A 144,179-nucleotide genomic window follows, 5' to 3' on the forward strand; every position below is an offset into this window, starting at 1 on the left:
AGGTCAGTATAGATGGACTAATAGAACAAGTCCCACACACAGCTAGAAGCCCAAATATTTTTTCAGAGGTAGATGCAGATAAAAATTATTTTTAATTTGCAACCTGATGGAGGTCAGTATAGATGGACTAATAGAGAAAGTCCCACACACTGCTAGAAGGCCAAATATTTTTTCAGAGCTAGATGCAGACAAAAAATTATTTTCAGTTTGCAACCTGATGGAGGTCAGTATAAATGGACTAATAGAACAAGTCCCACACACAGCTAGAAGCCCAAATATTTTTTCAGAGGTAGATGCAGAAAAAAATTATATTCAGTTTGCAACCTGATGGAGGTCTGTATAGATGGATTAATAGAACAAGTCCCACACACAGCTAGAAGCCCAATATTTTTTCAGAGGTAGATGCAGAAAAAAAATATATTCAGTTTGCAACCTGATGGAGGTCAGTATAGATGGACTAATAGAGAAAGTCCCACACACTGCTAGAAGGCCAAATATTTTTTCAGAGCTAGATGCAGACAAAAATTATATTCAGTTTGCAACCTGATGGAGGTCTGTATAGATGGATTAATAGAACAAGTCCCACACACTGCTAGAAGGCCAAATATTTTTTCAGAGCTAGATGCAGAAAAAAATTATATTCAGTTTGCAACCTGATGGAGGTCAGTATAAATGGACTAATAGAACAAGTCCCACACACAGCTAGAAGCCCAAATATTTTTTCAGAGGTAGATGCAGAAAAAAATTATATTCAGTTTGCAACCTGATGGAGGTCTGTATAGATGGATTAATAGAACAAGTCCCACACACTGCTAGAAGGCCAAATATTTTTTCAGAACTAGATGCAGAAAAAAATTATATTCAGTTTGCAACCTGTGCAAGTTTCATCTGTGTGCAGTTTTAGTGCTGAGGTGAGGGCGATTGTTCATTAGCATTCTGCACCTGTGTTACCTCCTTCTAACAAAAGGGGGCCGGCCGTGTCCTGGTGTGCATTTTTTCTTGAAACCTTGGCTGGTGAGTACCATTGCCTTTTGCTATTTTCTAAAAATTCTGTCTATTGTTCTGGCTATGCTGTCTGTTTTTAATATTAGAGTAGGGACTCGCAAAACCGTGAGGACCCTTGACGATGGGTTGCGAGCTTACGTATTTTGGCCAAAATATCAACTAATACCTCATATGATATTTTTTGCACTTTTTTTATCTGCCAGGGCACGGCCAGGCCCAGTAATGGTGACCTTGTGAGTGGGGGCTTCACAACTCTGCGATGCATGGATAGGGTGCCGGGCATCCCGCCTAGTCGAATAGTAGGGGCGTGTAATAGGATGCTGGCTAGGCACGGTGCCGCGAGTGTGTGAATTGCACCCTACTGCAAGTTTCATCTGTGTGCAGTTTTAGTGCTGGGTAGTCGCCCCTCCAGTGAGAGTGGGTGAGGGCGATTGTTCATTAGCATTCTGCACCTGTGTTACCTCCTTCTAACAAAAGGGGGCCGGCCATGTCCTGGTGTGCATTTTTTCTTGAAACCTTGGCTGGTGAGTACCATTGCCTTTTGCTATTTTCTAAAAATTCTGTCTATTGTTCTGGCTATGCTGTCTGTTTTTAATATTAGAGTAGGGACTCGCAAAACCGTGAGGACCCTTGACGATGGGTTGCGAGCTTACGTATTTTGGCCAAAATATCAACTAATACCTCATATGATATTTTTTGCACTTTTTTTATCTGCCAGGGCACGGCCAGGCCCAGTAATGGTGACCTTGTGAGTGGGGGCTTCACAACTCTGCGATGCATGGATAGGGTGCCGGGCATCCCGCCTAGTCGAATAGTAGGGGCGTGTAATAGGATGCTGGCTAGGCACGGTGCCGCGAGTGTGTGAATTGCACCCTACTGCAAGTTTCATCTGTGTGCAGTTTTAGTGCTGGGTAGTCGCCCCTCCAGTGAGAGTGGGTGAGGGCGATTGTTCATTAGCATTCTGCACCTGTGTTACCTCCTTCTAACAAAAGGGGGCCGGCCGTGTCCTGGTGTGCATTTTTTCTTGAAACCTTGGCTGGTGAGTACCATTGCCTTTTGCTATTTTCTAATAGAGAAAGTCCCACACACAGCTAGAAGCCCAAATATTTTTTCAGAGGTAGATGCAGAAAAAAATTATATTCAGTTTGCAACCTGATGGAGGTCTGTATAGATGGATTAATAGAACAAGTCCCACACACTGCTAGAAGGCCAAATATTTTTTCAGAGCTAGATGCAGAAAAAAATTATATTCAGTTTGCAACCTGATGGAGGTCAGTATAGATGGACTAATAGAACAAGTCCCACACACAGCTAGAAGCCCAAATATTTTTTCAGAGGTAGATGCAGAAAAAAATTATATTCAGTTTGCAACCTGATGGAGGTCTGTATAGAAGGATTAATAGAACAAGTCCCACACACTGCTAGAAGGCCAAATATTTTTTCAGAGCTAGATGCAGAAAAAAATTATATTCAGTTTGCAACCTGATGGAGGTCAGTATAGATGGACTAATAGAACAAGTCCCACACACAGCTAGAAGCCCAAATATTTTTTCAGAGGTAGATGCAGATAAAAAATATTTTTAATTTGCAACCTGATGGAGGTCAGTATAGATGGACTAATAGAACAAGTCCCACACACAGCTAGAAGCCCAAATATTTTTTCAGAGGTAGATGCAGAAAAAAATTATATTCAGTTTGCAACCTGATGGAGGTCTGTATAGATGGATTAATAGAACAAGTCCCACACACAGCTAGAAGCCCAATATTTTTTCAGAGGTAGATGCAGAAAAAAAATATATTCAGTTTGCAACCTGATGGAGGTCAGTATAGATGGACTAATAGAGAAAGTCCCACACACTGCTAGAAGGCCAAATATTTTTTCAGAGCTAAATGCAGAAAAAAATTATATTCAGTTTGCAACCTGATGGAGGTCAGTATAGATGGACTAATAGAACAAGTCCCACACACTGCTAGAAGCCCAAATATTTTTTCAGAGCTAGATGCAGAAAAAAATTATATTCAATTTGCAACCTGATGGAGGTCAGTATAGATGGACTAATAGAATGATGCTATGCCCAAAAGATTTTACTTCACTAGGTGCAGTAAAAAAATTGGTATTCTATACACAGGTGGTATATCTTGCAACACAGATAGGCTACTCCACTGACTAACACACTCTGCAATAGGCCAAAAAGGATTAGCTTTGCTAGATTCAGCCAAATGCTGTGAAAAAAACTTGCACAGCACTGGCACAGACCTGCCTGGCAAAAACTGATAGGAACTGATGTAACCTAGTCCTGAAAAGGACTGCAATTACAATTAGTCTTTACTCCCACAATCTATCTATTTAAGAGCACAGACCTGCCTGATAAAAGTCGTAGGAAATGCTGTAACCTAGTCCTTAAAAGGACTGCAATCACAACTATTCCCTACTCCCAAGCTATCTGTAGATTTGTGCGAAAATTGGCTTGAAATTAACAAGGTATAGCGCACACAGCAACAGCGGTGCCGTCTAACACGCAGCTGCAGCAGTGAGAAAATGGTGGCGACGGGGAAAATGGCTTGGTCTTATAGGGCAAGGACATGTGACATACACTGCCAATGACACATGCCCTTGCTTGTGTGAAAAAAGCACTTCGCTCCGTGTGTGCGCTGCTGATAGGCTGACAGATTGCACCTCCCCACTGTAAATGCGGGAAAGAGAAAAAAAAATGGAGATCTTCATTATTCCTGCAGAGATCCATCCCCTGCCCCTCCCCCCACCCCGCTGTACACTCAAACTGCGTATTAACATTAATTTTCATCATTACTGAGAAAAAATCCAGTTATGATTTTGGTGCACGAACAGTTATCGAACATAACCTCGAACAGCCAAATGTTTCTCAAATCGTTTGTGTTCGCCGAACGGCTCGAACACCGCCCAAAACAGCTCGAATTTGAGATTGGCGAACAGTTCGAGTAGAACAACGCTCATCTCTACTCACTGGATCTCTCTCGGACCTCTGGTCATTACAGCAAAGGTGAAAATGTGCCACAACCAACAGCCACATCTTCTCGCTCTCACTTCTTGACCAAATTACTAGGGAAGCACAGAACACCAGTATTGCGAACTGATCAGTGTGAACAGGTTATTAATTGGATAGCAGATAATACTTCCAGTTACCTGGGCACCACCACCTCCGGTCTGTCTTCCACACGGTCAAATCTTAGTAGCCGTGAATCTCGACCGCATACTCCTCCTCACCCTGATGCTCGTTCCTCCCACCATGCCGAGTGTCGGCAGACAGCAACTGATCTGGACACTCTGAAGAGCTGTTCACTGGTCCATTTCCATATTTGTGCCCCTCGCCTGCTCCGCTTGAAGTGGTGGAAGAGGAGATCCCATGCAGCGATGCCCAAATATTAGAACAGCCACGGCCACAGGAAGTCGACGCTGGCAATTTGTCACAAGAGGTGGACGATGACGAGACACAATTGCCCGGAAGTGAGGAGGAGGATCGTGGTGCGCAAGTGGAAGAGGAGGAGGTGGTGGATGATCTAGTAATTGACCCAACGTGGTAGGAGGACATGCAGAGCGAGGCAAGCAGCACACAGGGTGAGGGAGGCAGAGTACCCCAACAGGCAGGAAGAAGCAGTGTGGTGGCCGCACATGGAAGGCAGGCAACAGATCCCCGTAACACCAACATGAGGGACGTTGCCAGTACAACCTGTAGGTCTTCCAGAGTCTGGAATTTTTTAAAGACTCTGCTGATAACCCCAAAAAGGCAATTTGTACCACCTGCCATGCCAGCATCAGCAGGGGTGACAAAACTACCAGCCTGACCACCACCAGCATGATCAGGCACATGGCAACCCAGGGTCCACGACCAGTGTCAGCGGGTGTCACCACTGCCTCTTCCGCTGTTGTGCGTGCAATAGAACCCCCTGTTGTGTGTGCAAGGCAATCCCCTGTCCATACTGCATGCAAAGATGCCCCCTCCTCTCAGTCTTCACTTGTTATGGCAGTTTCTCAAGAAACAGCATCAACATCCACGTCCATGTCCCACCGCAGCGTTCAATTGTCCATATCCCAGACCTTTGAACGAAAGCGGAAATTCGCAGCCAATGCCCCACAGGCCACAGTCCTAAATTCGCACATTTCACGACTGCTTGCGTTGGAAATGCTGCCTTTTAGGTTGGTGGAGACGGGATCCTGACACAACCTTATGGCGGTGGCCGTCCCTCGGTACTCGGTCCCCAGCCGACACTATTTTGCCCGGTGTGCCATCCCTGCACTACACAAGAAAGTGTCCCAAAACATCCGCTGTGCCCTCAACAACGCAGTTACTGGGAGAGTCCACCTGACAACGGACACGTGGACTTGTGACCAGGGACGGTACATCTCCCTGACGGCACACTGGGCAAACATAGTGGAAGCCGGGACCCAGTCGGACCTTGGGATGGAACACATCCTCCCCACACCGAGGATGGCGGGCCCCATGTCAGTCAGAGTTGCCCCCACAGTATACAGCTCCTGCGCATCATCCTCCTCCTCCTCATGTTACATTACATAGTTAGTAAAGCCGAATAAAGACTTGCGTCCATCAAGTTCGACCTGTTAGTTCTGTAATTGCTAAAGTTGATCCAGAGGAGGGCAAAAACCCCAAATGATTTAGCCAATCTTCACCTGAGGAAAAATTCCCTCCCGACTCTGAAACCAGCAGTCAGAATAAATCCCTGTATCAACCTACTATTTTATTCTATTTTTAAGTATATGCAGAAATCTGCCTGGTATCTAGAAAAGCATCCAGTCCCCGCTTGAACTGGTTTAGTGAATCCGACATTACCGTCTCCTCACTCAGTGAATTCCATATTCTCACTGCTCTTACCGTAAAGAACCCCTTCCTATGCTGGTGCTGAAACCTTTTCTCTTCCAGTCTTAGTGAGTGCCCTCTTGTTACCGTAATATCCCTCCTTTTGAACAAATCCCGGGCAAGGTCTCTATACTGTCCCCTAACATATTTGTACACATTTATTATGTCCCCCCTCAACCTTCTCTTTTCCAGGCTGAATAGTCCTAGTTTTGCCAACCTCTCTGGGTATTGCAGTCCCTCCATTCCCCTTATTAATTTTGTTGCCCTCCTTTGTACCTTTTCAAGCTCATTTATATCCTTTCTATATATTGGGGCCTCTAACTGAGCACAGTATTCCAAGTGTGGTCTGACCAGTGCTTTGTACAGTGGAAGAACAATGTTCTCATCCTTTGCAGCTATACCTCTTCTGATACATCCCATTTCCCTGTTTGCCCTTACAGCAGCGGCCTGACTTTGGGCACTCCAATTTAGTTTGCTATCAATCAAGATGCCCAAGTCCTTCTCCATCTCTGAATTCCCCAATGGTTTCCCATTCAGTGAGTACTGGTGACTTCCATTTTTCCTTCCCATATGTATGACCTTACATTTCTCCTCGTTAAACCTCATTTGCCATTTAATGCTCCACCTACCCAGCTTATCCAAATCCCTCTTTAGGTCTTCACTATCCTCTTTTGTATTAATTGTTTTACATAACTTTGTGTCATCTGCAAATATTGATATTTTACTATTTATCCCGTTGACTATGTCGTTAATAAAGATATTAAATAACATTGGGCCTAGTACAGACCCCTGTGGTACCCCACTAGTGACGCTTACCCAATCTGAGTATATTCCATTTATAACCACCCTCTGCCTTCTATCCTTTAGCCAGTTAGCTACCCACTTGCAGACATTTTCCCCCAGCCCCATCATTCTCATTTTGTATACCAACCTATTATGTGGCACGCTATCGAACGCTTTTGAGAAGTCGAGATACACGACATCCACTGGTTCCCCCTGATCTACTCGAGAGCTAACCTCCTCGTAGAAGTCAATCAGGTTTGTTTGGCAGGAGCGATTCCTCATGAATCCATGTTGGTTCGGGGTTAATAGATTATTAGCATCAAGATGCTCCATGATTGCCTCATTAATAAAGCCTCAAAAATTTTGCCCACAACGGACGTCAGACTCACCGGCCGATAGTTTCCGGTCTTACTTTTTGCTCCCTTTTTGAATATTGGCACTACATTCGCCTGTCGCCATTCAAGTGGTACAGACCCAGTCTCAACAGAGTCCTTAAATATAAGATATAACGGTCTGTCTATCACATTACTTAGTTCCCTTAGTACCCGTGGGTGTATGCCATCAGGTCCTGGTGATTTGTTTATTTTAATGTTACTGAGGCGTTTCTGTACCCCAGCTTGGGTTAGATTTGTCATACTTAGTGGAGGATTAAGTTTGTCACTTCTCATTTCGCCTGTTAGTTCTTTTTCCTTTGTGAAAGTTGACGAAAATAATTTATTTAATAGATTAGCTTTATCCTCATCTTTCTCTATGATTTTGCCTTCATCACTTTTTATCGGTCCAATATTATTCGATTTAATCCTTTTACTATTTATATACGTAAAGAACAGTTTGGGATTTGATCTACTTTCCCTAGCAATACGTCTCTCTGTTTCCTCCTTTGCTATTTTTATTTGTTTTTTGCAGGTTCTCGTTTTTTCCTTGTAACACATTAGTGCCTCCTTGCTGTTTTCCTGTTTTAATCTCTTGAATGCCTCTTTTTTGCTATTTAACGCCCCTTTTACGTTCTTATTCAACCATATTGGTTTCCTCTTATTTCTGGCCCTTTTATTCCCATACGGTATATACCTCTCGCACTGAGTATTCAGAATTCTTTTGAAGGTTTCCCATTTACTATTCGTATTTCCTTGATTAAGAACTTTGTCCCAGTCAATAAGTTGAAGGTTTTCTTTCAGCTGATCAAACTTCGCCCTCCTAAAGTTTAATGTTTTAGTTGTTCCCTTATTGATAACCCTACTGAAGGGCATTTTGAAATTGATAATATTATGATCGCTATTACCTAGGTGCCCCCCTATCTGTACCTCAGTTATTCTATCAGGCCTATTAGTCAATATTAAGTCCAACACTGCCTTCCCTCTCGTTGGTTCCTGCACTAGTTGGGAGAGATAATTATCCTTGATATTTGTCAAGAACCTTTTTCCTTTCTGCGATCTACAGGTTTCTGTTTCCCAGTCAATATCCGGGTAGTTGAAGTCCCCCATTATAATCACCTCATTATGTTTTGCTACTTTGTCTATTTGTCCTAATAGCAGTTTCTCATTCTCCTCTGTTATATTAGGTGGCTTATAGCAGACCCCCAGTAATATTTTATTATTATTTTTTGCCCCCTCTATCTCTACCCACATGGACTCGACCCCCTCTTCTCCCTCTCCTATATCTTCCCTTAGTCTGGGCTTTAGACGTGACCTTACATATAAGCAGACTCCTCCGCCCTTCCCCTGTTTCCGGTCCCTTCTAAATAAACTATAATCTGTTAAATTTACCGTCCAGTCGTAGCTATCGTCTAGCCAAGTCTCTGTTATACCTACGATGTCATACCTCTCCTCCGATATAAGCGCCCGCAGCTCATCCGCCTTATTGGTCAGGCTTCTTGCGTTGGTCAGCATGCAAGATAAAACTTTGGGGTTATTTAGCATCCTATTCTTCTCTAACGATCTAACTGTACTATCCCGACCCCCCTCTCCACCCTCATTATATTCACTTCTCCCCTTCCCCCTTGCTTGCCTCACATCCCACCTATTTCCTTGGTTTCCCCCCCCGTCTCTAGTTTAAAAACTCCTCCAACCTATTAGCCATCTTCTTCCCCAGCACCGCTGCACCCTCCCCATTGAGGTGCAGCCCGTCCCTACGGTAGAGCCTGTAGCCGACAGCGAAGTCGGCCCAGTTCTCCATGAACCCAAACCCTTCTGCCTTGCACCAACTCTTTAGCCACTTATTCACCTCCCTAACCTCCCGTTGGCGCTCCTGTGTGGCTCGCGGGATTGGTAGTATTTCTGAGAAAACTACCTTGGAGGTCCTTGCCCTAAGCTTCCTACCTAGATCTCTGAAATCATTTTTAAGGACCCTCCATCTACCACTCACTTTGTCATTGGTGCCAATGTGGACCATGACCGCTGGGTCTTCGCCAGCCCCACCCAGTAACCTGTCAACCCGATCCGCGATGTGCCGGACTCGAGCGCCAGGGAGGCAGCACACCGTTCGGCGATCCCGGTCTTTGTGACAGATTGCCCTGTCTGTCCCCCTAATAATATAGTCACCCACTACCAGGACCTGTCTAGCCTGCCCTACACTTCCCCCCTCCCCCTCATTACTGGAGCATACACTCCCCCGGCGGTCAGAGGATCTGTCGTGCTCCAATAATGCCGGTTCTGAACCAGCCTTCCTATACTTCTTCCATCTATCCCTTCTAACTGTTACCCAGCTCCCTGCCTGTTCAGCCTGCGCTTCCCCACTAAGCTCCACCCCCAGTGTTGACCCATTCAGTGTCTGCTCGGTGAGCAGCAAACTCCGTTCCATGTTCTCGATGCTCCTCAGTACCGCTATCTGAGCACTTAGATCCAGGATTTGGGCTTCCAAGTGCACGATATGCTCACATCTCTCGCAGCAGTATGGATCCCTGAGCGGTAGCTCAGGGAATGCATACATTGCGCAAGATGTACACTGCACGGCTCCGGCCAACATGGACGTCATTCTAAATATGGGGATACAGTCAGTATATATGTACAAGTACAAAACACAATTATTTATATATAGGTGTATGGACGGGGATCAATTAGGGATGTGCAAGTGTATCGATTAGATATCGGCGCGGGATCAGTTAAGTATGGACGGGGGATCAATTAAGTATCAATTAAGTATGGACGGGGGATCAGCTGAGTGGGTCAGGTGGATTAATTAAGTATGGACGGTGTGTCAATTAACTATGTTCAGCCTCCATCTCCGATATCACCACATCAGTTACAAGCTGGAAGCACTGCAGTACTGCCTCCGCCAAGTGGCAACAGGCTGAGCTGAAACTCATAAGCTTAGGTGAGAAATCTCACACTGCTTGTGAGTTGTGGACAGCTGTGAAAGAGCAGGCAGATCTGTGGCTGAGACCGCTGAACCTACATCCAGGCATGGTCGTGTGTGACAATGGCCGTAACCTGGTGGCGGCTCTGAGGCGAAGTGAGAGCACACACGTACCATGCCTGGCTCATGTGCTTAACCTCATGGTTCAGCGGTTTCTTAAATCGTACCCCGAGTCGCCAGATCTGCTCATCAAAGTACGCCGCCTGTCAGCTCATTTTCGCAAGTCGGCTTCTGCCGCCCTTGCTGAATTGCAGCAGCATTTGCAGCTTCCGTCACACCGACTGGTGTGTGATGTCCCCACACGTTGGAACTCTACCCTCCACTTATTGCAAAGGATTTGTGAGCAGAAGCGAGCAGTTGTGGAGTACCAGCTGCAACAAGGCAGTCGATATTCAGGTCAGACTCCACACATAAGACCTCAGGAGTGGACCTGGATGTCTGACATATGTACCACCTTGACAAACTTTGAGGAGTCCACCAAGATGGTGAGTGGCGATGACGCCATCATTAGCGTCAGCATTCCACTTGTCTGTCTTTTGCACCGCTCTCTGCAGAGACTTAAAGAGGAGGTATTGCAGCCAGAGTATGATGAGATGGATCAAGAAGCTGTGGCGGTCGATTACACACAGCCCAGCCTCATCTCATCCCAACGTGCATTGGGGGACAATGAGGGAGAGGAGGAGGAGGAGGAGGAGGAGGAAGAACAGGAGCTTGTATCATGCGTTGTAGATGGTAGTACCTGTACAACTGTCATACCGTCGGTTCAGCGTGGGTGGCCTGAGGACAGGGGGGAGGAGGAGGAGAGCATGGGCAGTCATCATCTTGGTGAGGACACGGAAGTCTTGCCCATTACCAGTCTGGCACGCATGGCTGACATTATGTTACGCTGCCTTAACCGTGACCCTTGCGTTGTCAAAATGTTGGGTGACAGTCATTACTGGTTGGTGACACTTTTAGACCCCTGCTACAAGGAGAACTTTCACTCTCTTATTCCTGAGGTGGAGAGGTCTAAAAAAATGGGGCAGTACCAGAAGGCCCTTGCTGCACAACTGTTAAAAAAATTCCCATCTGAACACGCTAGCGGCAGAGGTCACAGTTCGTTGCCCAACCAAGGCGTACATGCGAGAGAGACGCAACTCCAATCCAGCAGAGGCAGGGGAACACTGTCAATGTTCTGGGACAGTTTTCTCAGACCCTCCCTTCGGACAGACCCTGAGGCGCGGGGTATTCTCACAAGGAGTGGAAAGTTTCAAAAGATGGTAAGGGAGTACCTTACCGACCGTACCAGCGTCCTCCGTGATTCCTCTGCGCCTTATAATTATTGGGTATCCAAGTTGGACACTTGGAATGAACTCGCTCTGTACGCCTTGGAGGTCCTGGCCTGCCCTGCCAATAGCCTGTTTTCGGAGTGTGTTTTTAGTGCCGCTGGGGGAATTATAACTGATAAGCGCACTCGCCTGTCAACTGACAATGCTGACAAGCTGACCCTTATCAAAATGAACAAGTGCTGGATTGGGCCAGACTTCTTATCACCACCAAATGACAGCAGAGTAACAAAGTCAAATCCACGGTGTTATTTCGGGAGGTGTATTCACATGCACCGCTTCACACCCACACATGGGTATACGCTTCCTCATTTCGGCTGTTTTATGTTCTTCTCCTTATCCCCAGCCTCCACCACCACTATACCACCAGGGTGACCGTGGTCCGTGTTGCCATTATTGAAAGTTCCTCAGTCCTTATTTTTGTCAGCTTTTCCTTGGAAGGCATAAGCAAAGACTGTTGGAGACCCACTCCCCAATAATGGGAAAAATATTTTTAAGATGCTGTACTGTATCGCTCTTGTAAGGGGCATTAAAACCTTCTTGTTAAGCTACTGTGACCTCCACCACTTTTCCAAGGGGCATTAAAACCGTCTTGATAAGCTACTGGGACCTCCACGTCTCTTCCAAGGGGCATTCAAACTGTCTTCTTAAGCTACTGGGACCTCCATGTCTCTACTGAGGGGCATTAAAAACGGCTTGTTAAGCTACTGGGACCTCCACGTCTCTTCCAAGGGGCATTAAAATGTCTTGTTAAGCTACTGCGACCACCACGTCTCTTCTGAGGGGCATTAAAACCGTCTTGTTAAGCTACTGGGACCTCCATGTCTCTTCCGAGGGGCATTAAATGTTATGTTCTGCTACCAGAGCTAAGGAAAGAGAGGAGATCTGTCCCTACGATAGAACTCAGCTTTATCCCTACGATGTAACAGGGGACCTGATCCTGCGATCAGACCTGCTAAAGTCCTAAGCTAGTCTGTACGGAGACCTATAGATGTGGGGAAGGAATCCCTACAAGTACTAAGGACTGGGAGGAAAATGGGACACCTCCTAACAGAAATAGTAGCAGACAGACGAACAAACAAAATATATAGAACATAGAGGTCCGTAGACCAAGCAAACTAACAGAGTTAGATACAGAGCACAGGCTAGCTAGAAAGCAGTTATACAATGAAGTCCAGCAAAGCCAGAAGGGCGGAGCAGGATTAAATAGGCCAACAAGGTCATGTGACCAGCAAAGGAAAAAACCTAAGAGCAAGGTTCTAACGGTACCCCCCCTTCTAAGAGGATCCTCCGGATCCCCTAGGACCAGGCTTATCAGGAAATCTCCTGTGAAACGCTCTGATAAGTCTGGACGCGGAAACATCATCTGACCTCACCCAAGAGTTATCCTCGGGTCCGAAACCTTTCCAGGCCACAAGATACTGCAAACTACCTCTATACCGTCTAGAGTTAAGGATGCGAGAAATTTCATATTCCCCGTCCTCCACCACCGGAGGAACAGAGGCAGAGGCGTCACCATCCGACACAACAGCTTTTTTTAACAGAGAGACATGAAATACCGGATTAATTCTCCAGGAGGTAGGAACCTCCAACCTAACAGCAGATTGGTTGACAACCTGAAGCACCTTAAAGGGCCCTACAAACTTGGGACCCAATTTATTTAGAAGGAATCCTCAACCGCAGATTCCTAGAGGACAACCAAACCATGTCACCAACAGCAAACAAAACCTCCTGTCGTTTCCTATCAAAGTAGTCTTTAGATTTTCTGTTGGCCTCCTGAAGATTACCACGCACATCCGTCCAAACTCTCTCCAAATCACCGGAAAAATTCTCCTCCTCAGGCACGGCAGATCCCAACTTGGAGAACGACCCAAACGACGGATGTCTCCCAGAACAACAAAAAAAAGGCGAACAACCAGCAGAAGAAGATGTATGATTGTTCAGAGCAAATTCAGCAAGTGGCAGAAACTCAGACCACCCCTCTTGATTGTCTGCCACAAAACAACGCAAGAACTGCTCAACATCCTGGTTTTTCCTTTCTGTCTGGCCATTAGATTCAGGATGATATCCGGACGAGAACGACAAATGAACTCCCAACCTGTCACAAAAGGCACGCCAAAAACGAGCCACGAACTGAGGACCCCTATCAGAAACAATGTCAGTAGGAACGCCATGAAGTCTGACAATTTCCTTGACAAAGGCCTTAGCGAGAGGTTTAGCGCAGGGCAGTTTGACGAAGGGAACCAAGTGACACATCTTGCTAAAACGGTCCACGACCACCCAGATGACAGTAAAACCCTCAGAGGGGAGAAGGTCAGTTATAAAGTCCATAGCCAAATGTGTCCAAGGAGCACTGGGAACCTCCAAAGGACAAAGCAACCCCGCAGCAGGAGTATGTGAGGACTTAGATCTAGCACATATAGTACATTGACGCACCCACTTAATGACTTCCTTCTGCCATCCAGGCCACCAAAAACTGCGACCCACCAGTCTCTTGGTCTCAGAGATTCCGGGATGACTTGCCAACCGAGATTCGTGACACTCAACAAACAAATCTCTCCTAAAGGTCCCAGGCACAAACAACCTCCCATGAGGAGTGTTAGATGGGGCATTCTCCTGTGCTTTAAGAATCTCATCTTCCAAAACGGAGTCCAAAGCAGCTATCACAACACCTTCTTGTAAAATGTTCTCCTCTTTCTCAGCACCGACTATGGGAGAAAAACTGCGAGACAAGGCATCCGCCTTAACATTCTTAGTACCAGGGATGTAAGTAACGGAGAAATTAAACCGCGAGAAAAACAGTGCCCACCTAGCCTGACGGGCATTCAGGCGCTTGGCAGCATCAAGATAAATCAGATTTTTATGATCCGTACCTGAACGGGAAATTCCGCACCTTCCAAGAAGTGGCGGCAGTGTTCAAATGCGAGTTTAATAGCCAATAATTCCCGATTACCAATATCGTAATTCAGTTCAGTCTCCGAAAATTTTTTTGAAAAAAAGGCACAGGGATGTAATCCATCCCCGTTATCCTGAGACAATACTGCGCCAACCCCCACAGAGGAAGCATCAACCTCAACCAAAAACGGCTTAGTCACATCAAGCTGCATAAGGATGGGAGCAGAGGTGAACCTCTCCTTGAGATACACAAAAGCTTCAATGGCCTCAGAAGACCACTGAACCGCATCAGCACCTTTCCTGGTGAGATCGGTCAGAGGTTTGACAATACTAGAAAAAATTTTTATGAATTTTCTGTAATAATTGGCGAAACCTAAAAACCTCTGTATCGATTTCAAACCAATAGGCCTAGGCCATTCCTGTACAGCTTGAACTTTAACCGGGTCCATCTCAAAACCTTCGCTGGAGATAATGTAACCCAAAAAACTAATTCTCTGTACAGCGAACTCACATTTCTCCAGCTTAGCAAAAAGCGAATTGTCCATTAACAACTGTAATACCTCACGTACGCTCCGCCAATGAGACTCCAGATCCGGCGAATAAATCAAAATGTCATCCAAATACACAACCACATTTTTGCCAATCAAAGGTCTAAGGATGTCATTAATAAGATTCTGAAAAAATGCAGGAGCATTAGTAAGACCAAAAGGCATAACCAGATTCTCAAAATGACCCACAGGAGTGTTAAAAGCAGTCTTTCATTCGTCACCCTCCTTCATGCGCAACAGATTGTATGCCCCCTTAAGGTCAATTTTAGAGAACCACTTGGCCCCCATTAACTGGTTAAACAGATCAGGAATCAATGGCAGTGGGTAAGGATTGCGTACAGTAATTTTGTTAATCTCACGAAAATCCAGACAAGGACGTAAACCGCCGTCCTTTTTTTTTACAAAAAAAAATCCAACCGCCACAGGAGACTTAGAGGGCCTAATGTGACCGGCGGCCAAACTTGTCTGTATGTATTCCTCCAAAGCCTTCCTCTCAGGAATAGTAAGGTTAAATAAACGACTTTTAGGAAGAGTCGCTCCAGGGACAAATTCAATAGAACAATCATAGTCTCTATGGGGAGGCAAAACCTGCGATTCCTTCTCAGAAAAACTCTCCAAAAATCCTGAATAGGAACAGGCAATTCTCCCCTATCCAAAGCTGCAATACGCCCGTTACAACACTTGTCATAACATTTATGGCTCCAGGATTTAATTTCACTGGTAGACCAATCCAGTACAGGATTGTGAAATTTTAACCAGGGCAATCCCAATATTACTGGAGAAGGCAAGTTATTCAAAACTACCAAATCCAATTTCTCATGGTGAACACCATTAATAGTGAGAGGAAATTCACAGACCTTGAGAGTAATATTCTTCAAAGGGGAACCATCCACAGAAACCACAGCAATGGGGGATGATAAAGGTTCGGGTTTTAAATTGAGTCTTTCCAAGAATCCCCCATCAATTACATTCAGAGTAGACCCACAATCAACAAACACCCGAAATTCCATTAATTTTTCCTGAGCAATCGTGGAAGCAGCTAAAAATACACCCTTGGAATTTAAACAGGCAATACGGGCATGACTGACCATTTTTTTTTCTTTCTTCATACGAAGCTCACAGCCTTTAATCAAATGACCAGATTTTCCGCAATAGAAACACAAGCCTTCAAAAAATCTGCGATCTTTTTCTTGAGAGCGAGGTGCCACCGATCCAATCTCCATCGGTTCACCACTGTTAGTACACACATTCTCATAACCAGAAACTGACATAGCAGAAGATTTGCTCTCATTAACCCTTGCACGCAGTCTCCTATCCACCCGTATAGCTAATTGCATAGCCTGTTGCAAATCTTCAGGTGTAGGATAAGCAATTAGCAGGTCTTTAACCCTTTCATTGAGCCCAGCAAGAAATAGACTTTTCAGAGCAGAATCGTTCCACCCTGTTTGAGTAGACCAACGACGGAAATGAGTACAATATTTTTCCACATTACCTGATCCCTGTTTCAAACGTCTCAACTCAGTCTCAGCTCATGCGACACGGTCAGGATCATCATATAATAGCCCCAAAGCAGAAAAAAAACTATCCACTGATCTGAAGCATGTATCACTAGGTTGCAAAGAAAAGGCCCACCGTAGACCAAGCAAACTAACAGAGTTAGATACAGAGCACAGGCTAGCTAGAAAGTAGTTATACAATGAAGTCCAGCAAAGCCAGAAGGGCGGAGCAGGATTAAATAGGCCAACAAGGTCATGTGACCAGCAAAGGAAAAAACCTAAGAGCAAGGTTCTAACATTAAAAGCATCTTGTTAAACCACTCTGAACTCCACAGCTCTTCCAAGGGGCATTGAAATGTTGTTTTTAATTAACTCTAACCTCCACGACTCTTCGAACGGGCACTGCATTTCCTCCTAATTTTTGGCAGCTTTTGCTTGGAAGGCATAAGCAAAGACTATGGGAGACGCACTCCCCAATAATGGGAATAATGTTTTTAAGATGCTGTACTGTATGGCTCTTGTAAGGGGCATTAAAACCGTCTTGTTAAGCTACTGCGACCTCCACCACTTTTCCAAGGGGCATTCAAACCATCTTGTTAAGCTACTATGACCTCCACCACTTATCCAAGGGGCATTAAAACCGTCTTGTTAAGCTACTGCGACCTCCACGACTCTTCCAACGGACATTGCATTTCCTCCTAATTTTAGTCAGCTTTTGCTTTTCAATGCATAGGCGAACGTTAAGGGAGACCCACTCCCCAATAATGGGTAGAAGGTTTATAGTATGCTGTAATCCAAGTCTGTTTCAAGGGGCATTGCAGTTCCTCATAATTTTTGGAAAGCCTTCCATTCACTGCTTAGGCCAACAGCGCACAGGAGACCCAGTTGCTATAAATGGAAAAAATGGTTTAGTTAAGGCCCTCTGACCTCCATGTCACTTCTAAGGGGCATTGGAGTGCCTCTAAATTTTTGGTAGGCATTGCACTCACTGTATGCCCTATAACTGTGTAGCCGAACAGCTCCTTTTGGTACAGAAACATATCCTACAAAACATGTGTGGTTGACTGGCCTGATATTGATGTGAATGGTCCCTGTTCCTCCTGCTCTTTCTCCTTTGCCACCACCTCATCCATCATTTATCACCTGAAACTTTGTTTTAACGGGAGTCATAGAACTGGGATAGTAGCAGGAAAACATCCAGCAATCCTCGGAGGAGGTAGGATATGCGCCAAAACGCTGACGACCTCAGGCCTCGCCGCTACTACATACATGCGCTTGCATTTCAAGAAAACAAAGCAGATGCTAACTTCTATCATCATCATCATGCTCCTCACCTTGGCACTCTCAACTCCCCTGATGGAGAAGCCAGGGCCCACCGGAGGAGTCTGGTTCTCTGGTGGGCTCGTCCAATGCTGCCCTAAAGCAGGCCAGGCTAAGAAAAGTGTGTGGGAAGGTGACAGGAGAAATAGGGGCGGCTGGGGAGCGTTTATGGACACCCGGCCGCCCCCAGGCAGCTGGGGACCGTGTGTGGACACCCGGCCGCGGGGCGGCTGGGAGACCGAGTATGGACACCTGGCCGCCCCCTGGCGGCTGGGGACTGAATGTGGACACCCGGCCGCCGGGCGGCTGGGGACTGAGTATGGATACCAGGCCGCTGAAGCAGCCATGAGGTAGTGGCCAGCTTCGGCTTACTCCAAACTAAAAGGCCCCATTTCAAGTGCAAGTTAGCAGTGTGGCGTGGCAGGCCTCACACTTACGCTTGCATTAATAGAAAACAAAGCAGATGCTAACTTCTATCATCATCATCATGCTCCTCACCTTGGCACTCTCAACTCCCCTGATGGAGAAGCTAGGGCCCACCGGAGGAGTCTGGTTCTCTGGTAGGCTCGTCCAATGCTGCCCTAAAGCAGGCCAGGCTAAGAAAAGTGTGTGGGAAGGTGACAGGAGAAATAGGGGCGGCTGGGGAGCGTTTATGGACACCCTGCCGCCCCCAGGTGGCTGGGGACCGTGTGTGGACACTCGGCCGCGGGGCGGCTGGGGACCGAGGGTGGACACCCGGCCGCCAGGTGGCTGGGGACTGAGTATGGATACCTGGCTGCCGAAGCAGCCATGAGGTAGTAGCCAGCTTCGGCCTCCTCCAAACTAAAAGGCCCCATTTCAAGTGAAAGCTAGCAGTATGGTATTGCAGCCTGCGGGTGGGTGGGTGGTTGGCTGCATATTTGCGCTTGCATTGCAAGGAATGGGGGAGGTACAATTGAACACTGCCCTGGGACAAGGACTTGCACGGGGATAGTTGCAAGTCTGCATCTTCTGATGCGGCAAGGATCACTTCTGATGGGCACACTTTTAGGCAGTGACCTGGGAGTCAGAGATGCTTCCAGGGGTCTTCCCCATGCTGTTCCCATGTATTTTCAGCACTGTATGCATGTGTCACACAGCACATGGCCAGATAAGATAGTAAAATGTTAAAATGACATTTCCCGGAGAATGCATTTGTCACAGTTGAAAGCAATACAAAAGTGTAAAAACGCATGAAAAATGATACTTGTGAACATAGCCCAAGGTGTGGAGGAGTATTTTTGTTTTTGGTTATTTATTTTACCTTATACACAAGTCTTTACCCTGGAAAGGAAATTCCTTAACATATTTCACAGGAAAACCGTTTCAGTTTCGTTTTTGAATGTTTTATTGTGAGCCTGTAAAAGTGGCTTAATACCTCTGACCATGTTGTTGACAGCAGTGACCTGGGGGTCAGAAATGCTTCCAGGGGCGATCCCCATGCTGCCCCCATGTCATTTGAGCACTGTCACTATCGTTTTGGGCACTTTTTAGGCTTTCTACAGACTGCCGGGGGTGCCGCCGCAAAAATGCTCGGGTCTCCCATAGACTAACATTGGGCTCGTTGCTTGGGTCGAGCACCCGAGTATCACGGTGAGCTCGGCCCAAGCTTTGAGCACCCGAGCATTTTAGTGCTCGCTTAACACTACTCCTAATGTATCCAGAACTCATTCTTCAGAACCACATCGGATAAATCTCTCACAATAGAAAATTAGTGAACTTAGGTGACAAAAATAAAAAAAACACACAATTTAAAAACTGAAGCAGGATCAAAATAGTCTAGAAGAGTCAATCAACCTATGTAGTTCCTATGCAGAGATATATAGGAGGCAGGAAGAATCCCTTCAAATTCCTTCTTTTAGTTGAATCATTCATCTCCCGATTGTGTATCATTTCGTCCAAAAAAGAAGGAATTTGAAGGGAACACAATATTCAGCTATCAAACAAATACGAGAGAATAGCAATTTAATTGTGAAAAAATCAGATAAAACAGGAAGTGTAGTGGTGATGGATAAGGATCTTTATAAAAATCAGGTTTTAAAAATCATAAATGATGGGGCAACATATCGAAAATTAGATTCAAACCCCACACTGATTTTTAAAGAAGCCCTAAATAATATTCTAAAAGAGGGCCAAGCCTTTGGGGTCTTTGATGATTATTCAGTGAAAAAGCGACCAAAACCACATGGCTTTCCACCACATGCTTTTATAGATGCTCAGGCTCCAGAAGTAATATGTGCAAGTTTGCAGAGGATAAAAAGAAAAAGTGTTATTATCAGATGGTTCAGATTTTCGCTTGCATTCCTTTATGAACTGTAATTCTCACCATATAGTGTACTGTGTTGAACCTCAGGCGTGCAATGTGAAATACATAGGGTGCACAATAAGGAAAGTAAAAAAAACTTTGTCCGAACATATTAAAAATATTAAGGACAAAAATGCTTCTTATTCAGGGTGTGCAAAACACTTTGTGAATATACATAATGGGGATGTGACCAATTTAAAAATTTTTGCAATAGAGAAGGTATTTTGCTCTGTTCGTGGAGGGGATTGGCATAAAAAAAATTTGTTGCGAGAAGCCTTTTGGATCCTGAAATTGGGAACAAAATTTCCACCGGGTATGAATCACAAAAGTGATTTATATTATATATGTTAGATTCTTTGCACGCCTGCCCTTTGTTACCAGTCACCTGTGGTGATTTTTAAACTGCAAGATATGTATTAGGAATATATGATATGACAAGTTTCCTGATTGTTTCAGATTTTTCCTGTTTTATATGTCTTTGTGATGTGATACTGGTTCATTGATTAAGTCCATCTTCATACATATTTTATTTGTTTATGAAAATATATGCATGACTTGTACTATATTGAACTTCAGCTTTCACATGTGTAATATAAATAATTAATTAATTGTTCATCCTCCCCTTTAAGGGATGGGATTGCCATGTCATGCAGCAGCGCCAGAAACGTCAGTTGTTTTGTAACTGTATTCCATCATCTAATCATGGATTAATAAACAAGCACTTTGGAATTTTATTGGCTGGTATAAAGTGCCTTCTTTTCCAATTCATATATATTTTTTCTTCTGATGACTCTTCCACGATGGCCATATTTGTGCAGGTGTCTTTGAACAGTAGAACAATATACCACAACTCCATAGTCTGCTAAATCTTTCTGAAGGTCTTTTGCAGTCAAGCAGGGGTTCTGATTTTCCTCCCTAGCAATCATACAATCAGCTCTCACTGAAATTTTGCTTTGTCTTCTATACCTTATCTTGACCTCCACTGGTCGTGTTAACTGCCATTTCTTAATTACATTTCAAACTGAGGAAAGGGCAGCTTGAAAACGCTTTGCTATCTTCTTATAGCCTTCTCCTGCTTTTTGGACCTCCACCATTTTCATTTTCAGAGTGATAAGCAGCTGCTTAGAAGAAACCATAGCTGCTGTTTTTTGGCACAAGGTTAGAGGAGCCTAGGTTTTTATAAATCTGGGAAAATTGCATCACCTGGCTTTTCCTAAAGATGACAGTAAACAATCCGTAGCCTCAACAGGCTAATTAAAGTCTGAGAACTTGGTAAAAGTTATCTGAGCACACAAATCTTCAAGGGTGCCCAAACTTTTCCATCAGCCCATTTTCCTTTTTGTAATTTTTAAATAGTAAAAGATGAAAATAAAAAATATACAGTATATATACATATTTTTTGTCTAAAATACAAAGGAAATGTGTCATCTTTCACTTTAGGCCTTTTAGAGATCATTCCATCTTCAACTTGCTTAACTGTTCACAATAACAGTAATTTTGACCAGGAGTGACTATACTTTTATATGCCACTGTATATTTCCTAGCCCCTCGGGTGCTGTGGGTTATAAGACCAAGAAGCAGAATAGAAACAGGTGTCATTGATGGAATTGAAATTCCGCTATATACAACGCTAAGTAGTTTGGCAGTAAAGAAAGTGGACTATGCAGAACACTGATTGAGCTGATGGTGATTGTGAAGACAAAGGGGGTCTCCCGTGGGCATAATACTACTGAAACAACACAAGGTGAGGGTAAAAAAGTGTGGAAAAAATTTATTAAACCACCAACAAACAATAACATATAAAACAGTCCCAGCAAAGACGCAAGCTGGAGCAAATTACAGAGTCTCATCCTTCCCCTGGCTCGCCGAGATTAGAGCAGCTGCGACTTTTTGGCTTCCAGGGCCAACTTCTCCAACCAGTAGCACCCAGCTTTGGGTGGGCACCTCCAGAGAGGAGGTAGAGGCAAGCTTAAGAAGCTGATAGTCCATTGAGGTACGTGGCCAGGTGACCTCATTGTCCCAATCTGGATACTTCAAAACATCTCTTTGAGGGTTCAGCGATGGTCCATGGAGCAGATCTGTATTCCTACAGCCCAGGCCGTGGACCCTTAAGCTGGCATCTTGTAGAATCCAAATCTGTGTCTCTCTGGATGGAGCCATGTGTTCTAGCTGTTACTCTGGCAATTCACTCTGATTCTGCTGAGTCTTTCTTGGCTGTGTTTTTGTAAAGTCTCTCTCATCATCCACAGGGGGAGGGTAGGGGCTTATGTCACATTGTTTGATCATTTAATCAATTTGCACAGTTTGTCTTCCATTTCACTGCAAGTCAACAAACTAGCGGCCTGGTTCAATATGTAATCAGCATATTAGCAAACATCATTGTTCCATGACCCCGAGTCCCTAAATTGCAGTAAATATCAACTCAAGTGTCAACATCTAGGCTTATACAAATAATAGTCTGTCCTTCTTGACCAACCAAAGAAAAACACAAATTCAAAAGTTAACATAAAGATAATAGTGTATTTCTCCTGGCTTACTGAATTTAGATGTCTGGATAATTAAGATTAAATGCTAAGTGATGCTGTCAGGGGTAACAGCATACTGCTTTGACTGAGATGGGTGATGTGATTTTTCCATTACGCAAAAGTAGAGAATCATGATGAAGCCTTGACAAGCCGTGCGTTCATGCGAAACTGTGTTGGCCAACTGGGACTGCCCTGCTTTGTTTATTGAGGCAGAAATAAAAGATCAGCACCTACATGGTATCAAGTGCTGCTAATTCTCTCCTTTTGGATTGAGTAGGGATGAGCGGACCCATGGGTTTTCGGGTTTGTTGTAGTCCAAAGTTCGGTTCGGGTACCCGAACTCTACCCGAACTTGAACCCTAACGCCATAGAAATCAATGGGGACCCAAACTTTTGTACTGTGAAATGGTTGTAAAATGGTCATAGTAAGTGCTAGGGGGCTGTAAAATGAAGCAAAATGAGGGTAAGAGCAGGACAATTGCCTTGCAGACAAATGTGGATAGGGAATTGACTTAAAATAACATACAATAAAAAAAATAATAATAATAATCGAGAACCAGGAGGTGGAGATCTAAGTGGAGGAGGACGTGGAGGTGGAAGTGGATGTGGCGGTGTAGATGGAAGAGGCGGAGGAGTAGGAGGTAGCCAATACTTTTTTTGTGGGTTTCTTTTTAATTAGGGAAGGCCCCAAAACATTGGGAATGTCATATAGAACAAACTAACTGCAGTGGAGTATAACAATGGCTGGATGTGGCTGGTGTACTTCTCTATTCAACCAAAGATACAGAGAAGTCCTGTGGGATCCAAGTCTGGTTCACTTTAATGAATGTGAGCTTGGCCACGTTGGCTGTGGATAGGCAGATTTGTCTGTTTGTGATAACACTCCCTGCCATGCTAAACACATGTTCCATCAGTACACTTGCCAAAGGGCAGGCCAGCACCTCCAAGGCATAAAGGGCAAGTGACGGCCATGTGTCCAATTTGGAGACCCAGAAGTTAAATGAGGCAGACCCATCACTCAGCATGCAGAGATGTGTGGACACATACTCTTCCACCATGTTGTTGAAACGCTGCCTCCTGCTAATATGGACCATATCCAATGGTGGTGATGGATGTTGTGGCATGCTGAGTAAGGATTTGCACACTTCGGCCAAGCTAACCCTCCCTTCCAAGGTGTTGTCGGTGCCCCAGCTGCGTTGGAGACTTCCCCCTCATCCTCTGCCTTGTGCTTCCACTGAGCACCCACTGTCAGGTTGAAATGCCGTCAGTAATGCGTCTACCAGCATGCACTTTTATTACCACATTTTCCGATCACGCTCCAGTGATGAAAGTAATGATGGCACCTTATCCTTGTAGCGGGGATCCAGCAGGGTGGCCACCCAGTAATCAGTACTGGTAACAAACTCGGCTGTTGCTGCGCAAGGACAGTAGCATGTATTCACTCATGTGTTCCAGGCTGCCCAGAGGCAATGAAAAGCTGTCCTTGATGGGAGGTGTATCTGCGTCCTCTGTATCTTCCCAGCCATGCTCTAGTGATGCCACACTGATGTGAACATGGTTCCTCCAACTACAAAACTGTCCCTTGGCTGAACAGTTGTGCACCTGGCCACTGTTGGTACCCTCTGAGCTGTGTGTGGATAACTGCCCTGATAATGGTGTGAATGGTCCCTGTTCCTCCTCCTGTGCCACCACGTCATCCAGCATTGCCTGAGGCATTTTTTCTAGGAAACAAAGACGAGGGATAGTAACGCTGATGATGTGTTGATCAGTGTTGGCCATGTTTGTGAAGTGCTCGAAGCAGCGCAACACTGCACACATATCCTGGATGGAGGCCCACTCGTTGGTCGTGAAGTGGTGTTGTTCCTCAGAGTGACTGACCCATGCATGCTGCAGCTGAAACTCCACTGTCACATATGCAAGGTGGAGTTCCACCTTGTGGTTACGTCATATGTGAGAGGGTGAACAGGAAGGCAGAAGTGACGTTGCAGTGCAGACAGGAGAGCAGCAGTGAGAATGTTGAATGATGCCCCACACTTTTTACAGCAGTTCTGACAGCTTGGGGTAATTTTTCAGGAAGCTCTGCACCACCAAATTCCGCACATGGCAAGGGATGCGCGTCAAACCAGCTATGCCAGAGCTGCTATGATATTTTGCCTGTTATTGCACACCACCAGGCCGGGCTTGAGGTTCAGCAGCACCAACCACTCATCGGTCTGTTGTTTGATCCCTGTCCACAGCCTCAGCGCAGTGAAGAATTTTTCCCCCAAATAGATGAGTTTCAGAAAAGCCTGATGTTGTTTCCCCCTGGCTGGGCTGAAGTTGGTCGTGCAGGTGTTACACTGACCGGATGGTGGAGGAAGCAGAGTAGGAGGAGGCAACATGGACAGAAACATCCAGCAATCCTCCGTAGTGGTAGGACATGTGCCAAAACACTTTCTGCCTCAGGTCTAGCTGACGCTACATTTACCCAGTGGGCAGTCAGGGAGATATAACATCCCTACCCATGCTTACTGGTCCATGTATCGTTGGTTATATCATATGGACCTTGTCACTGATGGCGTTGTGCAGCGCACACCTGATTTTGTCTTCAACATGTTTGTGCAGTGCTGGGATACTGTGGGACAGCCACCGCCATACATTATTAAGTGTCCATATCCAACTGCCGAAATGGCAGCATTTCAAAGGCCAGGAACTTTGAAATGCTGACATTCAAGACCACGACTCATGGGTGGGTAGCAGGGACTTACGCTTTCTCTCCAGTGTTTGGGTGGATCTATAGCTGACCTCTTTCATGGGACAGTGTGGAGATGCTTGGAGATACTGGTGATGTGCTGTCAAATCATCTCATTGCGGGGAGCAAGGTGGCCCTGTTGCTCGGGAGCGGGAAGAAGAGGCTGAGGCCGTTGTAGAAGAGTGAGCAGGAGGAGCCTCAGATCTTTCCTGGTTTTTCAGGTGTGTACTTCACTGCAGCTCGTACTTTGCATTCAGATGCCTCATCATGTACAGTGGTTGCCAAAAGTATTGGCACCCCTGCAATTCTGTCAGATAATACTCAGTTTCTTCCTGAAAATGATTGCAATCACAAATTCTTTGGTATTATTATCTTCATTTAATTTGCTTGCAAGGAAAAAACACAAAAGAGAATGAAGCAAAAATCAAATCATTGATCATTTCACACAAAACTCCAAAAATGGGCCGGACAAAAGTATTGGCACCCTCAGCCTAATACTTGGTTGCACAACCTTTAGCCAAAATAACTGCGAACAACCGCTTCCGGTAACCATCAATGAGTTTCTTACAATGCTCTGCTGGAATTGTATACCATTCTTCTTTGGCAAACTGCTCCTGGTCCCTGATATTTGAAGGGTGCCTTCTCCAAACTGCCATTTTGAGATCTCTCCACAGGTGTTCTATGGGATTCAGGTCTGGACTCATTTCTGGCCACCTTAGAAGTCTCCAGTGCTTTCTCTCAAACCATTTTATAGTGCTTTTGGAAGTGTGTTTTGGGTCATTGTCCTGCTGGAAGACCCATGACCTCTGAGGGAGACCCAGCTTTCTCACACTGGGCCCTACATTATGCTGCAAAATTTGTTGGTAGTCTTCAGACTTCATAATGCCATGCACACGGTCAAGCAGTCCAGTGCCAAAGGCAGCAAAGCAACCCCAAAACATCAGGGAACCTCCGCCATCCTTGACTGTAGGGACCGTGTTCTTTTCTTTGAATGCCTCTTTTTTTTTCCTGTACACTCTATGTTGATGCTTTTTGCCAAAAAGCTCTACTTTTGTCTCATCTGACCAGAGAACATTCTTCCAAAACGTTTTAGGCTTTCTCAGGTAAGTTTTGGCAAACTCCAGCCTGGCTTTTTTATGTCTCGGGGTAAGAAGTGCGGTCTTCCTGGGTATCCTACCATACAGTCCCTTTTCATTCAGACGCCAACGGATAGTACGGGTTGACACTGTTGTACCCTCGGACTGCAGGGCAGCTTGAACTTGTTTGGATGTTAGTCGAGGTTCTTTATCCACCATCCTCACAATCTTGCGTTGAAATCTCTCGTCAATTTTTCTTTTCCATCCACATCTAGGGAGGCTAGCCACAGTGCCATGGGCTTTAAACTTCTTGATGACACTGCGCACGGAAGACACAGGAACATTCAGGTCTTTGGAGATGGACTTGTAGCCTTGAGATTGCTCATGCTTCCTCACAATTTGGTTTCTCAAGTCCTCAGACAGTTCTTTGGTCTTCTTTCTTTTCTCCATGCTCAATGTGGTACACACAAGGACACAGGACAGAGGTTGAGTCAACTTTAATCCATGTTAACTGGCTGCAAGTGTGATTTAGTTATTGCCAACACCTGTTAGGTGCCACAGGTAAGTTACAGGTGCTGTTAATTACACGAATTAGAGAAGCATCACATGATTTTTCAAACAGTGACAATACTTTTGTCCACCCCCTTATTTAGGTTTGGTGTGGAATTGTATCCAATTTGGCTTTAGGACAATTCTTTTTGTGTTTTTTCATTGAAGACAAATTAAATGAAGATAATAATACCAAAGAATTTGTGATTGCAATCATTTTCAGGAAGAAACTGAGTATTATCTGACAGAATTGCAGGGGTGCCAATACTTTTGGCCACCACTGTAGGTGGTGTTCACTTCATTTATGCCTCACTTCATTCATTTATGCCTCACTTGAGGCTCTGATGGCACAGGGTGCAAACTACCCTTGTTTTGTCAACAACACATTGCATGAAGAAATGCCACGACTGGGAGCTTCTTTGAGCTGACTTTGGTGTGCTTAGTTCATTGTTGTGATGTGCAGTAGCAGCCCACATACTGGTTAGGGACTGGCAGCTGGGCATTTGCACTTTGCTCCTTCTTTTGCTTTGCAGCTGGTGCAGCGTGACCACCACCTCTTCCTCCAACGCACGTCACTTGGATGGCCTTTACTCCATGTGGGGTCTAGGACCTCATTATCCCCCCACGTCATTTTCCACCCACTGCTCACCCCTGCCCTTTTTGTCAGTCTGCACACTGCACAAAGCCTCAGTATTTGGTACCTGTGGTTGGTATCTGTGTTTCATGATCATCATCATCGGTGATGTGCTGAGGTGGTCCACAAACCAGGTTACCTAGCACTCCCACATACTCATCCTCAAATAGGACGAGTGGTTGGGCATTAGGGCACTCAATCTCTTCCACTTCTGGGGCAGGGCCAGGTGGATGGCCCACGGAACCACAGCCAGCGGAGTCATCAATAAACAGAAGTGACTACTGCATGACGTGGGGCTCAGACTGCTTGGCTGATTTGCAAAGGGGCAAAGTGGAGATTTGCAAATTGGTAAAGTGTTAACAGATGCCCATGGGTCGCAGGTGCCCAACTCTGTGCTTTCAGCAGGGAACTGGGTGGAAGGCAAAATGAAGGAACTGGACGAACTTTCAGTCTTCCAATCTGAAACCGGCTCTACTTGTTCTGGCCTCACCATTTGTCCAGCAGTACACGAGGCTATGAAATTATGCAAAACATCCCGTCGCCTGCGTGCACAAGAGGAAGGTGTTTCATTTGAGTGCGTAACAAGCACAGATTGACCCCGTTCTCTCCCTGCAGCAGCTACACCACCACCCCCAGCAGCACCATAACCACGTCCCCTATTTAATGCTCTCCTCATTCTTTGCACCCCAAAAAAGTGCAGAGTATTACACGGCCCATATAAAGAGAAAGCTTGCCAAGCAGATTATTACACTGCCTTTATGAGTACCCCCACAGAGCCTTTTTTCAGAGTACCCCAACCGAGGCTGTTTTCAGAGTACCCACAAAGAGGCTGCTTTCAGAGTACCTCTACAGAGGTTTTTTTCAGAGTACCCCTACAGAGTCTGGTGCAGAGTACCCTTACAGTGGCTGTTTTCAGAATACCCCCCACAAAGCCTGTTTTCAGAGTACCTATACAGATCCTGGTGCAGTGTACCCCCACAGAGGCTGTTTTCTGAGTACCCCCACAAAGCTGGTTTTCAGAGTACCCCCACAGAGCCTCTTTTCAGAGTACCCCCACAGAGGCTGTTTTCAGAGCACCCCTACAGAGGGTATTTTCAGAGTATCCCACTAGAGGCATGTGCTGAGTGCCCCACAGAGCCTGGAGCAGTGTACCCCCACAGAGCATGGTGCAGAGTACCCCACATAGAGTCTGGTGCAGAGTACCCTCACATAGCCTGTTTGCACAAAGCTCCCACAGAGCTTGTGGCAAGTCTTTTGAACCTGTGGCCTTGGTCAGATGTTACACCAGGAAACACACTTTCTATGAAAGACAAGCCTTGGTTTGACTATTTTTCTTCTATAAATATTAACACTGAGGCGACTGAAAGTGGAGCTAATGGGAGAAAATGTTCTTACATTCTCCTGCGAGCTGCTCGCTTTCAGACTTAGGGGCATGCACAGAGCGGCTACAGTCATTGCTCACTATATTGTGAGTGATGGCTTTAATCACTTTCCAGCACATTGACAGCCCACACTGCACAGATGCGCTGTAGAGCCGACTGTCAATCAATCAAAGTTATTGCAGCTGAAACTTACAGTAAGAGATAATGGTAATCACTCCGTGCTCAACCCCTATGACTGAAAGCGAGCGGCTATCATAAGAATATAAGAGTATAAGTTAATTTACTCCCAGTAGCTATGTGACGCCCAGCTGCGCTTGGTATCACAGGTCCTGGAAGAGTGCATTGATGGATTCCTCCAGAAGAGGCCCCCATAACCATTCACACATCTCCACCTTCCACCTCAGACCACCAGAGGGAGCCCGCTAGGGATAGCTAAATAGGGAAGGTGGAGCCAGGCAGCAGTTAGTCTATTCTGGTTTAGCAGTGAGTCCAGTACAGTCTGAGAAGAGTTACTTTAGAGGACAAAAGCCTGTTCCAGCTCCTGCAATTGCTAGCCTGCAATGGAGCCTATCCAGATCAAGACTCAGTTGTAGCTCAGAGTAGTGAGCTTCGGGTTTTCCCGCGCCATAAGATCGGTGAAGCATGGCACGCTGCCGTTAGTGTGTATAGCCTAGTGAGGGCCGGAGTCGGCTGAAGGCGAGTGGAGAGTTAGTACATAGGGGGCAGAGGAGCTTAACTACCTCACCCCGAAGCTTTACCGGACACCGGGTCCGAAGTTTACCGGGATCCCTATGACTCAGTAAAACATAACCGGAATCCCTGGAGAACTACAAGTCCCAGGATCGCTAAAGTGCTGATACGTAACAGAGCCAGGAGACACATAGGCCCCATAAGCCGGGAGCGTGCACTCCAAGAAAAGGCCCTACCACAAAGTCAGCCAGCGCAGGACAGAGACAAAGTTAGGCCTAGCTCCAGGCAGGTCAGAAACTTAGTACGCAGAGGCAAGTAACAGGAGGCCCTACACCTCCTCATTGGGGAGGATCCTGACATGCACCCTTCACCCTACAGTGCTCCGGGACGTGCCTGAATTTCCATCAGTAAAAGGTACTGAAGTGACTATCGTGTCTGTCCCTGTTCTTGCTCTGACCCGGCTGGGTTTCGCCTGTCCTGCATCCCCCTTCATACACTGCCCTGAGGCCTAGCTCCACCTGTGGGGAGCCATACCATCGAGCTGCCTTATCACCGGCCTCAGTGGACTGCGCAGCGCTGGTGATCCTCACCAGAAGCCACAGTTGGCGTCACAAACTCTTACAAAATTAACAAATATCCACCCTTTTAAAGAGAGACCCCAGGGTACGGGCCCGGGAGCCGAACACTGCGACATTCCTAAAGGCAAAGGCCCGGGTACCGAGTCATCCCCATCCCCTGGGCTAGTCATCTCCAACTGGCGTCACGAACAGGATAGCGTGCCTGCTGCAACGACAGAGTGTTGTGCCCGTTGCCACCGGGTACTGTGCACCTTTATTCTGAACTGTGTACGTAAAGTTGTGGTGAAGGTTGCCGCCATTGTTGGGTTGCCGAGCGAGAAGAAGGGCGTAAGCGCGGGAAAATTAGGGGTGTACCTGCCAAAGAGCGCAAAGCCCCGGACACGCCCCACGCCTCGACGTCATATCAGGTAGCGCCAGGTCCTGTAAGGAGCGTCGCTGAACGCGCTGACGTAGGACGCAAGAGAAGCAAGGTCCTGAAGACGACCGTCACCTGCGGAGCTGCAGCCTACCGGAGGAAAAACCAGAAGGTAGGCCACGGTTAACTAGGGGGGCGGCAAGCTGTCCGACAAACAGCACAACGCCGACATACCGGCCAACGTCCCTGATGTTCAACCCGTACCCGAGGATGAGCAGGCCAAAGCCGCCGCTCCACCAGCAGCGCCTGTAACACCTGTCATTCCTGTGACTCTGCCGTACATCCCTGGAGCAAAGTGGCTCCCCCAGTACAATGGCAAACCAGATACCCTGTCTGGATTCAAACGGAAGATATGTGGTATCTTGGACATGTATTCCATGACAGGCAAACAAAGAGCCGCTGTAGTATTAGGACAACTGACCGGTGCTGCGGAAAGGGAACTGGAAACATGGTCGGCCGCAGACCAGGAGTCAGTGTCCGCAATCTTTCAAAAACTACAGACTGTCTTTGAGGATCTTACTGAGGCGGACCTCCGGATGAGGTTCTACAGCTGTTCCCAACAACCGGAGGACAATGTTCGGGACTACGCCTGGCATCTACAAGGGGCCCTGCGGGCTCTGAACCAGGTTAGTCCAACCAGCGTTGAGAATGAGAACAAAATGCTGAAGGAACAGTTAGTCCGGGGACTGAGGTCTCCAGAGGAGAGAAGGACAGTGCGTTGGTGGTCCCTGGATCATCCAGATGCCACCTTTGACAATCTTAAGGACATGGCTATAAAAGGACTGCAGCCCCTGGAAACAAATGCCATCCAATGTTACCAGGGTGGGGCTACCCCAGTGCCTGCTACACCCACCTTTTCCCCAGTGGCTGCTGAAGCTAAAGTCCCAGCAACGTCCCCTAAAGAACTGGACAGTTTGCGCTCTTTGGTGCGTCACTTGAGCAAAACCCTGACCACCGTGCTGAGTGCTCTGCAGCTGCGGACGGAGCCCGAGGAAGGAGGGAAAATCCTGTTAGCCGATAGCCCTGAGGAAGTCCCCTGGATGCGAAGGAGGAGGAGGCCAACACCGCCCTCGCCGAGGACCAGTGACCAGCGCCGTCCACAGAAGGACGCTGCCTGCTACCGCTGCCGCAAGACCGGACACATCACCCAGAATTGTCCTTTAAACGAGAAAACCCTGGGTCCGAGGGCCGACACCCAGGAGTAAACTCACCAGGCCCATCAGACTGGTACAACAGGTTCGTCGGAGGAAGACCTTTCCTGTCCATTGTGTTGGATGGGATCCCGACGCATGCTCTGCTGGACACAGGATCTCAGGTAACCATCATGCCTGACGTCCTCTACAAGAGGTTCTGGTCCATGGATGACCGACGTCCGCCAGCTCCAAATCTATCTGTATATGCCTCAAATGGACTCCCCCTTAACCTACTCGGGGTTACGAATGTGACTGTAAAGGTGGGGAGAGTGGAGCTGAAGGTCCAGGGACTAATTGTAGTGGAGACTAATCCTGATGATACCAACCCGTATATGGTACTAGGCACTAACATTGTTGGTAACTGTTTGGGAGAGGTTGTGTTCTTACTCCAACAGATAGCCGACACTGCCAGGCCGAGACAGAGGAAGGCATTGCAGAGGGAAATCCGAGTCCTGATGTATCAACAGCAAGTAAGGTTAACAGACGGTGAAATTGGTAACGTGCGGGTAACAGACCCCATACCCATTGTCATCCCCCCAATGAGTGAAATGCTCATCTGGGGTAGAGCTGCCATAGGTCTTAGAGGACAGAGCTATCAGGCAGTAGTAGAACCCCTTTGCTCCGAGCACAGACCCACGCTCTTAACCGCCAGGGGAGTGGTAGATGTACGCAATGGGAGGGTGCCCGTCCGTCTTCTCAACCTAGGGGAAGATGAGGTCAGACTGCCACGTTATGCCACTGTTGCCAAATTACATGCTGTCAATAACAACTGCTTCCATGAGGCGGAGTCCTTAGCCTCACCAGACGAAGTGGAGGATAATGACCCTGCGACCCAGATGGAGGATTGGTGTCAACAGCTCCATGTTGGGACAGACACCACTCCTGCCCATCAAAAACAGGGTGTACACCGGGTGGTTCAAGAATACTTGCAGGTGTTCAGTGAATATCCACTTGACTTCGGTAGGGTTAAGGGGGTTCAACATCATATCCCCACAGGCAACCATTCCCCAATCAAAGAACGTTTAAGGCCTATACCCCCAGCTCACTGCCAGAAGGCAAAAGAAATGCTGCATGACATGAGGAAGGCGGGAGTAATAAGGGATAGTTGTAGTCCCTGGGCAGCTCCCCTAGTGCTAGTTAGGAAAAAGGACGGGAGCATGAGAATGTGTGTAGATTACCGTCAAGTAAATCGCATTACACATAAAGATGCATACCCTTTACCACGCATAGAGGAGTCCCTAGCTGCCTTAAAGTCTGCAAATTACTTTTCCACCCTTGACCTCACTAGTGGGTACTGGCAAGTAGCTGTGGCTGAGGAGGATCGGGAGAAGACGGCCTTCACCACCCCGATGGGACTCTGCGAGATCAACAGTATGCCGTTTGGACTATGCAATGCCCCCGGAATGTTCCAGAGATTGATGGAGTGCTGCCTGAGACACCGCAACTTCGAGACTGTGTTACTTTACCTGGACGATGTAATAGTGTACTCCAGAATGTACGAGGACCACTTGAAACACCTGGCAGAGGTATTTGAGTCGCTGTCCCGGTACGGGATGAAGCTGAAGCCCTCAAAGTGCCACCTGCTCAAGAGAAAGGTACAGTACCTGGGGCACATTGTCAGTCCGGAATGGGTAGCACCAGACCCGGAGAAGGTCACAGCCATCCAGAAGTGCCCGGAGCCGAAGAACCTCAAGGAGGTGCGTCAGTTTTTGGGACTAGTAGGATACTACCGGAGGTTTGTAAAAGACTACACCAAGAAAGCAGCTCCTCTGCAAGACCTCCTGGTAGGGCAGTCCCCCAAAGGGAAAAATCCCCCATTCCACTGGGGTAAGGAGCAAGCAGAGTCATTTCAGGAGATGAAGGAGATCCTGACGGGTGATGAGATCCTAGCCTACCCTGACTACAGCCAACCGTTCCTGCTGTATACAGATGCCAGCAACGAAGGGCTGGGCACTGTTTTAAGTCAGAAGCAGAATGGCCAAGAGAAAGTGATCGCATACGCAAGCAGGAAGCTCCGCCCAACTGAGAGGAACCCAGAGAACTATAGCAGCTTTAAGTTGGAGTTCCTGGCCTTGGTCTGGGCCATCACTGAAAGGTTTAAACACTACCTGGCCTCCAGCAAGTTCACTGCCTTTACTGATAACAACCCCTTGACCCATCTTGAAACAGCTAAGTTGGGGGCACTGGAACAACGATGGATGGCTTGGCTGTCAAACTACCAATTTACAATAAAATACCGGGCGGACCGCAAGAACGCCAACGCCGATGCCCTGTCTAGGATGCCTCACCAGTCAGACACAGAAGAAGAAGTGGATGACCTGGAAGAGATAGAGCTACCTGCCTTTCATTGGAGTGGGATGATCCATGAGCAACAAGCCTCCAGGAAGCAGCGTGGAAAGACCTTAAACCCCCTGCCTCACCACAGCTGGAAAGAGACCCAGGACAGTGACCCGGTTGTCAGCCGTATCAAGGAGCTGATAACCCAAGAAGGTGCCTCCCTGGAGAAGGATGAGTCTCTCCAAGCAAAGCAGCTGTGGAATGAGAGAAGCTGGCTGTTTATCTATCGTGAGAAGCTATGCCGGAGGTACGTCAATCCAAAAACCCATGAGATGGTATGGCAGATAGTGGTCCCGAAGACAGACATCCAGATGGTATTAGAAGCTTACCACGATCAGGCAGGGCACTTTGGCTGGAAAAAGCTAGAGACCCTGCTGAAGTGTCGATTCTACTGGGTAGGAATGCGCAGCTCCATTGAGAGGTGGTGCCAGGACTGTGGACCCTGCGGCCTAAGAAGAAAAGACTTCAGCAGCCAGAAGGCACCCCTGCCACCCATCAAGACGACTCGGCCCCTGGAGATCGTGGCCCTGGACCGTGTTAAGCTGTCCCCCAGCAGGTCAGGGTACTCCTATGCACTGACCATGTTGGATCACTACTCACGTTTCCTGGTGGTCGCACTCATCAAAGACCTGACGGCAGAGACAGCAGCAAAGACGTTCCAAGCGTAATTTCTGTAGACCCCATGGTTATCCTGAGCAGGTGCTGATGGACCAAGGCCCGGCCTTTGAGGCTGAGTTGTTCAAGGAGTTCTGCCATCTCTATGGGTGTAAAAAGATCAGAACTACACCTTACCACCCACAAACAAACGGTCTCTGCGAAAAGATGAACAACATCATCATCGACCTGCTAAAGACTATACCACTTGAGAAAAAAAAACAGTGGCCAGACCTACTACCTGACCTAGAGGATCTGTATAATCATATACCAGTAAGTTCCACCAACTGCACTCCGGCGTATCTCATGCGGGCAAGGCCAGGAAAGCTGCCCATGGATCTGGAGCTTTGTGTTGTTGAGCCTGAAGCTGATATGACCACTGAGGACTGGGACACCACCAGACAAGAGCAGTACAGAAGAGTACAAGCTTGTGTCAAGGACAGTCTTACTCGGGTGAGAGAGAAGCAGGAAACACAATACAACAAAAACACACCCACAGAACCTTTCACACCTGGTGAAACAGTATTGAAAAGGAAAAGACGCAACCATAAACTTGATGACCAGTGGGAAAAAGAACCCTACACTGTGTTACCATCAAGATTAGACAATAAGAAGACATGCTTAATCAGTCGAGATGGAGGGAAAACGTCTACAACAGTGTCCAGGGACCACCTAATGTTGTGTCCAGACTTACTGAAGCCCCAAAAAGAAGTGCCTCTCACAATCCAGGAAGAATCTAAAGAAGCAGTGATCCACACTGACTTAGGAGACTTCCCAGCAGATTGGCCCAACTAGGAGGAGCAGTAGTCATCCCTGTAATTACCTTCTACCCACAGCAAGAGGAACCTATAAGTGCCAGCTCAAGAAGTATCCCCGGATGAAGGATCCCCGGTAGGAACAGAGCAAGAAGGCCCAGCCAATGGTATGCTTGGTAGTCCAGTAGTGAGGTCAATACAGTCACATAGCCCCTTCACACCTAGTACTGACACATTGGGAAGTAGTGCACCTACTAGTACTTCACACATACCGGTACTACGCAGATCAGCACGTAGCACGAGAGGTAAAGCCCCTGTCAGGTACACTGAATAAAATAGTTAAACTTCTGACAAGTGTAGATAGTTACCCAAGGGGTATTGCGTATGAAATTGAAATGTACTGTATTAATTGTGTACTTTCTTTTATGTATGTCTTTATTCATTTGTGCTTTACCTTATTAATTTTTTTATTATTTACCAAAGAACTTCGTGGCTGAGGACTGTGTGCAGCCCAAAAACTGCTTCTGTATATAATTGCGCTCCCTGGAGTGCCCCTTTTAGGTGACCTCGGAAGGAAAACCTGTCTGGAGTGGCTCTATTGGAGGTCCAACTTGGGATCTTCATGCCCTGCAGCCACCCCAGGGCCTACGTTGAGGGTTTTAGGACAGGTCCCTCAAAACCACCAAGTACTCTACCCTGTGAGATGTACATCCTTGATGGGAACCTCACCACAAGAAACTTGAATTCTGAGGACGCTTTGCATTTGTTATTGTTATGCAACATTTAAGATTCTTGCCTCCCATAAAGCGAAGATTGTTCTGGTATTGCTTATGATTCCTATTGTTATTGTTTTATAAAATGTACTTCAGCCCGGGAGTGCTGAGCTTAACTAGGGGGGAATGTGACGCCCAGCTGTGCTTGATATCACAGGTCCTGGAAGAGTGCATTGATGGATTCCTCCAGAAGAGGCCCCCATAACCATTCACACATCTCCACCTTCCACCTCAGACCACCAGAGGGAGCCCGCTAGGGATAGATAAATAGGGAAAGTGGAGCCAGGCGGCAGTTAGTCTATTCTGATTTAGCAGTGAGTCTGACTCGCCCCCTGGGCCGTGGGGCACTCGTGGTTCAGGGTGGTCGGACCAGTGGTAGTCTATTATGTGCTGTAGGTAATGTCCGACTACGCCACCCGTGGATTGCGGCTATTATGAACCGCCGCTGCAAGGCAGATCGCTGAGGCTGATGGTGTTTGCAGCTGAGGTAGTGTAACTCCCCACGGGAAGAGTGCAGCCCCAGGGCAGTGTAGTGGATGGTGGGGGTGATGGTGCAGGGAGTCCCAGTACCGTTAGTGCTGGCGAAGCAAAAAGCACAAAGACAACGTGTTGCAGTCCAGGGTCTTTTACTCACAGTTCGTATATTCCCAGTCACTTCTGTCAGCAATGACCGCCCGAGCCGTGCTGCGTCCACCAGGTGAGGGGCTCGGTCAACCCCCAGGCAGTTCAGGAATATGGCACAGGACCCCCTTCCATCCTTTCTCTGGGCTGCCCCACCAGTGACCAACTTTTGTCCAGCTACCGCGGATCTGCGCGGGTAAACGTGGGCCCCGTTCCCCGCTGTCCTATATGGTGCCTTCCTAGCAGGTTTGGTGAGGTGTCGCACCAATAAATGATCACGACCTCCGGTCTTTGGCTGAAGGTAGTTTCTCCTCCACCAACTTGGGATCCGGTACCCTTAATCTGCCTGACCCTTCACCCGGTATTCCCATGGGCTCTTAGGGTCCTTTCTGCCTTCTTGTTTCTGAGCCCTTCTACACTTTGGGTACTTCTCTTTTCTTTGCTGTTCCTTTCTGTTCCTTTCTGTTTCTGTTCCTTTCTGTTTCTGTTCCTTTCTTCTGGCTCCGGCCTTCACCCTAGGCCTGCCTTGTGGAGCTGGGCCCAGACTGAGCCACAGCCCCCTGTCAGCCCTCTCTGGCTGAACTCCTTCTCTCACTGAACTCAACAACCCAGAACTAAGATGGTGCCCACCTTATATACCCTTCCCTAGTGTGTGAGCTCAGGTGACCAGCAACCAATGAGCTCCTACCTATGCTCAGAAACTGTCCCCTTCTGCTCCTACATCACTGGGTTTTCCTCCCCCCTCCCCACTCCAGCCAGGGACATAGTCTGTCGTGCCTGCATTACTGTATAAATGGGAGCACCGTTGAGCTGTCCCCCGGAAATGGGGTGTGTGTGATGCATGCAGCTAACTGGGCCCTGGTCCATACTCCATCCTTACCCGGGAGTGGAATATCACACCTCTGGCAGAGGTGCAAAACCCCTGTAGCGGCTGAACCCTCGGGGCGCTACAAGTCCAGTACAGTCTGAGAAGAGTTACCTCAGAGGACAAAAGCCTGTTCCAGCTCCTGCAATTGCTAGCCTGCAGTGGAGCCTATCCAGATCAAGACTCAGTTGTAGCTCAGAGTAGTGAGCTTTAGGTGTGCCGGCGCCATAAGATTGGTGAAGCACGGCACGCCGCCTTTAGCATGTGTAGCCTAGTGAGGGCCCGAGTAGGCCGAAGGCGAGTGGAGAGTTAGTACATAGGGGGCAGAGGAACTTAACTAGCTCACCCCGAAGCTTTACCGGACACCGGGTCCGAAGTTTACCGGGATCCCTATGACTCAGTAAGACATAACCGGAATCCCTGGAGAACTACAAGTCCAAGGATCGCTAAAGTGCTGATACGTAACAGAGCCAGGAGACACATAGGCCCCGTAAGCCGGGAGCGTGCACTCCAAGAAAAGGCCCTACCACAAAGTCAGCCAGCACAGGACAGAGACAAAGTTAGACCTAGCTCCAGGCAGGTCAGAAACTTACTAAGCAGAGGCAAGTAACAGGAGGCCTTACACCTGCTCATTGGGGAGGATCCTGACATGCACCCTTCACCCTACAGTGCTCCGGGACGTGCCTGAATTTCCATCAGTAAAAGGTACTGAAGTGACAATCGTGTCTGTCCCTGTTCTTGCTCTGACCCGGCTGGGTCTCGCCTGTCCGGCATCCCCCTTCATACACTGCCCTGAGGCCTAGCTCCACCTGTGGGGAGCCATACCATCGAGCTGCCTTATCACCGGCCTCAGTGGACTGCGCAGCGCTGGTGATCCTCACTCTTACAAAATTAACAAATATCCACCCTTTTAAAGAGAGACCCCAAGGTACGGGCCCGGGAGCCGACCACTGCGACATTCCTAAAGGCAAAGGCCCGGGTACTGAGCCATCCCCATCCCCTGGGCTAGTCAGCTATGTTTTCAGTGAGGTGGGCAGGCATCATTTTAACACAATTTATCTGCAGATTAACCAGATTGTTACGGGTTCGGGTGGTGGAACCTCTGTGCCGTGGTGCAAGGAGGGACCCAGAGGGGCGTGACTAAGTATCAACTCAGACCGACCCTGGTCATACGACGGCTAACGACTCCGTGACCAGGAAGGGTCCGAGCAGAGGGACCAGGTGCTACTCTGGGGACGACTTTGTAAGAGAGCAGGTGACTCCCACAGGTCAGCAGACTGGGACTGACCAGTATAGCGGATGGACACAACAGGCAGGTAGAAGTCTCTGGATAGTTGACAGGTGGTCACGGCACGTGACGGCAGGGCAGGTAGAAGTCTCTAGACAGGTGGTCATGGCAAGTGACAGCAGGAGCCTCCAGGTAGGCTACGGTAAGTGACGGCCAAGCAGGCTGAAGTCTCTAGGTTAGCTGGCGGGTGGTCACGGCAAGTGACTGCAGGAGCCTCCCGGTAGGCTATCAGGTAACAGGCAGGTAACAGGCGAGTGCTCCCAGGTGAGCAGGCTAGCAGGCACGGCAAGTAGCAGGCAGGTACTGGCGGGTGCTTCCTGGTAAGCAGGCGGACTTGCCAATAGACCGACGACTGGCGGGTAGAACGGAAGGCAGACTGTCGGGCTGGAGAGTAGACAGACTGGCGGACTGGAACAGTAGTTAGGATGGCAACTGGACCTGAGGGCTGAAGCAGAGGTAAGTATGCTGTGCAACAACTTTGCTCGGGCACCTCCATTTTGGAGGAAGTGCCTTATATATGGGAGGACCCTCGGCTATTGGCTGGGGACTCCTCAGGACGGCGCGCGCGGCCCCTTTAAGAGAGAGGGAGCGCGCGCGGTGCGCCCTAAGCACAGTGCCCGGGAAGCTGTGCGCGCCGGCAGCAGCAGGAAGAGGAGCGCAGGAGGACGCCGCGCGGGGAGCGGGGAGGTGAAAAGGACGGCGTCTCTGCCTGGTTGGGGGCAGAGACGCCGATGCTACACAGATATCTATTGCACATGACAGCCAGATTCTCTTTAAGGTGTTGAACTGCAGTATATCATGGATCAATCAATTCACAGTGGCACTGAGTGGCTCTGCAGGTCCAGCACCTCCCTATCACATGAATCTGTGTATTATTATTCACAGACAAACTATCACTCCCATTTTCTATGTTTTTCAGCACTGAAGTAGTACACCACAATCAGATTTAGGTGCCTCTATTCCTATCCCTGAGCTGTAAAGTCTAAGATGCCTGCTGCTTTCCCTGTCCTTATTTTTTATAGCGACTGTGATAGTCTTCCCTGAATAGCTGCAATAGACCATGCATACTTATAACTTCAAAGCATTATTAGGAAGCCCACGCACCACGCCTGACATCATATGAGCCTGCTTTCTCTCCAGCAATGTATGAAACATTACCATGCAAATTGCCTCTTCAGAGAAAAAAAGGGCTTGAACTCTATAGCACCACGTATTGGAAGCAGCAATCCTACAAGTCATAATCAACCCTTTAACGAGTCATGCAATATGACAGGATAAAAACCAAATCAGAATCTCAATTTGCAGACACAAAATATTACCAGGCATCTTTTAGTCTGATAGGACTACAGATTGATAGAGAATTTTGCTTTTAGTTAATAAAAAGTAGCTGCACACAACCTAAAGCATTGCACAACATTTTTACAAGTCTATATATGGTAAGGCTGTGTGCAGTGATGTACCAACTGAGTGACAGGAAACCAGGAATGAGACATACAGCCTGTCTCTGCAGTCCATGGACATATATAGGCATTTCTTCATTATATTAGACAAAAATAATGTTTGATTGAATTATCTAAGATTTTAAAAATTGTGTGAATGCTTGCTTATGAAAGAGACTTACACATTTTAGAAGCAAATTTAATTTTAACAAAAATGATAAACTTTGGTGCCTTGGTTTATTTAGACAATAATGTATGAAAGATAACCGCACTCCTTAGCTACAGTGAAGACATTTTTGTTGATCTGTCATGTTGAAGAGTTCTACAATTTACAAGATGGCCAATGTTTTGGTCCTCCCAGACCTTGATCACAGTCTGTTTGGAGCAGCGTAGTGGATACTCAGTGTGTAGACCAACAGCATGCTCAGTTGTGGGTAAGGGTTTACATATTTAAGGGCTTGATCTAAGGTTTGGTTTGGAGTCTAAATTAAGTTTGGTCTAAGATATCAATAATTGACGTTTGGTCTGAAGAATGCATTAATTTTGATTGTTGTCTGAGTTTTGGATTTATTGCTGTTTCTGGTCTGTCTAGTGTTCTGAATTAATTATTGAATCTGAATTAAATTTGCAGTGTGGCCTGGGGTATTAGTTATTTTGTTTTCTAATTTGAATCTGATTTAATTTTGGTGTCTGTCTGAAGTCTGAATTATTTTTAGTATCTGGTCACACTGATATTATTCCCGTTTTGCCCACATAAAATTTTCTTCAAAATTAAGACCATCGTCGCATCTGTTCACACACCCTCCATGCACTTAATAGTCCTCTGTGTCTGTATTAGTACACATACAGTTCATGCAGCATCATATGAATACCCTACTTATTATATTGACGGGTGGACCATACAATACTGGCACTTTTTACCATTTACCTTTCGTGTCTCCCCTATTTCCTCATAGATTGTAAGCTTGCGAGCAGGGTCAACACTCCTTTTGGTATCTGAGTTATGTGTTATTCTGTAAGGTCTTTATTGTCTATACCTGTCAGCTCCAAAATGTAAAGTGTTGTGTTGGCGCTATAGAAATAAAAGTATAATAATAATAATAATATCAGCAGCCAGCAAAAGAAATGGATGTTTTTCATCGGTATGGCATCTGTTGTTATACATCAGCAGTTAATAAAATTTACAAGACCAAATACAGTTTTCTCTTTTAATAATTGTATCCCTAAAGTAAGATACTACACGAATGATCCGTGTGGGAACTGATTTTATTTTGCACACCTATAGACTTGATCAAGCGAATCTTATCTGACAAATGGAGATTAATGCATGCTGCTATTTTTACCACACAAAGATTTGGTCCACGTAAAAAAAGCGATCATCTGAATAGCCCAATTGAATAATATTGGTCCTAGTGCTGTATGTATGATGTCAGTTTTTTCTATGGACAGTACTCGGAATGAAAATACAGTCACATGAATGTAGCCTAGCTGAAAGAGGAAGACTAATGATCCTGTTTGTTTTCAGTTCTCATATAGAATATGCACAAAATTATTGGGGATTTTGAACACATGATTCTTGATTTTGTTATGTTCCTCATCTGTATTTAAATTTTTGAGTAACTTTAAAGCTACTGTTTTAAGCTACATTTCCCAGCATAAGATACTGTATTAATGAACCATTTACCAACAGACTACTTTGTTTTCAGCTCAAACTGTGACTATATTTAACCTCTTAATGACGGAGCAAATTTTGACCTTAATGACCAGGCCAAATCTTTTAAATCTGATCAGTGTCATTTTATGCGGTAATCACTCTGGAACAATTCAATGGATCCGAGTGATTCTAAGATTGTTTTTTTTGTGACATATAGTATATCATGCTAGTGGTACATTTTGGTAGATATGATTTGCGTATATTTCTGAAAATATCAAAAATTTGACAAAAAATTTGAAAATTTTGCAATTTTCAAACTTTAACTTTTTATGCCCTTAAACCACACAAAATAATTAGTAAACAACATTTCCCATACGCCTACTTTACATCTGCATCATTTTTGAAACATAATCATTTTTTGTTAAGAAATTAGAAGGGTTAAAATTTGATCAGAAATTTCTCCAACAAAATTTACAAAATCATTTTTTAGGGACCACATCACATTTGACTTTGGGTGGCCTGTATGACAGAAAATACCCAAAAGTGAAACTATTCTCAAAACCACAATCAAGAAGTTTATTAACCCTGCGGGTGCTTTACAGGAATTAATGGAATGAGAAGAAAAAAATAAGTATTTTACTTTTTTTTTTACAAAAATTTTACTTTAGCCTCAAATTTTTTTACTTTCACAAGTGTAACAGGAGAAAATTAACCCCAGAATTTGCTTTGCAATTTCTCCTGAGTATGCCGATACCCCATATGTGGAGGGAAACTATTATTTGGGCGCACAGCAGGGCTGGGAAGGGAAAAAGCACTGTATAACTTTTTTGAACGCAAAAATGGCTGGAATCGAGAGTGGACCCCATGTCGCTTTTGGACAGCCCCTGATGTGTCTAAACAGTGGAAACTTCCTACAAGTGACCCCATTTTGGAAATTAGACCCCTCAAAGAATGTATCTAGATGTGCGGTGAGCACCTTGAACCCCCAGGTGCTTCACAGAAGTTTATAACGTTGAACTATGAAAATTAAAAAATAACTTTTTTGCACAAAATTGTTTGTTTTACTCCAAATTTTTCAGTTTCACACAGGTAAAGGAGCAAAATTGACCATACAATTTGTTGTGCAATTTCTCCTGAGTACAGCAATACCCTATATTTGGTCAAAAACTACTTGCAAAGCTCAGAAAGGAAAAAGTGCCATATTGGAGTTCAAATTTTGCTGGAATGGTTTGAGGGTGCCATGTCCCATTGGCAGAGTTCCTGAGGTGTCAGAACAGCAGAAACCCCCCAAAAGTGACATTATTTTACAAACCACACCTCTCAATGAATTCATCTAGGGGTGAATTGAGCATGTTGACAGCACATGTGCCTCACAGAAATTTATACCATTGGGCAGTGAAGAAAGAATAATTACATTTTTTAAGCTAAAATGTTGTTTTAGCCTCAAATTTTTAATTTTTATAAGCGCGAATAGAAAAAAATGGACCTTTCAGATTGTTGTGCAATTTCTCCTGAGCATGCAAATACCCTATATGTAATTGCGAATTACTTTTGAGGCAAAGTGCAAAGCTTAGAAGAGAAGGAGCGTCATAATTTAGTGCAGATTTTACTGCTATGGTTTGTGGGTGCCATGACCCACTGGGAGAGTGGGCTTTGAGGGGCCTATATATTTAAACATCCCCAAAAGTGATACCATTTTAAAAATTATACCACTCAAATACTTTACAACTGTTGTAGGGAAATGTTTTAACTCTTTAGTTGCTACACAGGAACTAATGCAAAGTAGAATTAATTTTTTTTTAACTTACCTCTAAAATCTTGCTGTAGCCCAAAATTTCTCCCTTTTGCAAAAGATAACACCAAAAAGTGGACCCCAGTTTGTTACCCTCTTTCTTACAAGTACCCCACATGCAGTCAGAAAGTTCTGTTTGGACAAATGGCAGAGCTCGGAGCGGAAGGAGCAATATTTGAATTTCGGAATACAAATTTTTGTGAAAGAGATGGCGGGCATCATGTTGCATTTGCAGGGCCCCTAAAGTGCCTAAACAGCAGAAACCCCACACAACTGACTCCATTTTGGAATGTAAACCCCTCAAAGATTTTATCCAGGGGTAAGTAATAAGCATTTTGAATCGACAAGTACGACACAGAATTTGATAACATTACTTCATCATATTGAAAAAGTTCATTTTTTTTTCACAAAATCTTGCTTTAGCCAAATTTGTCACTTTTGCAAGAGGTAACACCAAAAAGTACACCCCATATTTGTTACCCACTTTATGAGCGTGGAAGGGGGAATAGGGTTGGTGTTCACGGTGTACATGGGGTAAGTGGTAATGTTACTGCAAACGCTATTGAGCAAACACTGTGTCATGGTGTAGTGGGAATGCTGGTGGGGAAATAGCAGATATGGGCAGGGTGAGCAGGGAAAACTAGTTTGTCCCTAGACTGGGAACCCTGAATAGCCCTGACCACGAAGGTATCTCTGACGGTGAAAAGGTTCGGGTCTCCACCCTAAGCCCTAACTCCTCCACAAGCCCTGCGCTAATCCTCTCACCTCCCTTCACAGAACAAAGGTACAGCAATCTCAAAGGAAAGGACTTCAGTGGCACAAAGGAACAGGACTGCACAGCATAGCTTCCAGGTATAGAGTGAAACTCTATCAGCAGCACCACCTGGTGGAAGGAGAGGCTACTTAAAGGCTAGGGGGAGGAGACTCACACAGAAATTCACATCCACCAGGACACAGCAATATAACTAGCATTAACCCATGCAGTACAAGAGGGAATTTCACAGTATAAGTTACAGCGGCATCTAGAATAGACTGCTGACAGACAGCGCTAGACAGCGTGTGACACACTGTCTTGTCCTATCCAAAGACAACTGACAACTTGTGTAATTGGACAGGCTACTCCATTCCCTTTCATTGGCAGCCGCACAGCGGTACGCCTTGTAGATGAGGGCCATAAAGAGCATGTGCCCCAGTCGATGGAAAGTGCTGCATCAAGTGGCCTCTTTTCCTCTTCCTCCACCTCAACATCACACACAGTACAGTCCTCAGAAGTGGAACCCCAATTACCCTTGTTTCCCCCCACATCACAACTCTCCAACCACTCAACTTACTGTGGGGAACCACAGATGGGTGAGTCTGCAGAGCTGTTCACACATTATATTACATGGGCCTCAGAGGTCTGCTCCAAAGATTCACAGACTGAAGAGGAGGAAAGCATCTGCACCGATGCCTAAAATTTTCTTCATTTGGATCTGGGGATGGACGAAGTAGGGTCCGAGCAGAATCCAGACCCTTGTCACCAGACGTTAGCCCCGGGGGGTGGAGGTGATCTTGATGAGACCCAGATACCTGAGGCACACAAGGACTGTACTGTGCAGTTAGGGCAGGAAGAGGAGGAGGGTGACTTTCAGGGCGAGGAATGGGAGAACAGAGAGGATGACGATGAGTTTGTAGATCCCACTTGGTGCGAACCCAGAGGCATGCAGCTGAGTAGCTCAGCAGAGGAGGTGGAGGAGGAAGACGAGGAGGTTACGTTGCAGCCTACTGCACAGACACGGAGTGATGCAACCCGTCAGCTGTTACAGAAGTGGACATGCCTGTTGTTTTTGTTTTACCGAGCACACCACATCTTTCTCAATCCACCATAACATCTCCGACTGCACCTCACTCACAGTCAGAAGTTTGTCATGTTTACCCCACTGCACCCTCTCTCAGCACAGCAGCCAATCCTCGGGTCCGCAGCTGTTGTCACTAGTGATGAGCGAGCACTAAAATGCTTGGGTACTCGTTGCTCGGGTCGAGCAAATTTAAATGCTTGAGTGCTCGGTCCGAGCAACAAGGCCAATGTAAGTCTATCGGAAACGCGAGCATTTTTCCGGCCCCGCCCACCCTCCCCCGTGGTCTGCAGAGAACCTAAAAATTGCCCAAATTGATGGGAACAGTGCTCAAATGACATGGGAACAGCATGGGGAAGACCCCTGGGAGCATCACTGACTCCCAGGTCACTGCTGTCAACAATGTTGTCAGACGTATTTACGCCATTTTTACCGACTCACAATAAAACATACAAAAAAAAAAATGGATTTTCCTGGGAAAAATGTTAAGGAACATTCTTTCCAGGGTAATGAATTGTATATAAGGCAAAAAAATAACCAAAAACAAAAATGCTCCTCCACACCTTGGGCTATGTTCACATGCAGCGTTTTTGATGCGTTTTTTGCACTTTTGCATTGCTTTCAATGGTGAAAAATGCATTCACTGGGAAATGTCATTTTAACATTTTACACCCTTATCTGGCCATGTGGTGTCGTGAGACATCATCAGACACATCCTGTTTCATTTATGAAGGAGGGAGTCTGAAAGTCACAAACACTATTTTTATGGGGCCATCAGGTGGCCCTTATTATTCTTTGAGAGCCAGCAGTCGGCTATGCTTTGTTGTTCCCATTATTAAAGAGTGGGTCTCCTATACTGTTATTGCATATGCAGTGACTGCAAGGGCTGCCAAAAATTTGGATGCACCCCAATACCCCTTTGAAGAGACAAAGAGGAGGGTCTCAGAAAAAAAAATGTTCCCATTAGAAAGGAGTGGGTCTCCTATAGTGGTATTGCCCATGCAGTGACTGTAAAGGCTGCCAAAATCTCAGAAAAACCCCAATAACAATTTAAAGACACATAGAGCTGGGCCACAGTAATGAGTATGACATGTTCCCATTAGAAAGGAGAGGGTCTGCTATACAGTTATAGGGTATGCAGTGAGTCCAGCGGCTGCCAAAATTTAGGAAAAGCTCCAATACCAATTTAAAGACACATAGAGGTGGGCCTCAGTAACGACATGTTCCAAGAAAGGAGCAGTTCTGCTATACAATTATAGGGTATGCAGTGAGTCCAACGGCTGCTAAAATTTAGGAAAAACCCCACCAGCAATTTAAAAACACATAGAGGTGGGCCACAGTATCGATATGTTTCCATTAGAAAAGAGAGGGTCTGCTATACAGTTATAGGGTATGGAGTGAGTCCAATGGCTGCCAAAATTTAGGAAAAACCCCAACACCAATATAAAGACACATAGAGGTGGGCCTCAGTAACGACATGTTCCTAGAAAGGAGCCATTGTTCTATTCAGTTATAAGGTATGCAGTGAGTTCAACGGCTGCCAAAATTTAGGAAAAGCCCCACTAACAAATTAAAAACACATAGAGCTGGGCCACGGTAACGAGTACGACATGTTTCCATTAGAAAGGAGAGGGTCTGCTATACAGTTATATGGTATGCAGTGAGTTCAACGACTGCCAAAATTTAGGAAAAACCTCACCAACAATTTAAAGACACAGAGCTGGGCCACAGTAAAGACATGTTCCCATTAGAAAAGAGAGGGTCTTCTATCCAGTTATAGGGTATGCAGTGAGTTCAACTGCTGCCAAAATTCAGGAAAAACTCCAATACCAATTTAAAGACACATAGAGGTGGGCCTCAGTAATGACATGTTCCTAGAAAGGAGAGGTTGTGTTATCCTGTTATAGGGTATGCAGTGAGTCCAACGGCTGCCAAAATTTAGGAAAAACCCCACTAACAGTTTAAAGACACATAGAGGTGGGCCACAGTAATGACATGTTCCCATTAGATAGGAGAGGGTCTGCTATATAGTTATAGGGTATGCAGTGAGTCCAACGGCTGACAAAATTTAGGAAAAACCCTACTAACAATTTAAAAACAAATAGAGCTGGGCCACAGTAATGACATGTTCCCATTAAAAAGGAGAGGGTCTACTATACAGTTATAGGGTATGCAATAAGTCCAACAGCTGCTAAAATTTAGGAAAAGCCCTACTAACAATTTAAAGACACATAGAGCTGGCCCACAGTAATGACATGTTCCCATGTCCCAACTCCAAGGCAGTGACTGAGATCGTATACGAGGGACGTTATATGTCCCCCAGAATATGTACAGAGACCTATTAAATCCATTGGAGTGCATTGCAGTCACAGACACACCTGCGGCTGCAATGCAGGAATGAAGGTGAGCATTGACCTGGTGAGGCTATCTGGCTAAGGCAGATTAGAAAAAAACCCGGCAGGTCCTTCATTTCTTGTAGGAGGCTTCAGGAAGGCAGTGGGGTGGCCTCCTCCCTCCAACCCGGGTTTTTCAGTGGCACACAGGTCCTTTAATTAAAAACCCTGCATTAAGGATTAGTGTTGTTCAGTGTTTGGACCTGCTAGGAGCATAGCAGGGAAGTCGGCGGGCCTGTGAGTAGCTGAACCCACGACTGGGAAGGCTCTGCACCTGTCAGGCTCTAAGCGGCCGGGCGTGGCCATTGCCCACAGCAACCGTTATTTATGTACTTATGTTAACCCGGCTGTGAACCGGAGGACTTTCTGTTTACCCGTAAGTTGTTGAATAAAAGCTGTTTATGTTGGACTTGCTTGGGTCACTGCCTCAGGTACTGCACGGTGTGAACACCGCCGCCTTACACTTGCAAGAGACGTGGATATGGTGATATGGTAAATATGGTGGTGATATGGTGGTGGAAAATGAGAATGAGGAGAAAGAAGAGGACAAAAGCAAATAGACAAAATCAGGAAGCGTATACCCATATCTGGGTGTGAAGACAGAGGTGCATGAGAATAGAGTTAGACCTCCCCAAAAAAGACACTGTATTTAAGTTTATTTTACGCTGCTATCATTCGGTGGTGTTGAGAAGTGTGGCCCAATCCAGCTCTTGTTCATTTTTATAAGAGTCAGCCTGTCAGCATTTTCAGTTTTTCAGGCGGATGTGCCTATAGGTTACAATTCCACCAGCGGCACTAAAAACCCGCTCTGACAAAACAATAGCGACAGGACCTCCAAGGCATAGAGAGCCAGTTCATGCCACGTGTCCAGCTTGGATACCCAATAATTATAAGGCACAGAGGAATCACGGAGGACATTGGTATGGTCGGCAAGGTACTCCCTCACCAACTTACGAAACTTTTTCCTCCTTGTGAGAGTATGCCGCGGCTCAGGGCCTGTGCGATGGGAAGGTCTGAGAAAACTGTACCAGAACTTTGACAGTGTTCCCCTGCCTCTGCTGGATTGCATTTGTGTCTCTCTCGCCTGTATTCCTTGGTTGTCCAACAAACTGTGACCTCTGCCACCAGCGTTTTCAGATGGGATTTTTTTAATTAATTCTGCAACAAGGGCCTTCTCATACTGCCCCATTTTATTAGGCCTGTCCTCCGCGAGAATAAGAGACAGAAAATTCTCCTTGTAGAGTGGGTCTAAAAGTGTCACCAACCAGTAATGACTGTCACCCAAAATTTGGACAATGCAAGGGTCAAGGGAAAGGCAGCGTAACATAATCTCAGCCATGTGTGCCAGACTGCAAACAGGCAAGACTTCCGTGTCCTCACCAAGAGGACGACTGACCATGCTCTCCTCCTCCTCCTCTTTCCTGTCCTCAGGCCATCCACGCTGAACAGACGGCATGACAGTTGTGCAGGTAGTACCGTATATAGCACAGGAAACTAGCTCCTGTTCTTCCTCCTCCTCCTCTTCTTTCTCATTATCACTAGAGATGAGCGTTGTTCTACTCGAACTGTTCGCCAATCTCAAATTCGAGCTGTTTTGGGCGGTGTTCGAGCCGGTCGGCGAACACGAACAATTTGAGAAAAATTCGGCTGTTCGAGGTTATGTTCGATAACTGTTCGTGCACCAAAATCATAACTGGATTTTTTCTCAGTAATGATGAAAATTAATGTTAATACGCAGTTTGAGTGTACAGCGGGGCGGGGGGAGGGGCAGGGGATGGATCTCTGCAGGAACAATGAAGATCTCCATTTTTTTTTCTCTTTCCCGCATTTGCAGTGGGGAGGTGCAATCTGTCAGCCTATCAGCAGCGCACACACGGAGCGAAGTGCTTTTTTTCACACAAGCAAGGGCATGTGTGATTGGCAGTGTATGTCACATGTCCTTGCCCTATAAGACCAAGCCATTTTCCCCGTCGCCACCATTTTCTCACTGCTGCAGCTGCGTGTTAGACGGCACCGCTGTTGCTGTGTGCGCTATACCTTGTTAATTTCAAGCCAATTTTCGCACAAATATACAGATAGCTTGGGAGTAGGGAATAGTTGTGATTGCAGTCCTTTTAAGGACTAGGTTACAGCATTTCCTACGACTTTTATCAGGCAGGTCTGTGCTCTTAAATAGATAGATTGTGGGAGTAAAGACTAATTGTAATTGGAGTCCTTTTCAGGACTAGGTTACATCAGTTCCTATCAGTTTTTGCCAGGCAGGTCTGTGCCAGTGCTGTGCAAGTTTTTTTCACAGCATTTGGCTGAATCTAGCAAAGCTAATCCTTTTTGGCCTATTGCAGAGTGTGTTAGTCAGTGGAGTAGCCTATCTGTGTTGCAAGATATACCACCTGTGTATAGAATACCAATTTTTTTACTGCACCTAGTGAAGTAAAATCTTTTGGGCATAGCATCATTCTATTAGTCCATCTATACTGACCTCCATCAGGTTGCAAACTGAATATAATTTTTTTCTGCATCTAGCTCTGAAAAAATATTTGGGCTTCTAGCAGTGTGTGGGACTTGGTCTATTAGTCCATCTATACTGACCTCCATCAGGTTGCAAATTAAAAATAATTTTTTTCTTCATTTAGCTCTGAAAAAATATTTGGGCTTCTAGCAGTGTGTGGGACTTGTTCTATTAGTCCTTCTATACTGACCTCCAGCAGGTTGCAAATTGAATATAATTTTTTTCTGCATCTAGCTCTGAAAAAATATTTGGGCTTCTAGCGGTGTGTGGGACTTGGTCTATTAGTCCATCTATACTGACCTCCATCAGGTTGCAAATTAAAAATAATTTTTTTCTGCATCTAGCTCTGAAAAAATATTTGGGCTTCTAGCAGTGTGTGGGACTTGGTCTATTAGTCCATCTATACTGACCTCCATCAGGTTGCAAATTAAAAATAATTTTTTTCTTCATTTATCTCTGAAAAAATATTTGGGCTTCTAGCAGCGTGTGGGACTTGTTCTATTAGTCCATCTATACTGACCTCCATCAGGTTGCAAATTAAAAATAATTTTTTTCTGCATCTAGCTCTGAAAAAATATTTGGGCTTCTAGCAGTGTGTGGGACTTGGTCTATTAGTCCATCTATACTGACCTCCATCAGGTTGCAAATTAAAAATAATTTTTTTCTTCATTTAGCTCTGAAAAAATATTTGGGCTTCTAGCAGTGTGTGGGACTTGTTCTATTAGTCCTTCTATACTGACCTCCAGCAGGTTGCAAATTGAATATAATTTTTTTCTGCATCTAGCTCTGAAAAAATATTTGGGCTTCTAGCGGTGTGTGGGACTTGGTCTATTAGTCCATCTATACTGACCTCCATCAGGTTGCAAATTAAAAATAATTTTTTTCTGCATCTAGCTCTGAAAAAATATTTGGGCTTCTAGCAGTGTGTGGGACTTGGTCTATTAGTCCATCTATACTGACCTCCATCAGGTTGCAAATTAAAAATAATTTTTTTCTTCATTTATCTCTGAAAAAATATTTGGGCTTCTAGCAGCGTGTGGGACTTGTTCTATTAGTCCATCTATACTGACCTCCATCAGGTTGCAAATTAAAAATAATTTTTTTCTGCATCTAGCTCTGAAAAAATATTTGGGCTTCTAGCAGTGTGTGGGACTTGGTCTATTAGTCCATCTATACTGACCTCCATCAGGTTGCAAATTAAAAATAATTTTTTTCTGCATCTAGCTCTGAAAAAATATTTGGGCTTCTAGCAGTGTGTGGGACTTGGTCTATTAGTCCATCTATACTGACCTCCATCAGGTTGCAAATTGAATAAAAAAAATTTCTGCATCTAGCTCTGAAAAAATATTTGGGCTTCTAGCGGTGTGTGGGACTTGGTCTATTAGTCCATCTATACTGACCTCCATCAGGTTGCAAATTAAAAATAATTTTTTTCTGCATCTAGCTCTGAAAAAATATTTGGGCTTCTAGCAGTGTGTGGGACTTGGTCTATTAGTCCATCTATACTGACCTCCATCAGGTTGCAAATTAAAAATATTTTTTTTCTTCATTTAGCTCTGAAAAAATATTTGGGCTTCTAGCAGTGTGTGGGACTTGTTCTATTAGTCCTTCTATACTGACGTCCAGCAGTTTGCAAATTGAATATAATTTTTTTCTGCATCTAGCTCTGAAAAAATATTTGGGCTTCTAGCGGTGTGTGGGACTTGGTCTATTAGTCCATCTATACTGACCTCCATCAGGTTGCAAATTAAAAATAATTTTTTTCTGCATCTAGCTCTGAAAAAATATTTGGGCTTCTAGCGGTGTGTGGGACTTGGTCTATTAGTCCATCTATACTGACCTCCATCAGGTTGCAAATTAAAAATAATTTTTTTCTGCATCTAACCCAGCCAATAGTTTTGGCCTAATACCACAGTTTGGCCACTCAGCTCTGCTCGGTTACCATCCATTGTTTTTTTGTGCAAACAACTCCAGATTTGTGAATTAGTTAACCACCAAAATGAGTGGAAAAAGGCCTGCTGCTGGTGGAAAGGGGAATAGGCGTGTTGGGAAGGGGAAAAAAGGTTGTGTCCGTGGGGTAGGTGCAGAAGAAAGACCATCTTCCAGCCAAACTAAAATGTCTACTTCTTTTAGCGGACAATGTGATAAGATCCCTTTCTTGCGGCCACGCCAATCGCTACAAATTCCAGATGAGGCACAAAAACAGCAGGTGCTTCAACGGATATCAAGTGCTCCTTTAAGTGGGCTCTCCTCCACATCAACTTCAACATCACAAATACTCCAGTCCTCAAAGGTGTCACCCAAATCGCACTTGCTTCCTCACAGCTCCCAAATCTCCAGCTGCCCGTCTGAGTATGAGGTAGAACAGATGGTTGAGTCTGCAGAGCTGCTTACTCATACTATAGCCTGGGAATCAGAGGTCGACTCCAGCGCTTCTGTGAATCCAGACGAGGAAATGATCTGCACTGATGCCCAGAATCTTTATGAGTCGGATCCAGGACCAGACGCAGAAGGTTCTGACCATAATGTAGACCCTCATTCCCAAACTGTAACTCCTGTTGGTGGAGACAATGAGGAAGACGATGATAAGACTCAAATACCTGATGGGAGCGACAACTTTAGTTTTTTGTCAGGGCAGGAACAGGTTGGCTCTGAGGACGACGGGTGTGATAACGCACAGGGTGATGATGATGAGGTCGGAGATCCCACTTACTGTCAACCCACAGTCAGCCAAGAGATGAGGTCAGCAGAGGAGGTGGAGGAAGATGCTAGTGACGACGAGGTCAGGTTGCGCCTTCCTGGACAGAGACGTAGTACTGGAAGCACGTCAACAACTGCATCCTCAAACACAACTCTGCCTCTCACCACAAGTCGTGGTGGCTCTTCAGGTCGCATGGGTGCTAAGCCTTGCATAGCCTGGGCATTTTTTCAGATCGATAAAGATGACCCAACTCGTGTTATCTGTAACATTTGTCAGCAAAAGCTAAGTAGAGGCCAAAAAATACATAGTTTGAGTACTTCATGCATGAACCGGCACATGGACATGAAGCATAAGTTGCAGTGGGAAGCTCAGTGTGCTACAATGCGGTCTAGCCGGCCGGGCCAACCACCGTCTGCCATATCTTGTGCATCCGCGGCCTCTTCATCCTCTGTGACTGGGGGGACAGCAGTCACACCTGTTTTGGGGCACAGACCTGCCACCTCTTTACCCGCAACAGCCAGCGTGATTGGCAGGTCATCATTTTCTTTGGAGGTGGTAACACCAGCTGGTCTTGAGCGCTGTCCGACATCGATAGCACCACCTTTGGATCAAGGCAACCTAACATGTCCGCCTGCATCTTCCTCACAGACCGGCAGTTTGCCGGGGACACCCTTATCAACCCCGTCTAAGCACAATAGCCAGCCCTCGGTCCCTCAGATGTGGACAAGTAAAAGACCATTTCCTCCTAGCCATGAGAAAGCTAAGAGGTTGAATTTCACCATCTGCAAGCTCTTGGCTACAGAAATGCTGCCTTTCCGCCTGGTGGACACAGAGGATTTTCGAGACCTTATGTCCGTCGCAGTGCCCCAGTACCAGATGCCCAGTCGGCACTACTTCTCAAAGAAAGGTGTGCCTGCGCTCCACCAGCATGTCGCACACAACATCACCGCTTCTTTGAGAAACTCTGTGTGTGACAGGGTGCATTTCACCACAGACACTTGGACGAGTAGGCATGGACAGGGGCGTTACATGTCGCTGACTGGGCACTGGGTAACTATGGTGACAGCAGGACAAGGGGCTGCTGTCCAAGTCTTGCCGTCCCCACGAGTTGTGCGTCAATCCTCTTTATGTCAAAGTTCCTCCACTGCTTCTGCCTCCTCAACCTCCTCTCGGTCTTCCACCTGCACCCAAAGCCTGTCTGGTCATGCCACAAGCTTTCTAACTGCGCAGAAGGGATCCTGCACACCTCCTTACTATGCTGGCAGTAGGGCTCAACGTCATCAGGCGGTTTTTACATTGAAATGTCTGGGAAATGTGAGTCACACAGCTGAGGAGTTGTGGTCAGCTCTGGAGAACCAATTTCATGAATGGTTGTCTCCACTGGACCTGAAACCAGGGAAGGCCGTGTGCGACAATGCTGCAAACCTGGGTGCGGCCCTTCGCCGGGGCAATGTCACACACGTGCCTTGTATGGCTCACGTGTTGAACCTGGTTGTCCAGCAATTTTTAGCCCACTATCCCAGACTAGATGGCCTTCTGCAGAGGGCACGGTCGCTGTGTGCTCACTTCCGCCGTTCGCATCCCGCAGCTCAGCGACTTACATCTCTACAAAAGTCGTTGGGCCTGCCACTTCACCGGCTAAAATGCGATGTGCCTACCCGGTGGAATTCAACTCTGCACATGTTGCAGCGACTGTGGCAGCACCGACAAGCCCTGGTGCAATACGTTCTGACGTATAGCCTGGGCCAACGAGATTCAGAGGTGGGGCAAATCACGCTGGAGGAGTGGTCTCAGATCAGGGACCTATGCACCCTTCTGCACAGTTTTGAAATGGCGACGAAGATGTTTAGTGCTGACGATGCCATTATCAGCATGACTATTCCGGTGATTTACATGCTGGAGCACATGTTAAACAGAATTCGGAGTCAGGTGGTGGCACAAGAGGAGGTGGAGGAAGTAGAGGAGGAGGAGTTGTATGCGGAAGGGCTAACATCTGCAAGGTCCAGACGGTCGGCAGCACCAGGGCGGCAGGCATGTGAGGGTGGGGGAGATGATTTTACCAGGGCGCATGGTAGCAGCCAAACTAGTGAGGAAGGTGCAGGAGCCCAGGAAGAAGTGGAGGACGAACTGATGGAAGACTCATCAGATGAGGGAGACCTTGATCACATTTCTGTTGTGCGAGGTTGGGGGGAGAGGACAGAGGAAGGAAGCATGATTGTTACCTCGCCACCAACACAACAGGGACTTGGTGCTCCTGGATGCGCAACACACATGAGTGCCTTCTTGCTGCACTACCTGCAACATGACCCTCGAATTGTGAGAATTAGAAATAATCCTGACTACTGGGTTGCCACACTGTTAGATCCCCGGTACAAAAGTAAATTTGCAGAAATTATTCCTGCCATAGAAAGGGATGCACACATGCAGGAGTATCAGCAGAGACTGTTGCAGAATCTTACATGTGCTTTTCCACAAAATACCAGTGGTGCACGTAGTGAATCTCACAGTTCCAACTTGCCAACCGTGGTCTGTATGGAATTGTTCAATAAAGGGCCCAAAATTAAGATAACATAGATGGGAGAGGTCTCTATGAATAGGAATTCCTAAGTATTTGATACCCTGTGAGGGCCAGGCAAAGGGAAAGTTGGACTGGATGGAATCCTATATGGATTTAGGGAGGGAGACATCGAGGGCCTCAGACTTCGCTGCATTGATTTTAAAATTTTACCATGTAACAAAGTGATCTATTTCAGCCATAACAGCAGGGATGGATATATGTGATTGAGTGATATATACTAGGACATCATCAGCAAATAGAGAGCACTTGTACTCGGTGCCTCCCACCTCAATCCACCTAATATTGGGGTTATGGCGAATTGATGAGAGCAGGTGCTCCGTCACTAGGATGTATAAGAGAGGGGACAGAGGACATCCCTGCCTTGTCCCATTGGTGATTGTGAAAGGTGATGAAAATGTTCTGACGCACCCCCTGGGCCTTGGGACACCCGGAGCCGGACCCTTTTTGGTGGATGCTGGTGGTTGTAGTCTTCGTGGCGGCGATCCGGTTCCGTGGCTCAGGGCGGTCAAACCAGTGGCGGAACTATTTATGTGGTTTTGATGTTTAAATGTCCGACTACGCCACCCGTGGATTGCGGTCAGAGTGAACCGCCGCTACAGGGCAGACCGCTAAGGCTGGTGTTGTGGGTGCAGCAGAGCGTAGCATAACTCCCCACGGGAGGAGTATAGCCTCAGGGCAGTGTATGCGGAGGATGGGGGTGATGGTGCAGGGCAGCAGCAGTAACGACACGGAGTCAGTGATGCAGTTCAGGGCCTTTACTCACAGTTCTTATTATCCAGACCACGTCTGCAGGTAACGGCTGCCCACGTCGTACTGTGCTCACCAGGTGAGGGGCTCAGACAACTCCCAGATAACTTTGGAGCGCTTCACAGGACCCCCTTTGTGTGTCCTTTGTCTGGCCTTTCATACCAACACTTCTGTCCGGCTGCCTCGGGCCTCCTCTTGGTAAACTTGGCGCCAGTTTCCCTGACCCTATGTGGTGCCTTCCTAGCGGGTGGAGCAAGGGGCTGCGCCACATAAAATGTCAGAGCCTCCGGTTTCTAGCTGAGGGTCGTTTCCTGCCTCCACTAGTTCGGGGACCGGTCTCCCCCTTTGGCCTGACCCCTCCACGCAGGTGGATTCGGGCGTGCGGTGGCGACTCGCCCGTCCGCACCCCTGGGATCCCTTCATTCCTCGTTCCTGGAGCCTTCTCCGCTCCTCTTCCTTCCTTCTCCCTCTTGCAGGCCTGGGCCTCTGTTACTAGGCCCGCCTCCGGAGCAGAGCTCATGCAGAGCCCCTGCTCCCTGCCACTTCTGCTCAGACTTCTCTGCACTGAACTAAGATGGTGCCCACCTTTTATACTCCCTTCTCAATGCACCCAGGAACTGCTTCCTCCCTGCTCCTGCACTGCAGGGTTCCCCTTCCTCAGTGTTCCCTCCCCCCACTCCAGCCAGGGACAGGGACTGTCGTGCCCATCTCAGGGGCATATTGGTCGCCCTGCCCCACGGCAATGTGGTGTAATGCATGCAGGTGTCGGGTCCTGATCCACACTCCATCCTTATCTGAGAGTGAGATATCACACCTCTGGGTGAGGTGCAATACGTCTGTAGCAACCGAGCCCTCGGTGCTACAGTTCCATTTATCTTCAGCCTAGGTGACGTATTGTGATACAGGGCCGTGATTTTGGCTATAAAAGGGTCCCCTAGACCCCTACCCCAAGCTTTTTAAGAGAATCATATATGGCGTGCCAGGAGACTCTATGGAATGCTTTCTCAGCATCCAACGAGAGTATCTACTTACAAATTTTTAACTGCATCTAGCCCAGGAAATACTTTGTGCCTAGTAGCAGTGTCTGCTAGTCAGCGGATTATCCCGGCTGTTAAGCAAGCTACACCACCTGTAGTTTGGACACTTAATTTTTTCAAAGGAAATGCTTCGGGACCACGGGATACTTAGTGAAGAGCATCAGGAGGCTCCCCAAGGCATAGGGGCTGGGACTGGCACTAGGATGCCTTGCGGTGGACAGCCGAGCTCGATCCTTATAAAAGCTTTTTAACTGCAGCAGCTTTAGTGGACGCTACTGGAGCTGGAATTACGCGGCTGCTGGCATGAGACTTGCCCTCCAATAGATCCTTGTAAATGGATTTAAAGTGTATTCATTCAAATTAGAGGGACAATTTAAATTAAAAAGCTTAGAGCTGCCTCCACCACAGGGGGGCTCTCTCGACCCACCAGCGGACAGGCACCAGTATTGGGAGAGGGGGGCTGGCCGTCAGGGTTCACCGCGGCTCTGGCACAAACCCGGCGACACGGAGGTGGCACGGGCAGGAGCGGACTGGCCGTCTCGGCTTCTCACTTTTTGGATTTTAGAAGGGCATGACATGCCTATATCTGTGTCTCCCCCTCCTTTTACTCCTCCACCTCTTTTCTTTTCGCATGACTATATGTACTTGTCACTTTTCCATGTGTTAGTTGTGTCTTCTGAGCAGTTTGTCAGCTTTTGGACACCTTTGAAGGTGTTTTCTATGTGTTTGTATGTGTTTTTGTTTGCCTGCCATTGGTTTTAACGGTGTTCGAAGGTGTTCGACGAACAGTTCGACGAACAGTTCGGCGAACACACGGGTGTTCGACGAACCGAACCGAACTCGAACACTACGGGGGTGGCTCAACACTAATTATCACCCAATCCACGTTGGGATGAGATGAGGCTGGGCTGTGTGGAATCATCCTGTATGGTTCCTTGCTCCATATGCAATGCATCCTCTTTACTTGTGAGTTGAGAGCATTTCAGAAGACAGCGAAGTGGGATGGTGATGCTAATTATGGCGTCATCGCCGCTCACCATCTTGGTGGAGTCCTCAAAGTTTTAGTGGATGGTACAGATGTCTGACATCCATGTCCACTGAGGGCTTATGTGTGGAGTCTGACCTGAATACTGATGGCCTTGTTGATGCTGTTAGTCAACAACTGCCCTCTTCTGCTCAAAAATCCTTCCCAACATCTGCACATCGCACACCAGTCGGTGAGCTGGAAGCTGCAAACGCTGCTGAAGCACGGCAAGGGAGGCGGAAGCTGTAGCTGACTTTCTAAAATGGGCACACACGTGCAGTAATTTGACAAGCAGATCTGGCAGATCAAGGTAGATTTTGAGAAACCACTGAACCACGAGGTTAAGCACATGGGCCAGGCATGGTACGTGTGTGAACTCACTACACTTCAGAGCTGCCACCAGGTTCCGGCCATTGTCACACACGACCATGCCTGGCTGTAGGGTCAGCGGTGTCAGTCACAGATCTGCCTGCTCTTTCAGAGCTGTCCACAACTCTTCAGCATTGTGCGGTTTGTCACCTAAGCATATTAGCTTCAGCACAGCCTGTTGCCACTTGGCCAAGGCAGTGCGGCAGTGCTTCCAGCTTGTGACTGATGTGGTCATTTCGGAGATGGAGGCTGAAGAGGAGGAGGAGTAGGAGGAGGTGCAGGAGGCGTAGACTGTGGGGGCAACCCTGATTGGCCCAGGGCTTGCAATCCTCGGCGTCGGGAGGACGTGTTCTGTCCCAAGGTCCGACTGGGTCCCGGCTTCCACTAAATTAACCCACAGTGCCATCAGCGAGATGCACCGTCCCTGCCCACAAGCACTTGTCAACGTGTCCGTGGTTACGTGGACTTTCTCAGTAACTGCGTTGTTGAAGGCACAGCTAATGTTGTGGGACACGTGCTTGTGTAATGCTGGCCTGGCAGGTAGTGCAAATGGCCTTTTTAGGGTTATCGGGAAGACCTAACAGTTGTACTGGCAACTTCCATCGTGTTGGCGTTACGGGGAACGCTTTCCTGCGTTGTGTCTGTGGCCACCACACTGCTTCTTCCTGCCTGTTGTGGTGCTACACCTCCTTCCCACTGTGTGCTGCTGTTCTCGCTCTGCATGTCACCTTGCCAGATTGAGTCAGTGACTTCATCGTCTACCACCTCTTCTTCCACTTCTGAACTCTGGTCCTCCTCCTGACTTTCTGGCAATTGTGTCTCATCATTATCATCCACCTCTTGCAACAGTAATTGCACTTTCCCACCATTGCCTTCGTGTGACCGTGGCTGCTCAAATATTTGGGCATCTCTACATTTGTTCTCTTCTTGACTCGCTTGAAGCTGGCCAGGTGAAAGGTCCGAATCTACAAATGGAAAAGTGAACAGCTCTTCTGAGTGTCCAAGTGTGGGATTATTTTTTTCCGGGCACTCAGTATGGTGGGAGGAAGGAGGATCAGGGTGGGGAATATGCGGTCCAGACTCAGGGTGTCACAGGTGTATCAGAGGTGACAGACAGTCGCCCTGCAGTTGGTTGCAGGAGATCTCTATGTTTGGCATTACTGACATCTTCTTAGATGAGAGGCTGTGTCTAGGACCTAGCGGCTACCTCCCTCTGGTAATTAGCTCCCTGGCCTGGGTGTATATATACCTGGTATGTCTGAGAGGGAGGTGCCAGCTATTTTCCTTTCCTTTCTACTTGTGAAGGCTTAGCAAGAGCAGTACTTCGTCCTCTCTGGAGCTTGAAGCCGAGTTCGCATTTGTCTGGAGTCATCTAAAGCTAAGCATTCTCCCCCTGTTTGTCTACCCTTGTTGTCTATAAGTGGAGATCGACTAGTGCTCATCTCCTCCCATTCCTTGCCTTAGCCATACGCCAGGGAAAGACAGGGCGAGGCACGCGTGCGGCGATTGCTGAAGAGGCAATATAGGGATGGTAGTTGAGACAGGGTGACACTAGACCAGACTAGGAGGTATCTACTTCTCCCTTTCCCTAGTGTCTGGGATCCCTTTCCCTCTTCCCTCTGTGTTGCACTAAGTCTTTCCAACACCTGGTGTGATACATTTGTAGTGAACGTGGAAAATATTGTCCTCCATTTACAGTTTGTAGCAGTGTACAGTACACAATTTTACAGCTCCATTTGCTTGTTCTCAGAATACAGCCAGAATTTTTTAGTTTTATTCTCATGACTGTATTGTGGAAGCAGAGGAACTTTTTTCAAAGATCAGACTCACGTGACTGTTGTAATAATACAGAAATTTTGTGGAGCGTGCCAAATATTCCACTCCATTTAAAGTCAGTCAGCTGTGTTTTGGTGAACCAATTGACACTTGGTTGCTGACAGATACCATACTATTAGGCGACTGCCTGAAACCGTGGCCATCAGTCGTTATCACATATGACTGCCCTAATAATCAAGCAATTTTTGTGAGTGTGTCAAATATTACACTCCATTTAAAGTATTACAGGTGTGGGTTCAAACCTATTCACAGTTGGCCGCTGACAAATAGCATATCTGTGAACAATGTTGTCAGAATATTACTCCACTTTTACGGATGGACAAAAAAAACATACAAAAAACAAGCTAAAATAGAAAAAAAGTTAAGAAACATTCTTTCCAGGGTGACTTGTAAATAAGGCCAAAGAAATGAACAAAAATAAAGTTATGGACTATGGAAGACATTTATGCCACCAGAATGAACACTCATCTGTAGTTGGTGATGATACCACCTAGCAGCCCCTGTCCCTATTGTAAATGCACCTAACAGCGTTATCGATAGGGAATAGAATAGATTTTAAAATTTTTTGGGCAGCACCAGCAGCATACAGTATAAGGCAATAATACCTGGCTGGATCGGTGTAATACGCTATCCATACTGGGATACCTCACCTGTAAAAGAATTTCCGATAAGACAGTTAATACTCTAGAATATAGAATCTATTTGAATTGTCCTTCCCATTATTAAGGAGTGGGTCTTCTATACTGTTATTGCATATGCAGCAATTTCAAGGGCTGCCAAAAATTAGGACGAACTCTAATACACATTTGAAGAGATGTAAAAAAAAAATAAAAACGCAGTAGGATCTTTCTTTAGTATAAAAACCGGACTCGCCAATGTAACCTCAATGTAATCACATTGTTCTCCTCCTGGACCTCCTCCTCCTCCTCCATCTCCGAAATGACCACATTAGTCACAAGCTGGAAGCACTGCTGCACTGCCTTGGCCAAGCGGCAACAGGTTGTGCTGAATATAATATGCTTAATGCTTAGGTGACAAACCGCCCATGGTTGCAGAGTTGTTGAAAGCTGTAACACAGCAGCCTGATCTATGGCTCTCACCGCTGAACATATAGCCAGGCAAGGTCAGGTGTGAGAATGGGCGGAACCTGGTGGCAGAGAAATGACAGCCGGAGTAGATACGGTTTCCCTCTATGCCAGTCCTTTCACCAAGCTAAAGAATATGGCTGTGGGGAAATACAACTCTCACGGAGAAGCAGTGTCAGACTGAAGAACAATGGGCCCACCAGAGGATTTGATTCTGAGGGCATACCTTTCTCCCCCACTCAAGAGCCCCATAGAAGCTGCAAAGTTTGCGCTATCATGAACTCTCCTGATGTAGAAGCCAGGGCCCACCAGAGGAGTCTCCGGTTCTCTGGTGGGCCCGTCCAACCCTGCCGAGAAGCAGCCCTGCTTAAAAAAAATCTGTGGGAAGGTTCCCGGACACTCTATGGCTGCTTTTTTACTGTGGACTTGCTCCAGCAATCTATAAGATTGCAATCTATAATATGGATCCCTTCACTGGCTTCTCATTGGGCAGAGACTTCAGTTCAAAACCGTAACCATGACATGCAAAGCCATCCATAACCTGTCTCTTCCATATATCTGTGACCTAGTCTCCTGGTACATACCTGCACGCAACCTCCGATCCTCACAAGATCTCCTTCTATACTCCAGTCTTATCTCCTTTTCCCACTATCGCATACAAGATTTTTCTCATGCAGCCTTCTACTATTGAAGTCTTTACCCCAACATATCAGACTCTCACCTACTGTTGAAACCTTTAAAAAGAAGCTGAAGACTCACCTCTTCTGACAAGCCTACAACCTGCAGTAACCCTCGCTCCACCATACCGTTGCATGACCAGCTGTACCCTCACCTACTGTACCCTCACGCATCCCTTATAGACTGTTTGTGCGCCCTCATGGGCAGGCTCCTCTCTACTCTTATACCAGTCAGTGACCTCTTTTCACATGTAAAGTGCAATGGAATAAATGGCACTATAATAATAAATAATAATAATTATACTACTTGTACTCTGGGTCAATTGATGGCACTTTCCTGGTGACTGCCCCTAAATTAATGTGCTTTGGCAGTTTTTGGTCCCATTTGAAGGTGTTGTGTATGCGTTTGGTTTTGGCATCCATTGAATCCAATGGTGTTCAGCGAATATTCGACAATTACATTGGCGAATATTGCAAAAACCCCAATTTTAATCCAAAACGAATATTGACATATTTGCTCGTCTTTAATCAGAAACACCATTAAAAAATTATGTGGGTGTTGCATCACAATCACCCTGGTGATATGGTGGTGGAGGATGAGGAGAAGGAGGAGGGCGACATAAAATAGAACAATTCCTGAAGGGTATACCCATGTCTGGGTGTGAAGGGGTGCATGGGAATAGACCCCCCAAAAAATAACCACTGGATTTGAATTTATATTTGATGCAATTATCTGGTGGTGTTAAGAAGTCTGGCCCAATCCAGCCCTTGTTCATTTTTATGAGTCAATGTGTCACCCGTGTCTATAGCGCCACAAAATGCCTGCATGTGTAATACAATTCATATGTAATCAGAGAAAGTTGGAGCCAGATTGATGAAGAGTACTGTTTGTCACTCATTAAGTCCATACCTCAGAGACTGCAACTGTTATTAAAGCCAGAGGTGGTGCAACAAAATGCTAGTGAGGTATTGGAGTGTTCTTTTGTGTGTTTGTTTTTCATGATTCCATAATTTTTTCCTCAGAATTGAGTGATTCCATAATTTTTTCCCTCTGCTTGGTCTGAAAAAATCACCCTTACTGAGTACCACATTTTTAATCTTGATTTCTTTTAGTGTTTCTTAAAGCCCTAAAGTTGCCATTTGAAATTACTTTAGTTTTGTGCCATGTCTGTGGTCTGCTTTTGTTCAACAACATTAAACAACTGAATGAACATTGTCCGAGCCCGGTGATTCCATAATTTTTGCCAGGGGTTGTAGTGCAAGAGGGTCCATTGAACATTCCTGCTGCTGCTGTTCTTACAGATATTTGTAGACATAGCCCCAGATATCAGGGTTCCGGGAAAACATTTTTTTATCTTAATCCTGGTTATTTGCTTAAAAAGCAATCCAGAGTACACCATTTTTCTGCTCCATGTGCTTGTTCTCATTGCAGAATAAAAGACAGACCTGTTCCATATTTCAGCGATAAAAATGCAGAAATTTAAACTGAACGTGGAAAATATTGGCCTCCTTTTCCATTCTGTTGCAGTGTGTCGGTCAAACTATTTACACTAGGTGTCTGTGAAAGATAGTATTAGCAAATAACAGGCCTGCTATTTAAAACCGTGGTTCTCCATCAGACATAAAACCTATAAGAGTGTTCCAAAATCAGACATTTCTTCCATTTTCATTCCATTGCAGTGTGTCGGTCAAGCTATTCACACTAGGTGTCTGTGAAGTATAGTATTAGCAAATTACAGGCCTGCTATTTAAAACTGTGGTTCTCTGTCAGACATAACACCTATAAGAGTGTACGAAAATCAAACATTTCTTCCATTTTCATTCCGTTGCAGTGTGTCGGTCAAGCTATTCACACTAGGTGTCTGTGAAGGATAGTATTAGCAAATTATAGGCCTGCTATTTAAAATTGTGGTTATCTGTCAGACGTATCACATACAGTATAAATGCGTTTCAAAATCAGCCATTTCTTGTGAATGTGGAAAATATTGTCCTCCATTAAAAATGGGCAAGGTGCGTGGTAAGTGACGGGGATGTGGACGTGATCTTGATGGCGCATGTAGAGGCCGAGGACGTGGCCGTAGGCGTTGGCAAGCTGAAATTGTGCCACAACAAACACCGCTCGACCTTCCTGTCCCACCTGTCCCAATTACTAGGAGACCGCAGAACACCACTATTGAACACAGAGCAGTGTCAAAAGGTTAATAGTTGGATAGCAGATAATGCTTCCAGTCACTTAGCCACCACCACCACCCTGTCTTCCACACGGTCAAGTCTCAGTAGCCGTGAGTCTGGACCGCATATTGCTCACCCTGATCCTCCTTCCTCCCACCATGTCGAGTGCCCGGAGACAACTGATCCCACACTTGGACACTCCAAAGAGCTGTTCACTTTTCCATTTGTAGATTCGGGCCTCTCGCCCGGCCAGCTTCAAGCGAGTCAAGAGGAGAACGCGTGTAGCGATGCCCAAATATTGGAGCAGCCACGGTCACACGAAGGCAATGGTGGGAAAGTGCAATTACTGTTGCAAGAGGTCAATGATGATAATGATGAGACACAATAGCCAGAAAGTCAAGAGGAGGACCAGGGTAAGGAAGTTGTTAGGAGGGCGGTTGCAGACAACTTTATTATAATGGAACCCAACCGACCCCGGGGTCCGCGATGCAGCCTGGAGGACTGCTGCCGAACACTTCCCGAGTGAAAAGGGAAGCAACCAACTTAAAGGATAAACCGTTCCGTGTTACTGCACACAGGAACGGGTATAGCGGTTCGCTCTATCTCCGTTAACAGCACGGGAGATGTGCGACCAGAAAACTATCTGTAGCCCTGTGTGCATGACTAAGCCGACGAGAACATGTGCCTCCAGCCGGCGTGCTACCGGACTGAAGGGTACTACTCCACGTGGCTGACAGGCGATAGCCTTGGATAGGACGTCTGCAGGCTGCTCGGGGTGTTAGGCGACCCCTTTGGCAGAGCCAGACTGCTAGACGAAACTACCTGCATCTATGGAACTAGCCTGCCTCTATGGAACTAGCCTGCCTGACAGAAACTACTCATGGAACACAGTCGTCCACACAATCGCATCACTGCTCAATGATCAGAGCGCGCCGCCATGTTTGTGGGTGGGCCTTTCAAAGACTAAGCCCTGCCCACCGACGTCAGGTGGGTGCCAAACCACCAATCACGATCCGCCAGGTCACGGGCATGCTCAGTGCGGCGAATCCTGGACTTAGACTCCAAACGCCTTGTCTCCCTCTGCAACCCATGCTTATCATTGCTAGGTACCAATACATGGGAGACAATCTGTACGTCTCGTGGACCAGCTAGACGTTGGGGCTGACGACGATGCTGAGCAGCATCAGCCCTGGCTGGACTGAAATGGGAGACCAAAAAGGTCCTGGACCCATTTCGTATCCAGCCACAGACCGACGCCTAACTTTATTCCCCCTCCACTTGACGCTCATTTTCCTCCATGAGCAGGGGGGCAAAAATGTGGTCCACCGGGTCACAGAGGGGATTCACAGCACTGTGACCCCTCCGGTGTACAGGGTACACTTTTTTAAAGCGGAAAGATTTATCTCCCGCACAGACGGGACACGCGAGGACAAAGTCCTTAACATCCTGGCGCCACTGGGGCCACCAATAGGACCGTTGAAAGGACTTAGTGGTACGTTTGACCCCCAGATGAGCTCCGATCTTAGGGGCATGAGCCCAGGAGAGCACCATATTCTGTACATTGGGGGAAACAAACGTCCTCCCCGATGGAACCTGGTTAGAGGACACAGTAGCCACCCTCTCTACCTGAGAGTTCCTTTTGACATAGTCTGACAAGACCCGGGTCCTGGGGACAGACAAAGAATCTGTACCGGAAGCCTCAATGGTAGAGGGATCAGAGACTACCCTCCGGGTGACTGCGACCATACACTGACGCCCAACTCTCACTCCAGGAAGAAATTTCCCCCGTATTCCAGTCAATGTGTGGAGTATGACAACGTAACCAGGGGAGACCCAATAACACCTCATCTAATCCACCGGGAATAATAAAAAATGAGATGATCTCCCAGTGGCCCTGAGGAAATGACATGGTGAGGGGAATCGACTGGTGGGTGATTTGCGCGTCCAGGAGTGAACCATTGACAACATTAATGTTCATGGGTCTTGACAGTAACTCTAATGGGATGGCATGCCTCTGGGCAAACGTAGATGATAAAAAATTGCCATCAGCACAAGAGTCCACCCTCGCCTTGGCAGTAACTGCAGATGTACCAAAGGACAATGACACATTATATAATAATTTGGAGGAAGAAGTCCCAGAATTTAATACACCTCCTGCAACGGTGGTAAGACCAACTCGTTTACCCGACTGCTTGAAACCCTTATTAACGGGAGACTCCAAGAGATGAGCAGGTCGGGAATGAGAAGAGTTAGACTCAGTTCGAGATATATCCATAGCCTCAGGCTCCGGGTCGGGAGTCTCGGGTGTGGAAATGGGTCTAGAGAAGGATGGTGCCAACTGATACTGAGGTCTGGCGACCTCCAGCTCTAACTTGTGTTCCGCATGACGCAAGTCTATACGGTTAGCGAGAGATATTAACTCCTCCAGGGAGGTTGGGATTTCTCTGATAGATAGAGCATTTTTAACTTGACCAGCCAGACCCTTCCAGAACACCGGGATAAGCGACCGCTCAGACCAATCCAGTTCAGCCACTAGGGTTCTAAACTGGATGGCATAGTGGCTGGCGGTGGCCGAACCCTGAATCAACACAAGAAGCTTAAGAGCTGTATCATGCGTGACCTGAGGACCAAGGAATATACTTTTTAGGGTATTAAGGAAAAGACCCGCATTTGCTACAACCGGATCATTCCGCTCCCATAAAGGAGTAGCCCACTCCAGAGCCCTGTGGGAGAGTAATGAGATGACATAGCCCACTTTGGCTCTTTCGGAGGGGAACCGTGCTTCTATCATCTCCAAGTGAATGGAGCATAAATTAATAAAACCCCTGCAAAATTTACTGTCCCCAGAAAATTTTTCCGGGAGAGCAAAACGGGGTAATGGCTCACTTGCAGTGGTTACAGTATTCACCGCAGCCAAGTTAATAATATTGGCTGCTAATGAAGCCGCCTGGGTAGCTACTGCAGTGATATCAGCGACCGGGACAGCTTGTTCAAGAGACTTAAGTCTGGCCTCGATTCGCTGTATATATTGCAGCAGTTGCTGGTTGTCGGCCATGTTCGGCAAGACCCTGGCGCTCTGATACTGTTAGGAGGGCGGTTGCAGACAACTTTATTATAATGGAAAAAACCGACCCCGGGGTCCGCGATGCAGCCTGGAGGACTGCTGCCGAACACTTCCCTGGTGAAAAGGGAAGCAACCAACTTAAAGGATAAACCCTTCCGTGTTACTGCACACGGGAAAGGGTATAGCGGTTCGCTCTATCTCCGTTAACAGCACGGGAGATGTGCGACCGGAAAACTATCTGTAGCCCTGTTAAGTACACAGGAACTACACTGGCGGCGCTAGGATGCGTGTGTGACTACGCCGATGGGTACACGTGCCTCCAGCCGGCGTGCTACCGGACTGAAGGGTACTACTCCACGTGGCTGACAGGCAATAGCCGTGGATAGGGTGTCTGCAGCTTGCTTGGGGTGTTAGGCGACCCCTTTGGCAGAGCCAGATTGCTAGATGAAACTACCTGCCTCTATGGAACTAGCCTGCCTGACAAAAACTACTGGTGGAACACAGTCGTCCACACAATCGCATCACTGCTCAATTATCAGAGCGCGCCACCATGTTTGTGGGTGGGCCTTTTAAAGACTAAGCCCTGCCCACCGACGCGCCATTGGTGACGCCACCCGTGGACCAATCAGGCGGTGCCAGGTCACCGAGTCAGGTGGGTGCCAAACCACCAATCACGATCCGCCAGGTCACGGGCGTGCTCAGTGCGGCGAATCCTGGACTTAGACTCCAAACACCCTGTCTCCCTCTGCAACCCATGCTTAACATTGCTAGGTACCAATACATGGAAGACAATCTGTACGTCTCGTGGACCAGCTAGGCGTTGGGGCTGACGATGATGCTGAGCAGCATCAGCCCTGGCTAGACCGAAATGGAAGACTACAGAAGGTCCTGGACCCATTTTGAATCCAGCCACAGACCGACACCTAACAGAAGTGGAAGACGAGGTGGTGGATGATATAGTAACTATGTCCCCCCTGCCAGGTTGGGTCAGAGTGAGGACAGCAGCACACAGGGCGAGAGAGGCATAGCACCACAACAGGCAGGAAGAAGCAGCGTGGTGGCCGCAGACACAAGGTGGGAAAGCGTTTCACGTAACGCCAACACGATGGAAGTTGCCAGTACAACTGTTAGGTCTTCCCGAGTCTGGATATTTTTTAAAGACTCTGCAGATAACCCCAAAATGGGCATTTGCACTACCTGCCAGGTCAGCATCAGCAGGGGTAGCAAAACTAGCAACCTGACTATCACCAGCATGATCAGGCACATGGCAGCAAAGCACCCGACTAAGTGGGCCAAACCCCAGGATCCAGCAACAGTGTCTGCGGGTGACACCACTGCCTGTTCCGCTGTTGTGCGTGCACGCCAAACCCCTGTCCATGGCGTATGGCAAGATGCCTCCCACCCTACACATGTCATAGCATACTCTCAACTAGCACCATCAGCAAGTACGTCCGCGTCCTTGTCCCAGCGCAGCGTTCAGTTGTCCCTACCCCAGTCCTTGGAACGCAAGCGCAAATATGCAGCCAATGCCCCACATGCCACACTACTAAATTCACACATTTCGCGAATACTTGCGCTCAAAATGTTGCCTTTTGCACTCATGGAGATGGAAGCTTTCCGCAACCTGATGGTGGCGTCCGTCCCTCGGTACTCGGTCCCCAGCTGCCACTATTTCTCCTGGTGTGCTGTCCCCACATTACACGAGCACGTGCACGTGTCCCACACCATTAGACATGCCCTCAACAACGCAGTTACTGGGAAAGTCCACCTAACCACTGACACGTGGGCAAGTGCTTGTGGGCAGGGATGATATATCTTGCTGACGGCACACTGGATTAATATAGTGGAAGCCGGGACCCAGTCGGACCTTGGGACGGAAGACGTCCTCATGACGCTGAGAATTGTGGGCCCTGGGTCAATCAGGGTTGCCCCCACATTCTACACCTCCTCCTCTTCAGCCTCCATCTCCGAAATGACCACATCAGTCGCAAGCTGGAAGCACTGCCTCGGCCAAGTGGCAACAGGCTGTGATGAAGCTAATATGCTTAGGTGCCAAACCGCACAACACTGAAGAGTTGTGGACAGCTCTGAAACAGCAGGCAGATCTGTGACTGACACCACTGAACCTACAGCCAGGCTAGGTCGTGTGTGGCCGGAACCTGGTGGCCGCTTTGAGGCGAGGCAAGCTCACACACGTATCATACTTGGCCCATATGCTTAACCTCATAGTTCAGCAGTTTCTCAAAACCTACCCGGATCTGTTGGATCCACTTGTCAAAGTACGCCGCCTGTGTGCCCATTTTAGAAAGTCAGCTACAGCTTCCGCTGCCCTTGCCGTGCTTCACCGCGTTTACAGCTTCCAGCTCACCGACTGATCTGCGATGTTCCCACGCATTGGAACTCTACATTGCAGATGTTAGGAAGGATTTGTGAGCATAAGAGGGCAGTTGTTGACTACCATCATCAACAAGGCCATTGGTATTCAGGTCAGACTCCACACATAAGACCTCAGGAGTGGACATGGGTGTCAGACATATGTATCATCCTCCAATACTCCACAAAGATGGTGATCGGCGATGACGCCATAATTAGCGTCAACATCCCGCTTGTCCATCTTCTGAAACGCTCTCTGCTCACAATCAAAGAGGATGCATTGCAGGCAGAGCACGATGATATGGAGCAAGGAACCATACAGGGTGATTCCACACAGCCCAGCCTCATCTCATCCCAACATGGATTGGGTGACAATGAGGAAGAGGAGGAGGAAGAACAGGAGCTAGTTTCCTGTGCTATAGATGGTACTACCTGCACTACTCTCATACTGTCTGTTCAGCGTGGATGGCCTGAGGACAGGGAGGAGGAAGAGGAGGAGGATGAGGAGGACAGCATGGTCACTTGTCCTCTTGGTGAGGACACGGAAGTCTTGTCTGTTTGCAGTCTGGCACACATGGCTGAGTTTATGTTACATTACCTTTCCAGTGACCCTCATGTTGTCTAAATTTTGAGTGACAGTCATTATTGGTTGGTGACACTTCTAGACCCACGCTACAAGGAGAACTCTCTGTCTCTAATTCCCTTGCCGGACAGGTCTAATAAAATGGGGCAGTACGAGAAGGCCCATGTTGCGGGATTATTTAAAAAATTCCCATCTGAAAACGCTGACGGCAGAGGTCACAGTTCATTGGACAACCAAGGAGTACAGGCGAGAGAGACACAAATGGAATCCGGCAGAGGCAGGGGAACACTGTCAAAGTTCTCGGACAGTTTTCTCAGACCCTCCCATCGCACAAGCCCTGATGCGCGGGGTACTCTCCCAAGTAGGGAAAAGTTGCGGAAGATGCTGAGAGAGTACCTTGCCGACCATACCAACATCCTTCGTGATTCCTCTGTGCCTTATAATTATTGGGTATCCAAGCTGGACACATGGCATGAACTGGCTCTCTGCCCCTTGGAGGTCCTGGCCTACCCTGCTGCTAGTGTTTTGTCAGAGCGGGTTTTTAGTGCCACCGTTGGAATTATAACCGATAGGCGCATCCACCTGCCAACTGAAAATGCTGACAGGCTGACTCTTATAAAAATGAACAAGGGTTGGATTGGGCCAGACTTTTCAACACCACCAAATGATAGCAGGGTAACATAAACTCAAATACAGTGTCTTTTTTTGGGGAGGTCTAACTCTATTCCCATGCACCTCTGTCTTCACACCAAGACATGGGTATAGCCTTCCTGATTTTGTATATTTGTTCTTGTTCTCCTCCTTCTCCGCATCCTCATCCTCCACCACATCACCACCATATGTACCATATCAACATATCTACGTCTCTTGCGAGGGACATTGGAGTTCCTCCAAATTTTTGTCAGCTGTTGCTTCAGTGCATAGGCAATCAGTATGCAAGACCCACTTCTTAATAATGGGAACATTGTTTTTAGGAGGCCCTCCGACCTCTACGTCTCTTGCAAGGGACATTGGAGTTCCTCCAAAGTTTTGGCAGCCGTTGCTTCACTGCATAGGCAAACAGTATGAGAGACCCACTTCCTAATAATGGGAACATTGTTTTCAGGAGGCCCTCTGACCTCTACGTCTCTTGCAAGGGGCATTGGAGTTCCTCCAAATTTTTAGCAGCCATTGCTTCACTGCATAGGCAAACAGTATGGGAGACACACTTTATAATGGGAACATTGTTTTCAGGAGGCCCTCTGACCTCTACGTCTCTTGCAAAGGGCTTTGGAGTTCCTCCAAATTTTTGGCAGCCATTGCTTCACTGCATAAGCAAACAGTATGGGAGACCCACTTCCTAATAATGGGAACATTGTTTTCATGAGGCCCTCCGACCTCTACGTCTCTTGCAAGGGACATTGGAGTTCCTCCAAAATTTTGACAGCCATTGCAGTCACTGCATAGACAAACAGTATGGGAGGCCCTTTCCTTTCTAATGGAAATATGGCTTTACTGAGGCTCACCTCTAGGTGTCTTTAAATTGTTATTAGGGTTTTTTCTAAATTTTGGCAGCTGTTGGACTCACTGTATACCCTGTAATTGAATAGCAGACCCTCTCCTTTCTAATGAGAACATGTCATACTCGTTACTGTGGCCCAGCTCTATGTGTCTATAAATTGTTAGTGGTGTTTTTCCTACATTATGGCATCCGTTGGACTCATTGCATACCCTATAACTGTATAGCAGACCCTATCTTTTCTATTGGGAACATGTTGTTGCTGTGGCCCAGCTCTATGTCTCTTTAAATTGTTAGTAGGGTTTTTCCTAAATTGTAATAGCCATTGCACTCACTGCATACCCTAAAACTGAATAGCAGACCCTCTCCTTTCTAATATGAACATGTCTTTACTGTGGCCCAGCTCTATGTGTCCTTAAATTGTTAGTGGGGTTTTTCCCAAATTTTGGCAGCCCTTGCAGTCACAGCATGGGCATTACCACTATAGGAGACCCGCTCCTTTATAATGGGAACATTTTCTTTACTGAGACCTTCCTCTATGTCTCTTCAAAGGGGTATTGGGTTGCATCCAAATTTTTGGCAGCCCTTGCAGTCACTGTATATGCAATAACAGTATAGGAGACCCACTCGTTAATTATGAGAACAACAAAGCATAGCCGGCTGATGGCTCTCTAACAATAGCGAGGGCCAACTGCTGGCCCTTTAAGAATAGTAAGGGCCGCTTGATGGCCCTATAAAAATAGGCTTTGTGACTTTCAGAATCCCTCCATCATAAATGAAACAGTATGTGTCTGATGATGTGTCACACACCACATGGTCAGATAAGGTTGTAAAATGTTAAAATGACATTTCCTTGTGAATGCATTTGTCTTGGTTGAAAGCAATGTAAAAGTGCAAAAATGCATCAAAAACACTACGTGTGAACATAACCCAGGGTGTGGAGGAGCATGCTTGTTTTTGTATATTTATTTTGCCTTATATACAAGTCATTACCCTGGAAAAGATGTTCCTTAACATATTTCCCTGGAAAATCCATGTTGGTTTTGTTTTTGTATGTTTCATTGTGAGTCCGTAAAAGTGGCGTAATACCTCTAACAATATCGTTGACAGCATTAACCTGGGAGTCAGAAATGCTTCCAGGAGTCTTCCCCATGCTGTTCCCATGTCATTTGAGCACTGTTTCCATCGATTTGGGCAAATTTTAGGCCCTCTGCAGACCGCCTTGGGGAGCCACCAGAAAAATGCTCGAGTTTCCCATAGACTTATATTGGTCTTGTTACTCGGACCGAGCACTCGAGCATTCCAGTTTGCTCGACTCGAGCAATGAGTATCCGAGCATTTTAGTGCTCGCTCATAACTAGTGTTAATATACGTAATGTAGAAAAAAGGGGGGAGTATATGGAGAATATGTCAAATAATGGATAGTTATATAACAAGTATAAATAATATGTGGGGCATGATGAACAAAGGAAAAAGGGGTGGTCAGTGAAGCAGGAAATACAAAAGTGCATGTGCAAAGCTAGGAGTGACATAGTCACAAGAACACAAACAATGACTTAGGGTGTGAAAGTGAAAATGTGAAGCCTAAAGTTGTGTGTTATATATATATATATATATATATATATATATATATATATATATACACTGCTCAAAAAAATGAAGGGAACACTCAAATAACACATCCTAGATCTGAATGAATGAAATATTCTCATTGAATACTTTGTTCTGTACAAAGTTGAATGTGTTGACAACAAAATCACCAAAAATCATCAATGGAAATCAAATTTATTAATAAATGGAGGCCGGGATTTGGAGTCACCCCCAAAATTAAAGTGGAAAAACACACTACGGGCTGATCCAACTTTGATGTAATGTCCTTAAAACAAGTCAAAATGAGGCTTAGTATTGTGTGTGGCCTCCATATGCCTGTATGACTTCCCTACAACGCCTGGGCATGCTCCTGATGAGGTTGCGGATGGTCTCCTGTGGGATCTCCTCCCAGACTTGGACTAAAGCATCCGCCAACTCCTGGACAGTCTGTGGTGCAAAGTGACGTTGGTGGATGGAGCGAGACATGATGTCTCAGATGTGCTCAATCAGATTCAGGTCTGGGGAACGGGTGGGCCAGTCCATAGCTTCAATGCCTTCATCTTGCAGGAACTGCTGACACACTCCAGCCACATGAGGTCTGGCTGTTATGGGGACGGTTGCAAACAACTTTATTAATAATGGAAAGCAACCGAACCTGGGGTCCGCGATGCAGCCTGGAAGACAGCGGCCGAACACCTTCCTGGTAAGAAGGTAAAACAACCAATTAATATATAAATCCCTCCAGTGTTACTGCACACCAGGACGGGAAAAGGGATTCGCACTATCTCCCTTAACTGCACGAGAGATGTGCGACAAATAATGTAGCCGTAGCCCTGTTAACTGCACAGAGGCTACGCAGTAGGCGCTAGGACGTGTGTGTGACTCACGCTGGCGAATACGTGCTCCCAGCCGATGTGCTACCGAACTGTGGAGTAACTCTCCACGTGGCTAACAGGCGGTGCCAGGAATATGGAGTCCGCAGTCTGCTCGGGGTGTATAGCGACCCCCTTGTCGGAGCCAGACTGTCAAATAGAACTACCTGCCTCCCTCCAGCTAAGACTGCCTATCCCCAGCTAAACCTGCCTGTCTGAAGCTAGAGCAGCAAGAGAGCATGTGGAGCCCAAACAGACAAGCGTCCACACAGTAACACAACCTTAGCTCAATGATCAGAGTGCACCGCCATGTTTGTGGGCAGGCTATTTAAAGACTAAGCCCTGCCCACCGTCGCATTATTGGTCGCACTACTGATGACATCACCCGCGGCCAATCAGGCGGTGCCAGATCACCGGATCAGCTGACACCAAACCACCAATCACGGTCTGCCATGTCACGGACATGCTCAGTGCAGTGCATCTTGGACTTAGGCTGTAGTAGGCCTGTTCCCCTCCGCAACCTATGCTTAACACTACTAGGAACAAAGACCCGAGAGACAACTTGTACATCTCGTGCACCAGCTAGGCATTGGGACTGACGGTGATGCTGAGCAGCATCTGCCCTGGCTGGACCAGAATGAGAGACTACAGAATCCACTGATGATTCTGAACCAATTTCAGATCCAGCAAATGCCCGACGCCTAACACTGGCATTGTCCTGCATTAGGAGGAACCCAGGGCCAACCGCACCAGCATATGGTCTCACAAGGGGTCTGAGGATTTCATCTCTGTACCTAATGGCAGTCAGGCTACCTCTGGCAAGCACATAGAGGGCTGTGCGGCCCTCCAAAGAAATGCCACCCCACACCATTACTGACTCACTGCCAAACCGGTCATGCTGAAGGATGTTGCAGGCAGCAGATCGCTCTCCATGGCATCTCCAGACTCTGTCACGTGCTCAATGTGAACCTGCTTTCATCTGTGAAGAGCACAGTGCGCCAGTGGCGACTTTGCCAATCCTGGTGTTCTGTGGCAAATGTCAAGTGTCCTGTGCGGTGTTGGGCTGTGAGCACAACCCCCATCTGTGGATGTCAGGCCGTCATACCACCCTCATGGAGTTGGTTTCTAACCGTTTGTACAGTCACATGCAAATTTGTGGCCTGCTGGAGGTCATTTTGCAGGGCTCTGGCAGTGCTCCTCCTGTTCCTCCTTGCACAAAGGTGGAGGTAGCGGTCCTGCTGCTGGGTTGTTGCCCTCCTACGGCCCCCTCCACGTCTCCTGGTGTACTGGTCTGTCTCCTGGTAGCGCTTCCAGACTCTGGACACTACGCTGACAGACACAGCAAACCTTCTTGCCACAGCTCGCACTGATGTGCCATCCTGGATGAGCTGCACTACCTAAGCAATTTCTGTGGGTTGTAGAGTCCGTCTCATGCTACCACAAGTGTGAAAGCACAACCAACATTCAGAAGTGACCAAAACATCAACCAGAAAGCTTTGGTACTGAGATGTGGTCTGTGGTTCCCACCTGCAGAACCACTCCTTTATTGAGGGTGTCTTGATAATTGCCAATAATTTCCATCTATTGTCTATTCCATTTGCACAACAGCATGTGAAATTGATTGTCAATCAGTGCTGCTTCCTAAGTGGACAGTTTGATTTCACAGAAGTTTGATTTACTTGGAGTTATATTCTGTTGTTTCTGTGTTCCCTTTATTTTTTTGAGCAGTGTATAAGTGGGGGGAAGGAATGATTGACAAAATAACAGATGCAGGAACAAGAAACCACCTATACATCCCAATGTAGCATAGTACGCATAACTAAATCTGTACATATTTTTATAGTACTCCTATTTAAACAAAAAAAAAATAATAATGGCTGTATGTCTTCACTCAGGATGAGCATCCACGGCATGACCACATGGCACAAGGACACATCCGACACACGACCACAGGAAAAACGCCAGAGGGCCATCCACGACTCAATAGGGCGGACGGACCATGTATCCAAGAAAACATCAGATGAAGACCAACACCAGTAAAAACTAGATAAGAAAAAGAAAGCTTAAAACCATGATAATATACAAATATAAAATAAAATAAAAAATAGAAAATAAAGACACAGAACACATAAACAACAATAATTAAAAATTGGTTCAAGGACCAAATGGTTTACAAGAAAGGGACATAGCTGATATTTTCATTCAGATCTAATGGGCATATTGTTTTAAGTGTCCAAATCCATCTTGTCGCCAATTTCGCCAAGGATTTACTCATCTTGCTACCTCGAATATTTGGTGGGACACTGTCAATCCCAATTATCTGTAATTGGGAAGCATCATAATCATGATATAGCTTAAAATGCCATGGCAACGTTTTCAGAAGGCAGATATCATTGATTTCCCTAGCAGCACCAATACCCAATATGTGTTTTCGTACACAGACTTTGAGCTGAGGAGTTGTTAGTCCTACATAGATCAGTGAGCAAAGGCAGGTTGAATCGTATATCACTGCTATGGTTGTACAGGTTATTTGGTGTTTGATGTTATACACTGTTTGCCCATCTGAGCTACAGAAAGTTTGAGCACGTCCAATGTTAGGGCACGCCACACATTTACCACAGGGCTTATAACCCTGTGGTGATTCGGAGTTGGACATAAAGGTGGTCAATTCATTGGTGTAATGATTTTTCACCAAACTGTTGCCCAAATTACGAGACCTGCGAAATGTGATATTTGGTTTTAAACTGAAGTAGTTAGAAAGGATAGGGTTGATAGTAATTGTCACGGGTGTGTCAGAAGTGACAGACAGTCACCCTCCAGTTGGTTGCAGGAGATCTCTTTGTTTGGTATTACAGACAACTTCTTAGATGCTGTATCTCTAGGACCCAGTGGCTACCTTCCTCTGGCTAATTAACACCCTGGGTGTGTAAATACCTGCTGTGTGCCAGAGCGAGGTGCCGGTGATATTCATTACTCCTTGTGAAGGCTTGAGCTGTTATGATCTGCAACAAGTACTAAGGAAAGATAAGGGAAAACTGTCCCTACCGTAAGACTAAGCTGAATCCCTACGATGTAGCGGGCTGCCTGTTCCTAGCGAACAGACCCGCCTTAGTTCTCGGCTAGTCTGAACGAAGACCTATAGCATAAGGGGAGGGGTCCCTAAAAGAACTAAGGACTGGAACAAAAATGGGACACCTCCTAAACAGAGAAGTTGTTGCAGAACACAAAAAGAGAAACAGATAAAAAGGTACTAGAGGCCCCAGAAGGACCAAGCGAACTGACAGAGAAAGGCACAGAAGCACCTGGCTAGAGAAACAGACAAACACTGAAGTCCAGCACAGCCAAAAGGGTGGAGCTGGAACATAAAGGCAGGTGGTCACATGACCACAAAACAAAACAAGGAGGGTTCTAACATGAGCAAGAGCAGTACTTCTTCCTCTCTGGTGCTAGAGGACGTGTGCGCATTTGTCTGGAGTCGACTAAAGCTAAGCGATTTTCCCTTGTTTGTCCCCCCTTGTTGTCTTTAGTGTTCAGTGGGGATCGACTAGTGCTCATCCCCTCCCTTCCCTAGCCTGAGCCTAACGCCAGGGAAAGACAGGGCGAGGTACGCTTGTGTCGATTGGTGAAGAACCAATATAGGGACATTAGTGGAGACAGGGTGATACTAGATCAATCTAGGAGGTCTCCACTCCCCCTCTCCCTAGAGTCTGGGCTCCCTTTCCCTCTTCCCTTTGTGTTGCATTTAGTGTTTCCCACACCTTGCGTGACAATTTCATACTGAGATGTCCCCTGCTGTATAACGTTAGTAACAGAAGAAAGTATTTTTTTTAATGCGGATGAGGCCTGAATAACATAGAATATATGCTCCAAGATATTTTAAAGACAGATCTAGCCTACTGTATCACATTAGTCACAGAAAAAAATAGATTTTTTACTCTGCATAAGCTCTGCATACAGTTGAATTTCACCACCACAAAATGACAAGGTGACACATGAAGTACTGTATCATGTTTATCACAGAAAAAAATATATAGTTTTTCCTCTTGTTAGCAACAGAGAAAAATAGCTTGTTTACACAGTCTACAAAAATTGTAGAATTGGGACTACCAACCATATAAGTGTAAATCTAGCGCGGTAGAAGGTATATTAAAATATAACTTTTAATGATTATATGTTAAAAATGGCCAATGGCTCAATAAAAATAGACAATAGACACGATAAACCAACAAACGACACACATAAACATCAGTCACAAACCCAGGGGGGAAGGGTGAGCTTGCCCAGTATTGCGACTCCCCAGCAATATGGCAGTGACATATAAGTAAATGAGAAAGGAACAATCTCACCGATAGTTGGAGTATAGCCTTACTCAAAGCACAAGAAGATCCCCACTTAGCTGGTTTTTCATCCAGAGAGGCACAATCCACAGAGGAGATGCGAACAAATGGGGGGGGGATATTACCCACACAATACCCATGAAGAAATATCTCATGTATAGATGGGTGAGCCGGGGATCTATTGCACATGTCCCAAAAAGTTTCCCATTCCCTACGCATTTCGTTAGTCACTCATGCAGCACATGTAACTCCCTTTTGGATTTGTTTTTGGGAATCTTTTTCTGCTGTGCTAATACAGCGGTCCCTTTTCCCTTACTATCCCCTGATGAGTGACTAACGAAGCGCGAGTTTTCCTAAAAAAGCTTACTTGTAATACAACCCTGCTGTGTCACAGTGTCACAGGATGATTTACCAAAAGTCAAATTAAGAAGTAAATCAGTGTAGCCCTAAGACTCCCTATTTAATACTCAAGGGATCCCATTTATTTAATGGCTACACCCCTGTATATAACAAGTTGTATAGATCATTTATCACCTAATATTAAATCCCTATGGAAAGCTCCCTAATTTAGGGTATACTCTCGTTCATATAGCGTAGATATTCATCAATCATGAATAGAATCAATTCCCAGAGACCTATCTCATATTTAGATAAATGGAGTGAAGGAAATGCACTTGTTTAAATCTAGTGGAGTCACCGTTTTCAATCTAAATATCCAATGTGCTTCTTTCCTTAAAATCCTATTATCATGGTCACCACCTCTAGGAGACGCCCTTATTTTCTCAATGCCCTGAAATCTCATAACCTTTGTATTTCCACCATGTATTTCCAACACATGTCTGTAAATAGGGGTATCCTCTTTTCTCTGAATATCCCCTATTTGCTTCAGAATTATTTTCCTGAACTGCCGACTTGTTTTTCCCCACATACATTTTCGGACAGGTACATTTAGCCAAGTATACTATACCCTCAGTTCGACAGTTAATAAATTCTCTATTATGATAAATCTTCCCTGTCGTATCACTGGTGAATGTTGTCTTCTTTTCAAGAAAATCACAGGCCTTGCACGACCCACATCTAAATGTACCAGTAATAATTGTCCGATTAAGCCATGTGGTATTGCCCCCGTCTGGTTGCAGATGGCTGTGCACCAGGCGGTCCTTCAAATTACTCCCCCTACAGTAAGTCACCGAAGGTTGAGATGTAATAACTTCTTTTAGATCAGGATCTAATTTTAGTACAGTGAAAGAAATATTTATTTGATATCTTGCTGTTTTTGTAAGTTTGCCCACTGACAAAGACATGAACAGTCTATAATTTTAAGGGTAGGTTAAGTTTAACATTGAAAGATAGAATATCACAAAAAAAATCAAGAAAATAACATTGTATAAATTAGATTAATTTATTTGCATTTTGCAGTGAGAAATAAGTATTTGATCCGTCTGGCAAACAACACTTCATACTTGGTGGCAAAACCCTTGTTGGCAAGCACAGCAGTCAGACGTTTTTTGTAGTTGATCATGAGGGTTGCACACTTCTCAGGAGAAATTTTGGTCCACTCCTCTTTCCAGATCATCTCTAAATCATTAAGATTTTGAGGCTGTCGCTTGGCAACTCGGAGCTTCTACTCCCTCCATAAGTTTCTATGGGATTAAGGTCTGGAGACTGGCTAGGCCACTCCATGACCTTAATGTGCTTCTTTTTGAGCCACTCCTTTGTTACTTTGGATGTATGTTTTGGGTCATTGTCTTGCTGAAAAACCCAGCCACGACCCATTTTTAATGTCCTGGCGGAGGGAAGGAGGTTGTCACTCAGGATTTTACGGTACATAGCTCCATCCATTCTCCCATTGATGCAGTGAAGTAGTCCTGTGCCCTTAGCAGAGAAACACCCCCAAAACATAATGTTTACACCTCCATGCTTGACAGTGAGGATGGTCTTCTTTGGGTCATAGGCAGCATTTCTCTTCCTCCAAACACGGCGAGTTGAGTTAATGCCAAAGAGCTCAATTTTTGTCTCATCTGACCACAGCACCTTCTCCCAATAACTCACAGAATCATCCAGGTGTTCATTGGCAAACTTCAGACAGGCCTGCACATGTGCCTTCTTGAGCAGGGGGACCTTGCGGGCACTGCAGGATTTTAAACCTTTAAGGCTTAAAACCAATGGTTTTCTTGGTGACTGTGGTCCCAGCTGCCTTGAGGTCATTAACAAGTTCCCTCCGTGTAGTTTTAGGCTGATCTCTCACCTTCCTCATGATCAAATATACCCCACGAGGTGAAATTTTGCATGGTGCCCCAGATCGATGTCGATTGACAGTCATTTTGTATTTCTTCCATTTTCTTACTATTGCGCCAACAGTTGTCTCCTTCTCACCCCGCGTCTTACTTATGGTTTTGTAACCCATTCCAGCTTTCTGCAGGTCTATGATCTTGTCCCTGACATCCTTAGAAAGCTGTTTGGTCTTGCCCATGTTGTAGAGGTTAGAGTCTGACAGATTAATTGAGTCTGCGTAAAGGAGTCTTTTATACAGGTGACTATGTAAGACAGCTGTCTTTAATGCAGGTAACGAGTTAATTAGGAGCGTCTGGTTTGTAGGGGATCAAACACTTATTTCTCACTGCAAAATGCAAATAAATTTATCTAATTCATAAATGTGATTTTCTTGATTTTTTTGGGGATATTCTATCTCTCAATGTTAAACTTAACCTACCCTTAAAATTATAGACTGTTCATGTCTTTGTCACAAAAACAGCAAGGGATCAAATAGTTATTTCCTTCACTGTATGTACCAAAATGTCCTCAGAATCTCCATCACTTCTTTAGATCTGTCATCAAAGGTACCTATAAGGCTTATCAAGCCATCCTCCTTATCCATCTGTTTCGGCACCAGTAATGTTCTATTAGCTGCCCTCACGTGATGATATGCTGGTTCCAAAACATCTATGGGGTAACCCCTTTTCATGAACCTATCGCCTAGTTCTATTTCTCCCCTCTCAAAATCCTCCAGAGACGAACAGTTATACCTAAGTCATAAAAATTGCCCTTTCGGGATTCCCCATTTGAGGGGTAGAGGATGATGGCTTTTCCATTGAAAGAGACTGTTGGTAGCTGTCGACTTCCTAAATAAGTTGGTAATCAGATGGCCTGTGTGTCAATACGAATTGAAATGTCCAAAAAATAAATTTGATGTTTTTGTATAGCGGAAGTAAGTCTCAGGCCCACGCTGTTGGTATTGAGAATCGAGGCAAACTTATCAAACTGTTCAACAGTTTCAGTCCATAAGATGAGGACGTCGTCTTTATAACGTACCCACAGGGATACATTAGACGTCCATTCCTCATTGATATCATTAAAGACCAGAGTTTCCTCCCACCAGCCCACTAATAAATTTGCATATGTGGGAGCACAAGGGCTCCCCATAGCTGTACCCCTCAGCTGGTGGAAGTACTGCCCATCAAATAAAAAATAATTCCGTTCCAAAATGAATTTTAACAAATCCATAACCAATTCATTGCGTTTACTTAAGTGCAGCCCCCTTGTTTTCAAAAAATGCCTTACCGCTTCACACCCTGTCTCGCATGGTATCAAACTGTAAAGGGCCTCGATATCAAGGCGTGCCAAGAACACCCCCTCTTCAACCTGCAAGTTCTCAATCCTCCTTAGGACGTCCATCATGTCTCAGACATAGGAAGGATGGGCCAACACAAATGGTCTCAAGATGGTATCAACATAAGTGCTTATGCCCTGTGTCAAACTTCCTATGCCCGAGAGAATAGGATGCCCCTTCATGGGGCTGCACCATTTATGGACTTTTGGAAGTTCCGAGAAAGTAGCGATTTGTAGACATTTCGGTTTGAGAAAGGACATCTCCTTTTTATCTATCAGTTTCTCCTCCAAAGCTTTTATTAATAACTTCTCAAGTTCCTGTCTGTATCCATCAATGGGTTCATACTGAAAGATCTCATAGCAGTCACAATCAGATAATAAATCCATTCCAGATGCATCTGTTTGTATTGGGGTTTGCCAAGGACAACAATGTTGCCCCCATTATCAGAAGGTTTTATTGTATTTGGATCTTTTTTTAAGTTGAGAAGGGCTTGTGTTTCATTTTTAGTTAGTTTGGTATTTCTTACTCATTCTCCCTGAATACCTTCTAAACTACGTATACCCATCTCTTCGAAAATGTCAGTGTGACTCGAATCTAAATTGGGTGGGGCCTTGGTGCTTTTTGATTTTCATTTAGTAAAAGGACCATCCCCTATATTTCCTTGTCCTTTTTGCCACAGATCTTCTAGTAGCCTCAAATCTGACAATTCACATTCCGAGATGCCAGCTTCTCTGCACTTATTATGATCATTTTGTTTAATGAATTTTGTCCATCTCAATTTCCTCATAAAGAGGGCAACATATTTAGTCCACTTGAAATTTTCAAATCGTGCAGTTGGGATGAATGATAATGACGCGCCCCCTGGGCCTGTGTTGTGTGGCGTTGCGCACGCGGGGAATACCCGGAGCCGGATCTGTCGGGGTTAGTAGTCCTCGTGGCGGTGACCCGGTCCGTGCCCAGGGTGTCAAACTAAGTGGCGGAATTTAGCAGAAGATGTTATAGTGTTCGACTACGCCACCCGTTGAATGCGGTTATGAAGCCGCCGCTGCAGGGCAGACCGCTGAGGCCGGTGGTACAGTTGTGCAGCGTGGGTAGTATAACCCCCAACGGGAGGGGTATGGCCTCAGGGCAGCAGACGTGGATGATGGGGATAGCAGAATTGCACGCAGGCACCAGGAACCACTCAGAGACGGTGCGGTGTAGTTCAGGATCTTTACTGGTGGCAAAGGTAGACCCTCCCGGGAGTACTGGCTAGCGATCGGGGCCTGGTCAGTCCGTGAGCAGATAGGATCTCCCCCGGCCAGGCGGAGTTATAGGCCTCCCCAACTAATTGTACTCTTCCTGGCTACCTTGCTAGAAGCGGGTAAAAGTAGCCCACGTCCCTGAGTGTACCGTGTGGTGCTTACACGTATGGCCGGTGACTCGGGGCCTTCTGGTAGCCTCCGCTCCACGACGGCGGTGCTGGTCCCTTGCGTGTGACCGTGCCTTCGGGTTTCTTGGCCAGAGGACCTGAAATCCCCTGCCGGACGGTTTCTGCTGCTGGGTATGGAACAGTCCCCACAGCCTCGGACTCCGTGTCCGGTGAGATCTCTTCAGTCAGGACGAGCTCTACAGCTTCCAGTCCTGGACCCCTTTTATCACTGCTCCCACAGAGCTCCTGATCTTGCTCTCCCTGCATCTGCTCCACTCCAGACCAGACTGTGTCTCTGTCTGGGACTCCTCTTCTTCTCTTCTTTTTTTCTAACCCCACCTCAGCCCCAGTTTATATAGGGGAAGTTCTTCCCCTCCCAGGACTGGGCAGGAGGTGTGGCATGCTTAGGGTTCCTGACCAGGAGACCTCCCACCTGCTCACAGACGTAATATTGCTATTACTGTGGTAACCAGAACCCTGGGGTGCCACAATAATCCTCTTGACAGTAAACCTATCTCCTCCCCCGTTAGGTTTCGTTTGGACAAATTGATTACTCTCAAGTCCTCGTCTCCTTGAGTTTAAATCTCAACATCTCGAACTTCATGAACATTGGCTCCAAATTGTCCATGTCTCCACTCCTAGTGATGCCTCCCCTGTATAGTTCCCATCCTTCTTTTAGGGATGGCTCCACTTACTCTGCCTCTTATATCCAGATCACTGACAGTCCCAGAGATCCCAATATTTTTAACAGGCAGACTCCCCTCATGTATCTGATCTTTATTCAGTTTTTCCTCTCTCTGAACAAACCTCCCATGATTAAAGGGGTCCCTGGGCTAAAAAAGATCCACCAGATGAGGAGCCCAAAGAGACATCTCCCTGTTGTTGACTGGTTGCTGAGCTTGGTTGATTATCCCTAGATCAGATGTTATATTCAAACCTGCCTCTTCCTCTATCTGTGTTTCTGCCCTTGCCCCTATTTCTACCCTTAGTTCTCGTTCCGCTCCCAAAATTGGGTAGTGTCTTTTCATTATCAGAAGTTTTGTAGTCTGATGATGATATATCGCCTCTTCCTCCTGTTAGATTCTGTGGGTCGTACGCTCTGTTTTATTTAAAGTCTGCCAAATCTCTCAGGAATTGATCATGTTTCCTTCCCTTTATAAAGTATGTAAACTTCTCTATATTTAATTAGAGAGCTTTTTCTTTTTTCTCAAATTCAGAATCTGCTGAGAATTTTTTTATCTGTTCTGTTAATTCATTCAACGTTTTTCCGTTCTGTTCTAAAATACGCTGTTCCTCCTCTAAGAGTATAGTAATAAACCTCAAAGAGCATTCTGTAGCCTCTTTCTCCCACTTAGCCACCGAGAACCACAGTATGCACCCCTTTATTCAGAACAAGGGGAATCTTCAACCCCCTAGGGACAATTTTATGTTGTAAATAATTCTGCAAGTCCTCCCACCAGGAACATATGTGATCCTTATATACAGATGTAAGCTTTTTGAAGGCTAAATTAATAGTATTCATCGCTTTTCCTATCAATGGAGACAAAGAAATACCTTTACCAACACTGATCGAATGTGATAAAATACCCAACCAAAGGGATGCGATCCCCACCCCTGAAGCTGCATTTCACCAACCACACTTAAGGCACCTAGCTAGCGTTATACCACCTATGGATATGGATGCCGAGATTCTTCGCCTGCTCGGCAGAGACAACTTAAGGATACACAAGGTGCATCAACAGTGTAATGGCCCTGACTACGCCCCATATGCCCAGAGACTGGACTTGGGGTGCATAGTCATAGGAAATGTATGCTTGGATCGACCAGGAGTTGACTCCTGTAAGACTTACGTGCGCGGGGACAGACGCACATCTTTCTGCAAGCCATGCCTTCATCACTATGAGGTGAGAGAGAAGTCTCCAGACCCCACACAACTGCCCGATGTCATTCCTTCCCCCTATGCCGACGACTTGGGAAGATCAGTGTTTCACACAACTAAGGATGACAATAAAGTAGCCTTGTCAATGGAAGATAAAGAGTTTGTCAGGATAATAGACAATGAGTTCCTTAAAGACGAAACTAATCACTGGGTTTTTCCCTTACCCTTCCGAGCTACCAAAGTAAGATTCCCAAACAATTGAGAACAAGCCTTGTCCAGATTCAACTCTCTCCAGTGCACACTAAGCAACAAACCAGAGATGAAAAAACACATTGTCACCTTTATGGGAAAAATATTCCATAACGAGGAGTGCTAGTACCTACCTTCATTCGAGTATATCACCTGCGAAAACCTAAGCAAATTAGAGTCATCTTTGATTCAAGCGCTAAACATCAAGGGGTGTCTCTCAATGATGTCCTCCTCACAGGTCCTAATCTGATAAACAACCTAGTAGGAGTGTTGATAAGGTTCAGGAAAGAGCCCGTTGCCATCACTGCCGACAATGAACAGATGTTCCACTGTTTCATAGTCAGAGAGGACCACAGGAACTTCCTCAGGTTTTTGTGGCACAAGGACAACGACACTAACAAGGAGATGGTGGAGTATCGCATGAGGGTTCATGTATTTGGGAACAGCCCTTCACCCGCTGTGGCAACCTATTGCCTGTGGAGAATTGCGTTAGAAGGAGAGTCTGAATATGGAACAGATGCCAGAAGATTTGTAGAGAAAGACTTCTATGTAGACGATGGACTCAAATCTCTACCTACTGAAGAAGTAGCGATCAACCTACTTAAGAGGGCCCAAGGAATGCTGCACCAAGCTAACCTTAGACTGCACAAAATCGCTTGTCAAGTGATCACGCATCAGGATTCAAGGACATAAATCTGGGACCAGACTATCCGTCTGTGCAAAGAAGCTTAGGCCTGAGGTGGGACTAGTCAGTCGACTCCTTTGGTTTCCAAATTAACTGTGCAGACAAACCATTCACTAAACATGGTGTCCTATCAGTGGTGAACAGCTTATACGATCCACTGGGGTTCATAGCACCCATTAGCATGCAAGGTAAATCCCTACTGAAACAGCTTTCTGAAACCGTCAAAGACTGGGACGTCCCACTTCCTCCCAATAAGGAGCTAAGATGGGACACCTGGAAGCAATCTTTGGGAGCTTTGGATGAAATCCACATACCGAGATGTTACGCCGAGACCTCACTTTCTGCTAGCACTAGGACGGAGCTCCATGTGTTCTCGGATGCTTCCACAGAAGCCATAGCAGCTGTTGCCTAACTGAGGGTGACGGAATCCGACAATCAAGATCATATTGGGTTCGTTTTCGACAAAGCTAAGTTGGCTCCCAAGCATGATCGCACTATTCCCAGACTTGAATTTTGTGGAACTGTGCTTGTGGTGGAAATTGCAGACTTCATTCATCATGAGCTGAACACCGACATAGATGACGTACAATACTACACAGACAGTAAAGTCGTCTTGGGTTACATTTACAATCAGACAAGGCGCTTTTATGTATACGTCAGTAACCGCATTGAGAGAGTCAGGAGATCTTCCAATCCTGAACAATGGCATTATGTCCCATCCGAACTTAATCCAGCTGATCATGTCACTAAGCCTATGTCCATAAGTTCTTTCGCTAACTCTTCTTGGCTTTCAGGTCCGTAGTTTCTGCTGGGGTAGAAGGGGAGCGAACGTGTTCAGGAAGCCTTCAGCATCCAGGATCCAGATAATGATCCAGAAATCCGCTCCAGGGTCAGCACACTGGTCATGAAGACTAAACGTACCTTCAGCCTTGGTTGCCAGTGCTTCGAACGCATCTCCAGTTGGATGAAACTCGTCAAAAGTATCGCAAGGTTAGTGCACATCACGAGATGTTATCCCAAATCACATGGAGACAAAGATTGTCACGGTTGGCATGTCTGCACTAAACCGCTCTTCTGAGGACATTTCTCACTGCAACTCTCTTATAATATGTCATGTCCAGCAGAGTGAATTTAATACTGAATGGGAGTTCTTGCACCACAAACAGCAGATTCCTCTGAAAAGTCCTATCGCCAATTTGAATGCAGTTATGGACAGCTTTGGCTTGCTGAGGGCCAGTGGTCGATTAAATCAAGCCACGTTAGGAGTTTCAGAGCAAAATCCCCTCATCATCGCCAGTAAACATGACATCACCAACTCACTGATCTGAAATTTTCATGAAAAGACTGAACACCAAGGCAGGCAAATCACTGAGGGCAAGCTACGGTCAGCAGGACTTTGGATTATAGGCATGAAAAAACGTATAGCAAGGTTACTGCATCGCTGCGTGCAGTGTCGGAAAACAAGGGGAAAACAGGTACAACAGCAGATGGCTGACCTACCTGCAGACAGACTGAGTACCGAGCCACCTTCACCTACGTTGGCCTAGATGTCTTTGGGCCATGGATGGTGTCTGCACATAGGACTCGCGGTGGCCATGCGAACAGCAAATGTTGGGCCGTACTATTCACCTGCATGAGTGTCTGTTCTGTTCACATAGAGGTGATAGAATCCAAGGACACATCCAGCCTGATCAATGCTTTAAGGCAGTTCCTAGCAATCAGAGGACAAGTGAAACAGTTGAGGTCCGACCGTGGAAGCAATTTCATTGGCGCCTGTCGAGAGCTGGATATTGACTTTAAATCAATTCAAAATCAATTGGCAGAAAATGGTTGCACCTGGATTTTCAATCCTCCGCATAGTTCCCACATGGGAGGTTCCTGGGAAAGGATGATCACGATCTCACGCAGTATCTTGAATTCCATGCTTATGGATGTAAACTCTTCAAGACTCACGCACAAGACCTTGGTTACTCTTCTGGCCGAAGTTTCAGCCATAATCAATTCAAGACCCCTTGTCCCAGTATCAATGGATCCCGAAATGCCTTACCCAAACAATAGGGAATCCGCTAACAGTTAGTTGAGAGTTTACTCATGCAAACATCTACCAGAAACAGAGGAAACGTGTACAATGCCTTGTGGATTACTTCTGGAACCGGTGGAGAAAGGAATATCTCAAGGTTCTCCAAGGAAGAAGAAAATGGCAACACAGTAAACCGAACTTGAAAGAAGGAGACATTGTGTTGATGAAAGAACAACAAACCAAAAGGATTGACTGGCCTATGGGAATGGTTACAAAGGCTCTTCCTAGTAAAGACGGTAAGGTCTGGAAAGTGGAGCTGAGAATTCTTAGAAAAAGTGAGCCTAAGACATTTGCAAGGCCCATTAACGAACTTGTTCTGATACTGCCAATCAAGGATATTCCAGTAGGATGAAAAGCACCGGATTCTGCTTTGAAGATCTTCCCTATTCCAAGAATGAAAAAAACAAGATTTGGATTGAAACAATGCCGTGGTTTACATTCAAGTCTCCGGACGCTGAACATAGATGTAATGGTCCTGTCTGCCTCACTTCAAGGATATGAAGGTAGGAACTCTCACAGCCCCTTATCACCCAGGCTCACCTTCATTCGCCTTATGTGGAGACAGAACACACTTTGCCCTAATAGATAAGTATCATGGTCATGTCGTGGACACTAATAATGGTAAAACAGACAACTACGTGCCTTTTTATAATCACAAAGCAGCTCAGTAATCAATACTGGCCCATATGTGACAGTATTCAATGTTATTGAGGATTTACATGGGCCCCATAAAGGTATCAAGTGCAATCCACAATATATAAATAAACCTATTGCACATTGCCCTACCAAGAAAGTTGGATTGTTAAATATCCACAAAGTATCTTATATACTGGGAATAGATGTATACTCTCCAAAGCACACCTTTCTATTTTAGATACTCCGATGTAATTTCATGCCACATACATGATTTTACAGTATATTTTTCAGTATATTTCTGGTATCTATTTGAAAAGACGCTGCATACAGCTACTGCTAACTAACTTCTAACTAGCAGCTCTTAGTCAAAAAAGTAAAATTAAGAGGTAAAGACCTAAGACTCCCTATTAGTGATGGGCGAACCCGAACACTAAAGTTCGGGGTCCATATTGAACACCTACTGTTCGGGCACGGACCCCGAACACAGACTTCCTCAACAAGTCCGTGTTAATGTTGGGGTTCGGGTGTTTCCCGCGCTGTCACCATCAGCCGGCGCCTACTGCCATAGGAAACAGCAAGCACAGGCACAGCTGGATGGGAGCTGGCGCCTGGGCTATGCTGAAATTAAAAAAAAAAAAATTTAAATTAATAAAAAAACATAAAATAAAAATAAAACACATTATACTCACCTACACCTTGCCCCCGATGTTCTCCACCCCTGCAAAAAATAAAAAAACACAATATACTCACCTTACAGCTAATCCCCAAAGCCCATGATCAAATGTAATAATAATAATAAAGCAACCTCTTCCTCACCTGTCCTCATTTGCTGGCAATAAGCTCAGCGTATTGCCGGTGAATGAACAGAGCGGTCACATTTTACAATGTGGCCGTTCTGTTCATGGGATCATCGTGGGACCCTCGATATTTGGACTGTGGCGGACAGGTGAGGATGAGGTTGGTTTATTATTTTACCTTTATTATAGGTGAATAGTGGCCTGAATTAATAGCGGAATCTTTGCATGATGGTCCTCAGAGTATGCAAAAGTAGGAAAAATAGGAAAGATTCGTTGGTCACGGGACAATAAGTTTTACATATGGAAGACGTTTCAGGACACAGTCGTCATTTTGTCCTGAAACAACTTTTTTTTTGCTTATTTTTGGTCATTTTTTCAGACATCTTTTAGCCACCAGAAATGTCCAAGAAGGATGGGAGATTTTGCTAATTAAAATTCTCACTGCACAATCAGTAACTATCCCAAAAAGAAGGAAGAATTTGAAGCATTTAAAGAGACCAGGATTGATGAACACAGAACATTTGTTAAAAAGGAAAAAAGTATATTAAATGGAAAGAGGGGGCATATCTAAAGAAGAATATAATGCTGTCCACAGGGAATGCAGGACAAACATTAGAAGAGCTAAAGCCAGTAATAAAGTGAGGCTTGCAAGTCAGACAAAAATAAATGAAAAAGGATTTTGGGGGTATGTCAAAAGCAAAAGAATAGCCCAAAATGATTTTTACAGGATGAAAAGGGTGAAGTGGTCAAAATGATGTTGAGAAAGCCGAATTTTTAAATTCCAATTTTGCATCTGTGTTCTCTAAGAAAGCAGTTGTAACAACAACTGATCTGCACGGTGCTACTGAAGGAATAAAAGAATCCACACTATCTATAAACAGAGAGAAAGCAAGGGAACAGTTAGCTAATTTAAATTAATTTAAATCATCTGGTCCAGATGAATTACACCCTGGGGTACTAAAAGAGATAGCAAAGGAATTGCAGAACCACTATCCAAAATTTTTGAAAAATCCTGGAGAACAGTTCCAGAAGATTGGAGAAGGGAAAATGGAGAAGATGGAGCCAGGAAATTACAGGCTAATAAACTATACTTATATACCAGGAAAGATTTTTGAACAAATTATTAAAAAGCGTGTACAGTATGTGTTACGAATCGTGGTTCTGTGCTCCCACCTGGTACGGAGCAGGACCAGTACTATGCTATTCCGGTCTCAAGCGCCGCCATTATCCTGACCCCAGAGACGGAGTTATCACGCGTGCAGGGAAACTGTCCCAATCTTGTGGAGCATCGAGTTCTGTTGTTGTGCGATGTATGAGGACGGGGGATGCTGTGTCTCTCACTGATTTATCTGCCCAGGGAAGATGGGGAGCTGTCTTCTCCGGTTGTCAAGCAACGCAGGACGATGCTTTGTTTGGCACTAAGCAATGGTGGGATTTTGTTCAGTCTGCTGTTCAAGCTAGCAGGGAGTGGCTGTCTGGGGATGATTGGGAAGTAATCAACATCTGATCATTAGGGGGCTATAAAATCCTGCTCCCTGCTCAGTCATTTGCTGTTAATTGCAGTTCACTATGTGCTTGGTGGTGAGTGGTGCTAGCATTAAGTTTTGCTATCTTAGAGGGGTTTTCTCATTTTCTCTTTTGGTTATACTTCCTGGGGTTTTTGCAGAGGTACTCACCTGGCCCTTGACTATGCACCAGCCGTGTCACCAGATGCCGCCTGTCCGGCAACAGTGGGCCTGGGAAGTGCTCTGCCAAAGTCCCCCTTCCATTTACTATGAGCTGGGTGAAGAGTATTCCTGCCACTCAAGGGCTCGTCTAGCTGGGCAGCTTGTGCCAAGTGCATCTGTGGCTGCGCGTTTGCTGGTTTTGTGCCAGTCTTGCTGGGTCCCTCTGTGAAGCACATAATAGTATGTAAGTATTTGGATAAGAATACAGTAATTAACCAGAGCCAGCATGGGTTTGTAACAAAAAAGGTACGCCACACTAATCTAATTTCCTTCTAGGATGTGATCACTGACTGGGTGGATCAGGAAAATGCAGTAGAGATAGCATATCTCGCCTTCACCAAAGCATTTGATAAAATATCTCATACTATCCTTATTGAAAAAATTACCAAGTATGTGTGACGCTCACAGCCCTCCCTGGGAGATGGGGAACTCGGAGCCGGGTCAGATGTTGGGGGGGAAGCAGTCGTGGCCTGGACCCGCTCCGTGCCCAGGGCCGTCACATAAAAGTAATGGGCTTACAGGGTTGAGTGGTTCTTATCGACTACGCCACCTGTGGTACCTGGTGAAGGCCACCAGCGCTGCTGCAGTCCTCTGAGGCGGGATGTTGTGGCAGCCGACGTTGATACTACTCCCCACAGGCAGAGCAGGGCCTCAGGGCAGAGACGAGGATGGAGGGAGTTGTAGTGTAGGAGGTCTGGTGCTGCGTGGTGCGGTGCAGTGCAGAAATAAAGAGTCCAGAGGCCATAGGGGTTGACTTCCAGCGTTTTTACTCACGGTGGAGAGTACAGCTGCAAGGCTTCTCCCTGCTCCTCACGGAGTTCTGCAGTCACCAGGGACGGGTGTCTGACAACCTCCGAGTAATTCAAGTGCTTAATCAAGACCCCGCACCAGAGTGTTCCTAGACTTCAGGCTGAGTCCTCTCCTGTCTGCGTGTGTAGATAGGCCGGGTCTCCCTCTGGACTACGCTAAGAAAAAGGGTATGGGTGGCAACTCCACTCCTTCCGTTACCCGGTGGGATCCTCTGGGTCTGCCGGGCTTTCCTGACTAGGACGTGGAGTAGCAAAGTCAGGTGTCGGGGGCCAGTACTCCTCTTGCAGCCGGAATCCCTCTGACTAGGACAGAATAGCGAGGACAGGTGGCGTATACCGCTCCGTCTGCATGCCCCTGGGATCCTTTTGCGGTGGATCTACACTCCTGAGCTCCAGGCCTTCTTGGGTATGGTCCTTGACCGGGTTGAGACATTCGTTAACTCCAACCTGCCCCTCAACCCAAGACCAGGGTATGAGGGCCGTGTCTCCATCCGCTGCAGGTTCACCCAGAAGCCACATTCAGGGATGGAGATCACAATCAAAGAACCATGAGCCCAAGATGGCTGTTTATTAAATATGAAATATTAAGTGTAACTAAATGTGCGTCCTCCACCCTCACCCACTACATGGTTCCCCCTATCTTTTGGTTCCCCAGTCTCCCATTTTCTAGTAGGGGCAGCACACTAGTGCCTACTAGCCCCCTCTGGTGGGAGAAGTGTTGTGTTGGATGTGGAGGTGGGGTCCTAACCATTGCACCGTTCTTACCTCGAAGGAGGAACACCACACCCCATTGAAGAGGTTCAGCATCCCTGTGGCGATCGAACCCTCAGGGGCGCCACATATGGAATTGACAAGACTACAGTTAGTTGGATTCATAAGTGACTCAGTGATCGTACTCAAAGAGTGGTAATAAATGGTTGCTCATTCAAATGGAAGAGTGTTTCAAGTGGGGTGCCACAAGGTTCTGTCCTGTTCCCAGTATTGTTCAACTTTTTTTTAATAAATGATCTAGATAAGGGAACTGAAGGTAAACTAATCAAATTTGCAGATGATGAAAAGCTAGGAGGGATAGCTAATAGTGTTGAGCGAGCATGCTCGACACTGTTCGGTACTCGCCCGAGCATCTCACTACTCGGGATGTTCGGCGAGCACCAAGCATTTTCGGGTTACTCGGGCGGGAGCTCGGGTCTCCGCCCTGCATGTTTGGTGCTCTTTACAGAGCCAATGAACATGCAGGGATTGCCAGCCATCACTGTAATGCCGCAGCCATGTTGGTTGTGGGCATTACAGTGATTGGCTGGCCGCACAGCGTCACCTCGAGTATTTAAAACCGGGCGCCGCCATCTTGGACACAGTTGCTCCGGTTCAGACAGTGTAGGGAGAGTGCTGCTGAGTTAGGGAGAGATTTATACTGCGAAATAGGTAGTGTAGGGTCTCTAAAGCCTGCAAAATCAAACAAACAGTCCTTCTGAGGACTAATATCCATCCCACATATCAGGCAGGCAGGCTGTATAGGAGACGCAGTGGTTATACCAACAAACACTGCATTACAGCCCTGTGTGTTGCTGCTGCTCAAATTGCTAGACTTATCCCCAGGTCTCTCGCTGACTGTTTAGACACAAATATATGTTTAAAAGATTTTGGTGTAGGCCAGAGAACTAGAACTGTGGTTTTCCTCTTCCATGGTTCAAATCTGGGTGTCATCCACCTTTTTGCCTTTTTTCCATAAAAAAAAAAAAGTTTGAGTGTCTCGCTGACTGTTCAGACACAAATATATCTGTTTAAAAGATTCTGGGATAGGCCAGAGAACTAGAACTGTGGTTTTCCTCTTCCACGGTTCAAATTTGAGTGTAATCCACCTTTTTGCCTTTTTTACATAAAAAAACAGTTTGAGTGTCTCGCTGACTGTTCAGACACAAATATATCTGTTTAAAAGATTCTGGTGTAGGCCAGAGAAAGAGAACTGTGGTTTTCCTCTTCCACGGTTCAAATCTGCGTGTAATCCACCTTTTTGCCTTTTTTACATAAAAAAACAGTTTGAGTGTCTCACTGACTGTTCAGACACAAATAAATCTGTTTAAAAGATTCTGGTATAGGCCAGAGAAATAGAACTGTGGTTTTCCACTTCCATCGTTTGAAATCTGGGTGTAATCCACCTTTTTGCCTTTTTTCCATAAAAAAAAACAGCTTGAGTGTCTCGCTGACTGTTCAGGCTCAAATATATCTGTTTAAAAGATTCTGGTGTAGGCCAGAGAAATAGAACTGTGGTTTTCCTCTTCCACGGTTCTAATCTTCTTTTTATTAACCTTTTGCCATTGAGAGTGCAAGTGTAAGCTATTTTACTTAATTTATAATGGGCAAGGAGCGTGGCAAGGGACGTGGAACTGAACGTTCTGGTGATGGTGCATGCAGAGGATAGGGCCGTGGCCAAGGTGAAAATGTGCCACAACCAACAGCCACATCTTCTCGCTTCCAGTTCTTGACCCAATTACTAGGGAAGCACACAACAACACCACTATTGCCAACTGATCAGTGTGAACAGGTTACTAATTGGATAGCAGATAATACTTCCAGTCACCTGGGCACCACCACCTCCGGTCTGTCTTACACACGGTCAAGTCTTAGTAGCCGTGAGTCTCGACCGCATACTCCTCCTCACCCTGATGCTCCTTCCTCCCACCATGCCGAGTGTCGTTAGACAGCAACTGATCCCACAGTTGGACACTCTGAAGAGCTGTTCACTGGTCCATTTCCATATTTGTGCCCCTCACCTGCTCCGCTTGAAGTGGTGGAAGAGGAGATCCCATGTAGCGATGGCCAAATATTTGAACAGCCACGGCCACAGGAAGGCGACACTGGCAATTTGTCACAAGAGGTGGACGATGACTAGACACAATTGCCACGAAGTGAAGAGGAGGACCGGGGTGCGGAAGTGGAAGAGGAAGACGTGGTGGATGATCTAGTAACTGACCCAATGTGGCAGGAGGACACGCAGAACGAGGCCAGCAGCACACAGGGGGAGGGAGGCAGAGTACCCCAACAGGCAGGAAGAAGCAGTGTGGTGGCCGCAGACAGAAGGCGGGCAACCGTTCCCCGTAACACCAACACGAGGGACGTTGGCAGTACAACCGGTAGATCTTCCAGAGACTGGAATTTTTTTAAAGACTCTGCTGATAACCCCAAAAAGGCCATTTGTACCACCTGCCAGGCCAGCATCAGCAGGGGTGATAAAACTACCAGCCTGACCACCACCAGCATGATCAGGCACATGTTAGCAAAGCACCCGACTTTGTGGGACGAACCCCAGGGTCCACGACCAGTGTCAGCGGGTGTCACCACTGCTTCTTCCGTTGTTGTGCGTGTAAGTGAACCCCCTGTTGTGCATGTGTAGCACCCTGAGGATTCGGCTGCTACAGGGGTATTGCACCTCAACCCAGAGGTGTGATATTCCACTCCCGGGTAAGGATGGAGTGTGGACCTGAGCTCGGTAGGCTGCATGCACTACATACATCCCATTTCCGAGGAACAGACCAACGGTACTCCCACTTAGAAATGTGCAGGTACGACCGAGTCTGTTCCTGGCTGGAGTGGGAGGGGGGTGGTACATCCCAAGTAGTGTAGGGGCAGATAGGGGGAGCAGCCTGGGTAAAGATAGGAGCTCATTGGGTGCTGGTCACCTGAGCTCACACATAGAGGGTGTATATAAGGTGGGCACCAACTAAGAACAGGGTCAGTCAGTCTGCTGTAGAGGAGGAGTGAGTCAGCCTTTTGCAAAGAGTCTGTTGGAGAGCAGAAGAGCAGAGCAGAGAAGCCTGAGCCAGAGTGAGAGAGGAGAAGAAAGAGAGACCCAGAGGGGGAAACAGAAGAAAGGACTCTAAGAACCCAAATCCAATCCACGGGTGAAGAGTCGGCATCAGGGTACCGGAACCCAAGCTGGTGGGGGCAAAAACACACCCCAGCCAGAGACCGGAGGCCGTGGGCAGCGTCTGCCACGGCCACCCACCACATCCACCCCGAAGGCATACCACGTGGAGGGTCAGGGAACCCAAGGCCAAGGGTCTCCCAACAGAAGGCCCGAGGGAGCTGGACCTGGGTGGATCAATAGTGGGGACGGCCAGAGAAAGGACAGAAGGAGAGCTCAGGGTCACGCTCCGGACTCGCTTGGGGGTTGGCTGGATCCAGGACCTGGTGGATGCAGCACGGCTCGGGAGGTCACTTGAAGCTGGAGTGACCGGAACATCAGCAGTGAGTAAATACCCTAAACTGCATAACCCGACTCTGTCTTCCTTTAACATCTACGCTGCACCACCACAACCCCCATCCTCTGCACCTGACCCCCTGAGGCTATACCCCACCCGTTGGGGGTTATACCATCACAAGCTGCACCTACACCATCAGCCTCAGCGGACCCTGCTGCAGCGGCGGCCATAGTGACCGCAATACAACGGGTGGCGTAGTCGACAATAAAGAACTTAATAACATCTGTAGGACTGCCACATACAACTGAGTTTGACACCCTGGGCACGGACCGGGTCACAGCCACTCGGAAGACTACAACTCCCATCTGATCCGGCTCCGGATATTCCCACTAAAGAATATGGCCCAGGGGGCGCGTCACATGCAAGGCAATCCCCTGTACATACTGCATGCAAAGATGCCCCTCCTCTCAGTCTTCACTTGTTATGGCAGTTTCTCAAGAAACAGCATCAACGTCCACGTCCCACCGCAGCATTCAATTGTCCATATGCCAGACCTTTGAACGAATGTGCAAATTCACAGCCAACGCCCCACAGGCCACAATCCTAAATTCGCACATTTCACGACTGCTTGCGTTGGAAATGCTGCCTTTTAGGCTGGTGGAGACGGAATCCTTCCGCAACCTTATGGCGGTGGCCATCCCTTGGTACTCAGTCCCCAGCCAACACTATTTTGCCCGGTGTGCCATCCCCGCACTACACAAGCATGTGTCCCAAAACATCTGCCGTGCCCTCAACAACGCAGTTACTGGAAGATTCCACCTGACAACGGACACGTGGACAAGTGCTTGTGGCCAGGGACAGTACATCTCCCTGACGGCACACTGGGTAAACATAGTGGAAGCCGGGATCCAGTCGGACCTTGGGACGGAACACATCCTCCCCACACCGAGGATTGTGGGCCCTATGTCAGTCAGAGTTGCCCCCACAGTGTACAGCTCCTGCGCATCATCCTCCTCCTCATGTTCAGCCTCCATCTCAGATATCACCACATCAGTTACAAGCTGGAAGCACTGCAGTACTGCCTCAGCCAAGCAGCAACAGGCTGTACTGAAACTCATAAGCTTAGGTGATAAACCTCACACTGCTTGTGAGTTGTGGACAGCTGTGAAAGAGCAGGCAGATTTGTGGCTGAGACTGCTGAACCTACATCCAGGCATGGTTGTGTGTGACAATGGCCGTAACCTGGTGGCGGCTCTGAGGCAAGACGAGATCACACACGTACCATGCCTGGCTCATGTGCTTAACCTCGTGGTTCAGCGGTTTCTTAAATCGTACCCTGAGTTGCGAGATCAGCTCATCAAAGTACGCTGCCTGTCAGCTCATTTTCGGAAGTCGGCTACAGCTTCCGCCCCCCTTGCTGTGTTGCAGAAGCGTTTGCAGCTTCCGCCACACCGACTGGTGTGTGATGTCCCCACACGTTGGAACTCTACCCTCCACATGTTTCAAAGGATTTGTGAGCAGAAGAGAGCAGTTGTGGAGTACCAGCTGCAACAAGGCCGTCGATATTCAGGTCAGACACCACACATACGACCTCAGGAGTGGACCTGGATGTCTGACATATGTACCATCCTGACAAACTTTGAGGAGTCCACCAAGATGGTGAGTGGCGATGATGCCATCATTAGCGTCAGCATCCCACTTGTCTGTCTTTCGCAACGCTCTCTGCAGAGAATTAAAGAGGGGCATTGCAGCCAGAGTATGATAAGATGGATAAAGAAGCCATAGCGAGCAATTACACACAGCCCAGCCTCATCTCATCCCAACGTGCATTGGGGGACAATGTGGGAGAGGAGGAGGAGGAGGAAGAACAGGAGCTGGTATCATGCGCTATAGCCGGTAGTACCTGTACAACTGTCATACCTTCGGTTCAGCGTGGGTGGCCTGAGGACAGGGGGGAGGAGGAGGAGGAGAGCATGGTCAGTCGTCATCTTGGTGAGGACACGGAAGTCTTGCCCGTTACCAGTCTGGCACGCATGGCTGACTTTATGTTTCGCTGCCTTAACCGTGACCCTCGCGTTGTCAAAATGTTGGGTGACAGTCATTACTGGTTGGCGACACTTTTAGACCCCCGCTACAAGGAGAACTTTCACCCTCTTATTCCTGAGGTGGAGAGGTCTACAAAAATAGGGCAGTACCAGCAGGCCCTTGCTGCAGAACTGTTAAAAAAAATTCCCATCTGAACACGCTAGCGGCAGAGGTCACAGTTCGTTGCCCAATCAAGGCGTACAGGCGAGATCGACGCAACTCCAATCCAACAGAGGCAGGGGAACACTGTCAATGTTCTGGGACAGTTTTCTGAGACCCGCCCAGCTTACAGGCCCTGAGGCACGGGGTACTCTCACAAGAAGTGGAAAGTTTCAAAAGATGGTGAGGAAGTACATTGCCGACTGTACCAGCATCCTCCGTGATTCCTCTGTGCCTTTTAATTATTGGGTATCCAAGCTGGACACTTGGAATGAACTCGCTCTGTACGCCTTGGAAGTCCTGGCCTGCCCTGCCGCTAGTGTGTTATCGGAGCGTGTTTTTAGTGCTGCTGGGGGAATTATAACTGATAAGCGCACTCGCCTGTCAACTGACAATGCTGACAAGCTGACCCTTATCAAAATGAACAAGGGCTGGATTGGGCCAGACTTCTCATCACCACAAATGACAGCAGAGCAACATAAAGTCAAATCCACTGTGTTATTTCGGGAGGTGTATTCACATGCACCGCTTCACACCCACGCATGGGTATACGCTTCCTCATTTCGGCTGTTTTTGCTCTTCTCCTTATCCTCAGCCTCCACCAAAACTATACCACCAGGGTGACCGTGGTCCATGTTGCCAGCATTGCAGGTTCCTCCGTCCTAATTTTTGGCAGCTTTTGCTTGGAAGGCATAGGCAAAGACTATGGGAGACCCACTTCCCAATAATGGGAATAATGTTTTTAATATGCTGTACTGCATGGCTCTTGTAAGGGGCATTGCAAGTTCCTCCTTCCTAATTTTTGGCAGCTTTGGCTTGGAAGGCATAGGCAAAAACTATGGGAGACTCACTCCCCAATAATGGGAATAATGTTTTTAATATGCTGTACTGCATGGCTTTTGTAAGGGGCATTGCAAGTTCCTCTGTCCTAATTTTTGGCAGCTTTTGCTTGGAAGACTATGGGAGACTCACTCCCCAATAATGAGAATAATGTTTTTAATATGCTGTACTGCATGGCTCTTGTAAGGGGCATTGCAATTTCCTCCATCCTAATTTTTGGCAGCTTTTGCTTGGAAGGCATAGGCAAAGACTATGGGAGACCCACTCCCCAATAATGGGAATAATGTTTTTAATATGCTGTACTGCATGGCTTTTGTAAGGGGCATTGCTTGTTGCTCCGTCCTAATTTTTGGCAGCTTTTGCTTGGAAGGCATAGGCAAAGACTATGGGAGACCCACTCCCCAATAATAGGAATAGTGTTTTTAATATGCTGTACTGCATGGCTCTTGTAAGGGGTATTGCAAGTTCCTCCGTCCTAATTTTTGGCAGCTTTTGCTTGGAAGGCAGAGGCAAAGACTATGGGAGACCCACTCCCCAATAATGGGAATAATGTTTTTAACATGCTGTACTTCATGGCTCTTATAAGGGGAATTAAAATCGTCTTGTTAAGCTACTGTGACCTCCGCGTCTCTTCCAAGTGTCATTGATATTGTCTTTTTATTCCACTGGGACCTCCACGTCCCTTCCAAGGGGTATTGATATTGTCTTTTTATTCCACTGTGACTTCCACGTCTCTTCCAAGGGGCATTAAAACCGTCTTGTTAAGCTACTGTGACCTCCACGTCTCTTCCAAGGGGCATTAAAACCGTATTGTTAAACCACTCTGAACTCCACGTCTCTTCCAAGGGGCATTAAAATCATCTTGTTAAGCTACTGTGACCTCCACGTCTCTTCCAAGGGTCATTGATATTGTCTTTTTATTCCACTGGGACCTCCACCACTCTTCCAAGGGGCATTGATATTGTCTTTTTATTCTACTGGGACCTCCACGTCTCTTCCAAGGGGCAATAAAACCATCTTGTTAAACCACTCTGAACTCCACATCTCTTCCAAGGGGCATTAAAACCGTCTTGATAAGCTACTGTGACCTCCACGTCTCTTCCAAGGGGCATTAAAACCATCTTGTTAAACCACTCTGAACTCCCCGTCTCTTCCAAGGAGCATTAAAATTGTCTTGTTAAGCTACTGTGACCTCCACGTCTGTTCCAAGGGTCATTGATATTGTCTTTTTATTCCACTGGGACCTCCACCACTCTACCAAAGGGCATTGATATTGTCTTTTTATTCCACTGCAACCTCCACCACTCTTCCAAGGGGCATTGATATTGTCTTTTTATTCCACTGTAACCTCCACCACTCTTTCAAGTGGCATTAATATTGTCTTTTTATTCCACTGGGGCCTCCACCACTCTTCCAAGGCGCATTGATATTGTCTTTTTATTCCACTGGGACCTCCACGTCTCTTCCAAGGGGCATTAAAACCGTCTTTTTAAACCACTCTGAACTCCCCGTCTCTTCCAAGGGGCATTAAAACCATCTTGTTAAGCTACTGTGACCTCCACATCTCTTCCAAGGGGCATTAAAACTGTCTTGTTAAACCACTCTGAACTCCACAGCTCTTCCAAGGGGCATTGAAATGTTGTTTTTAATTACCTCTAACCTCCACGACTCTTCCAACGGGCATAGCATTTCCTCCTAATTTTAGTGAGCTTTTGCTTTTCAATGCATAGGCGAACACTAAGGGAGACCCACTCCCCAATAATGGGTAGAAGGTTTTTAGTACACTGTAATCCACGTCTGTTTTAAGGGGCATTGCAGTTTCTCATAATTTTTGGAAAGTCTTCCATTCACTGCTTAGGCCAACAGTGTACAGGAGACCCAGTTGCTATAAATGGAAAAAAACGGTTTAGTTAAGGCCCTCTGACCTCCATGTCACTTTCAAGGGGCATTGGAGTGCCTCAAAATTTTTGGTAGTCATTGCACTCACTATATGCCCTATAACTGTGTAGCCAAACTGCTTCTTTTAGTACAGAAACATATCCAACAAGACATGTGTGTTTGACTGGCCTGATATTGATGTGAATGGTCCCTGTTCCTCCTGCTCTTTCTCCTTTGCCACCACCTCATCCATCATTCATCACCTGAAGCTTTGTTTTAACGGGAGTCATAGAACTGGGATAGTAGCAGGAAAACATCCAGCAATCCTCGGAGGAGGTAGGATATGCGTCAAAATGTTGACCACCTCAGGCCTAGCCGCTACTACATATACAGTACAGACCAAAAGTTTGGACACACCTTCTCATTTAAAGGTTTTTATGTATTTTCATGACTATGAAAATTGTACATTCACACTGAAGACATCAAAACTATGAATTACCACATGTGGAATTATATACTTAACAAAAAAGTGTGAAACAACTGAAAATATGTCTTAAATTCTAGGTTCTTCAAAGTAGCCACCTTTTGCTTTGATGACTGCTTTGCACACTCTTGGTGACTACCTCTTGATGAGCTTCAAGAGGTAGTCACCGGAAATGGTCTTCCAACAATCTTGAAGGAGTTCCCAGAGATGCTTAGCACTTGTTGGCCCTTTTGCCTTCACTCTGCGGTCCAGCTCACCCCAAACCATCTCGATTGGGTTCAGGTCTGGTGACTGTGGAGGCCAAGTCATTTGGCGTAGCACCCCATCACTCTCCTTCTTGGTCAAATAGCCCTTACACAGCCTGGAGGTGTGTTTGGGGTCATCGTCCTGTTGAAAAATAAATGATGGTCCAACTAAACGCAAACCGGATGGAATAGTGTTTCACACTTTTTTGTTAAGTATATAATTCCACATGTGTTAATTCATAGTTTTGATGCCTTCAGTGTGAATGTACAATTTTCATAGTCATGAAAATACAGAAAAATCTTTAAATGATAAGGTGTGTCCAAACTTTTGGTCTGTACTGTATGCGCTTGCATTCCAAGGAACAGAAAGCTAAGGTCATGAATAATTTACTCGTTGTTTAGGAGGCCGACCACTGCTGCTGTCTACCTTCTGAACTTTGTGTTGAAGCCTGATTGACGCAGGACCCGCAATCCTCTATGTCTGGAGGACGTGTTGCATCCCAGTGTCCAACTGTGTCCCGGCTTCCACAATATTAAACCAGTGTGAAGGCGTCAGTGAGATGGACCATCCCTGGCCACATTCACTTGACCACGTGTTTGTGGTTAGGCTGTCCTTCCCACTAAATGCACGGGGGAGGGCACAGGAAATGTTTTGGTATAAGGCGCACCGGACAAATAGGGGAGGCTGGGGACCATTTATGGACACCCGGCTGCCCCCTGGCAGCTGCGGACCAAGCGTGGACACCCGGCCGCCGGACGGCTGGGGACTGAGTATGGATACCAGGCCACCGACGCAGCCATGACGTGGTGGCCAGATTCTGCCTCCACATGCCTAAAAGGCCCAATTTCAAGTGCAAGCAAGCAGTATGGTATTGCAGCCTGGGGGTGGGTGGCAGGCTGCATACTTGCTCTTCCATTGCAAAGAATGGGGGAGGTACAATTGAACACTGCCCTGGGACAAGGACTTGAACGGGGATAGTTGCAAGTCTGCAATGACAGGTGCAGGGCGGGAGGCATCTTCGCATGTGCCATGAACAGGGGGTTGGCGTGCACACACTACAGCGGAATAGGCTGTCTTTCCCACTAAATGCACTGGGGAGGGCACAGGTAATGTTTTGGTATGCTCGCTTGTGTATAAGGCGCACCGGGACAAATAGGGGCGGCTGGGTACCGAGTATGGACACCCGGCCGCCCCCTAGCTGCTGGGGACCGAGTGTGGACACCCGGCCGCCGGGCGGCTGGGGACTGAGTATGAATACCAGGCCGCAGACGCAGCCATGACATGGTGGCCGGCATCTACCTCCACAAGCTTAAAAGGCCTCATTTCAAGTGCAAGCAAGCTAGCAGTATGGTATTGCAGCCTGGGGGTGGGTGGGTGGCAGGTTGCACACTTACGCTTGCATTCCAAGAAAACAAAGCAGATGCTAACTTCTATCATCATCATCATGCTCCTCACCTAGGCACTCTCAACTCCCCTGACGGAGAAGCCAGGGCCCACCGGAGGAGTCTGGTTGTCTGGTGGTCTCGGCCAATGCTGCCCTAAAGCATGCCAAGCTAAGAAAAGTGTGGGGAAGGTTACCGGGACAAATAGAGGCGGCTTGGGACCGAGTGTGGACACCCGGCCGCCAGGCGGCTGGTGACTGAGTATCGATACCAGGCCGCCGACGCAGCCATGACATGGTGGCCGGCGTCTGCCTCCACAAGCCTAAAAGGTCTCATTTCAAGTGCATGCAAGCTAGCAGTATGGTGTTGTCTGGTGGGCTCGTCCAATGCTGCCCTAAAGCAGGCCAGGCTAAGAAAAGTGTGGGGAAGGTTACTGGGACAAATAGTGACGGCTGGGGACTGAGTATGGAAACCTCGCTGCCGAAGCAGCTATGAGGTAGTGCCCAGCTTTGGCCTCCTCCAAACTAAAAGGCCCCATTTCAAGTGCAAGCTAGCAGTATGGTATTGCAGCCTGGGGGTGGGTGGGTGGCAGGCTGAACACTTACGCTTGCATTCCAAGAAAACAAAGCAGATGCTAACTTCTATCATCATCATCATGCTCCTCACCTTGGCACTCTCAACTCCCCTGATGGAGAAGCCAGGGCCCACCGGAGGAGTCTCTGGTTGTCTGGTGGGCTCGTCCAATGCTGCCCTAAAGCAGGCCAGGCTAAGAAAAGTGTGGGGAAGGTTCCCGGGACAAATAGTGGCGGCTGGGAACTGAGTATGGAGACCTCGCCACCGACGCAGCCATGAGGTAGTGGCCAGCTTCGGCCTCCTCCAAACTAAAAGGCCACATTTCAAGTGCAAGCTAGCAGTATAGTATTGCAGCCTGCAGGTGGGTAGGTGGTTGGCTGCATATTTGCGCAACTGAACGCTGCCCTGGGACAAGGACTTGCACGGGGATAGTTGCAAGTCTGCATCTTCTGATGCGGCAAGGATCACTTCTGATGGGCACACTTTTAGGCAGTGACCTGGGTGTCAGAGATGCTTCCAGGGGTCTTCCCCATGCTGTCCCCATGTCTTTTCAGCACTGTATGAATGTGTCTCACAGCACATGGCCAGATAAGGTTGTAAAATGTTAAAATGACATTTCCCGGTGAATGCATTTGTCACGGTTGAAAGCAATAGAAAAGTGCAAAAACGCATAAAAAATGCTGCTTGTGAACATAGCCAAAGGTGTGGAGGAGTATTTTTGTTTTTGGTTATTTATTTTACCCTATACACAAGTCTTTACCCTGGAAAGGATGTTCCTTAACATATTTCACAGGAAAACAGTTTCAGTTTAGTTTTTGAACGTTTTATTGTGAGTCCGTAAAAGTGGCTTAATACCTCTGACCACGTTGTTGACAGCAGTGACCTGGGGGTCAGAAATGCTTCCTGGGGCGATCCCCATGCTGTCCCCATGTCATTTGAGCACTGTCACTATCGTTTTTGGCACTTTTTAGGCTTTCTACAGACTACCGGGGGTGCTGCTGCAAAAATACTCGCGTCTCCCATAGACTAACATTGGGCTCGTTGCTCAGGTCGAGCATTTTAGTGCTCGCTCAACACTTATAGCTAACACTAGAGAAGACGGAGAAAAGATTTAGAAGGATCTAGAAAAGCTTGAACAATGGGTAGCGACTAATATAATGGTATTTAACAGGGAGAAATGCAAGATTCTACATCTGGGCAAGAAAAATTAAAATTACACCTACAGAATGGGAGGAATAAAACTAAGCAACAGTATATGTGAAAAAGACTTGAGTATACTAATAGATCACAGACTGCACATGAGTCAACAGTGTGATGCAGCAGCAAAAAAGCCAAACACTCTTTTGGGATGTATTAAGAGAAACATAGAGTCTAGATCACGTGAAGTAATTATCACCCTCTTCTCCTCCCGGTCAGGCCCCATCAGGAATACTGTATCCAGTTCTGGGCACCACATTTTAAAAAAGAAATTGAAAAACTGGAGCAAATTCAGAGAAGAGCTAACAGGATGGTGAGCGAACTGCAAAGTATGTCTGTCACAGGTGTGTCGCCACGAAGATCGTCACGATTACACAGCCTGACTTCTCGCAGCTGACTTTTTGGTGCTTTGTGTTTTTCGGCAGTGAGGGAGTTAATTCTCTCTCTCTCTGTGTTAGACGAGGTCCAGCCTCGCCCAGCTGCAATCAATGCTGCTGTAGTGAGACTCCTTCAAATGCCTGCTGGTCTGTTAGGGAAGTGTCGGTGAAAGCATTTCATGCAGACTAACAGAGCGGATCGTGGTATTTGGAGTTTCAGAGCTAAGTGCATTTGGAGTGTTTTTTCCCTTCATCGCTTTATCATTTATCTCCTTTCCCATTGGTGTTCCCTCTGTTGTAGTTGTGTAGTTTTTGTATGCAAGGTGGTTTTGGTTTTTCCCTTGTACTGTCTCGTTCGTCTAAGTACTGTGTGTGGGCATATTATTACTTGTCCCCTTTTGTTGTGATTGGGGTCCTTCTCAGGACTAGATTACTTAGGTGCAGGGATCCTCAGGAGGTAGGGGTTACGCTGGCGGCCTGGACCTCTGTACCTTTAACAGTACCTCCAGGTTGAGGGATTAGTCAGGGCCCCAGCTTAGGGTCAGCTTAGGCCCCCTACCTCCAGTATGCAGAGACAGCGTGACAATGTCCTATGAGAAATGGTTGAAAGATCAGGGAATGTCTAGCTTGCAAAAAAGAAGGCTAAGAGGAGACTTTATAGCTGTCTACAAATGGATGTCACAGTGTAGAAGGATCATCCTTGTTCTCATTTACACATGGAAACAGGAGAAGCAATGGAATCAAACTGAAAGGGAAATTAGATATTAGAAAACTTTTTTGACAGAGTGATCGATGAGTGAAATAGGCTTCCACGAGACGTGGTGAGTTCTCCTTCAATGGAAGTCTTCAAAGAGAGGCTGGACAGGCATCTGTCTGAGATGGTTTAGTGAATCCTGCATTAAGCAGGGGGTTGGACACGATGACCCTGGAGGTCCTTTCCAATTCTAACATTCTATGATTTATTTATTTTAATAGACTAGTAAGCAGCACCTAGCCCATTTAATGGACCGGTCACTTTTTTTTAGGTGGTTCAAGTCTTAAGAAACCTGTTTTTTTAAGCAGTTAAAAAAAATCTCAAAAGACTAAACATATAAACAGCAAGTTGGTTTTTGCATTGCAGTATTTGAGTTAATTTTTTCAGCATTTAGTGTCTTTTCAGGTGGGTTAAAGAGTCGATCGGTCTGAAAACGATGCTGTGTGCACATACCCTTAGTCTGACTGATCAGTGGGGGCGTGACTACTTAAGCCTAGGGCAGCATGAATGTCAAATATGGCCCTGATTCCCTGCACACCTCACTTCCAGGAATAGAAGAGTCCTTGGGTGAGTCCTTGAGCCATTCTGCACAGGCTGTAGGCCTGGAGGAGACTCTTTGGTAACAGGCTGAGGAGGGAAGGAGACAGAGGAGGAGCAGCCTGCATGCATGGACTGAGACACCTGCATGTATGGACTGAGTCAGTAAGTACTGCTAAGCTACGCACCATTTCAGTGGCTTCTATTTTAATGAAGTATGTGTTATTTAAAATTGAATAGTCCAGACCTTAGCACTTATGATTTTGAAAGCAAGCTCTGAATCAAGGTCTATACGAAAATACACAATAATGTATATGTTTCGATTATTGCTTTTTTGTTTTGTTTTTTCATGCATTTTCTCCTTTTTAAGTGTATTTCGTGCAAATTTGACCCAGATTTTTTAAAGCTTTATTTTTTTAATCCGTGCAGGACATTAAGATTCTGTACTTAAATCACAATTGTGTATTTTTAGATTTTTTTCCTGGCTCCCCTTAGAAGACCATCCTTTTGTGCACAGAGGGCATGAGTTTTTATGAAATTACATCTACTTTGTTTCATCTGTTAAACCCAGTCGATTTTCTACATGAAAAAATACAATGCGATAAAATGCATGGGAACATGGCCTTAGTCAGTTCAGACAGGACCTCTCTGTTAATCTTTGGTACAGGGACATACAAGGATATAAAGGCATGCCACAGCATCAGAAATTACAATCTTAACCCCTTTACCCCCGAAGGTTGTTTGCACGTTAATGACCAGGCCAAATTTTACAATTCTGACCACTGTCACTTTATGAGGTAATATCTCCTGAACGCTTCAACTGATCCCCCTGATTCTGAGATTATTTTTTCGGGACATATCGTACTTCAGGATAGTGATAAAAATTGTTTCAATATGACTTGCATTACTTTGTGAAAAAATCAGAAATTTGGCAAAAATTTTGAAAATTTAGCAATTTTCAAACTTTGAATTTTCATGCCTTTAAATCAGGGAGTTATGTCACACAAAATAGTTAATAAATAACATTCACCACATGTCTACTTTATCTCTGCACAATTTTGGAACCAAAATTTTTTTGGGATTAGGAAGTTATAAGGGTTAAAAGTTGACCAGCGATTTCTCATTTTTCCAACAAAATTTACAAAACCATTTTTTAGGGACCACATCACATTTGAAGTGACTTGGACAGAATTTGATAGCATTAGGTCATCATATTGAATAAATTGTCATTAGTCTTAAGTGCAAGAGCTCGCTACTTGAATTTGCATCGGGTACTCGGGTATGCACCATGTATCGCTGGTGCTCGAGTGACATGCTCGAGTCCCCACCCAGCATGTTTCATGGTTGTTAGACACCCAAAAAAACCATGCAGGGATCACTTGTGCATGGCAGGCAATCCCCGTGTGCGTTTTTTTGGCTGTATAACAGCTGCGAAACTTATGGGACGGAGGCTCGAGCATGTCACTCGAGTACCCACGATGCTCGGTGCATACCTGAGCACTCGATGCAAACTCAAGTAGCAAGCACTTTCGCGCATCACTAGTCACCATATTGTCATCACTTTTTTTTCTTTACTGTTGAAAAAATCCCAACCTCAACACAACCCTAACCCCAACACTAATACAACCCTAACACACCCCTAGCACAACCCTAACCCTAGCACAACCCTAACCGTGACTAGACGACTTTATTCTTCAGGTCAGTGCGATTACAGAGATACCAGATTCATATCGAGTTTTTATGTTTGGCAGCTGTCACACACTAAAAGACTCTTTTTTTTGCAAAGACTATTTTTGTAATAATTTTTCCATATTTCGGCCGACAGAGTCATGTGAGGGCTTGTTTTTTGCTGGACAAGTTGACATTTTTATTGGTACCATTTTCGTGCACGTGACATTTTTTTATCTCTTTCTATTCCGATTTTTGGAAGGCAGAATAAACAAAAAACAACAATTCAGGAAGTTTTTTTTTTTATGCCGTTCCGCGTGTGGTAAAATTGATAAGGCAGCTTTATTCTTCGGGTCAGTATGTTTACAGCGATACTACTTTGATATTTTTTTTATGTTTTGGCGCTTCTACACAATAAAAGCTATTTTATAGAAAAAATATTTTTTTTTGCATCGCTTTATTCTGAGAGCTATAACTTTTTTATTTTTCTACTGATGGAGCTGTATAGCAGCTTGTTTTTTGCAGGACAAGATGACGTTTTCAGCGGTACCATTTTTATTTACATTTGTCTTTTTGATCGAGTTTTATTCCATTTTTTCTTTGGCGGTATGATGATAAAGCATAGTTTTTTGCTTAGTTTTAGATTTATTTTTTTACTGTTTTTACTAAAGGGGTTAACTAGTGGGAGAGTTTTATAGGTCATATCGTTACGGAAGCAGCGATACAAAATATGTGTACCTTTATTTTTTTTCTTCATAATAATATTTATATATGGGTACAGTATATATATTTTCGATTATTTTTCATTTTTTAAAAAAAAATATTTTTACAATTTTTTTAAATATTTTTTTCACTTTTTGACACTTTTTTTCACTTTTACATTTTGTCCCACTATGGGACTTTCATTTTTTTCAGGCTGATCGCTTGCATAGCATAAGGATGCAGCAGAATCCTTATGCTGTGCAGGCTGTCAGCTCTGCACTGGCACAAGTTAGATAGATCATGCACTGCACACGATCTACCTTCCTTCCTGATGCATGGTAACCCGAATATCATTATGACGACATCGGATCACCATGGCAATGATCAGGACCCTGCGCACACAACGCGAGGTCTCCGATCCAAGCTAAGAGGGACACACTTATGTCTGCTTGCCCCGGAAATGCTGCGATCGACTTCGGGATTTAATGTGTCGCCACTGGTGCAGGACTGCTCCTGGCACATAGTACCAAGTGTCAGCTGTTAGAATCAGCTAACACCCGGCAGCGATCGCATCCGCACAGCCTCTGTGTGGGCGTGATCGCCGGGGCGTAATAATAAGTACCTGGTCAATAAGGCCCAGGGCGCAGGCACATATTATTACGCCCCACGTCAGAATGGGGTTAATTCTAATATGTCTCTGTGTCATTTTGGTTATTAACTGGAGCGCCATTAAATAGTTTTGACTGTATATTACTGGCTCAGAAACTGCACATATATTTATAACACCTGGGTGTTCCAAACTTACAGGGCCAGCATGGCAAAGGATGTCAGCCAGAGGATGTGTAATTTCACATCTAGATACAAGCATGACTTTGCAACCTTAAATGCCCCAGTATTTGTTGTGTGTATCAATTCATCTCCCATTTAGTCATATTAAAGAGGTTTTCCAGGATAAAGCTCCGGTCATACTATCAGTATTTGGCAATTATTTTCTCTCAGTATTTCTAAGCCAAAACCAGGTGAGGGACAATCAGAGAAAAGGTATAATATAAACAAGTCACCAATTCTGCATTTATCACCCACTCCTGGTTTTGGCTTCCACTCCTGAGAAAAAATACTGACTGAATACTGACCAAATACTGATTGTTCCTCACCTGGTTTTTGCTCCCACTCCTGAGAAAAAATACTGACCAAATACTGATAATGGGGCCGTGGCCTTATAGAAACATGTGCACCACTTCTGCATTTTTGACCAACTCCTGGTTTTGGCTTACAAATACTGATGTGAGATACATTACTGACCAAATACTGATAGTGTGTCCATAGCCTAAGGCCATGGCCCCACTATCAGTATTTTGTCAGGATCCGGTCAGTATTTTTTCTCAGGAGTGGGATCCAAAACCAGGAATGGGTGATAAATGAAGAATTGGAGCACTTGTTTCTTTTATACCTTTTCATCTGGTTTTGCCTCCCACTTCTGAGAAAAAATACTGTCCAAATACTGACCAAATACTGATAATGGGGCCATGGCTTTATAAGAAGAAAAGTCTGCAGTTATTGTATGTGACTGCAGACTACCAAATTGTAACAGTGTGGGCGGTCATGTGACTCCATGTACGCAATTTGCATGCTTGCGGGCATGCCCCTAAGAGACTCCTGCACTTCTCTCAATTCTCTTCTATTGTGAGAAGTCTGCTAAAAGGCATATAACCTCAAGTATGCAATTGCATACAGTCACGTGACCACCTACCTGCAAGGGGAATCACGAGAGTGTGCACACCATTCTTTTTATTTCAGCGCTGGAGTGGTGCCACTAATTTAAGTTCCCAGCCTCCAGTTTTATACTTACCACCTGCTGTCTTCAGCTCTTCAAGACGCTGCTCTGGTTCCCCGCCACCATTATGTGGTCGCAACTTCTGACTGACCGGAAATCAGAGGTAATGGTCACAGGCTCTCAATGTAAGTCTATGAGTACTTCGTTCTGTGTCTCAAAGACTTACATTGAAAAGTGACCTGCAACTCACCCAACAAACACTGGAGAGATCTGGCAGATCACAACCTGATGGAAACTGACCGACGTGACGGCGATACCAGATGAAGTTTGTGAACATTTTTATATGTAAAGTTAAAAGGAGTCTTCCACAGCCCTGATATTGCTAATCTATTCATTTGTATACAACAAAAGCTTTTATACAAATGAATGGAGCTGTTCTGCAGAGTCTGAGAGTGACCACAGTTTGCCCACGTTCACACATTCAGTATTTTATATGAGTATTTGTAAACCAAAACCAGGAGTGAAACAATCAGAGAGAAAGTATAATAAAACATGTGCACTACTTCTGCATTTTTCATCCAATTTGGGTTTTGGCTTACACATAATGATTAGTGGTGGGCGAGCACTAAAATGATGAAAAGACATGGAAACAGCATGGGGAAGACCTCTGGAAGCATCTCTGACTCCCATGTCACTGCCTAAAAGTGTGCCCATTACATGTGATCCTTGGCGCATGCGAAGATGCCTCCTACCATGCACCTGCCATTGCAGACTTGCAACAATCACCTTCCACTTCCTTGTCCCAGTGCAGCATTCAGTTGTCCCTACCCCATTCCTTGGAATGCAAGCGCAAGTATTCAGCCAGCCACCCACCCACAGGCTGCAATACTATACTGCCAAATTTTTGACAGCTGCTTGCACTTGAAATGTGGCCTTTTAGGCTTGTGGAGGTGGAAGCTGTCCGCAGTCTTATGGCGGCGGTGACCGGGTATCCATACTCGGTCCCCAGCCGCCACTATTTGTACCGATGTCGTCTCCGCCTTCCACAAGCACGGGTCCTACAACATTACCCGTGCCCTCCCCAATGAACTTACTGGGAAGGACCACCTACCCACAAACACGTGGTCAAGTGAATGTGGCCAGGGACGGTATGGAGCCAGTCCATGACTTTTTTTGCTGAGAGTTGTATTTCACAACAGCCATATTATTTAGCTCGGTGAAAGGACTTGGGAAACCATATCTACTCCAGCTGTCATTTCTCCCAGGAAGTCCTCTAAAGCTTCTTTCACTTGAAATGTGGCCTTTTAGGCTCGTGGAGGCGGAAGCTTTTCACAACCTCATGCTGGCGGCGGCCGGGTGTCCATACTCGGTCCCCAGCCGCCACTATTTCTCCCGGTATCGTCTCCGCCTTCCACAGCACGGGTCCCACAAAATTACCCGTGCTCTCCCCAGTGCATTTACTGGGAAGGACCGCCTAACCACAAACACGTGGACAGGTGAATGTGGCCAGGGACGGTACGGAGCCAGTCCACAGCTTTTTTTGCTGAGAGTTGTATTTCACCACAGCCATATTCTTTAGCTCGGTGAAAGGACTGGCATAGAGGGAAACTATATCTACTCTGGGTGTTATTTCTCCCAGGAAGTCCTCTAATGCAGCTTGTTGCAGAGGTAATGGCAGCCCGTCCAACATCAGCTAGCACATGTCGGTGGTGCTTCGACACACAAACATCTTTCTTTGCGCCTTTAATTTCTTGGCTACAGAGTTGGGCAATGGCCTGATCTGCAATGTGGTTTGAGAAATAACATGCACATCCATTCCACATTAAAAAAGCAGCCATAGAGTGTCCGGGAACCTTCCCACACACTTTTCTTAGCCTGGGCTGCTTCTCGGCAGGGTTGGACGGGCCCATCAGAGAACCGCAAACTCCTCCGATGGGACCTGGCTTCTCCTTCAGGAGAGTTCATAGAGCCGAGGTGAGGCCATAATGATGATAGAGGCCACCATCTGCTTAGTTTTCTGTTACTTGGAATGCAAGCGTAAGTATGCAGCCAGCCACCCACCCAACCACAGGTCGCAATACTAAACTGCCAGATTTCTGGGCAGCTGCTTGCTCTTGAAATGTGGCCTTTTAGGCTCATGGAAGTGAAAGCTTTTCACAACCTCATGCCTGCGGCGGCCGGGTGTCCCCAGCCTCCACTATTTCTCCCGGTATCGTCTCCACCTTCTACAAGCGCAGGTCCCTGAACATTACTGCTGGTACTTTTCTGTGGGAATCTGATTGCCTCCTACCAGCCTTGAATATTTTCAGTAAACTATGGTACAACGCCATGGTATTAACACTGCCCCCAGTACCAGTAGTGAAGCCATCCCCAATTTCCTTCTCAGGAATTTTATTTGGTAGACTGAATGGCTGCCAAAATACATTAGTTTCTCACAAAGGAGCTGAAGATAGTGTGGCAGTAGGTGCAAGTTTCTCCAGCCTGTTAGATATCAGAGGGTGAACGGCAGCACATTGGATCAGTGGTTAGCACTGAAGCCTTGCAGTGCTGGGATCCTGGGTTCAAAGCCCAGCAAGGACAACATCTGCAAGGATTTTGTATGTTCTCCCCATGTTTGCGTGGGTTTCCACCTGAGTAAAAAAGCAGCCATAGAGTGTCCGGGAACCTTCCCACACACTTTTCTTAGCCAAGACTGCTTCTTGGCAGGGTTGGACAGTCCATCCAGAGAATCCTCTGGTGTGCCCTGGCTTCTACATCAGCAGAGTTCATGATAGCGCTAACTTTGCAGCTGCTAGGGGGCTCTTGAGTGGGGGAGAAAGGTGAGCCCTCAGAATCAAATCCTCTGGTGGGCCCAATGTTTTTCAATCTGAAACAGCTTCTCAGTGGGAATTGTATTTCACCACAGCCATATTCTTTAGCTCGGTGAAAGGACTGGCATAGAGGGAAACCGTATCTACTCCGGCTGTCATTTCTCCGTCACCAGGTTCAGCCCATTGTCACACACGACCATGCCTGGCTGTATGTTCAGCGGTGAGAGCCACAGATCAGGCTGCTGTGTTACAGCTTTCAACAACTCTGCAGCGCTGGGCGGTTTGTCACCTAAGCATTAAGCATGTTATCTTCAGCACAGCCTGTTGCCGCTTGGCCAAGGCAGTGCTGCAGTGCTTTCAGCTTGTCACTGATGTGGTCATTTCAGAGATGGAGGAGGAGGTGCAGGAGCTGAACAATGCGATTACATTGAGGTTACATTGGCGACTCTGTTTTTATACTAAAGAAAGATCCTACTGTTTGTTTTTTTTACGTTATTTTTTAAGGCAAATGCATTCACCGGGAAATGTCACTTTAACATTTTACAACCTTATCTGGCAATGTGGTGTGTGACACATCATCAGACACATCTTGTTTCATTGATGATGGAGGGACTCTGAAAGACACATAGAGCAGGGCCACAGTAAAGAGTACGGCATGTTCCCATTAGAAAGGAGAGAGTCTGCTATACAGTTATAGGGTATACAATGAGTCTAACGGCTGACCAAATTTAAGAAAAACCCCACTAAGAAATTAAAGACACATAGAGCAGGGCCACAGTAATGACAAATTCCCATTAGAAAGGAGAGAGTCTCCTATACAGTTATAGGGTATGCAGTGAGTCCAACGGATGACCAAATTTAGGAAAAATCCCAGTAAGAAATTAAAGACACATAGAGCAGGGCCACAGTAACAACAAATTCCCATTAGAAAGGAGAGAGTCTGCTACACTATTATAGGGTATGCAGTGAGTCCAACGGCTGACCAAATTTAGGAAAAACCCCACTAAGAATTTAAAGACACATAGAGCAGGGCCACAGTAACGACAAATTCCCATTAGAAAGGAGAGAGTCTGCTACACAGTTATAGGGTATGCAGTGAGTCCAACGGCTGACCAAATTTAGGAAAAACCCCACTAAGAATTTAAAGACACATAGAGCAGGGCCACAGTAACGACAAATTCCCATTAGAAAGGAGAGAGTCTCCCATAGTGTTGGCCTATGCAGTGAATGCAACGGCTGCCAAAAATTTGGAGGCACTTCAATGCCCCTTGGAAGAGACGTGGAAGAGGGCCTCATAAAAAAATGTTCCCATTAGAAAGGAGCGGGCCTCCTATACTTGTAATGCCCATGCACTAAGTGTGTGGGCTGACAAACATTTACCCCTGGGGGGTATACATGAACATACTGTATAAAAAAAATTTTTTTACAGGCATCATAAACATCCTTTAAAAAAATTATGTGGGTGTTGCATCACGGACCACGGTCATCCTGGTGATATGGTGGTGGAGGATGAAGAGAACGAGGATGACAAGAGCAAATAGCCAAAATCAGGAAGAGTATACCCATGTCTGGGTGTAAAAAGGTGCATGGGAATACACCTCCCAAGAAAAGACACTGGATTTGAGTTTATGTTACGCTGCTATCATTCGGTGGTGTTGAGAAGTATGGCCCAATTCAGCCCTTCTTCATTTTTATAAGAGTTAGCCTGTCAGCATTTTCAGTTGACAGGCGGATGCTCTTATCAGTTATAATTCCACTAGCGGCACTAAAAACCCGCTCTAATAAAATGCTGGCGGCAGGGCAGGCCAAGACCTCCAAGCCATAGAGAGCCAATTCATTCCACGTATCCAGCTTGGATACCCAATAATTATAAGGCACAGTGGAATCACGGAGGACGTTGGTACGGTCGGCAAGGTACTCCCTCAGCATCTTCCCAAACTTTGCACTCCTTGTGAGAGTACCCACGCCTCAGGGCCTGTGCGATGGAAGGGTCTGAGAAAACTGTCCCAGAACTTTGACAGTGTTCCCCTGCCTCTGCTGGACTAAAGTTGTGTCTCTCTCGCCTGTACTCCTTGGTTGTCCAACGAAGTGTGCCCTCTGCCACCAGCGTTCTCAGATGGGAATTTTTTTAATAGTTCCGCAACAAGGGCCTTGTGGTACAGCCCCATTTTTGTAGACCTGTCCAACTCAGGAATAAGAGATATAACGTTCTCCTTGTATCGTGGGTCTAGAAGTGTCACCAACCAGTAAAGACTGTCACCCAAAATTTTGAGAACGCGAGGGTCATGGAAAAGGCAGCGTAACATAAACTCAGCCATGCGTGCCAGACTACTAACAGGCAAGACTTCCGTGTACACAACAAGAGGATGACTGACCATGCTCTCCTCCTCCTCCTCCTCCTCACTGTCCTCTGGCCATCCACGCTGAACAAACTGTATGACAGCTCTGCAGGTAGTACTGTCTATAGTGCATGAAACTAGCTCCTGTCCTTCCTCCTCCTCCTCTTCCTCATTGTTACCCAATCCACGTTGGGATGAGATGAGGCTTGGCTGTGTGTAATCACCCTGTATGGTTCCTTGCTCCATCTCATCGTGCTCCGCCTGCAATGCATCCTCTTTGATTGTGAGCAGAGAGCATTTCAGAAGACTGAGAAGCGGGATGGTGATGCTAATTATGGCGTCTTCGCCGCTCACCATCTTAGTGGAGTCCTCAAAGTTTTGGAGGATGGTACATATGTCTGACATCCATGTCCACTCCTGAGGTCTTATTTGTGGAGTCTGAACTGAATACCGACGGCCTTGTTGATGCTGGTACTCAACAACTGCCCTCTTCTGCTCTCAAATCCTTCCCAACATCTGCAGTGTAGAGTTCCAACACGTGGGGACATCACACAGCAGTCTGTGAGCTGGAAGGTGCAAACGCTGCTGAAACACAGCAAGGGTGGCGGAAGCTGTAGTTGAGTTTCAAAAATGGTCACACAGGCGACATAATTTAACAAGCAGATCCAGCCGCTCCGGGTAGGATTTGAGAAACCGCTGAACCACGAGGTTAAGCACATGGGCCAATCATGGTACGTGTGTGAGCTCGCCTCGCCTCAAAGCCGCCACCAGGTTCCGGCCATTGTCACACACGACCATGCCTGGCTGTAGGTTCAGCGGTGTCACCCACAGATTTACCTGCTCTTTCAGAGCTGTCCACAACTCTTCAGCATTGTACGATTTGTCACCTAAGCATATTAGCTTCAGCACAGCCTGTTGCTGCTTGGCCGAGGCAGTGCTGCGGTGCTTCCAGCTTGTGACTGATGTGGTCATTTCGGAGATGGAGGCTGAAGAGGAGGAGGGGGCTGAGGAGGATGAGGTGCAGGGCCCGTAATCCTTGGCGTCGGGAGGACGTGTTCCGTCCCAAGGTCCGACTGGGTCCCATCTTCTACTAAGTTAACCCAGTGTGCCGTCAGCGAGATGTACCATTCCTGCCCACAAGCACTTGTCCACGTGTCCGTGGTTAGGTGGACTTTCCCGGTAACTGCTTTGTTGAGGGCACGGCTAATGTTTTGGGACACGTGCTTGTGTAATGCGGGGACGGCACACGGGAGAAATAGTGGCGGCTGGGGACCGAGTACCGAGGGACGGCCACCGCCATCAGGTTGCGGAATGCTTCGGTCTCCACGAGCCTAAAAGGAAACATTTCGAGCGCAAGCAGTCGTGAAATGTCAGAATTTAGTAGTGTGGCCTGTGAGGTATTGGCTGCATATTTGCGCTTGCGTTCCAAGGACTGGGGTATGGACAACTGAACGCTGCACTGGGACAAGGACATGGACATGCTTCCTGATGCTGCTACTTGAGAGTGCGCAACGACAGGTGCAGAGCAGGAGGCATCTTCGCATGCACCATGGACAGGGGATTGGCTTGCATGCACAACAGTGGAAGAAGCAATGGTGCCACGTGCTGACACTGTTCCTGGACCCTGAGGTTCGGCCCACAAAGTCGAGTGCTTTGCTGCCATCTGCCTGATCATGCTGGTGGTGGTCAGGCTGATCGATTTGCCACCCCTGCTGATGCTGGCCTGGCAAGTGGTGCAAATGGCCTTTTTGGGGTTATCGGCAGAGTCTTTAAAAAATAACCAGACTCGGGAAGACCTAAGAGTTGTACTGGCAACTTCTGTCGTGTTGGAGTTATGGGGATCGGTTGCCTGCCTTCTGTCTGCGGCCACCACACTGCTTCTTCCTGCCTGTTAGGGTGCACCGCCTCCCTCCCCTGTGTGCTGCTGTCCTCGCTCTGCATGTCCTCCTGCCAGGTTGGGTCAGTTACTATATCATCCACCACCTCGTCTTCCACTTCCGCACCCTGGTCCTCCTCCTGACTTTCTGGCAATTGTGTCTCATCATCGTCCACCTCTTGTGACGCTTTCCCACCGTCGCCTTCGTGTAACCATGGCTGCTCAAATATTTGGGCATCGCTACACGCTATTTCCTCTTGCCCCGCTTCAAGTGGACCAGGCGAGAGGCCCTAATCTATGAATGGAAAAGTGAACAGCCCTTCAGAGTGTCCAAGTGTGGGATCAGTTGTCTCCGGGCACTCGGCATGGTGGGAGGAAGGAGGATCAGGGTGAGGAATATGTGGTCCAGAGAAAACAGAGTTTTAATTACCTGGCCTGTAGGTAAGTAGTTTGAACAGCAAACTGGTGGGAATTGCTTCACTGACACACTGAAAGAAATTTTTAATGGAGGCCAGAAATGGCAGTATTTTCTGACAACGTATATGTGATCCTTGTGACGGAGAAAACACAGTTTTAAATACCTGGCCTGTAGGTATTTTGAACAGTAAACTGGTGTCAATTGCTTCACTGACACACTGAAACAAATTTTTAATGGAGGCCAGAAATGGCAGTATTTTCTGACAACGTATATGTGATCCGTGTGACAGAGAAAACACAGTTTTAAATACCTGGCCTGTAGGTATTTTGAACAGTAAACTGGTGTCAATTGCTTCACTGACACACTGAAACAAATTTTTAATGGAGGCCAGAAATGGCAGTATTTTCAGCGCAATTATATGTGACCTGTGTGAAGGACAAACCACAGTTTTAAATGCCTGGCCTGTAGGTAACTATTTTGAACAGCAAACTGGTGTCAATTGCTTCACTGACACACTGAAACTAATTTTTAATGGAGGCCAGAAATGGCCGTATTTTCAGCGCAATTATATGTGATCCGTGTGGCGGACAAACCACAGTTGTAAATACCTGGCCTGTAGGTAACTATTTTGAACAGAAAACTGACACACTGAAATTTTTTTTAATGGAGGCCAGAAATGGCAGTATTTTCTGAAAATGTATATGTGATCTGTGCGACAGGGAAAACACAGTTTTAAGTACCTGGCCTGTAGGTAACTATTTTGAACAGCAAACTGGTGTCAATTGCTTCACTAACACACTGAAAGAAATTTTTAATGGAGGCCAGAAATGGCAGTATTTTCAGGACAATTATATGTGATCCGTGTGATGGACAAACCACAGTTTTAAATACCTGGCCTGTAGGTAACTATTTTGAACCGCAAACTGTTGTCAATTGCTTCACTGACACACTGAAACAAATTTTTTAGTGGAGGCCAGAAATGGCAGTATTTTCTGAAAACGTATATGTGATCCATGTGATGGAGAAAACACAGTTTTAAATACCTGGCCTGTAGGTAACTATTTTGAACAGCAAACTGGTGTCAATTGCTTCACTGACACACTGAAACAAATTTTTAATGGAGGTCAGAAATGGCAGTTTTTTCTGAAAACGTATATGTGATCCGTGTGACGGAGAAAACACGGTTTTAAATACCTGGCCTGTAGGTAACTATTTTGAACAGCAAACTGGTGTCAATTGCTTCACTGACACACTGAAAAAAAAATTTCATGGAGGCCAGAAATGGCAGTATTTTCTGAAAACATATATGTGAGCCGTGTGACGAACAAACCACAGTTTTAAATACCTGGCCTGTAGGTAACTATTTTGAACAGCAAACTGGCGTCAATTGCTTCACTGACACACTGAAATTTTTTTTTAATGGAGGCCAGAAATGGCAGTATTTTCTGAAAACTTATATGTGATCCGTGTGATGGACAAACCACAGTTTTAAATACCTGGCTTGTAGGTAACTATTTTGAATAGCAAACTGGTGTCAATTACTTTACTGACACACAGAAAATATTTTTTAATGGAGGCCAGAAATGGCAGTATTTTCTGAAAATGCACAGTATATCTGATCCGTGTGATGGAGAAAACACAGTTTTAAATACCTGGCCTGTAGGTAACTATTTTGAACAGCAAACTGGTGTCAATTGCTTCACTGACACATTGAAACTAATTTTTAATGGAGGCCAGAAATGGCAGTATTTTCAGCGCTATTATATGTGATCCGTGTAACGGACAAACCACAGTTTTAAATGCCTGGCCTGTAGGTAACTATTTTGAACAGAAAACTGACACACTGAACATTTTTTTTTATGGAGGCCAGAAATGGCAGTATTTTCTGAAAACGTATATGTGATCCGTGTGACGGAGAAATCTGTTGTTTTTTTTTAATATATAATTTTTATTAACTTCTTCAAAAAGAAACAAAACATACAAGAGTAAGGTGATAATCAGATACCTGTTCACAGACCGGGTATAAAGCGATAGTTCTTACATATTTGATTGGTAAAGCTAAACAATATAATAAAATAACTTAATAACAATGTACCTTACATCAGTTTAATTAACATGCAATCCAGTTGATACTCTGATTTATTGAAGCCATCTTGTTAGATTAGACCACCTATGTTAGTATTATAGACCTTCACCAAATGATCCCCCCATTCCACTCTCTCCCCTTTCCCCCTCAATATAGGCATAATGGACCTAGGCTATCTCCAAGATCTTCCAGAATGCACCACGCTGTGGAAGTGCATTTCATTTAATGAGCAGCAATTTACAATAAACTGTTTCCCTTTCGGAAGAAATTTGCCAGCTTGCTTTTCCTTATTGCTAAGGGCGTCTTGTTGCTCTATTCCCATAAAATGTTTCATTTGAGCTGTTAACTCTTTAATGGGGGGGGAGGGGTTGGGTTCTAGCCAATATTTAAGTAATTGTTTTTTTGCCAGGATAAGTAGGGTGGGGAGCAATTTCGGAGGGCTTCCCCTCTTCCCCTCAGGGATTTCTGTGTTGTTCCAAAAATGTAACAAGGCTAGATAAGGGGAAAGAGTATAACCCGGACCCCATATGATGTCGATCATAGCTGATACTTGTCCCCAATATGAAACTGAAGCCGGGCATGACCATAGGCCGTGCATGAGGTCAGATAGTGGAAGGTGGCATTTAGGGCAAGCTGTTAGGCTGTTTGAAAGTGGATCTTTTTTAGGTATGTTAAATTCATAGATGGCGCCATGCATGATTTTATATTGCGTTTCCCTCCATGCTTCGTTTATAATGTGTTTTCTGAGTAAATTCCAGCCTGACTTGATCTTATCAGAGATTTCCACATCTTCCAACTGTTGTCTCCAATATTTGAAGAAAGTATCTGGGTGAACTTCTAGTAGATTGGATCTCCTTACAGAATAAAGGACAGAAATTTAAGGGGTACGCATTGGAGACAACAGAATGACATCCAAGACATTTTGGGAGACCTCAAAGGTCACATCTTTTAAATTGGCCATAATTGATAGTTTGATTTGTTCATATTGGAAATAGTGTTGGAGAGGTAGATTGTATCTGTCTAAACACTCGGTACATGTCATCCATCTCTGCACAGTTGAGTGGAGAAGATGAGATACGTTGTCTACACCTGCTTGTCGCCATTTCAGAAATTGTTTATTTTCATTACCCTGGGGGAATTCTGGGTTTTGCCATATCGGGAGGTGCTTTGAAATCCTGAAAGAAAGACCTTATTTTTTTCTGACTGCCTTCCAATCGGAAATAGTGTCCCTAAGGATTGTTGACTTTTTAACTGCCAAGGGAAGTTAGGTAAATCAAGAATGAAGGAGGGCAACCAGGTCAAGGGGGTATGCATAATCTGCTTCCAACGTGTAGTCAGAATATGTACGTCTCTTATGGAACCAGTCTATTATACACCGGAAAAGGCAAGCAAGATTGTAATTCCTGATGCTTGGGAAATTAATGCCTCCTTCGTCTTTGGAAGCCATAAGTTTGCTCATACTAATCCTGGGACGTTTTCCTTTCCAAATAAAGTGACTGAAATCTCTATTGACTATAGTTACGTCCGTGTGTTTCAGGAGTAATGGTAAGGTTTGTAGTTGATACATAATCCTGGCTGTACTGATCATTTTTACCAAATGTGCCCTACCCATAAAAGATAGAGGCAAATCTTGCCATGACTTTAATTGATTGACCATTTTTTTTATAAGAGGAGGGTAATTTAAGGTGTATATAGATGAAGACAAATGGCCTATTTTAATTCCCAGGTAGGTGATATGTGAGGGTGCTAGGGATATGTCATTTAAAGACCCATCTGGGCAAAGTTTTGTTCCCTTTTCTGTTAATGGGTGTATTTCACATTTTTTAACCTTGATTTTAAACCCTGAGTAAGAGCCAAAATTTTTAAGTAAGTCTAATACTATAGGTAGATGCTGGGTGGGGTCAGACATAAATAAAATGATATCGTCAGCAAAAAAAGCCACCTGAATTGATTTCCTAGTAAACTGAATGCCTGTGAAAGTGCTTGGATCAGACAAGTTGCGGACTAAGGGCTCCAGAGCTAAGTTGAAGAGGAGGGGGGACAAAGGACAACCTTGTCTCTTTCCTTTCTCAAGGGGGAATGGAGTGGACAGGAAACCCGGGGTGTAAACCTGAGCCCTTGGAGATGAATATAGATTACGAATGTAGTTAAAGAAGGGGCCTGCTAGTAACATTTTTGTTAAGACCATATATAGCCACTCCCAATTTATATTATCAAAGGCTTTTTCCGCATCCAAAGAAACAATCGCTGGGGAGCCCTTTAAATCTGGTGAGGAGTGAATTTTATCTAGTACCAGTAGTACTTTTCTGATATTTAGTGTGGCTGAGTGACCTTTTACAAAGCCCCGTCTGGGCAGGAGAAATGAGATGGGGTAAGATGGAGGCCAGTCTATCGGCCATTATTTTAGATATGATCTTAATATCGTATTAATGAGAGAAATTGGTCTGTATGAGCTGGGGGATAATGGGTCTTTATCTGGTTTTAGTACTAATTTAATATACGCTGTGTTTGCAGAAGGAAAAATGGGGTCGCCTTGAGATAGTTTATTAAAAACTGATTCCAATAATGGAGAAATTTCCTCTCTCAGAGATTTAAAAAATTCATTTGTGTAACCGTCTGGGCCGGGTGCTTTGTTCAGTTTTAGATTCTTAATTATATTCGTGACCTCTTCCAAAGAGATAGGTTTGTTTAAAATAGCTTTTTGTTCCTCTGAGAAGATGGGTAGCTTAACTATATCTAAAAGTGTAATTGAGGAGGAAGGGGTTTGATTTGAATTTTTGTAGAGGTCTTTATAAAAAGAACCTAATATCTCGTTTATTGTTTTAGGGTTGGTGTAGATTTCCCCGTTGGTACTTTTTAATTGAAAAATTCCCTGTGGTTTTCTCATTCCCTTAGCTAAATTAGTCAACATCCGCCCCGATTTATTTCCGAATCTATAAAAATAAGCTTCAGATTTGGATAAGTGAAATTTTTCCTTCAAGTCTGCATATTGATTGAATTCCACTTGTTTTTGCGACCAGTGGTTTTTATTTATGATGGATGGGTCAAGCAAGAATTTGGTGTAGGCTTGTTTTAAGTCAGTAGAGAGTTCCCCATATCTCTTTAGAACTTTTTTTTGTGGGAAAATGTATACGCCAAAATTTTCCCCCTGAGCACCGCCTTTGCCGACTCCCACAGTAATATTGGGTCGTTTTGGTGTTCCGCGTTGTCTGAAATAAATTCTTGCCACCATAATTTGAGGGAGAAGGTAAAAGAGTCATCTTTACAGAAGTAATTGGGAAGTCTCCATATAAAATCTGTGCCTCTGGGAAAAGATTGTGATAGTTCCAGAATTACTGGAGCATGGTCCGAAATAGCGATATTGTCTATGTGTACAGAGATCAATTTGGCCAACAGGGAAGGGGAAACAAACATAATCGATTTGGGACCATGAATCATTGGCGTGAGAGAAATGCGTAAATTCTCTATTGCTAGGATTAAGGAACCTCCAAGAGTCGACTAAGTGACATGTGGACATGAGAGGTGATAGCACCTTGTCATGTGTAGTTGTTGACTGTATGATGCCTGTAGTATTTTTCCTGTCTTCATGTACCGACACTACTGAATTGAAGTCACCACCTACTATTTTATTGGAGTTGGGGTCTAGCAAAAGTCTAGTTTCCAACTGTTTGAAAAAGGATTTAACTCATACATGAGGTGCATATACTGTACATTATAAATGGATAAAACCCCGCAGGGCGTAGATATTGTTAAGTGAACCAATCTACCTTCATTATCTATTTGTTGGCTAATAATCTGGTGTGAGAAGTGTTTGTTGATAAGAATTAGGACCCCAGCCTTTCTATTCACTGAAGATGAACCATAAATGGTGCCCACCCATAATTTCTTCATCCGAGGGAAATCTGTCTCTGGAAGGTGAGTTTCCTGAAGGAGGGCTCTGTCGGATTTTAGGCGTTGGATTTTCATACGTTTTTGGGGAAATCTCAAACCCTTAACGTTCCATGACACACTATACATAAATAGAAGTAATATGGTTAAATTGAATTGGTGGAGTATTTGTAAAATAAAGATGGCAGTGATGGCATTCAACTGGAATAAAGAAACGGAAATCATTCTCAACATTATATACCAAAATTGAACAACAAACATTCAAAACAGTAGAACATATTAGTGCTAGCATGAACTGAGGCATTTCGTCCCAACTCGCTAGGAAAAACCTTTCCCCTGGGCTTCACTTCTGCCCGACCATGTGTATTAAGATTTTCAAATAAAATCTCCCCTGTTTTGTTATTTTCATTTTTTTTTTTTTACTTTTTCCCCTCATTTGCTCCCAGTTCTATCCCTCCTCCCCAATTAGTAAAACTTATCATTTACTGTATTAGGAGTCCAAAGAGAGAGAGGGAAGGGTGGGAGCAGCAATTTCCAATTGGCCATTCAGATCGAGGCGTCCCATGTGTAGAGAGGATAATTTCCAGAATAATTTACTTTTTTTTGTCACGTTTTTGTTAGGTCTCCGTTCTCCTTTACCTGTTCGGCTTCCAAATCTCTCTGAGGTTCTTGGACATGAAGCCTCGTTGTCATCTTGAGGGGTCCAATCCGGGCTGACCCCTGGGCACACCAGGTTATTGACAAAAGTTTCGGCTTTGTCCGGAGATATGAATTCACGAAAAGAGCCATTTCAGTCTTTCAATCGTAGAGTAGCTGGGTAGCGGAGTTGAAAGCGGACCTTTTCTTTATGGAGTCTAGTGCAGATGGAGCTAAATGCTTTGCGTTTTATGGTCACCTCAATGGAGTAATCCTCAAAGAGCAAAATTTTATGACCCTGAATGACCAACGGGTGATTGAGTTGTTTATAAGCTCGTATAATGTCTGCTTTATCGTTAAAATCCAGGAATTTCATGATGACCTGTCTAGATCTGGATGTGTCCCGGTTCGTGGATGTTGATGGTGGGGGGCCAATCCTGTGTACTCTTTCCACCTTTCTGCCCTGAGGTAATTTTAGAGCCTTTGGGATATCGTTTTCACATAGTGGTTTCAGTACACTTTGGGGATATGATTCCGGTAGTCCCACCAGACGCAAGTTGTTCTGCCGGGAGCGATTCTCCAGGTCATCAATATGGTCTCTCAGGATCATGTTTTCATGAGCAATAGCTGTTACTTTTGCTTGGTTCTCCTTTGAGTCATCCTCAATGGTCAATACCCGCGATTCTAAATCAGTCAGCTATTTGGCTTGTTCATCTTGCCTAACCTGTAAGTGATGCACCCCCTGGGCCGCGGGGTACTCGGTGCCGGGCCGGTCATTGCTAGGGGAGATGTCACAGTGGTGGTGACCCAGTCCGTGACCCTGGGCGGTCAATAAAAGGGGATATTTACAGGGGATTATAGTTTTTATATAAAGTTTGTGACGCCACCTGTGGTATGAGGCTAAAGGGAGGAGCCGCTGTGGAACAGGTCCTCTGGAGCTGATGTTAGTGCAGCAGAGTTGGTTTAGCTCTCCACAGGTAGAGCCCAGCTCCAGGGCGATGCAGGGATGTTATAGATGAAGTAGGTGTGTGTAGAGTGGTGCAGGGGATGATGGCACAGTAATAATTCGCAGAGACAGTGGAGTGCAGTCTTCAGGGTTTTACTCACGATTTTTAGACTCCAAGTTACCAGGGCCAGGGTAACTTCCCACACCATCCTGTGTTTACTCAGGGAGGGGTTCAGCAAACTCCCAGGTACCTCCGGAGTATGTAACGAGACCCCCTTCTGTGTGTTCCTTCTGGCCGTCTCCCTGCACCTCACACCCAGTGTCCAAAGCCAGTGACCGCGGACCTTGTCGGGCGACATTTTCTCGGTCCCCTGGGTCCTCTATGGCCATCTTTTGGTGAGTTAGATGAGGCTGTTGGCTGCAGCACCTGAAATGCTGCACCCTCCGGTTATCTAGTTGAGACTTGAAGAACTCTGCTAGTTTAGGGGCCGGTCCCCTCTCTGTGGCCTGATCCTTCCACTCCTGGTGGGTTCGGGCGCATGGGTGGCATGCGCACTGCCTGTGCCCCTGGGATCCTTTCTGTTCTTACTGGAGCCTTTCTTCCTGCTCCTCTCCTCTCTTCAGTCTGTCCTGGGCCTCCTCCCTGAGCAGAGCTCCTGCTCCTTTCACTGTTTTCCCAGACTGAGCTGAACTCCCAAGATGGCTTCCCTTTTTATATCCTCCTTCTCAAGTGCTCCCCTGAACTTCTTCCTCCATCCACACCCACTACATGGTTCCCCCTCTCTAGGTTTCCCCCACTCCATCCAGGGACAGGGCTCAGCAGTGCAGCAATGCATCTTGCCCCTCCTGCTGGTCTGGAGTAGTGTAGTGTTGGATGCAGGTGTTTGGGTCCCGGGCAGTACTCCATCCTTACCTGAGAGTGAGATACCACACCTCTGGGTGAGATGCAATACCTCTGTGGTGACTGAACCCGCAGAGGCGCCACATACCCCCCTGGTAAAACACAGCACGTCCGCGGGCAGGAACAGAGTAAAAAACACAGCAATTTAAAAACATGCAAAATTTTTAGATGCATCACTTAGAAGAATTTTCAAACAACTCTTCTTCCCTTTATGCGAGGCACATTTCTTAAGCGTTACAGGTTACTATATAAAACTTCTTTTAAAATAACATTTTTTCTTACAAAATATTTTTAGCAGGCTAAAGCGCGATCTGTAACCGGGTGTCCATTCCACTGACCAAGGTGCTATCTGGTGAACATGAGGGACACGTCCGAAAACCCTCAACGTAGGCCTTCCACAAAAGGGTTTTTGTTCAGTGGTCTTATAATATAAAACCAATAAGGGGCACTTCAAGAAGTGCAAACTATGTACAGTTTAAAAGTTTTTGGCTGCTCACAGTCCTCAGCCTGCAAGTTCTGGTACCCTTACTGGGTAACTATGGAAACACACACACAACGATTACTGCAATACCCTTCCGGGTAACTATTTACAGTCTCTTCACATGACTTGCTCAATAGTTGTGCCCCCTCCTGGGAGACACCTGTCCTTTGTAGGATGGCTCAGCCGGGTCGTCAGCCTTAGACTGCAGGGGCATGTCCTCCTCCTCCTCCGCTACTCGGTGTACAAGGAGAGCATACCATCCACGCGGTCCATGGTGACTGGTGTAAGTGACGTTGTCTCCAGGGTTCTTAGCTGCAGCCGGAGCAGAAGCTGCTTGTGGACGGCCAGGGTCAGCAACACCAGAAGTCAGGGGCATGTCCTCCGTGCTCGCCTTCTGCACATCAAGCAAGTACCACCCCCTCTCTCCTGAGTATTATGGTAACCAGGCCGCTCCTGGGATGTATGGCATAGACAGTGGCCTTATGAGGGCTGTGGCAGCAACCGCTGTTGGAGCTTCTCCTAAGGTGGGCATCTTTCTTCCCTCCTAGTTCACCCTTGCCGGGGTAGTACTCACCACTCCGGATCCTTATGTTGTCGCTCCTTGCACAGTCGGTCACCGAGACTGCTCTGCTGGTCACTGTACAGCTGCACTCTTGCTGCAGAGCTTCTCACACTTGTATTGTATTCACAGAGCTGCAGCAGCTGGGATCATCGGATGGGTGAATCACTCGGTACAGGGCTCCAGCAGCTGGATGGATGGGATGGATGAGATCTCACAGACAGAGCTGCAGCAGCTGGATGGATGGGATCACACAGCCCTCTGCAGGGGGAGGCGACAATCTCCCCCCTCAGTCTGATGCAAAGGGGAAGGCTGGCACCTTTCAGCCTGAGTGACAGACAACTCTGGTACAGTCTATGCAAGTGGGAGGGGCCTATTTTGGATCAGTTTCTGAGGCTCCGCCCACGATGGGACAACCCACATATCATTAACTCCGCATATGCTACAGTAATGGCCATTATACACAGTCTTTGTGGCACACAGGACCCTATTATACCGGGCTTCGAATCCTGTTCGTGACGCCAAAGATATGACACGCCCCCTGGGCCATGGGGTACTCCGTAGCGGGGCCGGCCGTTGCTAGGGGAGATGTCACAGTGGCGGTGACCCGGTCCATGACCCAGGGCGGTCAATAAAAGGGGCTATTTATAGTTTTTGTATTTAATGTTCGTGACGCCACCTGTGGTATGCGGCCAAAGGGAGCCGCCGCTGCGGAGCTGGTCCTCTGGAGCTGTTGTTAATGCAGCAGAGTTGGTTTAGCTCTCCACAGGTAGGGCTTAGCTCCAGGGCAGAGTAGTGGGGATGTAATAGATGTTGCTGTTGTGCAGGGGATGATGGCGCAGTAATAATTCGCAGAGACAATGGGGTGCAGTCTTCAGGGTTTTACTCATGATTTTTAGACTCCAAGTTACCAGGGCCAGGGTAACTTCCCACGCCGTCCTGTGTTTACTCAGGTAGGGGTTCAGCAAACTCCCAGGTACCTCCGGAGTACGTAACAGGACTCCCTTCTGTGTGTTTCTTCTGGCCGTCTCCCTGCACCTCACACCCAGTGTCCCAAGCCAGTGACCGCGGACCTTGTCGGGCGACAGTTTCTCGGTCCCCTGGGTCCTCTATGGCCACCTTTTTGGTGAGTTAGATGAGGCTGTTGGCTGCAGCACCTGAAATGCTGCACCCTCCGGTTATCTAGTTGTGACTTGAAGAATTCTGCTAGTTTAGGGGCCGGTCCCCTCTCTGCAGCCTGATCCTTCCACTCCTGGTGGGTTCGGGCGCACGGGTGGCATCCGCACTGCCCGTGCCCCTGGGATCCTTTCTGTTCTTACTGGAGTCTTTCTTCCTGCTCCTCTCCTCTCTTCAGTCTGCCCTGGGCCTCTCTCACTAGGCCCTCGTCCCTGAGCAGAGCTCCTGCAGAGCTCCTGCTCCTTTCACTCTTCTCCCAGACTGATCTGAATTCCCAAGATGGCTTCCCTTTTTATATGCTCCTTCTCAAATGCTCCCCTGAATTTCTTCCTTCATCCACACCCACTACATGGTTCCCCCTCTCTTGGTTCCCCCCACTCCAGGCAGGGACAGGGCTCAGCAGTGCAGCAATGCATCTTGCCCCTCCTGCTGGTCTGGAGTAGTGTAGTGTTGGATGCAGGTGTTTGGGTCTCGGGCAGTACTCCATCCTTACCTGAGAGTGAGATACCACACCTCTGGGTGAGATGCAGTACCTCTGTGGCGACTGAACCCGCAGGGGCGCCACATAAGTCCATCAGGGCAGAATTAAGTGTAGATTGAATGATAGATTTAATTTCCCATAGCAATTTAGCCATGACCTCAGCTGCCAGTTTCGATGGGTCAATTTGTGTGTCCCCTTTCCATACCGAAGAGGTGCGGGTGGTCTAAGGGAGTGGCATGCCTCCTCGTCACCATCTATTTGGGAGAGTTGTTTCTCTTGGTCAAGAATTGAGGCCATCTTAGGTATGATTAGAAATGTCAATATGGCGAGAAGAGGTGGGCTGCTTTTGCCCACTACGAAGGAGGTAGCGATCCATAAACACAAAAGTTGGTATTTAAAGATAGCCTTCAGCAAGATGACGACAACAATGACCTTGAGGGTTCTGAATGTGGGGATCAGATGGTTAAATCGGAAACCATAGGGGGTCATAGGAAAACACTTACAGAAAACACAGAGCAAAAATTACAGCGATAGTATAACAAGCTACGGACCCTTCTGATGCATAACAAGGAAAAGAAGCTGCACAGATTGCGCCTAAACTCAGGACACTATACAAACAGTTACAAAACAAAGCCAAAATCTGACAATTTGGACAACCACTCCATTCCAGACACAGAAGCATCTAACTGTGTCATCAATCTTTCAGATTATACACCAAACAAAGTGGAGCTGACCGTGTTTTCTAGAGGACTCTCATTTTGTCCTACTAAGGCCCTAGATAAAACTGAACTCTGTAGTGATATGGAAAATTATTTCAGGAGACTGCGCCTGAGGGAATACTTCAATGCTACAGAAGATTCAGAACCCACCGCAACTGAAGGAAAAGGGATCTTGACAACCAAGAAGAGGTCAGATTGGACACCTCCACCTGGACGAAACCCTCATTTGGATACATATATAGACTCCTTCAGACATGTGATAAATTCCACCATCTTAGACACAAACAGGAGACAAGCATCCAACATCAGTGCCCAGGAGAGAAAGGCCATACAATCTTTGAAAACCAACAAAGAAATCATCATTAAACCTGCTGACAAGGATGGTGCAATAGTCATGATGAACACATCAGACTACATGAAGGAAGCAAACAGACAACTGGTGGACACGTGCTGCTACAAAAAACTGGAGTCTGATCCTACACAGGACTATTACAAGGAACTAAACAAGTTGGTATCGTGTCTGCCTGATGAATCCATAAGAGCCGATGACCTGATACCAGAGAGTCCAAGAATAGGGACATTCTATATGCTCCCCAAAATCCACAAATCTGGAAATCCAGGAAGACCTATTATTTCATGTGTGGGCACCCTTACTGAGCAAGTTTCTGGATGGGTGGAGTGTATTCTTAAACCACTGGTAAAGAGTACACCCAGCTACATTCTGGACACGACAGACCTACTGAATAAACTAGCAGCAGTAGGTCCTCTTCCAGAAGGAACCATCCTGGCCACCATGGATGTGGAATCTTTGTATTTTAATATCCCACACAAGGATGGATTAAATGCCTGCAAAATCTTCATAGAAAATACAGGAATTGTTGCTGCTTCTGTGGTCAAACTTACAGAATTCATCCTCACCCACAATTACTTTGAATTTGATAACAACATATATCTACAGGAAACTGGTACAGCGATGGGAAGTAAAATGGCTCCACAGTACGCAAATCTTTTCATGGCCAAGCTTGAAAGTGACTTTTTGGCCTCATGTCCCATCAGGCCTCTGGCCTACTATCGTTTCATTGACGATATTTTAATCATCTGGAAGGGGTCTGAGCAACAGCTGAAGACGTTCCATGAACACTTTAATCGATTTCATCCCACCATCAACCTAACACTCAACTACTCCTGTACTGAAATAAACTTTATGGACACCATCATCAAGCTACAGAACAATGAAATAGAGACATCCTTGTACCGGAAACCAATCGACCATCCTACATACCTTAAATGGGACAGTTTCCATCCAAAACACATAAAAAACTCTATTGTTTACAGCCAAGCCATCAGATACAATCGGATAAGTTCCAACCAGATGGATAGAGACAAACACCTTGAAGGCCTCAGAAAGACCTTTTTGAAACAGGGCTACCATCCAAGAACAATTGAGAACCAGATTACAAGAGCCACCAGAATATCAAGGAATCATCTCCTACATTACAAAACCAAACAAGAAAACAACCGGGTACCTCTAGTAGTCACCTACAATCCAAATCTGGAGGCGCTAAGAAGAGCTGCACGGAAACTACAACCCTTACTACAAAAAGATGCCCGATTACAATCCATATTTCCAGACCCCCCACTTCTGTGTTTCAGGCAGCTCCCAAATCTAAGAAGCATCAGTGTCAGAAGCTCCCTGTCATCTCCACCAGCTACAGGTACCTTTCCTTGCAACTAGAAAAAATGTAAAACCTGTCCATTTATAATGACCACAGACAAGATAAAGATTCCCAATTCACATCAGGACTATAAGATCCCAGGTACGTTCAGCTGTATCACATCTAATGTAGTGTACTTAATTATATGTACCAAATGTCCAGCTGGGGGTCTTTATGTAGAGGAGACAGGGCAAAAACTTAGAACAAGGATGAATCATCATCGCCACACAATAAAAGAAAAAAGAATAGATCTGCCTGTAGCCAAGCACTTTTGTTCCCCTGATCACAGCATAAAAGATATGAAATTACTAGTATTAAAAGGTAGCTTCAAATCTCAAAGAGAAAGAAGAGTCTCAGAATATAAACTGATGATGACCTTTAACACTTTCAGAGCAGGAATGAATGTGTCGCATGGATTTATGTCATTCTACATCAACTAAGGAATGTGCTCCTCAGAATTGTTAGGCCATCACAACACTGGACCTGGTCACAGGACAATAAAACCTTCACACTCCTTATCTATTAACTGCTAAAATATATATAGCCAGAACTGTTTATCTCTTCCATAATAACTCTGCTTTTCATCACCTGTCTTACCTATTGCATTTTTTTTTCTTGTGTGTCTTATTGTGTATAAATATGTGAATCTTCAGATTTTGTGGTATACTATGCCTGATGAAGAGACCTGAGTAGTCTCGAAAGCTTGCAATTTGTTACCATCTTTTCAGTTAGTCATTAAAAGGTATCAACCACTGAGGACTCTCAAATCTAAATATTTTTCTAACTACTGGCTAACACGGTACAAGAATATATATTTTCCCTAAACCATAGGGGAGAACATAAGCGGTTAGTTAGAATTCACATGGTCGGCGCCTGAACCGGAAGACTTACCGATTCATATTTTGCAGGTTGTTCTTATTTCATAGTCATCAGAGCAAACTGCCTATTGTCCATTTATAGATTTTATAGATTTTATGCCACACCGTGGCTGGGTATTAGAAGGTAGCAGTAACTGGTTATGGTGTTATTTTGCATATATCCACAAGATGCTGCCAGAGACTCGACGATGGTGATATTAGAGAGCTTATTAGGAAATGGAGAAAAGGAGCCCACTGCAGGATTTTCATGTGCACAGGCTTTTTTTTTTTTTCCACCAATAGAGCAGTATCTATGTGTCTATAGAGGTTTTATAGTGAAAGGGTGATGCCACATATAGGACCTGGTTCTATTGGATAGCCAATGTGGATTTATTGTGGCCTCTGTCAGAGTCTGTGCTGCTAATAACCAGTTGCTCCTTGGGTCTCACTCTCTCCAAGATGGCGGGCGCTTCTGTGGCGATAAAGCCCCTCAGGCAGATGCGGCTCAGGGTCTTCCCCTACCTCTGCTCCGGATCTTACCAAACAGCGACTCAGCGGTCGCAGCGCTTCTCTCCGGTCACCGTCTCTTGTCCTTTGAGGCAGGAGAGAGTCGAGCCCCAAGGGATCCTCAGAGCCTCCGCGTGACCACCCCAGTCATGACCGCCGGCACCCTCCTGGGTGCACTCCGGGACTGACCAGCAGGAAAGACCGCGGCTTCAGGGATCCAGGTAGGCCCGACCTCAGAAATCGGTATCGCTGCTCTTGGAGGCACTCCGCCGGATGCCTTACGATCCTGGGTTGTCACCTGAGATGTTAGAATGGTGGATGGACCCGAGAAACTTGTTTTAATTACTGAAATTGAGAGTTACACTCAGGGAGCTCCCAGCTTGATGTCCTTCTCCTTCAGCAGCTTGACCGTTTTTTGTGCGTCACATAGCAATCGCCATCTTCCATCTGTGGCCTGGAGAAAATGCTGGTCTTGCTTGTAATCGGATGGGAGGACACGTCTGCCGGAGAGACAACTGCTCTGCTCCAGTGATCGGCTGCAACTCAGAAATCACAGTTTTAAATACCTGGCCTGTAGATAAGTATTTTGAACAGCAAACTGGTGTCAATTGCTTCACTGACACACTGAAACAAATTTTTAATAGAGGCCAGAAATGGCAGTATTTTCAGCGCAATTATATGTGATCCGTGTGACAGACAAACCACAGTTTTAAATACCTGTCCTGTAGGTAACTATTTTGAACAGCAAACTGGTGTCAATTGCTTCACTGACACACTGAAACAAATTTTTTAATGGAGGCCAGAAATGGCAGTATTTTCTGAAAACGTATATGTGATCCATGTGATGGAGAAAACACAGTTTTAAATACGTGGCCTATAGGCAACTATTTTGAACAGCAAACTGGTGTCAATTGCTTCACTGACACACTGAAACAAATTTTTAATGGAGGTCAGAAATGGCAGAATTTTCAGCACAATTATATGTGATCCGTGTAACGGACAAACCACAGTTTTAAATAGCTGGATTTTTAGCGCTGTAATATGGAAAGGACCTGGCTGTATTCTGCAGTGCCAACAAGCAAATGGCGCAGAAAAACGGTGTTCTCTGGATTGCTTTTTAAGCAAATAATGAGGATTAAGATCCAAAAAAAAATATTCCTGGCCCCTGAGACCTGGGTCTATTTCTAGAAATATCTAACAGCAGCAGCTGGCAAAACAGGAATGGAGCCTCTTGTGCAATGTGCACTGCAGTCTGCTATATACCCTGCCTGCCTATACACGCTGCCTGCCTGATATCTCTGCAGATGGATTAGTCCTCAGAAGGACTGTTTGTTGAGATGGATATGTGTCTCTAATATAGTTTGGTACACCTACACTAACAAGAAACAAGCAAATCTCTCCCTAGCTCAGCAGCACCTCTCCCTACACTGTCTGATTCCAGAGTGACTGTGACGACCATGGCGGCGTCAGGTCTGATATAGACCTGATGACGCTGTGTGGCCAGCCAATCACTGTAATGCCACAACCAACATGGTTGCGGCATTAAATTGAGTGGCAGGCAATCCTTGCATGTTCATTGGCTCTGTAAAGAGTGCCAAACATGCACGGAGGAGACCCGAGCTCCCGTCGAGCAACCCCGGAAATGCTCAGAGAGCGCCAAGCATCTCGAGCAGTGAGATGCTCGGGCGAGCACTGAGCAATAGTGAGCATGCTCGCTCATCACTAATACTGATGTGAAATACTGATCAAATACTGAACGTGTGAATGTGGCCTTTGACAGAGAGGTGTACAAAAGGCTGGAGCAACGTCTTAAGGCAGTGGGGTGGAAGCCAACATGACGGGGGTGCAGCATAGATGGGGGCAAGTATACGGAGGGTGGGGTCAGGTGGGGGCCGCTTATAAGGCCACCAAGGGAGTGGTCTGGTCTCTTTCCTCATTTTCAGGGCACAACACAAGATGTGGAGCACACGTCAGGAGCATCATCTGCAGCCTCAGGGAAGTATAATATTAGGACTATCACCCTCACATTACTGATGCTATGACCACATTCACCTCAGACATCATGTACTAGTGTAGTATTAGCTCCTACATCACATATGGTATCATACAGTGTCTGCCATTACTATGCTATAGTGGAACTGGGCAGCCACATTTCCTACCCCCCTGGGAGAGAGGAACAGCTGGGGCGGGGGATGGTATATGTAAGAATACAGATGAGGATGTTACCTTTAGTAGCCATTCAAACCCATTTGTGTCAAATTCTGTGCATGCTATCAGGCCAAAATCACCAGGGTATGTGAACTTTTGATCAGGGTCATTTGGATGTTTTTGGTTGTCATTAATATTTAAAAAGAGAAAACACAGTAGTTTGACAATAAATGGCTTCACCCAACCAATAACCATGAGTGGAGGAAATTTTTTTTGTTATCATTCATATTCTCTGAAACAAGGCCAAGGGGTATGTAAGCTTTTGAGCACAAATGTATCTGTTTAATCTGTATATATGGACCATGCTATGTTTACAGATCCTGTGTATGAAAGTTATCATTGCTCATTATATATGTGTGATCTGTATTCAGGCCCCCCGTGCAGTTTATTTATGTATACAGATCTAGTATATCCAGAGTATTAGCCTCAATATATATGTATTATTATTCTCTCTATATAGGGATGCTGTGGCTACATGCTCCATTCCTGTCCCATATACACTCTTTACTATATGAGGGTAATTGGTATACAAGCTCCATCCCTGTGCTGTATACTTATGTGTACAGAGCCAGTATATTGTAACGGGTCTGGGAGGCGGAACCTCTGGGCTACTATACAAGGGAGCAGTCCTTGTAAGGGAGCGGGTGGCGACCAGGCAGGCAGTCACAGCAGGTGACCGGGACAGTCTCTGGGTGTATGGGCAGGAGGTCACGGCAAGTGATCAGGGCAGTCTCTGGAAGAACGGGCTGGAGGTCACGGAAAGTGACCGGGGCAGTCTCTGGAAGAACGGGCTGGAGGTCACGGCAAGTGACCGGGGCAGTCTCTAGGTAAAGGGTAGGTACGACCTGTGATGGCTGAACCTCCAGGTAGGCTAGCAAGGCAGATGGAGGATGTGTGCTCCCAGGTGAGCAAGCGAGAGTCTCTGGAATAGCAGGTGGTCACAGCACGTGACGGCGGAGCCTCCAGGTAGGCAAGCAGGCAGGTAGCGGAGAAGCGCTCCCAGGTGAGCGGACAAGAGTCTCTGGAATAGCTGGTGGTCCCAGCACGTGACAGCGGAACCCCCGGGCAGGCAAGCAGGCAGGTAGCGGAGAAGCGCTCCCAGGTGAGCGGGCAAGAGTCTGGAATAGCTGGTGGTCACAGCACGTGACAGCGGAGCCTCCGGGCAGGCAAGCAGGCAGGTAGCGGAGAAGCGCTCCCAGGTGAGCGGGCAAGAGTCTGGAATAGCTGGTGGTCACAGCACGTGACAGCGGAGCCTCCGGGCAGGCAAGCAGGCAGGTAGCGGAGAAGCGCTCCCAGGTGAGCGGGCAGGCTGGTCCATAGACAGACTGACCAGAGTTGTAAGGCAGACCGTCGGACCTCAGGCAGGCAGGCAGGTAACAGGAAATCAGGCAGGATTAGGACAGCAAGCTGGCAGGAATCTGGCAGGTAACTGGCAGGTAACTGGCAACGGGACCTGAGGACTGAAGCAGAGTAGAACGGTGCAACAACATTGCTCGGGCACCTCCATTTTGGAGGAGGTGCCTTATATATGGTAAAGTCCCCCGGCCATTGGCCGGGGACTCCTTAGGACGGCGCGCGCGGCCCCTTTAAGAGGGAGGGAGGGCGCGCGCGCGCGCCCTAAGCACAGTGGCCGGGAAGGAGCGCGCGCTGCCAGCAGAGCGGGAGAGGGACGCCGGGCACGGAGCAGAGCGGTGAGGGGAACAGCGTCCCTGCCTAGCAGAGGGCAGGGACGCCGGCACTACAGTACCCCCCCCTTTAGGCCCCCCCTTTTTTAGGCCAGATAGAAATTTAGCTAGGATGAGAGGGGCATGGATGTTCTCCCGGGGCTCCCACGTTCTCTCCTCAGGACCAAACCCCTTCCAATCTACCAGAAAAAAGGTCTTTCCTCTTACCCTTTTGGTGGCAAGAATGTTCTCTACCTCAAACTCGTCCTCAGCAGAAACCGGAGCAGGAGGCGTACCTGTAGACTTGGAAAAAGAGTTAAGCCCCACGGGTTTGAGGAGAGATACATGGAAGGAGTTAGGGATCCGTAAGTTGGCCGGGAGTTTCAATTTATAGGCCACCGGGTTGATCTGACTGATGACCTCCAGAGGACCGATGAACCGAGGCCCTAACTTGTAAGAAGGTATCTTGAGTCGAACATATTTAGATGAGAGCCAGACTTTATCTCCTGGACGAAATTGTGGAGGATCCAGGCGTTTTTTGTCAGCGTGTCTTTTCATACGCTCGGATGACAGAAGGAGTGCGGACCGGGTACTCTCCCATATGGAGGAAAATTTGCTAACGAGAGATTCCGCAGCCGGGTTGTCCACAGAGGTGGAGACAGGAAAAGGAATCCGAGGATGCTGACCAAAGACTACAAAAAACGGGGATTTGGAGGAGGATTCGCTCTCGTGATTATTATAAGAGAACTCGGCCCATGGTAGGAGATCCACCCAGTCATAATGGTGGGCATTAACGAAGTGCCGGAGGTAACTGGTCAGGTTCTGATTGATCTGCTCCACTTGACCATTGGACTGTGGGTGGTAAGCGGAAGAGAAGTCCAGGGTGACGTCTAGTAGTTTACAAGTGGCTCTCCAGAAACGTGAGGTGAACTGTACCCCACGATCTGACACGATGTGGAGGGGCAGGCCATGAAGACGGAAGAAAGTGGCGGATAAAGTCTTTAGCCAGCTCGGGTGCAGACGGAAGGCCTGGCAGGGGAATAAAGTGAGCCATCTTGGAAAAGCGGTCAGCGACCACCCAAATGACCGTACAACCAGCAGAGACGGGGAGATCAGTTATAAAGTCCATTGCTATATGCTGCCAGGGGGCAGCAGGTACAGGAAGCGGAAGGAGGCGTCCGGCTGGCAGATGTCTCGGGACTTTGTTGCGGGCGCAGGACACACAGGCAGAAACAAAGTCTATTATGTCCTTGTGCAGGGTAGGCCACCAATAGTGCCGGGCAATAAGCTGGAGGGTCTTTTTCTGACCGGCGTGGCCAGCTAGTTTAGATGAATGGCCCCAGTGTAGGATCTTCTCCCGATCAGGTACTGAAACAAACGTCTTACCGGGAGGGAGACGATTTAGACTCACGGGAGCCACCTGCATTACTCTGGCGGGATCGATGATATGTTTAGGTTCTTCCTCGAGATCGGACACCAGAAAGGATCGGGACAAGGCGTCTGCTTTGACGTTTTTGTCAGCCGGGCGAAAATGAAGAACAAAATCAAAGCAAGCAAAAAACAAGGACCACCGGGCTTGGCGCGGGTTAAGTCTCTGGGCATGCTGGAGGTAAGCCAAGTTCTTGTGGTCAGTGTAAATTATTACCGGATGAAGAGCCCCCTCGAGTAGGTAACGCCACTCCTCCAACGCCAGCTTGATGGCCAATAACTCTCGGTCTCCTATGGAATAGTTGCGCTCAGAAGAGGAGAAGAGTTTGGAGAAGAAGCCACAAGTTACCATTCTCCCGGAAGATGATTTTTGAGTAAGTACCGCTCCGGCTCCAGAGGAGGAGGCGTCAACTTCCAGGAAGAACTGCTTGTTGCCGTCCGGGCGATGCAGCACCGGGGCGGAAGAGAAGGCCTGTTTTAGGGAAAGAAAGGCCTCCTCTGCTTCGGGCGGCCACTCTTTGGGATTAGTACCCTTACGGGTGAGCGCGGAAATTGGGGCAGTCCGGGAAGAGAAGTGCGGGATGAAGAGGCGGTAATAGTTGGCGAAGCCCAGGAACCGTTGAATAGCCTTCAACCCCTCTGGTCGGGGCCATTTCTCGATGGCAGACAGTTTCTCAGGATCCATTTGTAGGCCGGTCTGAGAGATAATGTAGCCCAGAAACGGAAGCGAGGTCTGCTCAAAGAGTCACTTCTCATATTTAGCGTAGAGATGGTTCTGCCTGAGCCTGAGCAGGACCTGACGAACATCCCTCCGGTGAGTCTGGAGATCCGGAGAGAAGACCAAGATGTCGTCCAGGTACACCACTACGCAGGAGTAGAGAAGGTCCCGGAAGATGTCATTGACCAACTCTTGAAAGACGGCAGGAGCGTTACAGAGGCCAAAGGGCATTACCAGATATTCATAGTGGCCGTCCCGGGTGTTGAATGCCGTCTTCCATTCATCCCCCTGACGGATACGAACCAGGTTGTACGCCCCACGGAGGTCCAGTTTGGTGAAGATTCTAGCCCCCCTCAGACGATCAAATAACTCCGGAATGAGCGGAAGGGGGTACTTATTCTTCACCGTGATCTGGTTAAGGCCTCTATAGTCTATACAGGGACGGAGAGAGCCGTCCTTCTTTTTGACGAAAAAGAAGCCTGCTCCCGCCGGGGAGGTAGATTTCCGGATGAATCCCCTGGCCAGATTCTCCTCAATATATTCGGACATCGACCGGGTCTCAGCAGCGGATAATGGATAAATACGCCCACGGGGAGGAGAAGTACCAGGTAACAGGTCGATAGGGCAGTCGTATGGTCTATGAGGGGGTAGTGTCTCTGCCTCCTTTTTATTAAAGACATCAGCATAAGACCAATAAGGAATCGGAAGTCCAGGTAGATTAGCTGGGGTAGGAGAAGGACGGACGGGATGAACGGGAACCAGACAGGTCTTATGGCAGCCCTGTCCCCAGCGAAGGACTTCTCCGGTCTGCCAGTCAAGAACGGGTGCATGCTTCTGGAGCCAAGGTAGGCCTAGCAAGAGGGCGTGAGAGAGTCCAGGCAGAACATGGAAGGAGATACTTTCAGAATGCAGCATTCCCACCTGCAGAGTAATGGATTCGGTGATGAGTTGGATGGGGCGTGGTAAGAGCCCCCCATCCATGGCAGCAACAGACAAGGGTACAGCCAGAGGTTTGGTGGGGATGCGGTATTTCTCTACCAGGGACTGTGAAATAAGATTCCCGGCTGCCCCAGAGTCCAGTTGGGCTAGTTCGAAATAACGGTTCTCCCCGTAGACGATTGAAACTGACAACATCAGGGATGGAGAGGATTTATTCTTGTCTAGTTGGACCTCTCTGAGCGAACCTAGACACAGGCGTTTCCCGACCTCTCCGGGCAGGCACGGATCCGGTGCTCCTTACTGCCACAGTAGAAGCAGGTCCCCTCGGCACGGCGTAAGTCCTGACGGGTCTTGACCATCTTGGTCTGGTCGACCTGCATAGGCTCAGGAGGGTGTACCTGGTTAGAGACAGAAGGAGTGACGGGTTTCTGAAAAGTAGGAGCTAGACGTGGTAACCTCCTCTCACGGGTGACCTCTCTGGCACGCTCCTGGAACCGTAGGTCAATCCGGGTGGCAAGAGTTATTAAGTCATCGAGAGTGGTAGGAATGTGCCGACCGGCAAGTTCATCTTTAATACGGCCGGACAGACCCTCCCAGAAGACGGAAACCAGAGCGTCGTTATCCCAGGCCAGCTCCGAGGCAAGGGTACGGAACCGTATGGCATATTGGCCCACGGTGAGACTTTCCTGACGGAGGCGTAGCAACGATGATGCGGATGAGGTCTTCCGTCCGAGTTCGTCGAAGACTTTCCGGAAAGCCGTGAGAAAAGCAGGCAAGTTGGACACCAGGGGGTCTCCTCTCTCCCATAGAGGATTTAGCCAGGCCAGGGCCTCCCCGGTGAGATGGGACATGATGAATGCAATTTTGGCTCGGTCGGAGTTAAACTGGTGGGACAATAGTTCAAAGTGCAGGGTGCACTGATTTATGAAGCCCCGAGCCTGGGCTGAGTCGCCTCCGAAGCGAGGAGGTGCAGAAAGCCGAGGTCCGGGGTAGGATATCATGGTGTTAGTGGACAGCGGAGCTGCCGGATTGCGAGACATGGCACTGGCGGAGGTTGTTGGTGGAACAGTCAGAGTGTCCAGGCGAGTATTGACATTCCGCAGGTGACCCAGGATGGACTCCTGTTGGGACCTTTGACGGGACAGTTCATGACACAGGTCCGAGAGCGAGGGAGCTTGGGTGCCACCGGGTTCCATGGCCCGAGCAAACTGTAACGGGTCTGGGAGGCGGAACCTCTGGGCTACTATACAAGGGAGCGGTCCTTGTAAGGGAGCGGGTGGCGACCAGGCAGGCAGTCACAGCAGGTGACCGGGACAGTCTCTGGGTGTACGGGCAGGAGGTCACGGCAAGTGATCAGGGCAGTCTCTGGAAGAACGGGCTGGAGGTCACGGCAAGTGACCGGGGCAGTCTCTGGAAGAACGGGCTGGAGGTCACGGCAAGTGACCGGGGCAGTCTCTAGGTAAAGGTAGGTACGACCTGTGATGGCTGAACCTCCAGGTAGGCTAGCAAGGCAGATGGAGGATGTGTGCTCCCAGGTGAGCAAGCGAGAGTCTCTGGAATAGCAGGTGGTCACAGCACGTGACGGCGGAGCCTCCAGGTAGGCAAGCAGGCAGGTAGCGGAGAAGTGCTCCCAGGTGAGCGGACAAGAGTCTCTGGAATAGCTGGTGGTCCCAGCACGTGACAGCGGAACCCCCGGGCAGGCAAGCAGGCAGGTAGCGGAGAAGCGCTCCCAGGTGAGCGGGCAAGAGTCTGGAATAGCTGGTGGTCACAGCACGTGACAGCGGAGCCTCCGGGCAGGCAAGCAGGCAGGTAGCGGAGAAGCGCTCCCAGGTGAGCGGGCAAGAGTCTGGAATAGCTGGTGGTCACAGCACGTGACAGCGGAGCCTCCGGGCAGGCAAGCAGGCAGGTAGCGGAGAAGCGCTCCCAGGTGAGCGGGCAAGCTGGTCCATAGACAGACTGACCGGAGTTGTAAGGCAGACCGTCGGACCTCAGGCAGGCAGGCAGGTAACAGGAAATCAGGCAGGATTAGGACAGCAAGCTGGCAGGAATCTGGCAGGTAACTGGCAGGTAACTGGCAACGGGACCTGAGGACTGAAGCAGAGTAGAACGGTGCAACAACATTGCTCGGGCACCTCCATTTTGGAGGAGGTGCCTTATATATGGTAAAGTCCCCCGGCCATTGGCCGGGGACTCCTTAGGACGGCGCGCGCGGCCCCTTTAAGAGGGAGGGAGGGCGCGCGCGCGCGCCCTAAGCACAGTGGCCGGGAAGGAGCGCGCGCTGCCAGCAGAGCGGGAGAGGGACGCCGGGCACGGAGCAGAGCGGTGAGGGGAACAGCGTCCCTGCCTAGCAGAGGGCAGGGACGCCGGCACTACATATATCAAGGGTATTGTCACTATCAAGGGTTTTATCACTATATACTATACGGTATACTTATGTATACAGAGCCAGTATATCAATGGTGTTCTCACTCAATCCACTCAATCCAGGCTCAACCCCTGTGCAGTACACGTATCATGTATACAGAGCCAGTATATCAAGGGTATTGTCACTATCAAGGGTATTATCATAGTATGCTATACAGTCTAATTATTTAAGAAGAGCCAGTTTATCAAGGGTGTTCTCACTATAAAATATATATGTGTAATATGGGTACAGGCTCCATTCCTGTGTTGTATACTTATGTATACAGAGCCAGTATATCAAGGGCATTATCACTATATACTATATGTGTAATATATACTATGTGTAATATGAGGACAGGCTCAATTCCTTTGCGGTATACGTATCATGTTTACTGATCCTGTGAACCCAGTTTGTCACTCCTCACTAAATAGGTGGCATGTTTTGTGTATACAGATCCTGTGGTACAGGTTATTTTCCTTTATATATAATCTGTTTCTGTATATTGCCCCCGCACAGGTTTGCAGGAGCAGTGTTATTTTACATTATTTATGGTTG

Source organism: Phyllobates terribilis, unplaced genomic scaffold (assembly GCF_046119375.1).
Source record: "Phyllobates terribilis strain yellow unplaced genomic scaffold, ASM4611937v1 Scaffold_5__5_contigs__length_657084704, whole genome shotgun sequence".
NCBI lineage: Eukaryota > Metazoa > Chordata > Amphibia > Anura > Dendrobatidae > Phyllobates > Phyllobates terribilis.